The sequence below is a fragment of the Seriola aureovittata genome, chromosome 7 (genome assembly GCF_021018895.1).
Source record: "Seriola aureovittata isolate HTS-2021-v1 ecotype China chromosome 7, ASM2101889v1, whole genome shotgun sequence".
NCBI classification, from domain to species: Eukaryota; Metazoa; Chordata; class Actinopteri; order Carangiformes; family Carangidae; genus Seriola; species Seriola aureovittata.
In genome coordinates, this window is record NC_079370.1 from 8387226 (window position 1) to 8531404 (window position 144179).

At 41.0% G+C, this 144179-nt stretch overlaps 6 protein-coding genes across 10 annotated transcripts; all 6 read right to left on the minus strand.

The window, feature by feature from the left end:
* Positions 1-3427: 3427 nt before the first annotated feature.
* eva1ba (eva-1 homolog Ba (C. elegans)) lies at positions 3428-35339 on the minus strand. 2 transcript variants are annotated; one of them, XM_056381685.1, is made up of 4 exons: positions 35087-35339; positions 6417-6581; positions 4844-4938; positions 3428-4728 (listed from the first exon to the last, which is right to left on the minus strand). In XM_056381685.1, the coding sequence occupies exons 3-4, from the start codon at positions 4908-4910 to the stop codon at positions 4304-4306; spliced, it is 492 nt and encodes a 163-aa protein (XP_056237660.1). In that variant the 5' UTR covers positions 4911-4938; positions 6417-6581; positions 35087-35339; the 3' UTR covers positions 3428-4303. The 2 variants fall into 2 exon arrangements, with proteins under 2 accessions (XP_056237660.1, XP_056237659.1); XM_056381684.1 differs by lacking the exon at positions 35087-35339 and adding an exon at positions 16807-17094.
* A 6927-nt stretch (positions 35340-42266) lies between these two features.
* Positions 42267-59931, minus strand: stk40 (serine/threonine kinase 40). 2 transcript variants are annotated; one of them, XM_056381048.1, is made up of 11 exons: positions 59724-59931; positions 56101-56227; positions 55216-55301; positions 54420-54563; positions 53124-53348; positions 52779-52831; positions 48714-48829; positions 47173-47317; positions 46580-46699; positions 46244-46328; positions 42267-45994 (listed from the first exon to the last, which is right to left on the minus strand). In XM_056381048.1, exons 2-11 carry the CDS (start codon positions 56216-56218, stop codon positions 45776-45778), a joined length of 1311 nt encoding a protein of 436 aa, XP_056237023.1. In that variant the 5' UTR covers positions 56219-56227; positions 59724-59931; the 3' UTR covers positions 42267-45775. The 2 variants fall into 2 exon arrangements, with proteins under 2 accessions (XP_056237023.1, XP_056237024.1); XM_056381049.1 differs by having other exon boundaries at positions 45931-46066.
* A 2191-nt stretch (positions 59932-62122) lies between these two features.
* Positions 62123-70086, minus strand: oscp1b (organic solute carrier partner 1b). Its single transcript, XM_056381820.1, has 10 exons — positions 69103-70086; positions 67509-67663; positions 66920-67087; positions 66133-66213; positions 65908-66011; positions 65402-65530; positions 64658-64727; positions 64270-64409; positions 64076-64139; positions 62123-63213 (listed from the first exon to the last, which is right to left on the minus strand). Exons 1-10 carry the CDS (start codon positions 69212-69214, stop codon positions 63103-63105), a joined length of 1134 nt encoding a protein of 377 aa, XP_056237795.1. The 5' UTR covers positions 69215-70086; the 3' UTR covers positions 62123-63102.
* Positions 70087-72934: 2848 nt separating this feature from the next.
* mrps15 (mitochondrial ribosomal protein S15) lies at positions 72935-78022 on the minus strand. 2 transcript variants are annotated; one of them, XM_056381905.1, is made up of 8 exons: positions 77774-78022; positions 74880-74942; positions 74713-74788; positions 74548-74596; positions 74278-74362; positions 74108-74166; positions 73433-73624; positions 72935-73329 (listed from the first exon to the last, which is right to left on the minus strand). In XM_056381905.1, the coding sequence occupies exons 1-8, from the start codon at positions 77904-77906 to the stop codon at positions 73234-73236; spliced, it is 753 nt and encodes a 250-aa protein (XP_056237880.1). In that variant the 5' UTR covers positions 77907-78022; the 3' UTR covers positions 72935-73233. The 2 variants fall into 2 exon arrangements, with proteins under 2 accessions (XP_056237880.1, XP_056237879.1); XM_056381904.1 differs by having other exon boundaries at positions 74880-74948; positions 77774-78021.
* A 1017-nt stretch (positions 78023-79039) lies between these two features.
* csf3r (colony stimulating factor 3 receptor (granulocyte)) lies at positions 79040-89789 on the minus strand. Its single transcript, XM_056379720.1, has 17 exons — positions 89616-89789; positions 87383-87487; positions 86454-86528; positions 85595-85891; positions 85002-85134; positions 84695-84861; positions 83812-83981; positions 83494-83644; positions 83119-83201; positions 82788-82995; positions 82512-82700; positions 82178-82279; positions 81788-81934; positions 81561-81701; positions 81356-81452; positions 81190-81268; positions 79040-80693 (listed from the first exon to the last, which is right to left on the minus strand). Exons 3-17 carry the CDS (start codon positions 86515-86517, stop codon positions 80211-80213), a joined length of 2511 nt encoding a protein of 836 aa, XP_056235695.1. The 5' UTR covers positions 86518-86528; positions 87383-87487; positions 89616-89789; the 3' UTR covers positions 79040-80210.
* A 7623-nt stretch (positions 89790-97412) lies between these two features.
* LOC130172532 (uncharacterized) lies at positions 97413-100568 on the minus strand. Of its 2 annotated transcripts, none has more exons than XM_056381314.1 (3): positions 100355-100568; positions 98922-98980; positions 97413-98781 (listed from the first exon to the last, which is right to left on the minus strand). In XM_056381314.1, exons 1-3 carry the CDS (start codon positions 100444-100446, stop codon positions 97967-97969), a joined length of 966 nt encoding a protein of 321 aa, XP_056237289.1. In that variant the 5' UTR covers positions 100447-100568; the 3' UTR covers positions 97413-97966. The 2 variants fall into 2 exon arrangements, with proteins under 2 accessions (XP_056237289.1, XP_056237290.1); XM_056381315.1 differs by lacking the exon at positions 100355-100568 and adding an exon at positions 99085-99392.
* Between the last annotated feature and the right edge of the window lie 43611 nt (positions 100569-144179).

Below are 144179 nucleotides of genomic sequence, written 5' to 3' on the forward strand. Positions count from 1 at the left end.
AACGCCTCTGATTTCTGAAAGCCTGTGACCACATGTGAGGCTTTTCCAAGACCTCAATAGAAGAAGATTTCAGTGTGGGCTCCATTTGAAAACAGAGTGGGCCCCAAGGCAAACCTGAACCCTGTCCGCTCTTCCAGCACAGTGTGTACTTTGAGGAAGACTCTAGCAGTAGTTCTTGGCCTGCTGTCCTCTCCAGCCAAGACGTTCATCCATGCAACACCAGCCTCCCAGCACAAGGATGTAGCACTCAAGTTTCTGGCCCCAGGTTGGCCAACAGAAAGAATGTGGACACGTGCCATACCCTAATGAGTATTTAGTGTATTTTCCCTTTTGTATAGCTTTATTGACATGCCAAGAATTCATACTTTCATAACTTGTAAATCACCAAACCACTGAAGATTGACTTGCGATAATGTCCAGTATAAACATTCGCCCAGTGCGGGCAATTCATCAATGTTCTGTAAGTCTGTATTGGCAGCCAAACAATATGTCAGTCGGCCAACTCACGTGGAAAAGATTTATTATGTGAATACAGAGTTGATATTTGCCATCTACGCCCTGACCTCGTCACTCCCCACGAGCGTGTGCCAAAGTCAGAACAGCAGCGTTTTGGGAGTGACAATAATACACTCCTCCCCCAAAACCACATTAGACACAGTGCATGGCACCAGCTATTATGGAATCTACTTTGTGTGGGCTAGCCACCACAGACAATGAAGGGAGCAAACTATTTAGTGAGCATCTTCTTTCCGTGGTACAGGGAAGTAATTACATTAATGAGCCGTTACCTCTCTGAAGCCAGTGTACAATATTACCCTACTGGAGACACATGGCAGTACAGTGAGCCATCAGGAAAACAAACCAGACACAAAGGATGTCACAAAAACAATTCTGTCCAACGCACATAATACTCAAGTGTGAGAAACCAAAAGCATGAACGCATCAAATTGCACATGCAAAACAACCAAAAGAAAAATGAGCTCAATCACTGCAGGAAAGCCATTCACAATTAACACCAATCCCAATCCTGCACACACTGTAAATTCAGCAGAATAAGAGCAGAAATTAGCAGCCAGCATTAAATCAACAGTATAGGAACAGAAATGACCAACATGCACATAATGTATTAACAGTAGAAGAGAAATTTCAGCCAGCACACAAATATCAGCAGCGTAGAGCACAAATACGAACAGAAATGAGCAGCCAGCATCAATATCAACATAGCAGGGGCAGAAAAGCAGCCATGGTAAACATAGTAAATTCAGCGAGCAGATATCAGCAGTACAAGAGCACAAAGCAGCAACAAAGTCCAAGACAGCAGGGTCAACAACAGAAAGACAATTGAACAACAGTTTACAGCCACGCTAGCAACTTGTGCTTTGAGCTAAATGCTACTGTCAGTTAACATCCTCACAATGGAAATGTTAACCCTGATGTACTGAAGTGTTTACTATATTCACCATCATGTTTCCTAACATTTACTATTTAGCTCTAAACACTACAAACAGCTGAAGCTGGATGGTGGCATTACATGGCATGTCAGGGGATCTTTAAACTTACTGCAATTCATCCTGTGGGGAACATATGTTTGTACCAAAATTCATGACAATCCATCCAATAATTGTCAAGACACCTCAGTAACCAGCAGCAGATCAACATCAGCACATGGACAGAGACAGAGACAGAAGCAGCAGCAGCAGTAAAGGTGTAAAAGAAAAGTGAGCACTCATTGCATTGACATATTTCTCTAAGATGAATATAAAGCGTCAGAAGAAAATGGCCACCTATGTGTGTGACAAAACTCATGCAGTTTCCTGTGAAGACAATATTACAGGGAAATAATTACATAACTGAGCTGTTACCTCCCTGAAGCCAGTGTTCAATATTACCCTACTAAAGACGCATGGCAGTACAGTGAGCCATCAGGAAACTTCTCAAACCAGACACAAAGGATGTCACAAAACCAATTCAGCCCAGCACACATAGTAGTCAAGTGTGAGAAACCAAAAGCATCAACGCATCAAAATGCACATGCCAAACAATCAAAGGAAAAATGAGCTCAATCGCTGCAGGAAAGCCATTCACAATTAATACCAATCCCAATCCTGCACATGCTGTAAATTCAGCAGAATAAGAGCAGAAATTAGCAGCCAGCATTAAATCAACAGCATAGGAACAGAAATGACCAACATGCACATAATGTATTAACAGCAGAAGAGAAACACAAATATCAGCAGCGTAGAGCACAAATACGAACAGAAATGAGCAGCCAGCATCAATATCAACAGCGTAGCAGCGGGAAAGCAGCCTGCATAGCATGCCAGCATAAGAGCAAAACCAGCGAGCAGAAACAACAGCATAAGAGCACAAAGCAGCAGCCAGTGAAGTCCAAGACAGCAGGGTCAACAACAGAAAGATTTTAACAACAGTTTATAGCCACGCAAACAACTTGTGCCTTGAGCTAAATGTTACTGTCAGTTAACATCCTCACAATGGAAACGTTAACCCTGATGTACTGAAGTGTTTACTATATTCACCATCTAACATTTGCTGTTTAGCAGCAAGTCAGGGGACCTTTAAAGTTACTGCAATTCATCCTGTGGGGAACATCTGTACTAAAATTCATTACAATCCATCCAATTATTGTCAGAACATTTCCTACTTGGTGGCACTAGGGGATCACTTTTAGGATCATCTGGGAATTTTAAATTTTGAGTCAATTAATGTAGAGATGTTTCACTCTAAATCACAGGTGTTAATCTTCGGGGGAAGGAGGAAAGGCACTCACTTAATCGTGTTGTCTGTCTCATCTTTTGGGGGAAACAAACGTCTATGAATTTTTTTTCAAACCACCTAATAGTTTCAAATCAGCTGGGTCAAAATGGTTGATCAACCAAAGACCAACCCATAGCACCTCACTGCTAGCATGGCTAAAGTCTTTGCCAAAAGAAGCTCAACAAAGTAAACGCAGCTTTCGCAATACATGTTAGATAAAACAATTAGAACTTAGCTTTGTGATGTGCTTCCAATTTGCAGGTGAGGGAGAAAAGTCAGACTTCCGGCTTGAATGTTTGAGGACAGCTGATATGATATCGGCGGGGGAAACAAGCGACGCAAATATACGAGACTTTATGTAACATGGTTGGACTTTTAGCGCACTAGTGTATCCACAAAATACTACACGAACACGAGCAGGAGCGGTGGACGAGTAAGCAGGTGCCATCAGGTTGAACCGCCTTCACCTAAAAGGCGCGCTTGATATAAGTTACATCCGGTTCCCGAGTTGTCTCCGTTATAGAGCTTTTCCTTTTTTAAAGAAGGGCAAGAAATGAAAGTTATTCTTCAGCTGCACTTTGTTATCAGAACCTCAACCCTTAGTCCACCAGAGCCTTGTAGAAACACAAAAGCACGGTTATGAGTTCCCAGACATTTTATTATAAAACTTTATTTCTTTAACCTTAAGACAAAGACATTGAGCAGAAATAACAAATGACAAAGAATGACCTTTCCATTAATCATACTGATAAAAATCGGCTTTCAGACTTTTTGTAACTTGATTATAAATCCATGGCCCAAAGGTACAGCGAAGAAGAGCTCTGTTGTTTTTATTTGTCTGACATTTGAGCATTATGAAGAGAAACAAGGAGTAAATTATTTCAGCTTAATACTTTAATTCTGCCATTTCCGCTGGTGGAATTAACCCTGAAAATATAGACATGGATTTAATGTACTTTATAAATTTTCCAATTTTAATTGTCTTTGCATTATATTGAATGTGTAATCTCTGACCCAAAAAACTGATTGATATGTGTTTGTTCAAACAATGTAATTTCCTTTTCCTTTTCACTGCAAACACATAATCTTCATTGCAACATACAGTACATACATTGTACTTATTTATATTTTCATTTTTCACCTATTACATAGCCTACATAAACCAAGTTGTGTGCATTTCTGTTCTTAAGCGCCATACATTTTAACAGACTGATTACTTCAAGTGTCTTTCAGCTCCCACATTCATACTGCCTCTTTTCCATATGGACTAATCAGTTGTTAAGAAATCTCTTGATTTTAGTTCATATAGTCAGTTGAAAATAACATTGCTTCATAAGACGTGCAATATCTCAAAGTTCGGCTTTGTCAGAGCCAAGTGTATCAAAGGTGGCACATCACATCACTGTTTGTCCTGTCTCCATGTGTCATTTTGTATCTAACACAGGTCTGCAGGCTTTAGGGACACCGTGCCCACTCAAAGGTCTTTGTCACTCCTTCACAGAGTTTTCAGTGTTTCCCTTGTAGCCTCTTAGTAGTAATGCACTCTTCCAATAGTCCCCGTTCCCGTCCCCAGGATATCAGGTTGGCCATTCCTCCAGATCTCACGTATGATACGCTCCCTCTCCTCCAGTCGCTGCGCCCGTTCCAGCTCCTCGGCTGAAGTAAATACGTTCACACTCAGCGTCCCATCTGATTGGCTGCTATGATTACCAACAGGGATTTCTGTGCTGGGCAAAGGGATTGGGGCCTCCACCTCGTCCCCTTCTTCATCTTCATCATCCTCACTCTCCTCCTCCTCTTCGCTGATGTCCTTTAATTGTTTTTTCTCAGGCGTGGAGGGGGCGATGTTGGTCCGTGGCTTGCAGGAGATGCGGATGACCAGGAGGCAGAGCGTCAGCACCAGGCCGAAACACACTCCGAGCACAAAGTAAAGGCCAAAGCTCTCTGGGTTTGCTACAGAAACGATACAAATGAACAACATCAGATAGAGTTAATGTTGTTCATTAAAGATCACATCATGAACACAGGTCAGTGTAGGTATTGTGCTGGGCTACAGAGTGTGACTTACCTTTAATGTGTGCATAAGCAGCTATGCTGTTGCTCAGGAGGTCCATTTCTGTTTTCTTCACATCCATGGTGATCTTGCCTTTGTTTTATTCACACCTGAAAAACAACAAACATGTGACACCATATTAAATCTGACTTTGGTGTATAATGCATCTAGACACCCTATTAATACTGTTCCAGGTGCTTTAAGTCAAACACCCTTCCTCCAGTGTTACATTCTGTGCAGTGCTTGGATGTCAAACCCACTGACCACAACACTTCTTCGTATGCCTGAGGGTGGGTGGGATGAGGCCCACCAAGTGTCAAACAAAAGCTCCTCTGTGTTTTCTTTAAGCACTGGCTTCATCTGGGATCACCATAACGCATTTGGAACATGGCTCTCTGCCTCTGCCATTCTCTCTGAATCATGACAGCCCTCTGTAAATGAGGTCAAGTGTCAATTTTCCAAGCAGCCACAAAGGACTCTTTCCTGCCTGATAGGACTCCCAGATCAATCAGTATAGCTCAGTGGAAAAGGCCAGTGTGTTGTTGACTTATTTGTAATGTTTGGACACTGTGTCCCTGACATTTAAGCTGTCTATCTTCCTGGCATCCTGTTAGTCTGAGGAGCCCTATTGTGTTTTTAAACGTTCCTGTGTGCAGTGGTGACTACTAACCCTCCCGAGGAAATCTTTCTTAAAGTAAAAACCTGTGGAGCCGTTCGCCAGATGAGGTACAAGAGCAGTTCATGTTCATTCTCCTTTGCAGTCTGTTTTTTTTTTTTTTCAGCAATTATCTGTATCCAGTTCTCTATGTTACCTTCATGTTACCTCCCCACTCAGTAGCTTTTGTCTTCAGGAGAAACAAGTCTGTTTCTCATCTGAAGCAAAACATTTATTGGATTTGCCTGTATGGAATACCACACCACACTCGTGTTGCGCTGTTGGGTCTATTTCCTCCGTTAACCTTCCGCAGCTCCCCTCCTTCTCCACCCCGCAGCCCTTTCCTGCTGACTCTGGCTTTTCTCCTCCACTTTGCCATTTTGTTAACAATTTCCACCTCCCTGGCTTGATGACATCATGGTGTTGCACCATGAGGCACATAAGAGTGTTGATGGCAACCAGTGTAAAACTAAAAGGAAGGTGTCTTTAATCCTTCCAGTTAATGTTAGCACAATTCCCCTTTAACATGTTGCTTTGTGTTGTTGCTGGCTGTGGAAAAAAAACCCACTCTGTTCATGTGAAATGATGATGAACTCTGAAGCTGTCTGACTGTAACCTGTGTGCACTGCACCCTAAGTCGAACCACATGTCACTATGCCTACACAGGGATCATATGGATGTCTTCAAATTGCACAAACCACATGTTTGTGTTTGCATTTACCTCCAAATTACACCCACTGATAACCTCAGTGCCTGATCTCTATCATGGTGTGAATACCTCAGTGATTTATGAAGCATTGGAGCTTTGTTGATGCAGCTTTCAGTAAACCGTATGTAACATGGCCCACTAATGACCTTTAAAAGACGGCAAACATTCTCGTGTAAAAGCAGAAGTAAACACAAAGGGGAGAACAGAGAGGGAATAAAACTCACCACAAAATGAAACTTTGGAGTGCGCCCTCAGTCCCAGCTCATAGTGTAATGAGAGTTTGGAGAATGGATGCAAAAGGATAACGCTCCTCTCTCTTTCCCTGCCTTGCTGTTGGATCAGGGCCCCGTGATCTTTGGTCCTCAGGCTAAACAGTTCATTTGGCCACCCTGAGACAAGAGCAAACACACACACACACACACACACACATACACACACAGACACAGACACAGACACACAGACGTCAAGCTACATTAGAACCAAACTCAGTGAGGTGTCTGCAATGCAAACAGTGACAGGCCTATTGTAGGATACACGGTCCAGCTAGAGACTAGAGGCAGGCTTTTCAGTTGCCAGTGGTTCAACTGTGCTCTCTTGAGCCCAACCAGGGTAAAATGCACAGAGACTGTAAAAAACACAGGAATGTCTAGGCTGTCTGAAAAAGTAAAGCAAACAATATCTTCATTGTCAACCTTAAATATAAATGTTTTTTTGCTTTTTAGTAAGAGACCAGGATTATTGGTCTTTGTCTTTTAGGTCAAAACTAATTAATTAAATTAAAAAAAATTTAATTACCAAAATTGTGATGTCTTCAATGTAATTTGATTGGATCTGTTCGTGTAGTAACTTCAAACAGTTTATAGTATCACTTAAGTTCTAAAGGCCTCACATGCAGTATACCAGCTGTGGGACTGCAGTTGTCCCATCTCAGACTAAAATACAGAGTGCTGAGATTACAGGACTATTCATTATACTGGGCTAATATCATTATAGTTGTTTAATGTTTTCACACAAAAAGTGTGTGGAATTAAATTTTCAGTTCACTTCTAAAGTGTGAATAATGGAGGGAGCTTAAAGTCCCCTGCCTCACCAGAGTCCCTTCACATTTCTAGCAATTCAAACCACAACAATCTATCAGAAATCCTATAACAAAAGCCACAGAATCACTTTCTTTTACTCAATAAAAGCCCTATAACTTGCTGGGGGTTAGTGTTTTACATGCCAGGTGGGTAGATCGAGGGCTGAGAAAAATGCCATGCTGTGAAGTTTTCTAACTCATAGCCATGTTTAGGAAAAAGCTCCTCTACCAGCTGCAGTTGGTTTAGCAGAGCCTTTGTGCTTTCCAGGGCAGATTTTGATCTTGCTGACTCTTGGCAGATCCTATGTACACTGCACAGCGCCTGACTGAGACAGCGCTCGGGGGGCTAAGTGACAGAGCGGTCACTATGGCGACGGGCTTTCCAGGCCACCCCCTCTGTCCCCACGGGAGCGAGACGATGGGCCTTTTGTTTCTGCTCCACACCACAGGGATGGACCTACGCACTGTCTTCCTGGCGAGTTCCTTCCTTTCTTTTCAATTATGAACAAGTTAATCTCCTCCCTCCCAAAGAGTCCAACCCCCCCCCCCACCACCGCCAGACTAACGGAATCTATTCATCATTATCCAAGCAGAGCTGAAGAACATGGGCTTTCAACGAGATGTTTGGTTTTTGTCTCAAGGGTAATAAAGTGAACGGCTCAGATGACTACAGTCGTTCTTCAAGCCAAGGTCAAAGCTAACGAGTGGACACCTACAGTACAGTAACTGGCCTCCTCTCACACTGGAATGCAGCAAGCCTGAGCTTCATCAGGACTCAGGCATCTGTTACTGGTGGTTAATGACAAGTGGAGACCTGTTTAAAGCCCATCTAAACACTAATTATCCTGCTGTGTTGTTTTGTTGTGTTTTTGTTTTACCCCAAGTAGGAAATTATTAACAGACCCTCTCCTCCCCAGCTATGTATCCATGACTCAACTTTCAGTCATTTTCTCCAAGTGACCCAATTTGCTTTTTCTATTGCAGATGTTGCCCTTCCCTTCAGCCTTGAAAATTGAGATCATGCCATAGTGATTTGGTCTATCATTTTGTCCCATCATGTTTTGCTCAAACTTAAGCTGCATTATTAACTGTCTGGTAAATATTATGAATGAAAACAGCAGTCCTCATAGTATGGCTCCTGTTGTAATCAAACACTGATACAGGATCAGGATAAGCACCTTGGCGAAAATCAAATTAATAAACAAAGTTTTGCACTTATGAATTTATAAATTGCAGTTTTTTGGGTAGTGCTGACTGGTGGGAGCTTTCACACCATCTGTTCTGCAATAGAAGTCACAATATCCCAAGAATGAGGACACCATATGGTGTTATTGTGTGGGAAACCTGCATAAAATTCCAATTTCCAAAAATATTTCAGTGTAGTTTCTGGCTTTCAATACAAGCAATGCTTTGCCTTTATTAATTTAGTTACAAATAATAATCATATGTTTTGAGCGGAGATATAAGACAGCTGAAATGTAATTTTCCAGTGATCTGGTCGAGCCAGCTGCAGCACGAGTCATTGTGCCACATCTGTGACGTGAATGTTTAGTCCTTTTTTTGTCCCTGCTAGCTTATCATTTGCTCTTTCCTGGCCTCATATCCTGAGGTCAAACACTCAGGCATCCTTTTCCTGAGTCCTTTGCACGCTGCTGACTATTAAATTATCAAGGAACCCATCCTGACATGGCTTAAATTGCGTGGGAAATGTATGTCTAATTGTTTTTTATCTCATATTAAATCAAAACAAAATATAATCCCAGCAACAAATTATAAAGGCTGCAACTAGCTCTGCTATTTTTTTTTCCAAAATCCATCAGTCAGTGATGAGCTATTTATGTAAGGAAAAAGTGCTCTGACTGATGCCAACATAAACACAGTATGGTGTGCTATTATGGCCTTAGAAGAGGTCAGACGCTATTTCTAACTGAGCATTGTTTGCTTTGGTTTGGTTGCAGAGGCTGAGTGGATAAAACTCTCCAAACTATCATGTAGTGTGATATTTCTGTTGTCATCCACTTGAAGACAACCACAATGGCTCTTCCTTCCCACAGGGTTTGTCCCTTTCCGCAGGGACAACATCCAGGTCCAAGCCTTCTTACAGCATCACTGCCATTGTCTGGGATAAGTATAAGACAGAATGACTGAGCTGTCTGCTGTACACATGTCAACTGGGTGATTTATCAGCTGACTCCAAACAGGGGCAGACCTCTAAAGCAAAGGTTTGTCACAGAACAGAGGCGATTTTCCCCAGATACTTAACCAGTAATACTTGTTTCATAAACCATCCAACCACAATACTCTTCTTCCACAGTGAAGGAATCAAAGTCATAACCCTTCAGTGGAATTTATGCAGGGAGTCAAGCCACATTTGATTTATACACAGAAGATGAAAAGGTCAGATTACACGAGGGAGCAAGTCAGTGTTATTTCCTCATTGTCCTGACACACGCCGAACCGCAGAGGGAGAGAAATATTTTCAATACCTTGAATTTCTCTGCAGCCGCAACAATTCCTGGCACAATCGATGGTCTTTCTGTGGTTCGCCTGGGACGGAGCTTCACAGAATGAAAATAGCCAGATTTGAATTAAATCACACTTCAGTGTTTTTAAACTCAAGTCTACACAGGCTCAATCTAGTAAAGGAAGCTGCTAAAGAATTTATAGCATCTTACATGGTATCTTTACTCTCAATTATGTTCATTAAAAAGTTGCTGCTTTGATTCAGTGGCTGCTACTGAAGAAAATCAGTCTGGACTTAATGATGCACAACATCAAACAAACCAATCTGGGTCATTAATTCACGATTTTCAGCTTGCCGAGCACATTCTGAAACTCTACGTGGTCCCCTTAAATACATATACAGAATCAGAGCTCAGTCTTGGCTCACATATTCTCCTACCCAAAAATACATTTTCTCAGTCTCTGATGGAAGGTTAACAGCTAGCTACAAACTTCCAAGGAATCCGAAATTGTATCACAAAAATATATGCTGGATGTCGCTACAAGCCATTCATCACACACCTGAGTGTTCTCCAAGTCTTAAAACATAATGGAACTTCAAGATCTCCCCAAAACAACAGAGGTGCAGGCAATCACTCAGTAAACAGAGACATTGTCCAAACCGAGATCTCCGTTTACAGAGTCTGTGAAAGCACTCATGGGGCGAAGGTAATTTCTTGTGGAAGCCGCAGCGAGATTTCTTCACATCCAAGAAGGTTGCAAAGAACATTTCTGGAGAAAATAGGGGTGCATTTCTTCCCCTCTTCTTGACGTGAAGATCTTGGGATTCAAGCTGTGCTAACTGTTAGTGCTGCTTCCCTCTTGTCAAGCTCTGCCAGAGTTTCTGACTGAGAGGAAGGTTGTTGCATTTGGAAGCAGGACAGGCATGTGGTTGCCATCAAGACAGAGAAATGGAGCACCAGGTGAGGTTGACCCCAAAAAGACCCAGCTCGGAGAGTATTTGAAAAAACTTTTATAGTTGGTTTTATGCTTACTTTGTGTTGGATCAATGAGATATAGTATGACACTGAGTGATATAATGAACTAAAATATTTTGAAACAACCCCATATGGGTTTTTGAGAGTGAATGCCAGACCAATGTCTGACTGCGCCTCGTGCACCACATCAAAAGAGACAAGAAGCGACATTCAAAGGCGGGGCTACAAGCTAGACATCTTAAAGTTAGGGAGAGATTGTAAAGAACTTGAAGAGATAAACAGGCGACAGAAAGTAAAATATTGCATTTAACAATTAGCAGAAAGGGTAGCCAGATGTGTAATGAATTCCATCATAGAGTGTTTGGGGCATATTAGTGGTTAAATGTTGAATGGCAAAGTCCCTGATTTGAGTTTGGCTGGAGACCCTAGTTGCATGTTAAATCCAACTCTCTTTCCCTCTCCACTTCCTGTCTTCTTCTTTTTTTTTTTTTTTTATTGTATCCTATCTAATGAATATAAAATGCTGAGAAAATAAGACAACACAGAGAGGAGGTGTGGATAAAGTCAGTGCTAGAAAGCTCTGGTCCAACTGGACTGATTTGTTTCAGCTGTTGTGCAGTATTTGATCCCAGTTTCGGATGCATCCCTCCCAAGTCTTATGCCAAAGGTTACAACCCCTTCTTCACTGGAAACAACAGTTACCATGGAACTGAAGATGTTCAATCTGTCTATAAATAAAAAAGAACCTCTAGGAACTCAAAATTACATCTGCTGATGAAGACTGCATGATACTGCTAGATGCTCCAGAACAAACAAGTAAAGAGGTTCTTGAGTAAAGACTCCCATTTCCAGGGTCAAGAACAATCTGTAAACTTGATTTTTTGAGCCAACATTAATAAGAAGACCTCAAGGTACTTCGACTCATGGAAAGTTTAAACTTGTACAGTTAAATAACAACTGAGCAAACTTCATTTGATGATGAAGACCATGTGATACGGCCTAAAATACCAGAACAAGCAAGTGACTGGAAATTGAGAAGATTGTTTCGTTGACACCTTGAAGATTTTTATCACTTTCAGATTGTCCAAAAAGCACCTCAGAGAAAGTATACTGTATATTGACCATTATAAAATTGACTATGATAATAACTTATCTGGATGTGAAACCTCACCCAGCTAACGCCCTCTGCAGGTATACCAAATACATGTTAAATTACATTTGACCCTTGTCTGAACTACAGTGTGCTGCCAGCTGCAGAGACAAAGCGCTCCAGTGAATGCAAAGTCAGCATTTGCCCAGTTTTTATTAAGTTTCCTCTTGAATAGGTCTTAACTGCAAATATATTAAGATCTAAACCTGTCTTGTTTATGCACAATTCAAACTTTAACGTTTTTGTTCCATTAGACATTTCAATCTTGTCCAAACTCCTTGAATATGTTTTCATGCTTGATATAGAGCTGAAAGAAAGCTTTGTTTTTTCCTCATGCGTTGATGTATTCGTCTTTGGGCATGTACTTTATTTGACATCGACTCAATGAACAACAGCTTTGCTCTCAAGGATGAAGACTTTTTCAAGGGTAAACATGGAATCAAACCAGTCAGGCGTTGCTGGGCAGATATTATTTGCCTTTCGACATTACACTTTTCAACAAAGGTAGAGTTATAAATTCAGCATGACTCAGTATGCCAACATGGCGCCAGCTTGGTTTAGAGTAACTGCAACCCTTGCCCGAAAGAATCCCTGTGTATCCTTCTGTCATAAAAAGTGAACCACAGCGCACTGCTTGACCTATGAAGAACATGTTTTGTGGGCTATGGCAGGTAATAGGAGGGTAATGGAGATATGGGAGTGAGCTGGGGGTTAGGGCAAGTGGTTAATAGCACCCAGATGTGTTCCTGATGTGAGTCAGAGTCAGAATTATTTACTATGTAAATGAGGAGATATCCCACATACCATCTTCATACTGATGTTAGGAATCAATCAAGCAAATCACGCAGAGCTCATGGCAGTAGCAAGCCGAATTGGAACCACAACTGTGTGTGTGTGTTTGCTGACAGAGTTTATTTGTGCCTGAGTATACAGTATGTGTCTGCATGTTGACAATTACTGGTTGTCTGTGTATGTTTCTGTATGTTGAAATTGATTCATATGAACATTCCTCTATGATTTGCTAAAGAACAGTTGGTTTAGATCATCCCGAACCCCAGGCTCTAAAAATAGAGCCATGATCTCACCCTTTTCATCGATCTGGGCTCACCATCCAGCAGCATGCCAACCCCACATACTGTATCAATTACATGGAGCCTATGGATCACTCTGTGACACAAAACACGTGTTTGCCCTTTCCATGATTTGCTCATGAGTATGGAGCAACTCCATGAGATTTAGGAGGTTCAGAAATGTTGTTGTGACAGGGACTGCGTTTGTGTAGTGAAAGTGAAGGTTGGTTGCGTGGTTTCAGATATTTAAGGGGCTTTGAGTCCATGGCATTTACTGACCTCTACTAGCGACCAGTAGCAATTAGAAAAACAGCAACAGCATTGTAATCTGTCCTGGTGCCCGCTGAATCACAGTGGCATCATATTTTTACAAAAGAGATGAGTATGTAAACTCCTCAGAGCTAAGACCTTACAAAAATATTTAAAACATTTGAAAATGCTCTAGAGATAATAATAATATTGCTCTGTCATTTTTTGTTGCTAAAGAATGAAATGCCTTGTGATGGTTGTTAGCTTGTGGGGGTGGGGGATTTGAGAGATTTTGTTCCAAAACAAGAGTACAACCCAGAAAAAAGAGGTCTCAGTGCTGTTTTTTCATTGGTACGGATATTACAGTACATTAAATCATCCTATAAATGTTTTTTGCAAAGACGATACAACTAATTTGTGGCTGATTGTTGTGTCTACTGCCTCCAGAGTGGCCTAACTAATCTTGGGTCAACTCTCTTTTGTTAATATTGTCTTAAACAACATGTGTAGCAAATACATGGGGTTCTAGTCTTTGCATCCTGTTTAACCAAATATTCACACACAGCTTAAAGAAAATAAAAGGTTTCGGTTTCTGTGTGCTCCTCTTTGTATGTGTGTGAATGGTTGCATGTATCTGTCTGTGTGTGTGTGTATTCAAGATAGAAGTGTCGGCTTAGGCAAACCTAGTGGACTTAGCATGTCAAACAGCTATTTGAACCACGGGTTATTAAAGAGAAGCACTGTTAAAGGTGCAGACTAAACTTTTCACATTCTGTAGTATAATTTTCCCATATTATGATGGCCATAATACTGTGTATTTGAAAGGGTTTGAAAAGGGCATTAATCAAAACCAGCTGCTGCATGATGGTGAAATGAGCAAAGGAATGTTTGAAGGGATTATTTTTTTCTAACGGTGTCAGTGAGACCATTTCCAAATTTACTGTGTGTTCACATGCCAAGAGTACAATGGAAAAAGTTGTAAGGTTCAACCAATAGTCAATGCATCTCTTTGAATCAAAAAACATAGGATGTTTTTCAGTTTGCAGCACCCAACAGTCACTGGGCAAGAAATTTGCATCAGCAGGAGCTAAAGCAAATGGCCGCAGCAACAATTAGTTTGAAAGGACCACTCTGTTGATGGGAATGGGTATATAGCTGGTGTTCAAAGACATCAGCTGATGATCAGCTGATCTGGCTGACACTTAGGACTTCACGCCTTTGCCTAAATATGTGCCATGAAATCCACTATGACATAAGCATTTCAAGTTTTCGTACATTTATCCTTCATGGTCTGTTTCTGCTGGATATTTGTTCTTTCTTGTTAGCTAACTTACTCATCTCTAGTTTTTACCACTGAATGGTCCCCAGTAGAGGGACTAGTAAAGGCCAGTCAAAATCATGAGTCAGCTAAGGTCAGGTACTACGCCCTTAAAGTGTGCACTGAGCAAAAACTGAACTAACTGCTGGGATCTGTAAAGTTTATGTAAATGTACAATACTTCAAATGGTCAGGTTAAACTATAAGGCCTACCATGTTTGGCTAGCCTTGAAGAGTCTGGGAAAAGGGAGTAAAAATCACAGCAGAACTGTGAACTTTTCTATATACTCACAACTGTTTGACATTTCCTGTTGCACTAGCTTTTTGCACAATGCTACAATACAGAACCTGGCCAACCAACAATGAACTCTTTATGCAGAATATGCAAAACTTTCTGCATGTATAAGTAATACTGGGACATAAGAGAGGCATCATACTGTATATATATATATATATATATATATATATATATATACACAGTATCGCTGAACTTACACTTTAATTGCAAATACCCAAGTTGTTATTAATGCAATCTGCAAAAGCCCAAGATAATTTATTTCTTGTTATAATAATGCTCTCCCCAAGTCATACTCTAAATGAGAAACTGAAGATTAAAGGAGTTGCTAATACAGTTGACAGGAAGAACATCCATTGGGACGGTTTTTGTGATGACGATGCATTTTTTGCAAGAAAAAAAACCCAACATTCCTATAGGATGAAACTCATCTGTAAGACTACTAAATCAACTAAATGCATTGTGTGTGGACAAGATGGCAACATCACATTCCCCTGTTTTTGGCTTTGTGGGCATTTCTTGTTCATCACTGTTGAGCTAAACATTAAAAACAAGAATTACGAATAATGTTTTAGAACTTTTTCTTGCAAGGGGTTGTGTCTATTTCTTGTCACTGTATAAATCTGTCTATGTGGGGTTTTTGTTCTCTTCACTTATCCTGACTGTGTGTAGGCTGAAACCTTGTGTATCTCCCCTGCAAACAAATTGGTACCCTGGGAGTTTAGACAAGCAGTTCAAATCAGAGTCTGACCTCTGACCTCTGGGTAAATAGAATAAGTTAACAACCATCCTCAGGACAGATAAGACAGGCCGACTGATAAGTGAGTCAGTGGGGTTTTGAAAAAAGAAAGTGCGCTGGCACGAAGAGCTCGCAGAGGTCATACAGAAGTCAACTCTTTCCAGCCATGAAGCCTTGAAGGGGTTACTTAACTACAGTGAGCATTCACACTCATCCTATGGACGGTTATCTGATTGACTGGAGGAGACACAGCTGAAGTGCTGCCTGCCCAGTCAGATAATATAAATTAAAGGAGACCCCTGAGAGTAACCCAGCCCAGCCCAGCCTCCACCCATCACCTCCCTCCTCCTTCACCTCGCTTTCTCCCTGATAAGAGGTGCTAACCACAACCATCCAGACGAGAGAGAGAGAGAGAGAGAGAGAGAGAGAGAGAGAGAGAGAGAGAGAGCTATGAGAGCTGAAGCATATGGTTAACTGTTCCGCATTAATGTTTCTATGGACACGTTTAAGAAGGGGGAACAGCTGAAAAAGAAATAGAGCCATATGGACCATGTGTACACTCTTAAAACGTCCTTCTGTAATCCAGTGATGTCTCTCGCCTCTCTGATTATATGACGTCTGTTCTTTCTGGCCACACAAAAAAATACAAAAAGCGACAGGATGTTTGCTTTGATTGTAGCAAGGTGACAACTAATTAATCACTGCAAGGTTAGCCAATAATGTGCAGCTGCACAGGAAAGCAGGGTTCTCCTGCCCTGTCCCAACTATAAGTGCTGCATCAGCTCTTTGGTTCATCAAATACATGCTGAAAACACACACATTTGGAAGGACAACACTATTATGCATTTACACAGTTGGGGACTGATACCAACAGAAACATAGAGCTATACTTGAAAAAGAAAACAAAAAAACAAAGAAAAGAAAAGAAAAAGTCAGCATCATGCGTAAAAGGGCTTCATGAAGGTGTTTACTCAACACTGCTCTGATTCACTTCTTTATCACAGTTTATTCTAATATAAACACTCACATAAGGAACTCGTATTTCACGTGAAATAAAACTTGCGCTAGTGTGATGAAAACCAGATATTAAACTTTATAGCACAAACACACGCACCTCTAAACAAGCCTGCCAAGGTTTTAAATCACATGAGCTGCAATGCAATAAAACTTTAAACTCAAAAGTTCATCCATTGTAAAAGTTCAGTAACAGAAAAGTTGTGGTTCACTGGGGTTTCTATGGTGCTCCCCATACACTGAAATGAACTGTCAAACTCACCGGTCAGTGATAACAAAAACCGTCCCTTTGAAACTGTTCAGTCCGCACAGAAAGCCTCAGGCAAACTGCAAATCTTAGTCCTCTTTCCCTCCAAATTAAAAAAAAAAAACACAGCACTACAAGCAGCCCTGACTGTTTCTGTTGATTCTCTGTTGCTGCTGTGGTCAAGTCCTGAAGAGCGTGTGTGTCTGCCTGAGCGTGCGTGTACAGAGTCTGGGGAAGAGGTGGTAACTTCCTCTCAAAGTTGGAGACGGAGTGAGCAACAGAGTTTTCTCCCTCCCGGCTCCAATCCACAAGAAGCAGGAAAAGCTGTCATACTATCCCCCTTTTCAGACGAAAAAAAAAAGAGGAACAGCCTAAAAAGGGCAAGCTCAGGGAAGAGAGGAGGGAGGGAAGCAGAAAGCAGTGGTTGTGTGTGAATGCATGTGTGTGGTGCATGTGGTGTGGGTATGGGGGGAGCTTTCCCTCTGTTGTTAAGGAAACAGGCAGAAAGCAACTCCAGAGAAATTAGCTCAAGTTTTTCCATGCACAGACCAGTGTCACAAGAAAACAAAAACAACAACAAAGAAGCAACATTGTGTAAGTATAGCAGTGTAAGATTTCACCAGCACACATTAAACAAGCTATTTGAAAGTTTTGTTATTGCTACATAGCCAATGTTTGCATTAACAGATAACAGATCTTGGCTCTTTACTTGCCAAGAGCTGTGTCCAGTGGTGAAAAGCAACCTTCTTGTTTTGCTTCTATTTCTATCACTTCTTTGCTTCTACTGAAGTTCGCATGCTAACCAGCTAGCGCCAGTCGGCTTGTCTTGTCACTTTCCAATTCCGAGTCACTGTAGCATCCCGTCGGCCCCAAAGCAGAGGCACTGCCCAGTGGACGTATTATAATCTCTGGTCTTGTACAAGCAATGACGGCAGAAGATGGCAAGACTGGTAAGCAAACAGCTATTGATGCTAACACTGGCTATGTACCAATAGCAAAACTTAGATCTTTTAACCTCTGATGGTGGAGTTGCTTTGCAAGTGTTAAAGGAATAGTTTTGGCTTTTGTGCTTATTCAGTCTCTCGATGCTGTCTTGTTAGATGGGAAGATTGATATGCTGCTCACATCTGTATGCTAGGCTATATAAAGCTTGTGCCAGCACCCAGTTTGATTAGCTTATCTTAAAGACTGGAAACTGAGGGAAACAGCTAGCCTGGCTAGTGTTGATAAAGTGTTAGCCAAATAAGATATGTTAAGTAGCGAACTCCAATAGTGCTGGTAGGCTCATTTTGTCACCTTTGAACTGAGCCAGGGTAGCTCGTCTTTGTGCTATAGCTCAAAGACTATAACTCTGTATCTATAGGACAAATGTGCGGTATCTTATATAGGTCTCAGCAAGAAAGTGGGTGAGTATTTCACAAAATGTTAAACTATTCCTTTAGAATTGGCATTTTTATTTCGCATAAATTGGCTGGGGGAGTCAGTTAAGGGAAGGAAACATATTTATCCTCCTGGTAATATTATTCATGAGACTATACATCACTCTACATATTCAAGATGCAGTCTCTAAGTGCGCTCATGCAACATAAACCATTTTTCGTTGACAGAGAGTGTCATAAGAACTTTCCCCAGAATGTCTGAAGTTGCAAATTTATTATGTCTCATTAGTGGTCAGATATGGATGCTTACTATACACCGAAGAATCTTCCAAGTTGTATGCCACTTCCTATTTTGAATTTGCCATAGAGTCAGAAATGTTATGAGCATTTGCATTATTACTGGAGTCGCGTTCCTCCCAGAGTGTGCAGCTTTAATGAGAAGGCTATATGGTTTTGGTGAAAGCAGCCTCACACAGAACACGGTAAACATGTAATCACACTAACATGTCAACTCCCATGCTGAAGGAGTTGACATACTAACTGTTAACAGCTGTGAGCTACATGCAAAAAAAAACTTTCTGACATTTTCACGTAATACTGCGTCAGTGATGGACCACACAACTCAGGCAACACTGACAATAATGTTATTTTTCCAGTGTCTGAATGTTGCAACATTTCACATACATTTGCAGCACATGCTCTGCACTTGTGCTTGTGATATTTCCCAAGCAGTTTTACTGACAACTCTTCCTCTACCGTTAGAGCCTTATACCATCTCAGTGGGCTAAGCTGTAAATCTTTGTGGCCACCAAGCTCTGTCTTGACCAAATTTTATTAAAGCCATGCACTCTGGGAGGCATGGTGACATTTTTCATTAAAGTTGCAACTACTCTTCATGGGAAAATGGGGAAGGAAAGCTGAGAGCAATGAAATCAAGAGTTCATTTTATTCTTCCAGAGGGTCAACATTAGAGCAGAGCTGTTATTGCGCTACACCCTGCTGGGACTTGAAAGAACATCTTGGTCTTAATCCCACATATTTCACTCATTAACCCGCTCGCTAACCAGAGCAGCCTGCCCATGAGCGGCTGCAGAATCTTGTCATAGACTCAATTCAGTTGAAATTGCATTTCATATTGCACCCACAGGGCTTTCAGGCTGATGACTCCAAATCAAACATCCTCCCACTGCCTTTTTCTCAAATTTCTGCTTTACCCTATCTTCCCATAAAAAAAATACTAAATGAAATTATATCCTGGAAACAAACAAAGCAAAAAGGAAGGTGGAAGGCATCTCTCCAATATCCCTCTCTGTCAACTTCATAAATGATGAGGAGGTTTAGGGACTGGAGCAAGGGGTTTTGGGAAAAGCTGAGTCTTTTTCTTGTGTGCCAGGATTTAAATGTTTCTCTGAGCTGCATCAGTGATCACATTCCTGCCTGGATCTCCTCACGGCTGGCAGATGTCCACCTGTCCCTGGGGCTGATTTATACTCCAGCACGGGGTTGGTCTGAGGAGGGTGGATAAGTTAGGGGCAGGGGAATGGAGAGAGTCAGAGGAAGAAAGAAAAGAAGAGAGGAAATGCAAGCAAGAGAAGAGGAGGTGAAAATGAGGCTTAAAGAGAAATGAGGGGAGTCTAATTACAGGGTGCCTATGTGGCTGTCAAGGAGACAGACTTTTCCTGGATCATGTCAGACAAACCCAAGCATGCCAGTGTGGTGTTCAATGTAAATACACAGTATATTATAGATAAACTGTGGAGGAGGCAGAAACAGGGAGGGATACATGGCTGATAACCAGGGAGGGTCGGTCTGCAGGTGGGAAAGGATGAAACAAGCATTGAAGGTGTGTGTGTGTGTGTGTGTGTGTGTGTGTGCGCGCGCGTGTGTGTGTGTGAGATGGAAGGGGGAGATTTAAACAAGATAGCACTCGTTCACAAAGCTCACTGCTGGAGCGAAGCCGGCCGATGTGCTCTGAACAGGTTTCATAGGAACAAAAGCTAACTACCGTCTTGAACCTAGATTAATATTTGCAGTGCGTCTCATGAGAGAGTCGCCTCACCCACTCATTTTCCAAAGGTTGCCACACAGAGCTTTTGTTGGTGATCTGCACTGTGGGGAGGCTGCGTGAATGAACGGTGCATGGAAACCTCTGATGAAAGGCTTGGTTTGGCCGGCTAAAGCTCGTCACAAAGAAAAGAAAATAAAGACAAGAAAGACTTATGTTGTTTCCACTGTAGACCAACACAGCACAATCCATTTATAGAAAAGCAGTGATTCTTTTCTTCTCAAGAAAAGCAATAATCTGATAATTAACCTGGAAGAATAATAATTAAAGCTTTGCCTTCGTTGTACAACATCAGAGAGGAAAAGAAAACACCACCCATACATGACTCATTTGTACTCTGAACAATGAAATTTATATCCTTGGAGTGCACCCTGAGGGAATCAAAAACATATGGAGATATCAAAACTGTAAACACATGTAGCTAGAACTTTGAATGTACATCAAATGACAATGAAATAATGAGAAAATATCCTGGGAGCCAGATGGAAAATAGACAGAACAAGTGAAGACAAACGAGAGGAGGAAAAAAAGCTTCTGTTTTTTTTAAAATGTAGGTTCTCATCAAGCTTGTCGAGGCTCAAGACTTTGGCATTCACAAACTGCTCATTAAAACATTCATGGCAGACCTGTAGATAGTCTAGGTCTGCACTTTCAGGTAGTCTCCACACCTTCTTTCCAGTGCATGAAAACACATGTCTCTGTCTTTGCCCCCCCTTCATAAAAAAAAAAAAAAGCACAGTGGAGGCATCTGCCAGCAGTAGCTTCTTTATGGGACAGATGGGATCCTAGCGCAGGGAGCTCCTGTGCACGGGGCTTGTATTGTGATCATAAGTCTGATCTTCTTCCTGCTCTGATTTTTCCACTCCCTTTACATATATAAATGAGAAATTACATGCACGTATATAAGCACATAGAAACACACGCAGAGAGTTGGTTCACCCAAATTACCAAAATCAGATATGGTAACTAGCCAGAGTTTTGGTCTTTTGGTGTGGAGTGTTTTGCTGCCACCTCTATAGGCCTGCTATGGAGGTGAATCATTTTGATTGTGGTGTTCACAGCATTGAAAATTAAACAGCAACATATTTTTCCATCCACGTTGTCCTCATAAAGATCTAGTTATACCAGGAGTAACACAACGCAATTCATCTGTGAATCCTTGCAAAATATTTGAAGCTTGGTGACACATACTCATAGGTGTACTCATAAGCTAACTGCTAAAATGGTAATGAGCCTGAACATGCTAGCGCTAGTAAGCTACAATATTTTTTTCTATTTTTTCTTTGTTGTGCCATTTACTCATTATATCCAAGCCAGCGTCTGCCCTACTAGCTTCTGTAGCTAAATGCAATCTCTCATTTAGCATTTCTTTCATCAGCCTTTGTGAAAAAAATGAAGTGCGTTCCTGGGGGTTTACTTTCCATGTTCTACGACAAATCGGCATCCACATCTACCCTTGCTATAAGGAATCCAAACGCTTTGGCGGCACAGAAAAAACTACAGCTCCGATGAAATAAAATAAAAAGTGTATCAACGCAGGTAATTATGTCATTGTACAAAGGTTTTGTCCATTTCCATAAAACTCACCAACGCTCTCATTCTTTCAGCTTTCTAATTGTAATCTCTAAAGTCTAAAAAGATCTACAGAGTTCAGTAGTCTCTGTGCCACTGTTATTACAGATGTGTGAGTTAACCTTGACCCCTCGCCCAGGAATGTCTAGGGCTTATGGGAAATGGTGTCTGTTAAAGGCCGCTAAAGACATAAATATTGAACAGACAACAACATTAGATTTTAGTTTTTCAAAAACAAAATACTGTTCAGAAAGAGTGTGTTCCAAGCCCGTGTTTTATACTTATTAGCGTAGTTACGAATGTCAGTGGGATTTTTCACGTTACAACTGTCTGCAAGCCCTTCCTCCTTTGTGGAGCAGTATTTACATCCCACACAGGAGGTTAAATTGAATGTGGTAAATAAATAAGCAACACCAGCTTTCTCTATTTTGGACTCTAAGTTGCCTGGAAAGCCAACACTGTCACAGCTGCTTTCTGTTGGTCAACACTGTGGCATTTTCATTAGAAGGGATTGGTTTAACTGCAAAATTTCGCCATTCTAAATACTGTTGTGACATTTCTTCTTCTGGGTAATCCACAGTTTGAATAGTTTTCCTTGGACATGCTAAAAGCCATAGTCTCTAAACTGTTGACAGTGTGTTCTGCAGATTATCCACACTAGTGGGGACATTGTTTTGGCGAAGACGTATTGCTGTTGAATGTTTAAAATACTGTACAGTACATTACATTGTCCAATATCTAAGCTTCTGGAAACATGCCAAGAAAAGGGTGTGATACCTCACTTCCGGCACACCCATGTAGTCCTGAATGAAAAGGAGACTGAGGGAGCGGTCTGTTTGGTGTTAGGCGGGAAGCCTGGGACAGGAAATGGTCCGGGGTTGTAGAGAAGCAGTCCATCCACAGAGCGGGTAGCGGTCCCGCCGCCACCAGGGCTACAATAAGGCCCTAGTGTTCACCCTCGCCCCCGGCCCTCTCTCTGTCACTCGGCACAGAAGGGCTGACAGAGATTAAACGAGTGGAGGGGGAATTGAGGAGTTGCAAAAGTTGAAGAGAAGTTTAGGGGTGAGATTACATAAACATCTCAACACCTTGGCAACTCAACGTGGTCCTCCCTGCCTACTCGGTTACATAGTTTCCCTCTCTCTCTACCTCCTCTTCAGCTCTTCCACTCTATTTCGCCTCATTTTGTGACAGTGAGTTGCCAAAAGAGGATCCAAGCACATTAGCTGAAGCTCTCACATTCCTCCTACTCAGCTTATCATATTGATGATCGGATGGTGTCAAGTTAGATGCTATTAAATTAAATCAAAAGAGTCATGTTTCATTTATTTAAAATGGTGAAAGCATTCCTTGCAAAATACAATACAGTGTCAGGTTTTAGTTGTCATAAAAGAATGTTGTAGTGGATATTAAGATGAATCATTTCTGAAAATCTGCAGTCTTGTGCTCTTTGCTATTATTTGCTTGTGGAGCTGAAAATGTTGGAATACAATATTCTTTCTTTGCACGTAGAAATGTCTGTTGGTCGGTTTGGTCCAGAGTAAAATATCTCAACAACTGCTGGGCAGACTGCCATGAAATATTGTTCATTCATGGTCCCCAGAGGATAAAACCTACACACTGTGATCCCCTGACTTTGTCAAAAAAAAAAAAAAAAAAAGCCTTCAGCCTCAATCTAACAGCATGGTTTTCTGTACATTAAGTACTGTATTACTGCAGGGTGACTACACTCCTCTCAGAGTTTTGTTGAATGTAACATAAATGCAACAGGCATACCACTTAAACAATGTTTCTATTGCTGCAGCTGTGCACATCTGTACAACTTTACCAAGAGCGTGCAGGAGGCCACAACAGAAACAGCTCTTTTACACTGTAAACCCATCGCCCTTTGCATATGTAAGAATAGCTCTTTGTGTGTATGCAAGTATGTTCTACGTGGAAACTATGTAACTGACCAACTTCCTCCGACAGCCTTGAAGTGTTGGATATAGAGGATATAGTGGTGAAGCCCTGCAGCAGATTCCTGTATAAGCTTGGATTAGGAACCAAACAACAGGTTTATTAACAGCCAGTCACATTAATTCACTGTCCGCCTGCCTGGAGCGCAGAGAGAGTCACATCCACCGAAGAGAAAACCGGTCAGCTGCCGGCCGAGATAATGAATAATTATTTCCACTTCTGTCCACTTTCGCCAGCAGCACCACTCCTAGCAACACCAAAAAATCCCCATCTGTTTACACATGAGTCATAATCATGGGCTTTCTTTTACAGGGAACTGTAAAAAATTTTAAGTATATACCCCAAAATAAGCATGAACAATGTTGCACTGTGTTTATGGCTACCTTCATGAAATTTGCTGAAAGTTGATTGGGGATGCTCGGTCACTGTATTTTGAGATGGAGGGTGGAAACACTGGAACTCCTCGAATACCATTCGCTATATGGTTTCATTGGAAGATAAAAAAACTACTTTTTTTTTTTTACACACTTTCTAACAAAGAACCATTATGCCATAAAGAGATCAACGACTAATTTTTGTGAGTTATGGATTTCAAAGCTGACAAATACCCTCCTTGTTGAAGATTATGAAAATGTTCAGTGGTGATAATAGAAAATACTTGAACAAAAAAGTATTCAGAAAAACAGAAAACTATATTTTTTTTGACATTTCATACGACACATGATGCTTTTCAGTAGCTCTACGGATGGAAAGTTGAGCTGCCAAGGCAGGAAAATTGCAGCCAGCACGTTTAGAAGATTACAGCTGTTGTTACAGAACAGCAGAGAATATGCGGCATAACCACGGCCACTAACACTTACACAGTATCAAACTTGAGGCTCACACTAAAAACAGCAAGAGTAGTGATTATGGTTTGATAAAAGCATCAGTCCCAGAGCAGGCTGGAGCCAGTTTGCTTGTCTGTCCTACACACTCATACACAGATAGATTGAGAGACAAAGAGGAAAAGAGAGAGAGCAGCTGTTGAGTGTCAAAATGACAGTGTTGTGTTTTGGCTGCCATGTTCAAAATGTTCTGCTTCTCTTTGCCCCAGCTGACCATCTGTAACCCCGTCACCACCCTTGATCTGGCCTCCAGCCCTGCATTGCCTCCTCGTAGATCTCCAGCATTTCAAAACAGACACTTTCCACACACTTTGACAGATGACCTCTTACGAAAAACAGAAACACAATGACAAATCAAACAGTCAAGCAACAAAAACAGGGACAAAAAGAAAAACGGACAAGAGTTCAGTGTCCTGATGTCCTTTGGCCTTGTGTTTTTCATGTAAGATCAGATCACATATGGGAGTCATACATGCAAATTTGTCTTCTCAGAATAACACGAACAGTATGTTGACATTGTTCAATGAATTCTCTGGTCAGGATGGGACAATGACCCCAATTCCCCCACATGGCAAAACCACCTGAGGCATCAGCTTTCAACTAAACAAATAAATAAAAATGAAATAATGCATCTGCCGTCACCCTCCACAAGCCGTCACCCTCCCATCCTCGCTGATGCCCAGGAACCTGAACACTTTTGAGCGCCACACAAACTGCAGTGTAGATGCCTCAGGGCGTTTCAGAGGCACCAATTTGGTTTACACATAAACAATTTGGGCCGACTTACAAGACTGCAATTGCAGCCTATTTAGAATATTTAACTGTTTCAGGTCTGCAGTGGACAAGGAGAAAACACTTTAGTTTCAACAAAAGTTTCAAAACACTTCAGTGTACACTTAAATCATATTGGATGATACAACAGCTTTATAAAGTATAAGGTTTCTGTTACTGTAGCTTTTCTTCATCCATGATTACACTCATTTTAAAGGAGGTAACCAGTTACACTATTTGTATATCTTACTTTATTAAACACAATCTTCAACGGATTTTGTATTTTATGGGCGCCATTGGAAGAGCAGGCTTAGGGTTGGGGTTATTAAGGGTTAATTATCTGAAAAAGAAAAAAAACTTGTTTGGTTTTGTTCAAGAGTCACTTGTTTAAGATTTAAAACGTTGCTCAAGACTCTGAGGGCATGGAAGCATGTCATGAATTCATTCTGGCAAAAGTCCGTGAAGCTGTGATGGTCTCATGATGATGCAGAACAAATTGCACAAACAGACTTCTAATGACTGATTCTGTTTTTCTTGTAAAGAGAAAGGGACTTTCTTTTTTCTTTTTTTGAACACAAGGAGGTCAATCAGTTCATCACAGTAGGCAAAACGATGGCAGTGAGATTTGCCATTACGAAAACAGACAATATTTCTACCCTCATTCTCTCTGCTAGTCCCTCCCTCTGGCCAATAGTCACCCTCCTGGGAGTCATCCTGCCAATCAGATGCCAAATAAATCCACACAACCCTTTCCCCTACAAGCCTGAGCGTCCATGATATACATCCTGGAACCACAAGTTTCCCAAAGGATGCCAAGCCTCACTGTCATCCCCTTTATAAAAACAGCCACTCCTATCCCAGTATGCACTATACACACACACACACACACACACACACAAACACAATAATAGATAGACTTTTTAGAATTGAGCTTGAACTATCCCACAGACATGAACTAAAAATACAAGCCCTCACTTGTATTCATGACCGCTCAGAACAAGCTGCAATGAAACATCCAGCAGAGATGTGGAGCAGGCCAGATTTTTGCTGTAAACCACGAGCACTTGCACAGACTTGGGTGCACAGCGCTCTCAAACGCCGGCACATAATGACATAGAAACTGGCATCAATAAGATGTCAACAAACAATCTGTTTCCATTCATGCGCATCCCACAGTTAAGGGTCTAACATTGACGGGGCTACAATGATTATGAAAATACCAAACACACACACACACACACACACACACACACACACACACACACTGGGCTGTACGGTGCACACATGCTATTGTAGAATAAAGATGGGTAGAAAAACTGCGCATAAAGGCAAATGTAAGCATGAATTTTGTGTCTGAATGATGCAGGCCAGAGCCATTAGTGCTGCTTTTTTTCCCTCCCTCTTATTAAGGTGGAGCCTGGAGGAGTGTGCTGGAGGAGTGTAATTGAGATAATAACACGGTTGCACACACAGCTGCTGATGGGGACTGCAGAGCTGAGCCAGGTTGGAAGTCAACACTGCTGAGAGTCAGAAGAGTGCAGGTTTACTTGACAGCACATTCTGAGGACAGGACCCAACAGGCCATGGAGACAGAAGAGAGAGAGAGAGAGAGCAGATGTTAAAGCAGGATGAAGTAGTGTCTTTGCAAAGGTCCATTTTTGTATTCATAAAAAGATATACTCCAAAAAAAAAACGAATTAGTGTCAAATGTTCACTGCCTGTAGGCTTTATGTTGTACGTAGCTTGCTCCTTTGCAGCAGTAGTCAGCATAGTTACACACCTATTATATTTTTCAATAATAATATATAACCCAGAATCACAGCAAAAGCACGTTAAAACTTCCATCAAAACTTTCTGCAGTATAATCCTCCTCTCAACCAATCATCCTTATCTTCAATGTGTTCTGGGAGCTCATGGTTCCTCTGCAATTCATCAAATACAATACTTTCATGACATACTATTGACTCTCCGTAGCTCCAAAGCTTTGCTGTGCAATTTATTGGTGATACCAAGGTTTATCTGGAGCATACAACCCAGTAAGGAGAAGGATTATGCTGCTTGAGGTTTTTAACAAGTTTCTATGGAAAATGATTACACTGTAAAAAAAAAAAAAAAAAACTGAGCTGTTTGAACAAAAAATGAAATGATAAGACTGCTGTAAAAAAATTTCAAGGTTAACTGAATAGTTTGTTGTATTTGTTCATTAGTTGTTATAATGTCAAAAATGTTTGTAAGTTTTCTCTGCTTCGACCATCCTTCTCCTTATAATACAAGAGGTTATAATACGCCCTCTGAGCAGCGCTACGTCTAGATCGGATGCTACAGTGAGTCGCTATGGGAAAATGACAAGAGGAGCCGGGGCCTAGCTGGTTAGCATGCTAACTTCAATAGAAGAAAAGAGATAGACATGATGGAGACGAGTTAACGGTGGTGTTGCTTTACACCGCTGGAGACAACTCTTGGTGAGTAAAGAAATGAAGTTTGATGCTGAACTCACAACATTTCTTCTAGACTGGTAAGTAAACAGCTGTTAATGCTAACGCTGGCTATGAAGCAATAGCAAAACCTACAAATAACTCCTTTAAGTGAATGACAGACAGAGTTATCTCATCATTTTAAGTTATGAGACTTGAACTCATAATATGTCATATACGTTCTGAATGTGATAAATAGACAATTTAAGTGAGGTTTAGGGCCTGGCGTGAAGCTATCACCCTTATCTAAATAGGCCATAGGCTACTGTAAATGATAAGAGATGAAATGATAAACTTTTCAGAGCTGCCTTTCAAGCCTGCAGGCTGCACATTTGTTACCCATATGATAGATGTTTGTGTATAAAAAGATAGATAGGGGAGTATTCCTCTAAATGGAAAATGGAAAAAGCCAGCATATGTGCACATGCACACCCCCATCACAATCTCGCATACACGCAAAAACCTACCAACAACACAATAATTACAGGAGTCCACACCCTCATCAGTCAGTACACACCGCTCACATTTTTGCCCCTGAATCACACAGGCATCCGCTTCCTGTTTGCCCCCCACCCCAGAAGCTTAAGCCCCATGTAATCGTTCAACACCACAACACTTCCTTTGCTCTGTCCCTCCATCCTGTCATCTCCCTCTGCTGGGAACTATTGACTCATGGTTGACTAAATCAACAGTTTCGGGTTAGAGGCATCCATCTGTGGACTGTGGTCACTGCTGTGGCCTGCTGGTCATTTACCTCTTTACCGGAACAAACCCCTGCAGTTATAGTCAACACACACTGACACTTGTGATAACAAGCGGAGCTGCTTTTCATTGGCAAAACAAGCACTTTGACACCATTGCACAGTCGGTGCAGCAAAATGGTGTCAAAAAAAAGTGAATGAACAGTTTGTAATTGTGCCAGAACAAGTTTGTCACAAGTTCTGTTTTCGAGACCCGAGGGTTTCGGGGGAAAGCAGATGTCCTTTCACGCTCGGTTCACAGAAAACTTCTCTGGCCTGCAGTTATGTGTGACTTTCCATTCTTTGAGCGGAAATAAAAGAACAGCAGGAAATTTGTTTGCTTGCAAGACACTGGCTGCATGTCAGAGCACAGGGGCTCCCAAAGATTTTCGTCTGTCAGCATCTTGTCATGCATCTCATCGAGTCAACATCTAAAGCGCTTAATGATTTATTCCTCCAAATGTGGAGCTGGAACAAGACCTGACATGAACGGGACAAATCTAATCTTTTTGTGCACAGCCAACCCGTATCAAAGCACCCCTTTACTGTAAGATATCTTTTCCTTCAGATGCAGCCGTGAATATATTACTGCCATTCAAGATGTAAAGCTACTGAGTTCATGAGCCATTTGTTCTTAGCATGACAGCAGCAGTCTGTGGCACAGAAAGGTCAGAGTAAGATAATATATTCATGGTGGATATCCGATGTAGAGACTAATCTTCAAGGCTCAAATTTGAATCTAGGTGGTTTATGAGATATACAAATTGCTCAGGGTAAAGCTCTGGGGATCTCTACAGACACAGCACTGCATGAAGCATGAACAAAAACGGACCTTGACAACCTCTGCTGAATGCTTTTCACAGCTATTATTTTTTGACAGAGCGCACACACAGTACATCAACACACCAGGGTTCGGGAAGTACAGCAAGTGAACCCCTGCTCATATGAAAAGTGTGTGCAGGGGAATGCAAAAACATGACTCCCTCAGAGTGGAAACCATCTGCCTCACTTGTAATCATCTCGTGCAGTGTCAGGGTGTTTACAGTGAGGCTGCATGCTTGGTAGAAAAAAAAAAAAAAAGCCAAGACTTCATACATCAGTTTCCTGCTCAAGCCCCCAGAGTTTATGCAGCCACAGCATAGTGTGATGCTTATCACTGATGAAATGAGTGACCTGCAATTTGGGAAGCAGCCAAAATGCTTTGCTCACATGCAAAAGCTGCACAAGTGCTGTCGTATCCTCTAGATCTTGTAGTTGAAAAAAAAAAAAAAAAGCTAGTGAGCTTTGAAATATTATTTTAGATAGTTGTTCAAGTGTTTAATTGTTGACCTTTTCCATTGGACTGATGTGTAATAGATTTATGAAGAATGCTGAAATCCCTTCATGAAGTTTTCATCTTCGCACCATCCACGCTCGCTCCAAGGATATCTCATTTTTTGCTCCATTGGGTGAAACATAATAAACATCTCCTCCGAGAGAATGAAATTCCAGGGCTGCAGCTGTGGTGTCTGACTGCAGTGCAAGCAAGACAAGACTGTGAGACCCCCCCACGCCCCCCACCCCCCACAGACAGTTCACCTCTCTCTCAGCACGTACTCTCCTGCCATCGCGTTTAGGTCAGGCGTCTGCTGGGCCAATCTGAGGAGCTGCAGCATTAACTGTAACGTGAGGACGTGGCCGGTGTATTGACAGGAAATTAAATGGATGGAGTGAAATGTGCCTCAGACGTCTAAAAGTACTGACTGTACATTGAAGCTTCCTCTTTGTGGATTTCAAATCAAACAGTTCCCTCTCATTAGGTTTCTACAATGAATGTTAATTAGATATAAAGACATTTAATACAGCATGTGAGGATTTTTTTTTTTTTATTCCAGTTGCTTGTTCAGCTTTTCAGTGTTCTCCTCGTTAAAAATATTTCTTACACAAATTCAAACTCAACGTTGAAGTTCTTATTGGTCAACAGAGAATGTGCTTTTGCAGCATTCTTAGCTCAGGTTGACTCATCTTCGACTCCCTTTCAGCATCCAGAAATAGAACCAGCGGCTCTGTTTGGTTGGACAGTACAGTACGGGGGGTAATGTTTAGCCTGCAGGCTCAGCGAGGCCAGACATGTAATCTGGAGAGCTCGACTGCTGAGTTCACCCCAGGACATAGGAGAGGAGAAAATAAACTCTTACAAGCTCACAAAGTATTCACTGGAAGCTATGGGGCAGTTTGTGTATGTGTGTGTGTGTGTGTATGTGTGTGTGTGTGTGTGTGTGTGTGTGTGTGTGTGTGAGAGAGTGAGAGAGAGAGAGATGATGCATGCAAGTGTGCAGTGGGAACAATAAACACAGCTTGATGCCTTGAACTCTAAACCACACATTGTTATGCCAGTTTTAATCCACATTGGAGCATAAACATGGCTGACACCTTGTCAGAGTTGGGAAAAAAAAGTTTTCTGACTTTCTCTGACACACCTTTCACTCTGTGAATATAAACACGCTGAAAGAGGGATTTAAGCAGATAAAAATACCATATTAGCACGGACTACTCGCGCCTAAACACTGGGCAAAACTACACACTCAGCTACAAACTATTCATCTGAACTTTGTTGTTGATGTTGCTGGTCCCTCACACACTCGCCTCCTGAGTTATGCCTTTCCTCCTCACTCTGTAACTGAACCTTCACCACTCTCCCTGGACGTTAATCTCCCCTGGTCCTGCCCGCCGCCTGAATCCCCGCTGCTGCTCCTGATGGACCAGGTGTTTGGAATGAAAGTCTCTTAACCTGCTGCTGAGGTGGCAAGTGTGCAGACGACGGAGGAGTGGGATCGGCTGGAGCCTAATAAATAACGGTCAAGGCTCTCTTGAAGCCGGTTTTACAGTGCAGGGATTCATTTACAACAAGAACACTGAGGCAAAAATGCAATCTGGGCTTTGTTGCAAAATATTCCCACAGATGAAAAAGAAGTTACTGTTATGGGACTCCAGGTTTCATCATGACTGTGTGGAGAGACAGCTCAGTATCTGTTTCATTGCAAAGGCAAGAAAGGCAATGTTATTTACCTTTCAAAAGAAAGGCACCCAAAGGGTTTTACAAAAGACATAAGAAGGAGACACACAAGGTGTCATAAAAAAGAAATAAAAATGTGAAGGATTTTAAAAAAGTAAAGTAAAATAGAAGATGGAAAGTAGCTAAAATAGATTGGAACAGACTAAATTAGGAAAACAGAAACTACAGTGCAAACAGAAACCTTTTAGGTCTCGACATCTTGATTTAAAAGAATCAAGAGTTGGAACAGACCTCAAGTTTTCTGAGCGTTTGTTCCAGACATGTGGAGCATAGAAACCAAATTCTGCTTCACCAGGTTTAGTTTTCACTCTGGGGATGGTAAACAAACCTGTCCCAGATGATACGACGGGTCTGGATAAATAGCAGCAGGTCAGAAATCAGAACCAACGTTATTTAACTGCTATTTAACATCAGTTCTTTGACACACAGGAAACCAGCGCATAGATCTGAGAATTTGAGTGATGTGTTCCTCGGTCTTGGTCTCTAGCAGCTGTCCTGGCAACTTTTTAGAGACCTGTGAGGACACCATTGCAGTAGTTGAGCCTAAGGCCTTTATATATTCAAGAAGTTAAAGCTTAGATCTGAGGCCATGACTACCCTGGCTAATTATTCTTCTTTAGCTTAAAAAAAAAGTCATTTCTTTCTTATCTTAGTTTAACTTGAGGAAAATTTGGAACTTATTTGTTCAGTGCACTCACTTCCTAACTGTAAGGGACCATATGGTGACATCAAATTAATAGTTACAACATAGAAATGATTGCATCCATATCAAGCACACACAAAAGGGCACTGAAAAGTTTAAAGTGTTCCCAGAGCAGCAATGGCTCGTTTTCTCTGAATTCAATTAACGCAGGAAGAGATATTATCTGTGTAATATTCAGGCTTCTGAAACTGTTCCTTTATCCATGTTATTTCAGTGCGCTTCACACAGAACACTCTGCGTCACTTCCAGTGAAAATAAAATGATATAGCTTTGCTGCCACATTTCTCAAATGCATTCATTTTCTCGGGGGAAATGATAGCCTGTCAGGAATTTCAGCCACTGCGAGTGAGCAAAAGGCAAGGCCTGTTTAAAAAAAAAAAGAAGAAAAAAAAAAGTCTTGAAAAGAGCAGGTCTTAATTTTCTAAATCTAAACAGAGCCAAAGTACACACCCTGTGTGTTCAGTAATTCATGCTGTCATCTATTTCTGTCAAAATGTTAAATGATTTTCAGAGAGCAGAGACAGGGTGTGATTTTTATGAATCCTACACATGAAACACCGCTTGATGCATGTGAGGGAAGTATTAACATAACTATGTGATAACAGCATGGTAATTATACAATGAAGATAAACGGCTGTTAGCAAAACTTGATGGAAAACATTACATTTTATTACACCCTCAGATAACGCAGCTGCTTTGCACAGAACTTTAACACGCTACAAAACTGCTGCTTGAAAAGTTGCTGACCTGCCATGACAGCAACCACATGACCAAAACACCCAGTCAGCTGAGTAAGAAGCAGCAAGTTCAGGTATCAGTGCACCTCCAAACATGGACATTATCTGTGCTGACGACGAGACCTCTGACACTTCAGCCCTGTGTCCTACATCCTGCTGCTACAACTGTTACAGCTTCACACAAAAATATAGAACTGCAAAGCAAGCCAGCAGTCAGGATGGGAAGAATCCCAAACCAAACCCTTAAGGAATTCACATCTGGGCCAACATGTAGCCAGAGTTTGGTCCAGACTTGTTTCTTCTCCATGGGTCCCTGGCACCACTTGGGAAATCTTGGTTTGGTTTTAAGCAAGTGGCACTCCACCCACGCCTCATTGGGGTTGAAGACAACCGCAAGAATTACATCCTATATGAATGTTTGTCACCCACTGTCTACTATAAGAACCGCCGTGCACCCCACTTTACTCTGACTGAGCGAGAATAGACCTGAGCAGTCAGTCAAGCATTACCCTGGGAAGCCTGTAATGACTACCTCCAGCTCTATTTGCCCTTCTGTGGGAAGAGTGGTGGCTAAGAAAGAAACAGAAACAGTAAGTAAAAAAAGAAAATCTCTGTTGCTGTTGTAGGTGGGTTGTTGCTTCCTGTTCTTCAATGTCCCCTGTTTTCTTTTGTTTTCATACAAAACGCACTAGTTTGTAATCTAAAATCTGAAAATATAAATACACATTCCAAACAAAGGATAAAATAATGGCCCAAATTAAAGATTGACACACTTGCAAGGTTTGAATTAAGGGATGATGCCAAGTTTTATCTTCTTTCAAACAATTCATGTATACTTTCAATTACCTCTGACAGCTTTTCAAACTCATGCTGTGGAGGTGTAGATTTTTAAATGTATTTTTTAGATGTATTCCTTAATACCCGCTTCTTGTGCACTTTGTTAGGAACATCTCTACACCTGCTAATTCATACAGTTAGCCAATCAGATAATCATATGGCAGCAATGCAATGCATAAAATCATGCAGATACAGGTCGGGAGCTTCAGTTAAAGTTCACATCAAGCATCAGAAGGGGGGGGGGGGGTAAAAAGATCTCAGTGACTCTGACCGTGGGATGATTGTTGATACCAGACGGGCTGGTGTGAGTATATCTGAAACAGCCTGTGGAGTTTTTTACTCAGAATCGAGCAAAGAACAAAAAACATCCAGGGGAGAATAACCAGACTGGTTGGAGATGACACAAAGGCTACAGTAACTCAGATAACCACTCTTTATGTGGTGAGCACAAAATCATCTGAACAACTTGTCGAACCCGGACGTGGATGGGCTACAACAGCAGAAGACCACATCAGGTTTCACTCCTGTCAGCCAAGAACAGAAATCTGAATACACTGACCCAGCCTCCCCTGTGTCAACATTCAAGGCTGCTGGTGGTGGTGTAATGGTGTGGGAAATGTTTTCTTGGCGCGCTTTGGGCCCCTTAATACCAATCAATCATGGTTTGAATGCTACAGCCTATCTGAGTATTGTTACTGAGCATGTGCATCCCTTTATGGCCACAATTTATCATCTTCTACTGGCGACTTCCATCATGATGATGCGTCATGTCACAAAGCAAAAGCAAGTCTCAAACTGGTTTCATGACCATGACAATGAGTTAACTGCTCAATGGCCTCCCCAGTCTTTCAGGCACCAGTCATCAGATCTGAATCCATATATTGATATAACGCCATTATTTTTGTTATTGTCAATAAACCCCATGAAAAGAGAAAAAACAACACTGTCTGTAGGAGCCAGAGAGGTGAAGCACTGTGTGTGAGGTGGACAGGACAACAAAAGCCACTTATGCAAGGCTACTTTTAAAACAAAACGCATTGCTCTTGATCTGGATAATAACTCACTCATGTCTGAAGACCCATACATGATACACATATTTTCACATTCAGCGCGACTTACACTTTCCGGTGATATCATTATCTCTGTTGTCCATCGCGAATGCACGTCCATAAATCCGCTTAGAAATCGTAGCAAAAATGCTCCTTATAACTGCAGAACTCGCCTGAGATTTATCACATTTTAAAAATGTTCTTCAGTATCATAGTAATCCAGACAGCTGTCTGTACTTCCATGGATACAATGCAAACAGGAAGTGCTAATAGCTAATTCGGCATACACTTAATGGGGCCAATATTTCGAAATGTCAACAAATACATGTTGCAAAGAATTGTTGTCTTCAGGGGCTTGAGTTGCAGCCCTCATACTAATACACCTGGCAACATCAAACTTCCTGTTTACATGCCCCAAACCATTGTGGGAGCTGTAGTTCTAAAACTTAGAGCATGATTATCCCCCATATCTTATTAATACAAAGAATGATCAGAGTAACAAAACCTGTGAATATTTGAACCATCAATATTTTGTTAGACAGAGTAGACAGGGGAGTGTTGGAGGAGAATAGTGGTCTCAAGTTTGTCTGAGAGGGGGCCCACAGTGTCAGACTTTGGAAACCTCTGACCCCTGGAGTCTGTTCACTTTAGCTGAACAAAAAACCACAGTGGAAATAATTACAAGATAGTGGTCCTTTGAATTTTCCTTCAAAATTCCTTCAAAATTTCCTAAGATTCTCTGAAGTCAGTTGTTTTAAAGACGTCGACATCAGGCATCTTGATGATCTGCTACAAACAATGGTGTAGTGACAAAACCAAAAGTGTTTTAAATTTAGGATTATGAATTTAGGTTTTCACTTGTACGAACAAACTGGGATATTTCATTTTTCAGAAGTCACAGTCTCGTTTTAAGGCTTTGTGTGCAGAGAAATTAGATCCCATATGGCGTAATCCTTATTTGTGTATCTGTGAGTTGCAGAAATTATATCACAAAGTCCTTCTCACTACAAACACTATACTAAGAGGAAGAGACGTGCACTCTTTCCCTCTCTCTCTTAACCCATCTGCTTCATCCTGTGCTTTGATGTGTGTCTTAGTGATGGACTTCCAGAGATTAGGGCTGAGCTCTGAAGTTTGACTCTTTGATTGGAGAAAATATTTACAGCACACACAAAAAGAAAGAGACGTGTCTCGACCACCCACACCAAAACTGCCTTTTGAAGGGGGCAGAAAGAGGAAATCCAAGGGCTGTTTGCTACCAACAGACACAGGATGAAGGAGTGGGCGGATGTCGAAAAGAAGAGGAGGAGGATGTGAGAGTCAGAATTTATTCAGCGTTTTGGTAAATCTGGTATCTTTCCTGGCAAAATGATGAGCATAAGGCCTTGTATTTTCTTGCTGGTGGGTTTCATTTTCCTCAACATTCTCACATGTCAAGTGAAATCATTTGATTTCTGTAAATGATTCAGCTGTTGAACACCCACACAACTGATGCCAAAACTCAGCGTTTCATGTACCGTATTGAATTGTCTTAGTTTTAGTGTGAATTGCAGTAAATGAAAAGGCCCCAGGTATTTTTGAAGTATTTTGAAGTAACAGCAGACTTAACATTGTGGTGCTGGGGTGAAAAGAGCAGTTTATAAAGGTGCTGAAAGCAGTGTGTAAAAGTTAAATTACAAAGCCTAAGGCAAAAGCAAAGCAATGTTTTTTTGGGGGGTTTTTTGTTGAAAGCTCCTCTGTGCTCTGGTCAACAGCTGCATATGTCTGTATGTGCCATGAATGTTAACAAACCTAAAAGAAACAGCTGTTTTTTTGTACAGATTTTATTGTTTGCAGGAAAACGGGCCCCTAGAGCTGCATCATTTTGTTTTTGAGAGGGTCCTGACATGATATTACATTTCACAGTCTATTCTATAATGCAGATGAAACATGAACAAAAACTTAAGGTTCAGGGAGCGAAAACAAAGAAAGCTAAATAGTAGATTTAAAAAGAAACACTTGGTTTTAAATGTGAAAAAAAGGCTTGTTTCCAAAAGATGTTATGGATTTAAAGCGTAGCTGTAAATCATAGTCCTCATGTCCGTCCAAACCGAATAGAAACATTTCTCCGTACTATTCCTGTAAAGTACAGTATGTGATTTACTGTAAGTATGTGTCCGTACTGTTTATATCTGTACGTCTGAGGGAGAATGTGGCGTGAGCCTGAGCATCATCAGGGACGGAGAGGTGCAGACAGACAGCTGAGTTTTTCCACAGCATTACCATTAGCAGAGTTTTCTCTCTGTGACTGTGCTGAGTGGGGACAGCTGAGAGAGTCGTAATCACCGGCGATGGAGAACGGGCTCTTTTTCCCAAGCCGACTTTACCTCTACTCACAACTGCTCAGTGCGGGATTGGCGTGTGAGAGTATTTTTTTTTTTTTTATTATTTGGAAGGCAGGTAAAGCAAAATGACAACAAAGATATCATACATATGGGACAAAGATACTTTCCTTTATGAACATGTCCCAGAGGCCTGGATCTGATTCTGTCATAAAAATGAGTAAAACAATTCTTCATGTCACCAGGCCAGGTCACACAGAGAAGTAGCGCCTCTCACTAAATGCTGACCCAAATTTACACTAATCATACAATCAGACTACTCTCAATCAGGTATTATTATATTTGATGGGAGTCATCATAGAGGCAACTGAAAGGTCTGTGTAGCATCTTTTAGGCCAGGTTCTTCTCCAGGTCACACATAAGCGTGTACTGTTGCTCCTTCACCGGGCCAATCGTAAGTAATGAAATTGACTCGGACACTTGCTGACCCTCTGAGAAGAATCATCTTCAGCACACCTTTTGCCACAGGACCTTCATCAGTGGCAGCGATAAATGGCCACTGAATTAATACGACATCAAGGTGCATGTGGAGCAATAAACAACAAGAAGATCAGGAAGGGATTTTTAAAAAAGAAACATTTGCATCCCAATAAACATGAGTGAAACCTTACAGATCAGAAGCAGAATCCACGCAGTGCACGTTCATGTTCATGTTCATGTTCATGTTCATGTTTTTTTTTTTTTCATGAATGTTTCAGGTAAGATTTTAGAATACATTATACACATAGTGTATTGTGTCTATTTCCTGTGATAATCGAATCAAATTCAGACGCTTGTTTTCAGGCGAGATTGAAGAAAAATCATTCATTCATTCAAACTACAGTAGCTCTTCCACAGTTTGCATGAGTCTTAACGATGCCTGTTAAACATCACTCCAGCATAACCAGCGTTAGTCCATACACATGCACACACACACACACACACACACATGTACACAAACACACATTTTAAACACACACTTGCCTCCTTGTTCACCTTGTGGCGGGCTGTTCTCATGGTGTTGACAGGGGAGACAAGGGCTCCCATTGACTGGGTCGCCCTCCTCCCCGTAGGACCAGATGTTCAGAGTTAGCGGGCAGTTTGAAAATGACACACTCATTCTTGCGCCATTTTGGATTTCCCACTCAGCTCCTGACAGAAGGGTTGAGGAGGTGAAGAAAGGTAGAAGGAGAAGAGGGGAATCAGTCAGATACTTTGCTCAGTATGTCGCTGAAGAAGAGCAGTTTATTTAAAAAAAAAAAAAAACAACCTGAAAGCAAAAGTAGCAAAGTAGCAAAAAAAAAAAGAAGAAGATATACATGAGCAAACTTTCATTTCTCACTCCATAATGCTCCCCCATCATCGGGTCTGGCTCTTCTCAGCGTCTTCCTCTCGAGACTTATGCACCAGTACGATAGACTCGAGCCATTTGTAGGCAAAATATGCAAGAACCGGATGGACCAGAACAACCCTTCTGCATCACGTCAAATGCAAACACACTAAACACGAATAACAGAATATAGATGTCAAGCGTTTCAGGGCAACGCCACAGAGAGACACAGCAGCTGTAAACAATCTTCTGCAATACACTGATGGGGCTCAGGTGATTATGAGTGAGGAGGGGTTATGCCTGAGGGTCTGCATGAAGTTTTAGTAATAAAACCTTTTGGTCAGGATTCATACCCACACAATATATCAGACTGGTGGATGTTGATGACAAAAAAACAACTGCAACAGGAAAATAAAAAGTAGTATCTAAAGCCTTTTGTTAAACACATATATTCACTTTTTTTAGTACGTAAGATAGGGAGCTCTCCTCCGTATGATAAATATGTAGCTGGAGGCAGCAGCCAGTTAGCTTAGCATGAAGAAAAAACAGGGAGACACGGCTACGTTAGCTATAATGCTAGCTGTTTCCCCCCTGTCGTTTCAGCTGTATTTAACACAAAGCAAAGAAAATGGTTATCTAATCATCTAATGTTCAGGAAGAAAGGCTAAAAAAAGAATTCGATGAATTGGTTTTCACATGAAAGCTTGACGCATTGTATGTTTTATGATTTTAAAGAAATATGTGCTGAGGAAAACAGTTAGTATATATATATATATATATATCTGTGCTAGACTTGGTAAGTGTCCTGTTCAGTTCCCTGAATATATTGCTGTAGGGCACACACACACCATGTGCACAGTACCACAACAAAGTCTTTGCTTGTGCTGGCACCGGATTTACAGCCACATCACACAAGTCGCTGTCTGTTACTGAATTCGGTTGTGTTTCTCTAATGTGGGCAGAATACGAGGGCTGGTGGTTTTGTTGCCTCGTTTGTTTTATTGTCTCCAATGTAAGGATCATGTTAAGGTTATAGACCTTGAGCACTGAATTCAAAGTCACACAGTATTAGTTTGAGAACATCGCAGCATGTGACAGCAATTAACTGAACTGCAAAATAAATGAATAGGATAAAACGAAGATATTTGGACAATTAATACAGTTAACGTGTTTTGTGGTCATAGCTGCTCACTGTGCGGCTGATAGTACTATGTAATGGTGCTTGTTCATCCGTTTTATTATCTATTTCAACACTCAAATGTGAGGAGCGAGACAAAAACAAAGTAACTTAAAATAAAGTAAAGAAAAACCTTTAGCAGATGTTTTCCATCCTTGCTACTCATATGGGGACCTTATGCACATGTTTCAAGGTCTGTTACGTGGCCATGAAGGCTGGCCAGCAAAAATGAGAATTGAAGAAAATGGTAACGCTGCTAATCTCATCTTCTCCTCTCCTTTATGAGTCTTAAACGGTATCAGCTGGAAACAAGTGAAAATGCTTATTCAGCGATCTGTTCCTTCAAATAGGACACAGTATGCTGGATATTAGTTTTACAAATGTAGCTTTTCGTTCCGGTAGTACACTACTGTGAGCTGAGGGGTGCTCCTCAGAAGATGAACTGTTTCTACTTTGAGCACTAGTTTCCCTTCACAGGCCAGAATGTCAACTTTGCCTAAAAGTCATCTCATAATGTAACAGGAACACTCTCACTAAACTCACTGAGCACTTTAACACTCTCAAGGGAATAAACACTTTTGATTCTAATGATTATAATGAAAGCAGTTTCCTTTGAGGCTCTAAAAATAGTGTATCACTACTTTGCCACGTCCAACACTTTCATTTTGTGGAGTTTAATGGTCATTACAATCCCTAAGGGCCTTTGGAAATTAAATGTTTTTGCCACTGAGAACAGGAAGTTCTTTTCTTTTGCTTTGATTCTCAATTGAGACAGTAAGAAGAATATAAACAGTAGAAATTAGACGGTGCTAGACAATGTTTGATAATTAGCCAGCAGAGCCACATGTTCAGAAGCGGGAACTTCCACCGGCTACCACTGATGTTTAACGCTCTGAGGCATAGCATAGATCATCTGATTTCATGTGTCCTGTCTTAAGGCAGCTGTGAGAACATTGTTTGATGTTGTAAATAGTCATATATTTTGGTTTTTGTGTCCGAGAGGCCATATAAAGCCTATGCTGGCTACAGCACACAACACATATTCACATGCTCCGACAGACATTAACACCTGAAGATATAAAAGTAACTGTGCACTTAAATCAATTATTGCAAACACATTTTTAACAGTTAAATACACTGCTGCCAGTAAAGTACACACACAAACACACACACACACACACAGAACCATGACAATACTGTTACATACACACATCTGGAATTGTGGATTGTTTATCCGTTGTCATCCGTGTCCAGCTGGATAAATCCAGCCCTTTTCCAGTGAAACTGAATACGTAATGCTCTCTAAGGTAATTAAGCAAGAACATTGCATATGTCTTAACAATCGTTTGTTTGAAACACACATGGATCCAGGATGGACCTCCTCAAGACCAGCTGGTTGTAGTTTATGGTGACAAAGCATCAGTGGAACTTTGACCCTTGAGATTGCTGGACTTTTCTACTTAGCTTGACATGCTGGGAGAGGGGTGTAATGACCCAGAGGAGAGACCCAGTTGAGACACAGAAGGGTGGGAAAGGTTAGTCAGTATTAAATTATTCTTTTGACTGAGCCAGTGCAGCATTTTTGCCTTTGGTGGCTACTTATTGACTGAAACTGGTCTGTATGTAGTAGGCAAAAGATTTAACTTTGACGTCAGTGGGAGCCACTGGGCGCACTTAAATCACCCTAGTAAAATGTGGATGTACAGAAAACATGATACAGATGTATCTTTTTTTTTTTATAAAAAATTCTTCAGTGTTTCATAGTGACTGTTCATACAACATTTGCACATGCCATTATCACAGATTTAATCCAATGTCTGTCAGGTTTGCTTAAAATGAAATTTCCATGTGTATCTGTGTGTATTTTTTGGCAGGCTTGACATGATTTCTAATGGAATTAATGCCCTGCTGAAGAGGGGGGTGTGTGTTTGTGTTCAAAGGCCTGAGGTGATGTGGGGGAAATCAGGAGAGCAGCCCACAGGGTCCCGTGGTGCTGTCAGAGTCAGCAGGAGCCTTCCTGTTTGAGCACGTCTACCACGGTCTGGTCCAAAACCCGACTCACCGCAAGACTGAGGCGGTTTAGACGCACAGAGAGTCGATTATTCTATATTCTGTTCATTCTTAACACAGGTTTCACCCTCTGAAGCCTGAAGCACATGCAGATGGTTGGCACAGTAACTGAACATCTTCTGTAGATTGTATTGTCCACATCTGGTAGAGAAATATGTGGAAACCAACAAAGAAGAACATTCAGTATTGTGTCCTTAAAAAGTGCCAACATTAAATTCGCTCCTCCTAGTGCTCACTTTAGTTTCATTTTATAAGAAAGTGCTCCACCCGGTGGTAATGGAAGGAAGCACGAGAATACAAAGACATGACATAGTTGAATGTTTCCATATCAAAGTTTATTGCTGACATGCATGTAGAGATCTGATGAAGTAGAAAAATATGTTTTTTATACAAACGCGTTTTCATCTGTACAATTACGCAGTTTTCTGTATCTAGATGCCCATGTCCGACCAAGCAGCTTACAACACATTATCCCATTGGGTTTAAACTACACCACATTTCATATCCTACACTAAGTTTCCAGTTGAAACGGTCAGTAATATATTGATTATATACTGACGTCTTAATAACTTTGGAACCAGGGTGTGTGAAAAAAATAAAAAAAAAATAAAAAAATAAAATCATAAAGTCATTACTGATCTTTCTGAAAACTAATACTACTCATCCAATCGGGGAGTATATAATGTGGAATTCTCGCTCTGGATTTTAGCTTTTAGGACCCAAATGAGTAAATTATCTTCAGCTTCTGCATCCATTGCTCTGGCACACCTTGCAAGTTCAAAATCATGCAACAGTCACATGTTTTACACAGAGTTTAACCTCACACTATTTCCATGCTTTTCAGTCCACGTTGCAGTCTACCAATACGACTCTGTAAAAACAAACATTGAATGTGGTACAATCCACTAGCTAGAAAGTGAAACACTTTTTGATTAAGGGGGGGACAGATAATAACATCTACATCAAAGGTCTATTGAACCTCTAGTTACTAATCTGTAGTTGGGCATCATGGAAGATGGCATAAGACATTTCCACAGACGATCACTTAATGTCAGCATTCAGCAATGGCTACGGTGTTCACGAAACACCCTTTTCTGATGAACAACCTAGACTACTACAATACTGCTGTATACCCATGGAATTCACATTGAGTTGGGAGAAAGCCGATAAGTCTCTTTATATATTATTTTAGCCTCCGGATGTGGTGGTTGATGGCCAACGTGGCCTATAATGCACGTCAATCGGTATGTGTTGAAACAGAGTTGGTATCTCACTGGGTGGAACTACATACAATATGACTGGCGCAGTCAAGATGGTACATTATTTACATACTGACCAGAGAGTGCAGCCTTGACTGGGGGATATGGGGTAATGACAGGAAAAAAAAACAACCAAAAACACTACAAAAACCCTCCCGCGAATCAAGATAACGTGCGAGTATCATTTTGTATTCTGTAAAAAATAGAACTATGCAAAAGTCAGTCTCATTATTAGTGTAGCTTAAGTTGACCACAGACTTAGTGGCAAAATGGCAAGAAAATGATTCAGGAGTCCAAACAGGAGAAAAAACACAAAGATGCTACCTGTTATTAATGTGGCTGGAAGGATCAAAATGAGATTGTTAAAGTTGAGTCAATGTTGGAGCTAACAACACTTCTTAAAGCTGTGAGAGCAAAGAGATTTGGGGCCAGTTTCACTGACATAAGTTACACCCAGTTTTAGTCTAAGGAACTTTAAAGATTTTTTAATTTACAAAGAAGCTTTTTGCCTGAGTATGATCTATGTCTGTGAGACAAGCCCCAGTGTTTTTTGGGGGAGGGGGCAGGAGGAGGAGTCTACACTAGTGAATAAATAAATCAACATGAAATTACAAGAAAAAAGTAGACGGAAAGACATTTGAAAATATTCCAGAGCCTATGTTCATGCAATCAGATTGAATATAAATAGGAAGAAATCTAGAGAGCCTGAAGCAGGTACCAATACGCAAAGGCAAGTTGCTGTGTACAGATGCCTAACAGTCACTGGTTAGTAGCTTTGCCATGGTTTGAAGAAACACTTTGATAAAAGAGAAGAATGCACCAACAGCCAAGAAGACCCAGCAACTAAACTTAAACCCTATGAGTATATATTTTCATTTCTCTGTGAAATATTACAGTATCGATTACCAGCCACCAGCTAGTCTCTCATAGAGCCTATGAAATGAGATAATACAAGCATGTACAAGTTGAACTGGAGAGAGGGCTTCGGAATGGCAATAGATATGTGATATTTTCCAATCTTAAGAAAGCATTCATGACCACCGCTAAAACATTTTGTCAAGCCCCGTCTTCGCAAAGCCTGCTCTGGTTTTCACAGTGTCTGCCAATGAGGCAGGCCAGATAACAGAACACAAAGATTGGAGGATAGCTTAAAGGGTCTGTGACTGTCAGAGGTTAACAGCTCGACAGCTCCGCAGACTCTTATTACGCCTGGCCTGAAAAAACACACATACACACTCATGGATACTGCAGACATATCAAAGCACAGAATGACAGTTCACATTCATACTGAAAAACACTTGTCCCATGATCTGTCTTGATAAAGAGAAACAGGGAAGTTGGAATACCTGGAAGCCATTTGATTCTGAATGAGGCTGTGGGTACCAGTTTCCTTGGCTAAGAATAATTTTAAGACATGTTTTTTTGGCAATAGAAACATGACAGTGCCTGATCTTCACTATAATGGCACTGAGGAAGCGTTACCATCAATATACCTTGGCATGGAGGATCCAACAGTTATTCCCATTCAGTTCTTGGCATTGTGACTTCCAGGTACCTCACACTAGCTGCCTAGATGCTAAAAATAGATTTCCACAGGGGTGAGCAAAAGCAGGAGACAATGCATTCTGTGAATATCAAAGGATGCTTGTACTTTGATATTCAATATCTTCAAAGCAAAGGTAGGGATAAAATGCTACTTATTGTGGTAAATATGATAAAAAGCTTATTCAGATTTTTCGAAACCACTGAAAAGGTTTCAAAGCATTATCACTGACAGAAAACATTAATGCTTTATGTCACTGGTGGCATCAAGACTCCTTTGTTACAATCCCTTGTCTCAGAACAGTGAGCATGGTTTACCAACAGAGAAGAGAGACAGAGAGGTAGATTGATTTGAAGTCAGAGTTACAGACAGGAGCGGTCTGGATCACTTTTGATACAGGAAAACAGAGAGGAAGAGAAGGGAGTGAGAGGAGGAGGGTGGAATGAAGGTAAAGAGAGGTGACGGCTGTGATCAGGTGATCTTACTTGAGGCAATACCATTAACCACTGGGAAGAGAAAGGGTTGCTACATGATTCTGGTCCTGTATTGCTCAGGGGATCCAGAGTTGATGGGTAAAGTGTTACAGTAGGGGGATCTCAAAGAAGGAGGAGGAATATGGGGTTAAATAGTCTCTTCAGCACTCGAGGCAGAGCCTCGTGTTAGCCCCATATGTGACTGTGCCATCAGGTTTATTGCACAGTGAGATCTGACTGTGGGTGACCTGAGGGCAAAGAACCTTTGGTTCAGATCTTCCTCCAGGCCTCTCCATATTTCACTAGAGGATCCAGATATGAGGAGTGAAGTTCTGGGTTGGCAGTTTGTTCTAGTGCCCTCCTCGTGACTGCTCCACCTAGCTTGCCCAAAGCCAACCTACGAATTGGGCCATCTATACCTTCGTTCAGGCTCGGCCCCATGTATGCAAGTTCAGCTTCGGGACATATCCTCCTCCATCCTCTCTGGACTCTGCAGGTCTCCTTACTCCCTGGGGAGACCAGAGAGGCTGGGAAAGGTGGTTGGGAACTACTTCCGGAGGAAACGTTGTGCCAGAATGGCAGCATCTAGTGGGCTGACAGGCTGAGCGTCATGGCCGAGACGCCTTACAGGTGGGATGTTGCCAAACTGGCGCTTGGTGAGAAAGCTCTTAGCCTCATGAATAGTGTTCTTTTCTTCAGCCAACAGGAGCTGCTGGCGCATGTAGTTCTCAAACTCATACTGTGAAGACTCTTCTATCACCTTGGCCTGAGGGAAGACAATGTATTCTGTTCATTGTTCTGCAGCATCTGGGATGAATGAAATTTACTCCTAGTGTATCTGAGAATGTAAACAGTAAAACCAAATGAAAATTTCCATTGTTACATATAATTGTACTTTGCTATTATCAAGTGTGAATTCTGTATCTTAAGTACATCTATTTTAGCCCCTACGGATTAATTCGACAGGTTCCATATTCAGACCTGTGAATGTGGAATGTGTAATTTAATAATTTACCTCTTGCAGATGTTCTGGGTGATTGATCTGGTCATCAATATCTGGCACCACCTGCAGAGGGCCACTCAACGATGAAACAGTTTGCCTGAGATTAGGAAAGGATGATGATTAACACTGATCACTGAGCTGTTGGCCAACAGCAACATACTTGTATGTGCACAGAATTCAAGAGCCTACGAAATCAAATTATAAACACAAAGCCAACCAGCAGAAACTGATTGCAGCTAGTAGTAGAAATTTCACAATCCATTTGTTATTCATTACAATTATTTCTAAACTCTTCAAAAATAAAGACGACAATATTCTTTTCTAAAAGCCAGCAGGGGGCGCAATTACCATGAGGCAATGATGGCACTAAGCGACTCCAGCACCTCTCCTGCAGTCAGCCTCTGCTGAGGGTCCAGCACCAACAGCTTTCGGATTAGGCACACTGTGTTCTCTGACACGCGACCATCCCTGGGAGGAGGTGGAGGGAACAGGAAAGGACAGTTTTATTAGTAAAATGTGACTACTGTAAGTCACAAGGCTTTAACGCCATTAGAAAGATTATACGACCGTTGTTTTAGGTCCAAACTGAACATGAAAATGTGATTATTTCTCAGTAAATATTTTGCATTAAAAGATATTTTTCAGATATATTTTTTATTGTGTTGTAGTGAAGATCTATACAGCCTGTTTTGATGTGATTCATTTCGCTTGAGGGGGAAATCTTGAGGCGGGAAAACTCCCTGTTAGTATAACAGCAGTTACAGTTAATTTCATTCTGTGTTGCAGAAATATGGAAGGATGAATAGAGAATAAATTATTGTTTGTTTAGTGATAAATAAACAGCACACACATACCATTTACTATGGTATGACTGTTGTGAGAGCTAATTGTATTGTTTTGAATACTTCACCAAATGTCACATGGACAGGACAAGTACTCACTCTGGAATAGAGTACTCGGCAGCCTTGATCTTGCGGAAGAGCTCTTGAGGTATGCTGTCATAAAAGGGGAACTGGCCATACAACATGGTGAACAGTACCACACCAAGAGCCCACATGTCACTGGGTTTACCACGATATGGCCGACCTGGAGACAGGAAAGAGCAGATCAGGATTTGTGTTTGATATCAAAACATGTTGCTATTTTGAAGTGAATAAGCATCTAAGCAATAGAGGTTGAAATCAACTATTTGTTCAGTGCAATGCCCTGTGTTACTCAGGGGTGATCAACCTTTTAACAAGTTCAATTCCTGTCAAGTTACAAGGTCTAATGATTAACGAGATGAGCAAACACAAACACAAGCAATGACTCCATTATTTTTCCTAGAAATTTCCCACACACTGCTGACTTTTGAAATGGGAGAACTGCTTTTATAATTAACCCTGAGCTGTGGATCACTGATGAATAAACTGGAACTGGTGAGGGTGGAGCATCATGGCTGTGCATGACCATAGGCAGTGTTGTTACAGCCAGGCAGGCAGCAGCAACAGCAGCAGGCAATTATGTTAAAGCTTGTGACACACACACACACACACACACACACACACACACACACACACACACACACACACACACACACACGGGATGGGAGGGGAAGGGGATAGATGGGAGTAGTTTCCCTTCAGTGAGTCATCAGTGTGTGAGTCACTGAAGCTCTGTTTAATTGTGTGCCTGTCACGTTATGCTGATATACACGCCCCGGTTTTATCTACAGTTTGAGTGGCTGGAGGTGAGCGATTTTTGTTATTCTCAATCTTGTCCACTGTCCAGGATGTTGCTCTGGAAATAAGTGAAAATGGATAAAACTGGGGGTCTACCACAGAAGTGCATGCTCAAGCATCAACATGACTGGTGTGTAATGCTCTGATTTGCACATTTGCTTTGACAAATGAGCATTGTGAGGCTGAACAATAAAAATGGATTTCTGCTTTTTTTCAGACAGAGTGTTTCACACAAAGAGGAAAGTAGCCTCCTCTGCAGACACATACCATGAGAAAATGCAACATCACCATGATAACACAAACAAAGACAGAAAGAGAAAAGCTATTCCTGGCTTTTGTCAGTCCGAGATTGCAACATAACCTCTTTCTTGTTGCCTAATAACCGGAAAATCAAACACAAGACTGACTGCTTAACGTTATGCAATGGCCTACAAAAGAATCCAAGGATCCCATCTGGACACATACCAACATGGGTCACTTGTCTAATTACAATGTTGTGTCATTCTGGGAAATACATACAACAATTTTGTTTCACTATTTCACTTAGCAAATCTAATGCCGTGAGGAAGGTTTTCACACCTGTACACAGATGGTCAATTGCTGCAAAAATAAGGTGCGACTGTTGGATTGCCAGTTTTTGAAAGTGACAAAAACTGGGTGATGCACACCCGTCAGGGCTAAATGTCAGAAACCAGATTTTCAGCACTATTCAGACTGTTTGAAAAGCACCTTGTTTGTTGTCCTTTGTTTTTTTCACTTACCACTTAATACATCAGGGCTGATGTAGGCCGGACTTCCTCTCTGGTCTTTCAGCAGGTCGTCCTCGCTCACCAGGTGTTTTCCCAGGCAGAAGTTGGTAATAGTGATTCGGTGAGTCCTGTAAGCACACATGCACACAGACCTGATCAATACCTAATATTACACCAGGAATCTTTTCTTTTTTTTTTTAAAAATCAAATAATGACAAGTATTTCCAGTTCTCATAAACACGGCCCCCTCTGGATTCGCTACTTAACATAATGAAACAATAGAAGATACTAGCAAAACAGTCTTACTCGTCATAACAAAATGTAAGTTCAGAATGTGAAACACTGCACTCACAGCCCAAAGCGCGAAGTAAACACAGCCCAATAGATACAGGGAGAACTTGCTAGCATGCCATGTTGTTTTAATAATCTCACGGTTCACTTGGCCTTAAAAATACATCAGTATCTCATGACTGCCAGATACAAAACAGAGCATGCACACCCAGTCTCATTAGAAAAAAAAAAGTCTCCCATGTCCTTATGTTATATTTTCATTAAAATTCATTTGATTCAACACAAAATTCTTAATCTAAGATTGTGCAAAAGTGGTTGCAACATAGGAAGATGTCTTGCATATTTTGTAAATGTATAAAATACAAAATTTGCCTAAGTATAGAACTGATTTTAAAATAGCATTTGTTCTTCAAGTATGGACCTCTCTTGCAGCATGACATCCATGGGCTAAAGATTACTGTGTTTTTAAAATGAGGGCCTTTAAACTCGAAAGCACTGTGCATTACAAATTTATTGTAGATGAATTTCTCTAAAATGCACTTCGCGTTCTGATCTCCTCCTGTGTTCTTGTTTTTGTACCTTCCTATAAAAACACTATGTAAGCTCTAATGCTCTCCATAAAGTGAGTTTATTATCACCAACATCATAGTTTTAGCTTTTGAGATTAAGACCACTCCAGACAAACTGGCGCTTCAAAGTCTGAGGAGACCCAAATGCTGTTACCAGCAATGTTTGATTAATCTGGTTTCTGTGGAAACAATGTCGCACTATAAAATTTTTCTCTGAGTCATCAAGGTAAAATTGCTTGTGGCAGAGAGAAACCTAACAGTATTAAAGCTGAAGGACTATGGACTGTTCTACATCACTGTGTTCTTTTAGAAGAGAGAAAAAAAAAAAAAAAGCCGCACTTTGACAAACATATGAGTCAACCTGTGGCTTGGGATAATTGTCCCGATGACTAAGCCTGCATGGTGATGGGCTGGCAGACGAATATATAAAGCTCAAGAAGATTTAAAATATGTACACAAACGCACAACTTTGAGAGCACCCACACAATCACTCCCATGCTAAACATGCACGCATGAAAACACACTCAAAAGACCAAACGCACCCAAAAGCAGCCATGGTCTAGAGCCTGGGTCCTCTCTGGATCACGCTTCTCACCCGCATCCGCTTTCTAAAAAGCCTGAGGTCAACAGCTTCCCCTATTCTCTCTCACTTTCACACCCTGCTCCATCACACACACACACACACACACACACACACACAGCTCCCATTACGGCGTCTGGAGCCAATTCCTGTCAAACACTCAATTTTCAACCAAATGCTCCAATCTCAATCGTCCCATAGAACATTCAGTCCACATAATTTCCAGCTACTTATGTGATTCAGCCGCTTCAACAGCTTTTGTGATCCAAGTCTCTCTAACCATATAGTGGCCTTGTGATCTGAAAAAGGATGGGCCAGAGAAACAGAGCGTGATGCTTCAAGGACCCTCAAGAATAAAAGCTTCCTTTATAGAGGAGTCTGTCCTTTTGTCTGTGTGCATCACGACCCAGGTTTCTATTCTTGCACCGGAGATTGGGTAAATTAAATTGCATGTTTGCCTCGTGAGGCAATGGTCCCTGGGGACTGAAGAGAGACCACACCATCTCTGCTTCCTGGTCACGTGACCCCGGGTAAGTCAGGAAACCAGAAACCCAATGCCCCAATGATTTCTCCTCCCTCCCCACAACGTTTTGCTGAAAATACACCAGCTGACGAGAAAGGAGGTTAAACGCAGGGCAACCTCTACAGAGACCAGAAAAAAACATTTCTCAGAACTGATCATTTGGAGGGTTTTATTAATACCCAAGCTTTATCGTAGCATTGTGCTCATTTTTAAGGTATATATTATTGCATCATGGTTACTGCTTGACTTATACCATTAGACAAGCAAGTGGTGGTAATCCATCCCTCAGACAAAAAAGGCAATTTGCTGATATAAACAGACAGCACACTGGAAAAAAAAACCCAAAACAAAACAGAATTAAAAAAATAAAATCACCTTGCTGTGGTGTATGTCTATGGATGGCTATGTCAGCTTAGAAATACAGCAAAAGCTGTGACATACATCGTCAATGACCCTGCAGATTGATTTATGACATCCTGCTTTCATAAGAGCTGGCTCTGCAAGAGGAAATCGCATTATTCTTGCATAAACTGCTGAGCTTGTTGATGGCATCGGTGCATTTCCCAGAGTGATGACGAGCAGTTAGGAAAGGGGATTTTGGGGATTGGTCTACCTCTAAATTGACCATGTCTTTCCCATACTGACTGTACATTCATACACAAACAGGGTGGAGTGTCAGAGGAAACATGCAAGCAAGCAAAGTATGATGCATAAAGGAGGAGGGAAAAGTGAAAAGCAAAAAGGGGATATGACAAACGGGACAAAACAAAGACCACAGAGGCAGGAAAGGGATTTGGTTGTAAAAGAAAATAGAGAAAAAGCAGAGTAGAGGGTAAATAAATGATGACTGTGTGTGTGTGTGTGTGTGTGTGTGTGTGTGTGTGTGTGTGTGTGTGTGTGTGTGTGTGTGTGTGTGTGTGTGTGTGTGACGTGCATTGCGGTGTGAGTCAGCTCTGAGCTATGGGGCCTTTGGCAGGCCTCTCCTTTGTCTCCAGCTGGGACGGAGTGTTCTGCCTGTCTGCTGCTGCTCTCCCCACCACCCTCTTCCCCTGGCCAAAACACTCTCCTGTTTCATCACCACAACTACTACTACTGCTGCTGCTGCTGCTGCAGGTGGTGGTGGGGGCAATGGGCACTGGTGACTGAGATGAAGATTGTGTCTGTGGTAAAAACATATGACATCTCTATCCATTTTCTCGTACATGATCTGCATGTCCGAGTATGTTCTTAGTCTGTGGGACAACGCTATGATTACACTCACTTGTGTGTGATGTAAGCATGAGATGTTTGGATGTGAAGGTGTGTGTAAGCAGATGTGTTAATCATCCTTCCAAATGAAAATGAAAAGACTGGTGTTGTGGGATTATTATGAGAGTCGCCAGGAATGAGTGTGCAGACCTCTGCTGTTCAGTGGAAACCTTCCTAAGGATTGATGCAAAATCTGTCAATTTATCCAAACTTGGACAAATCAATATTAAAAAATCAAATAGCGGATAAAATAGTAGTACTCTCAACATGAGAAAGACAGGCTTTCACCTCCTGAATACACGCAAACCATCTCTCTCTCGGCATGTAGAGTGTTTGGACAGGGCTTTACAGATGAGTAGTTTTCCATTCTGCAAGGCCTATCTGAACTGCAGCACTCTGTGACCTGAGGTGCACTCAACAGGGTCCTGCATGCTATTTAACATTACTCGCGCCCCCCAAGACCCCAAAAACTCTCCCACTGAGAACAAAGCAGTGGCATATTCTTTGCCCTCTTTTGCATCGGAATCCAGTTCACCTTTTGCTTCCAAAAATCCAGCCATGGGGAATGAATCACCGGTTTCAACTCAACACACAGGCACGGACCCAGAGTCAGGCACAAGAGAGTTAGGCTTTAGGTTGCTGCGACTGATCTCACTCTTGGTCTGAGAATGTGACCCCTGCTTGAGTTTAAAGCCAAATGCACATTGGATATGGGCTGCTGGGGCCTGCTGAGGCTTCTCGCACACGTGAGCGGACACAGAATGACTTACTGGCAGGCTAAAATGACATGACCCGGTTTAATGAGAGAAGGTTTTAGCCAGCTAGCTGAGTGACAAGGCAGAGAGAGTGAATGAGCTATATCTTACCGTTTGTTCAGCACCATATTTCCCAGCTTGAGGTCTCTGTGCACAATGTTTTTCTGCAGGCAGGAAAGAGAGAAGGAAAAAAATGTTTGGTTGTATTGTTTTTAGTGAATCATTGGTATCAAAAACAATCAGTTTGTTTCTGGGAGTGGCACACGAACAGGGGAAATGAGTAATCAGAAAGGATGTGCTACCAGTAAACAATAACAAAACAATTTCTCCTGCAATTTGACAATAACATTGTAGTATACAAGCTTTCTTCATTGATGAAAATGGAAAGCTAAGCATTCATGGTTCGTTGGATAGTATGATCTTGAAGTAGGGTACATAACACTAACCTAGACTCACCTTATGAAGGGCCTCCACCACACGCACCACATCATAGAAGATGACGATAGCCTCACGCTCGCTCAGTCGCTTCTCCTTTATGACATAATGCTGAAGGTTTATTAGATCTGCTGTCTTGTCGCTGAAGTCATGAGCACATAGGCAGTCAAGCACGAGACAGATCCGCTTCTTCATCTTGCGCACTTTGTTGGCCTCCATGTCCTCCACTATTTCGTAGGCTCGATCCTGGGGAACAACAACAAAAGAGAAATGTGAGAAATGATCTTCAGTTCAGGAAGGCACTTCTATTTGCAAGTGGACATAGTTGTTGATGTATTTCAGAAGCACTTTACACCAGTGTCCAATCAATATAAGTCGAGGCATCCATGAATGCATCAAACTGAATGGATTCCTGTACTGTACAGGCTGATCAAGCTGATTCATTCAGCTTAGAAGGACATAGACTGAAGAAGGGCAGAGGCTATCAATCAGCAGGCTGCATGTAGCCGATGTGAATAAGACACTTCCGCTCCTCCACACCGGGTGGTGGAGGACGAATAACAAAGGTCATTCCTCTTCTTCCAACTCCAGTCTTAGCAGAGTCACCACTTCTTATTGATTTCTGTATCAGGTTTTTTTTTTTTTAGATGCAGTCAGCACCTCTGAAAGTGTACATTATTAACTGGTTCTCTCACAGTGGAGATGCACTATAAAAATCCAATCAATATTGCAGACCTAAATGAATCAGAGTGCATGGCTCAATGCTGCTATTCTGAGAACACCGGCAGAGCGGAACAGACAGGATGTGAAAGAGAGACAAAGAAGGAAAACAGAAAGAGGGAGAGAGAAGGCAGATGGAACAATAACAAAGTTAGAGGAGGAGGCAGACGGGAAGACAGGTGAGGGAGGGGAGGCTCATTGTGAATGGATGGGGCTGTGAATAGAAAACGACTGCAGATAAATGTGGCTATTAATGGTACTCCCACTTCTCTATTGAAACAAGCCTGATAAGGAAAATACATGCAGCTGGCTGGACTAATGGCAAGCTTACCTCTGCTATTACAGAGCTGAAAAGAACATGCTGCTTCTTGTACTTACATGGTGACACCATATTATAAACCGAAATGAACAGATACTTCTCCATGGTGATGTTGGTGTATTTATCAGTCTGAAATATGCAGAATGCTCGCCCACACAGTGCCGAGTGATACACCATAAAATATAAAAAACAATTTTGTGCCCATGAAATTAATGATTTGACCGATTATATACAAAGCACCTATCTTAATTGCCAAATATGTGCAGGTCTTAATCTACCTGGAAGAGGCCGTGGTGGTGGACGACCCCATCCTGGTTGTGCAGTAAAGAAAGGAGGGAGTACTCTGTGTGCAGCAGCATCTTCCCCTGCCTCTCCTCCTGAGTCTCGCCTGCAGAGTCCACTCGCTCCTCCAGTGTCAGGATCTGCCGTAATCACACAGGAGAACAGAGCAAACATTAGAGGTCACAAGACAAGAACTCATACAGGATCAGACAGTGGAAAGAGAGCCTTAACCATTTAGTATGCAGCTAATCTTCAGTCCTGACTCTAAATCTTTTAATGAATTAAGCCACGACATTAAGTTATATCTACTTAGTATTTAACAAGACGTTAAAATCTGTGGAATGGAGATAGCAAAGAGGGACTGCAGCTTTGAAATAGTGGCTCATATATTAATGTGAAGTACACAAGTTGTGCAGCAGACATTGAGGCGCTGTAGCCATGGGTATGAGGGGAGGGTCACGAACCGATTCACTATGTGGTCATGGGGGTTAAAAGTTGACATTCCAGGTGGGGCGTTACCTTCCTCCCTTCCTTGTGCCCCCACCTTTTCTACTAGCCTTCCCTTGTCTAACAGACATCGGATAGCCCCTATAAACAGATTGCCCAGCTGAGGTTTTGTTGTTTGCGTCACACTGAAAGAGGGGGCCATAAAGTGAACACCACCAAAGCAGGGTCAAAGGTTCAGGTGTCTGCTGGAACATCATAGCTTTGTTTTTAAAGATATGCTCAGGTTTTTATTCATATCTATGTTTAACTCACTGTGTTTGTGTAAGAGAGAAATATAAGACTTACTTTGAGCTGATAGAAGTCATCTGTGCCGTCCTTTCTGGCCAGACATTGCACTATGCTGGGCACTGGTGAGTTGCCCAAGCGAGGCCCTGCAAGAAAAAGAAAAGGAACAGCTGCATGACCAAAAGGCAGGCTACATGCCAGAGTGTGTGCTCTCACTGCAACTCATTAAAGGCTGCATGTGCATGTACCCATTAACACCCCTGGTGTAATGTTTTCTTTGGCACTCTGCATTGCAAATAGTGGAGGAGTTGTGTAGTAGAAAACATAAAAGACGGAGCATGGGAGAGAAATACATTTTCCAGAGGGAGGAAATAACCCTGTTCCAGCACAGACTCAGACCTTTCTGGCCGATGTCATGGGGATCAGCAAAATTCTTCGCATTCTTGTCCCAGGCGTGCATATACACAGAGACACCCCACGACTCTCACACATACACTCACAACTAGCTACCATTCACTTATTTCCTGCACACATGTAACAGCTACACATTCACAAAGAATGCACACTAGATGCAATCTCAGCCACACAGGCTACTATTTCTATACTATTGGGGCTTGACTCTTTCTCAAATTAAATCGAAGGCAACTGGACTTATATTTGTCTGTGGAAGACGTTTCGCCTCTTATCCAAGCGGCTTCATCAGTTCTTATGTATTGGTCTCTCTAGTCCGCACCAGTCTGACCACGAAAGTGGAGTAGGACCCAGGTATTTAACCTCTTGTGGGTGGGTCTACCAAAGTACCTGTGAAAGTACTGGTTTCACCTGACCGTTGTTGTGGTCTCATGTGGACGACCGTCGTTAGGGTCAGGTGACCCTGTTGTTATCCCGTGTGAACGACAGTCGTTAGGGTATTGGGGCTTGAGAAAATACTAATAGCTTCCTCACCAAGGATGAAGGGGCCGGCTCTCTTGGCGTTACTGCCGGATATCCCAGGACATTGCAGCTTGCTGGCCCTGCCTGATGTCTCTCCAGCCCCCCTCTCCGACGAGCGCCGCTTGGACATACTGGAGCTCTATGGGAGAATAAATCAGATTAGTACACAGGATAAAGATAGTCAAGTTAAAGGGTAAGTGCATACATGTGACAGCCAGGAAGCAAACTCTCAGCTGATGACAAATATAACTTGGTAATTTGTAACCAAACAATGGTTTTATAAATAGCCTATTTAAAAATAAAGACTTCACCCTGGGCTTAGGCAGTAGTCCTACAGTCTGGTAGAGAGTACACTGATTAGTGAACAGAAGTGAAAGGAGGTAAACTTCAGGGCAGCTCCTCCCAGACTATTTTAAATATCCCTCCCACACATTTACCAACACCTCAGTGTGAATGTGAGGCCATTACGGCTCCATTCAGAGTGATGGCTGCTGGCGTCAAGGGTAACACCTCAGATTCAATCTCCCCAACAGAAATGCGAATGTGCCACAATCTGCTATTTAAATGGTAAACGCTTCCTCATAATTGCATTGCACAAACACACAAATTCTTTAAACAGAGGCTTTTTTAAAAATTTACATCTCAGCACTGAACCACATTTCCATCTTTTGCTTTTCCTGCTGCAGTGGACAGAGGTTTCGAAAATCCTTCCGCTCTTAATCTGCACGTTTTATCTCAAAATCTGTACAGCCAGCTTATCTGTGCAGACCTTCCTCTGAAAGGACATGCATGTTCGAACAAGGCTGAAACAAAAAAAAAATAAATAAGCCAAGCCCTGACATTATGATAAGGAACTAGATTCACATGCCAGAAGAACCAGTGACACAGTGTGACACATCATCATTACACAAACTACTTTAACTGCCACAGCAGATCTACCTCCCAGAATTCAGAGAGCAAGAGGTATGCTTTGTTTACTGATACTGAGTTCCTATGTGATGAAACCTCATTTGTTTCTCGTAACAGGGAAGTAGTGCCTTACACTGAGAGGAATGATTCATCCTACAGTCATTCTGAGTTTCCATTGGTCAGAAATGCTTAAGTTGTCCAGGTGATAACGCTGATAAGAGCGAAATGTGCTCCCAAGCCTCTGACATGTACACCATGTCAACTGAAGAAAAAAATAAAATAAAATACCTCATGGAACTTAGGTCCACAAGAAAGACAACACAAAGTGACATATCTGTTGTAAAAATGTCACTGACTGATAGCAGCAGTGTGCATATTTCAGCAAACTACACAACAGAAGTGACTCAGACCAATAAAATCCAAAGCACCTCATAAACTGAGAACTAGCGAACGAATAGAGGGCTGACAAATGCCAAAAAAACATAATACATAACTAGTCTTGCAAGTGAAACAAACTAGAGAAAATTTGTTTTTCTAATGAATTAAACCATCTTCCTGTTTCAAAACTAATCGTGTGCCACTCGCCAGTTGGCGTTTTTGGGCAGAGAGGAGGCAGGACAGTTGGCAGTCAGTATGGGCTGGTATGAATTCTCACTTCCATGAGGCTTTTTGTGATCCCAGACAGCAGACAGTGTCATCATCATGTCTCTCGCCCATCTGTCTCTATCTCCACTAGTCATCACCCACTGAGTCTGATGAGCTGAGGTTTTCTGAGAGCATTTATGGCACAAGCCAGAGTGACACCAAGTCATGCTGCCAATAGTAAGAGAGCATCTTTCTCTAGAGCACGCAAACCAGGGGATAATCAGCTACTGCAATTCATGAGGTTCCTGGGCAGGAAATTATTTAAAGTTTTTTCATCCAGTGGCCAAAATGGCTGGCAGAATAAACAATGTACATACTGCTTCTAGTATTGCCAGATAAATGTGTTTTCAATTGTTGTCTGAGTTCAAGAAAGACTGCTGGATTGAGTAAAATAAGCAGAAGAAACAAAACAGGTCTTCCATTTATGGCCATTTCCCAAATTTTTAACAAGGTTATCTGTGATTGCACCTTACATGCATTTCCTTTCTCTGCAGCCATATAGTCAGAGTTTAAAAATGTATACTAATCTATGCACCTTGGACTTATAGCACTAAACTGACTCATGGACAGAAACTGCTACACAATACACAGCAAATGGGCCCAAGGCTATTCATCTACCCACTAAACACCAGCTGAAGTGCTGTGGAGCCAACCCCCAACACATCTAAAAAGCAAAGGTCAATGCAACCAACTAATGCACACTGACCTAAATGACATCAGTGCAATGACAGCACACAGCTATCCTTTTTTGACACTGCTATGCCTCTCTGCACAGCCAGTGATCTGGCAAGCAAGACTGCCTCTAACTGCCTCTGACTGTACCAGAGGGAGGACAAGAACAGATACAGCCTCTGAATCATATCACACAAAAGGAGGAGAGACACGCTGCCGGTGCCCACGGGAAATGTGGGCTCCTTAAATAGTATCAGAACAAAACAACCACGTAGGTGTCTCAAGATCCACCCACCAAGACTCCAAGCCACTTGTCTGGCTCTGCAAGAACAACTTAATTGCAAAATCAAGGTAGTATCAAGGTGGACAAAAAAGCAAAAAGACACTAGAGCAGATTGTAAACATATCAGTGGATTACAAAGTAAAGCCAGTGAGATGGTATGATCCAAATCAATAAATCCACAAATAGATCGGACATAAAAGTCAGCGCAAAGAGGTAAAGCAACTCGAAGGTCATACAAGCTTGAATCCTGCTGCTTGACTGAAATGTCAATCAATCATGTAAGCTCATACACACCGTCCTACCTATAACTGCAGCTGTTGACTATTACAATAACGACGCCCTTGACCGAACAACAAGGCTGTGGACACAAGGTCACACTGTAGATCACTTGACGAAAGTAATTACAAATGCACAGAGACTGTCACACAGTGTTTGGTGCCATTTTGCGACCACAAGGTCTGGACACCGCTCAGTTCTGGCAGCGAGCACTGTAAACGAGACGAGTCGTAGAGTAAAACGCTGACGTTATGCCTTTTAACTTGTGCAAAACCACTCGACGAGCTACTAATAACTCGACTAAGCAGGTGCTAATGTGATTTGCCCACAACAATTACTATTTGATCGCCCTGAGACGTTTTAAAACACACATTAAACCTCTTTACCCGGCGTGCGTTAATGTAGGCAACGTCTGATCGAGGTGCTTATTTAAATAAACACAAACGTTCACATTTGTGTTTTTTCACGATGTACATTAACGCAGGGTAACAAAACTAAGCTTGAGTGCACATACAAACTTAGTACGACAACAAAGCTCACTGAATTCCTCGGCTAAAGACACTGCCACAGCTTCAGGCACACCGGCCACACAAAGGGACACACAACACAACAAGGAGTTGGGCTTTCGGTGCAAACTACAGAGAGCAGTCCTTAGCTAGGTTACGACAACTTTAACGTCTATCTTCATGTGCCAGATAGTTTATGTTATGACCACTGGCGAGCTGCGTTAGGTAAGGCAAGGCTGGAGGCTACAGAGCAGCCGTGAGGCCATTTAAACAAAGTAGGCAATATTACAGCTGGCTAGCCGTGCCAGAAAGCTAGATAGCAACGTAGTCGCCACCGCGCTTACCTCGAGCCGAAACCGCCGGGTAAAGTCTGCGTTGTCTCCTTACAACATGGACATTTCTTGGGTAAACGCTATGGTGGATATGCGGAGGTTCTCGCTTAAACAAGGGAGACCACAGAGGGTTGGTTTCGGGTTGTTTAGCCTCTGTTACCGAAATGAGCAATTAAGGATAAGCCTCCGCTCTTCGCTGATCGCATCTTTCCACAGCGACAGCGCCACCTGACAACGGAAATGACGCACACACTTATTTGATTGACAGCTGCGATCGGCCAATGACAACACCTGTCTGCCTTTTCCAAGTAAATGGCTGCGCACTGATGATGAAATTCTTTGGACAACAAAAGTTGCTTAATGAAACAACATTACATCATAGCTGTCTGTGCGGGAAATATGTAACACATACAATAAAGTTTATTGTGTTTGTAAATGTCAGCGTGGAAATATAATATCATAATAGCATAGTTGGTTTGTTACTTATTATGCCATGTGCATACAATTACCCATCCCACATAAGGGTAAGGACTTTACTGGTCAGAAAAGAAAATAACTTTTGCATTTACATTACATTATATTGAAAAAAAAGTATTTCTTCTTTCTTTAGCTCCACAGATTAAATCTACCACAAAGCTTCCTCAAACACAAGTTTTTTTTTATAATCATCCAACCAGAATATGTCATCAGAAATGAAAAAACTTCTACTAGAAAGTATAGCTAATTTATATATGAAGAGCAGTATAACATTACATGGAGGTGTCCTCTATATCACCTAAGTGAAGGCTTTTCTGTTCAGGGAATCCATTAAATTGACCTGTTTCTAGTTAATGGTATTGTATACATAGAGAGAGCTGACTGTTAATATTCTTGCTTTATACTGGCCTCTACACTGTGGTTGTTTTTAATGAGACACATATTGCACCTCATTTAGGTTAACCATATGACTCAGTGAAACTGTGTATCACTGAGGCAATCGGTACTTCACCTGATAAATGCTTACAATTTTCAACATTTGAAACTTGAAATTGCAATTTGTCAGGTTGTTATTGCTAACACAACCACCAATTCAGCTCAGTAAAAAGTAAATTCCTTACTCATTTACTCAGCAAGTATAGTTTTGAATGACATCAACATTTAGTAAAGCCCACTTGTGTTCTCAATTTAGACTACCGGATTAACCTTAAATTCCACCCACAGCTACCAGTTTCAAACCAGTGGGCAGGTGTGACAGACGCAGAGGCTAAATGGCAGAGGGTTATTCAAGTTGCACTAGTCTTCCTGCCTTGACTCAGCAGAGCATATGCCCCCGGCCACATGAAACATTTGTCAGCCTGCGGCTTTACAGTGTCCTGCCCACAGTTTTTAAAGGGGAAACTGAATCATAACTCAAAATGCGGGGTCTGTGAGAGAAACATGTTTCAGAGGCTCTTTTGGTGTGTTTAGGGAAACTAAGGCTGAGTGGACTTTAAAATCTTTCATGTTTGTAAAAGAGATTTTTTAAAATAAGCAACTATTGCTCATTATCTTAGAAATCAAACCTATATTTTTTAATATGCCACTTCAGGAAAATTAATGAGTAATGGAATATGTAGGCAATTTTGCAAATCTGTTTGGTAAAAGACTGTTTTCTTTTGGGCTCTGTCGACTTCAGTGCACAGTCTTGCGGGATGACTGGCATGAGCTCTGGTTTCTGTTTGTTTTGCAGGTTGGCTGTACCCTCAAGGCACATAGTGTTTCTTGTCTCTCCTTTGCCAAGATTATTGGGAAGACCTCACCAGAAACCTCCTCCCTTAGATCAATTCAGAGAAATGTCTCAGCATGTTTTACCTGCATGGTATGCACCGTGTTTGTGTGTGTGTGCATGTGAGTGTGGTTGACTGGGGGAGTGCAGACCTTCAGTCTCACTTTGACTCGCAAGCAGACTGCACACAAATATTGTTGGTACGGATAGCTGTTGCTATAGCAATTCTCATTGTAGATCTGTGGGAGTATCAGGGGAGTCTAATTGTGGATGATATTCAAGCAGTTTTCTTATAATCTGGTTTGGTGGTTAAATACGTGGTATAAATAAATATACTCAAACATCACATTTGTTTATTTACATGTCAGAGTCCTGCACTACTAAATGTGAACTAGAGAAAAACTAAATAAACCTTCCTTGGCCTTTGACCTTTAGTGCATTTTTCACAAGTGTGACTGCTATATCAATGTGTGGTAGTCAGTTGGGACAGATCACATGCAATACATCATTTTTAGAAAGGTTTGACAGCTCCCCCTACTGTTACATCTCATCAACTACAACAAGCTGTTACAGGATTCGTGCCATTATTAACACTCTATTGCATCAGTACCTAAGCCGATGATACAGTTCATACTATATGTGTGAAAATAGAATAAAAAAATAAAAAAATAGTTCAACTATTTATTAAAAATCCTACATTGCACGTTCAACAATTTCAGCAATGTGCACTTCCCTATACACAAAAAAGGATACAATGAAATAAATTAAGTATGCAATAAACATATTTACATATTAGACAATCTCTTATATTGCATCCATCTCTATCATAATTATGCACTCAATAATGAGCACATTTCTGGGACATATCTCAACATTCAGGGACATCACATGGTCGTGGAAAATGTCTTGCTCATACTGTTGCTCCTCATAATGTTCTAAGGTAGTACAGATGTCAGATAAACACATTTCTTACCAAAATAAAGCTCTATGAGAATTTGAATCATGACAGAAAGAGCACTTGGGTTTCCTCTGATTACCCCACAGTATCATTTACTCACTTGTTAATTAGAATATAGAAGAAGTTAACAAACTCCCTCTTAGCATTGTGTAATAAACAAAAATAAAATTATGGACAACAAACTTGAAAATCCTCTAAAACTGTGATGTATTACTGACATTCAAGAGAATGACCTTGTGTGAAATCAAATGTGTATTTTGCGTACAGCTGCGCAGTTTGAATTAGATTTTAAAAATGTAACATCTTGACATTAAACAGACAGATGTTTTGCTATCACCACACACATATGTTCAACACACTGATATAGGTCTACTGTGTATTTTGATGCACTGAAACTCTTTTCAGTTTACAGCATACATACTATTACAGTGTATTACAACTCAAAGCTTGGTTCATGACACATTCTTTGTTGTTAACTATGCAAATTTGCAGTTGTTCATTTGACAACCAATGGAAACACCTGCTCATATCTGCATTTGAAAAGCACCCAAAGGAAGAAGGTTCTCCGGCTGCATGTGAGGTTGCTGCAGTGTTTGTGCAGGTACAGACAACAGACTGGTCTACAGTAGAGTGGACTGCTGACAATGCATTGTGCCCCACCCCCTGGGCATTTCTGTCTGGGTGACATGTCACAGACCATCCATCATGGCCAGAAGGTCGTCTCCTTTGCTGCTAGCACTGGGAGATTGGTCTCCAGACTCTGTGAACTCTCCCATGATCTTGGCCAGCTCAGCATTGCCCTGTTGGTCCGGAAAGACAATGTTATCCACCAATCACAGTGTTGGAGTGGGCACAGGCATTTATACCTCATTAGAGTAAATCCTGTTTGACTGGAAAAGCCTCACATATCTGTTCATTGACTGTACAGTGTAACCTTAAGCCCATCATTAATATAAGCAACATATGGCCAAGGGGGCAAATAATGGCGGTTGTTTATCAAGGCTAAAAGATACCCAACTAGTTGTGAGGCTGACATGTTAGTGCAGACTACAAAGTTTTTGCCACAATTTGCCTGTCCCAGAGAAATTTCTCAGATCTGAGATAAAAACCCTTGTGCATAGCCAAAAAACAAGATGCGCTTGTAGTTGAGGCACCTTTTAATTCAGAGGGTAGTAATCCAATCAGAGCACACAAGGAAACAAGGCTGTGAGAAGGGAAGCGGACCGTCCAAAACAAAACAACCATCATGGCTACAAAGAGGGTAAAGATGGGGATTAGTGTTCTGCGTGGACACAAGACATGGAGGAGAGGCTCATTGAACTCAAGCCCTTGTCAAGCTCCATTTCTAGCCAGGCGTAAAGAAACCTGGCATCATTTGTGACGATTGACTTCTCGCCTGTTTTTGTTGAATCTTGTAATGAATACACCTCATCTGAGATCAGTTGCGTCGTTTATTCACCCTCACATCAACATAACAACAGTCAGGGACAAAGAATTTCTTGTGGGTTAAGCAGTCTTGCAGTCCACACTTGCCCTTAGATGACAGATATATGGTTGGACTATTTGTCACTTAATGTGCAGTAAAATTTTGATTTCAACAACACATATACTAGACATCCAATTCCTTTCTTCTGAAACAGTTTGTGAGTAGATAAGCTTTACCTTTGTTGCTTGGATGTTTATTACTCCATATGAAAGCTCATCTGGCCTTGATATGAATGCCTCTCTGTGATAAAGGAGAGTCACAATGTTAGCTTAGCAAACAATTAAAACAAGTTAAATCTTTTTTAAACAAGGAAGTTTCATTTGATGCCATATAACGCATTGACAGTACACACACAAATAAGGGGACTCACTCTTCTTCCTCATCGGTGGCAAAGAGGTTGACTCGGAAACCGCTGTCTGTGTTTCCTGGTTTCTGAACTTCTAACCCTCCCATTAACTTGGCCAACAAATTCAGCTCCTCTTTGGCCAGAGGGTTGGGAGCAGCATTGACCTGTTGACACACAGTGGATTGTTTACTTCAGATCTTATTAGCAACATGTTTAGCACAAATATTGTGCTAAACATGTTGCTAATAAGATCCTGCTCCTGTTGACGGTGCACCAGGAAGTAGAATATGGTTCTGGACCAGGGTCACTTATGTATGTTATGTATTGTGGACACAGTACAGAGGTCAAGCCTGTTGGAGGCCATCTTTAAAATGTATGCATGTTTACAGTGCTCACAGAAAACCAGTTTCACCTTTGTGTGCTGAGCAGAATTTTTTGACGTTCCTGACATGTGGGTTTCCACAGGACGGCTAACACTGTACCTGAATGAAAAGATGAAAAAGAGACAACACTTATGCCCATGCAACACAGTGTCAAATATAAACAACAAAAGTATAAATGCTTCATTAAAATTGTTCTTTTGCATGATGTCAGTACATTCTGTGTTAATACTGTATCTCAGATATCACTGTATAAATTAGAAGCTAAGTCAAGGGCTAATGAGCAAGCTGGTTTAATCTTATACACAGCTGTCACTTACCCTAGAGACTCCATCAGTTCTACAGAGTGGTAGGGAGTCCTAGGCATTTAAACTTTAGATTATATTGTTCCTACCTTGATGATATACGTAAACATTTAATGTAAAACCAGAGTTTAAATGTGTAAGAGTCCCCAACAGTCAGTAGAAGTGATAAAACCCAGGGTTCCCTGGGGATTAAGGAGACAACCATGAACTGCAATATCTCACAACCGCTCAGGTACCTTTGATTGCATGTCATCTCTCCCCTAATTTCCTGACATCTCTCAACTGTTGACTGTCAATATAGGCATAAAATGCCAAGATAAACTTTAGAGAATGATCAAACATCTTGGGTGACTGGTGGCACATTGTCCAGAGGCCTTTGACTTAGTTCCTCTAAATATCTCATGACCTGAATGATGGAGTCATTAACCCACTGTCCCACTGACCCATTGCTAAAGGACCATAAAGTCGTACATGTTTGTGCCTAGTTTGGTGACCCTGTCTCCAAATATCTCAAAAGATCCTTCCCGGGTGGCAGAGGTGTAGCTTCCTCCATTGTTGAACTGCAGCCTGTTCACCTCTTCACCAGTACAGCTAAACATCCTGGAAATACCAGACACAAAAACACAAAATTTCTCTGATGAAAGTAGTTCCCTTTAGTGGAACCCTTTAGTTGTCTGTTATGTATTAAATGTTTCACTGTGGACATACAATCCTTAAGTAATTTGATCCCAGCTAAACATACATCACATCTAAAATTAGAATGCAAAGACTTGTTCAACAAAACCTCTGTAATGCAATTAGCTGCAGATAGGCCTACTTAACATCAGATTACAGTGTCTGGGAACAATCAGAAAAGAAAGTGTATGAAAGACAAAAAGGCAAACATTAAAGACCAAAGGCACATTTTTTTCTCCACAAAGCCACTTGTTTATTCTCACTATCTCCATCATTCTTTAGAGTGAAGATTACAGTGCTACCTTATCAGCCCAGGAACTTGTGTTCCATGAGGCACAGGACCACTGGTGGGAAGTACAAAGCGGCCATTAGAGTTCTGTACTTTGTCCTTCAGGAAAATAGACACCTGGCACAGAAGAAGACACACAGCAAAAAGCTTGTGAAGAGAATGAAACAAAACAAAAAAACCCAGTATCTTCTAATTATGCCCTCTCCATTATTAAATGTTAACTGTTAAATGGACTTACCCTTATATGCATGTCTTGGAAGAAGATTAGAAGAGTTTGTCTAATCAGCTGGAAGTCACCACTAGACAAGGGTGTATACATCTAAAAAGTGAAAATGAAAGTCAAAATTAAAAATATCTGAAAAGAAAAAGAGGAGAAAAGGTGTATACTTCAGAGTTGGAAATGAACTGAATGGAAACAGAAACACACCCTCCATGTACTAGCAGCTGTATATTCAGTCAAACCTCCATTTCTATTAGTGGTACAAGTCACTGCCCCTTAAAATGCTGATATTGAATTCTTCTGTTGTTGCCTTGATATCAGTTTGTAGTTCGATTGGATGTTTACTTCATCTACCTTATTTTGACTGGTAATAAAGGTGGACCTTGATACTGTTTTCTGTTGTATGACAAACCCTGACATGTGTTTCCTATTCTTGGCCAGGCAAGTTGTACTACATGGCGGTTTCTTTAATCCTGCCCGAGGAGAAGCAATGACTCGCAATGTATCACCAGATATGTTAGTGTAAAGCCAGTTCATGATATACAGTTGAGTATGCATGACTAAAACTCTAATAAAAATATTCCTGTTTTTACATTTGAAGTTCTTTCCCCCTCTACTTTATTTCTCTTTGTATTATTTGACAAGTTTTGGTACCTTTTTGCATTTTTCCTCTTTCGACATATGACCTAGTTCACTAACGGCCAAAACCTCAAACAACTTGCAGCACACTGCAGAAAGCACCTATAGACAATGTGTGATGTTGCTACCCATTCCTGTAAAAAGGGTTAAGTCACACGTTTCGTACCTCTATGAGCTGTCGGTATGTCTCATCAACCTGACTGAGAATGCTGGGAGTGTCTTTCACAAAGTCCTTGATTGCATCCATGTGGTTGAAGGACACTAGGAGGATATCCTTTGGCCGGGGACACAGGAGTACCTGGTACTTGAATGCCATGGTCATCAAGTCATAGAGCTGTAAAGAGGAAGACATGCATCACTTGATTGACTCATGCATTAAAAACCACCAACTGATTCTGTTGCATAACAAACAGCAGAGGGAGCCACATCTAGTATATGAGATATATACATTATATACGCTACTACTGCTATACACTTGTTATATAAATATAAAGTATTGATTGATGTGTTGATTTATGTCATGTAGATGCAAAGCATGTTAGATTTTGAAATACAATTCTAGTGTGTATACTGATGAACCTATAAGACAAACTGGGATCACTGTGCGGTTGATGGTTGATGGACAGTTAGTATGTGGATAAAGTTTGTGTGATGATGTGGAAATTCAAATTAAAGGAAAAAAGGAACAGAATTCAAAGAATTCAAAATGTACAGGTTATAAAACAGTATACAGCTGTAGGCCAACATCACTCTACCTTGTCCATGCTAGCTTGATTGAGTCTCATTATGGAGGCATGGGCCAGCCTATCGAACACAGTCCGCAGGGCCTTCTTGGAGTAAAGCTCCTGTGGCTTGAAAAGCTCCTCCAGGAACTTTTTGTTGAACATGGTGGTGATGATGTCATTCATAACTAATGAGGCAAACAGCACAACAGAAATCCACAAAAAGTTAACTAAGGTTGGACAAATGTAGGCTCAGAAGCAGGCAGATGAGCATTCTATACTACATGTTGGCCAAAACCATTTCATCCAATGCCTAATCCCAAAGGCCCTAACAAAGCAGCAGCATGGAAAGCCATTAGCATGTATCCTACTTGGTAGCAGGCCTGCAGCCAGGTAGGAAAATTGCAGTGTTTGAACTCCCCTTAGCCTTTTTGTCAATTACCATTGCAACTGACAAAAATGATCACAATCATATTTTCCAAACATTTCACATACTTTTTATCACCTCAAAGGTGAGGTTGGGTCGTATTTTCTGTAGTGCTACTTACCCATAAACAAGCCAAAGTTCAACTGAAAAAAGGAGCTGTGACAAGTACAACACTACTCTCAGAGCAAAGACAGACAGTGTGGTGACCCCAGATGAACTTCTTGAAATATGCAGAAAAACAAGTGAAATGTACACTTACAGACAACCACAGTACATTGTTTGACAGCTGATCTATGCATATGAGGTTTCATCTGTTGTGTATTTATCATAGCCAAAGCAGAGTGAAGAGCTACTAATGCATCGGTGCATAACTATACTGAAGCTCTGGAATAATACCTCTCTTTCTGTCCTCCTCTATCCAGCCAGCTATTGAGGAAACTTTATGAATTAAAAGGAGATAGATAAATGCAATGATGCTCTGAAAACATCTCAAGACTTCATTCAATGTGGTCAAATGAGGCTCAAATGAGGCATTTAATGAGTCGAACAGTACTGTGCAAAAGCTTTTTTTTGGCACTTTAGATGTTCAATTTCTAATCCATCATGCAATACCATCAGGGTGACATCTGATCAGTCCCAAATGTATCTGCAGCAAGACAAGAACACCAAACACACATCCAGGGTTATAAAATTATCTTCAGCAACAACAACAAAAAAAAACCCTAACAGATCTGGTGCTGCTGGTCGGCTACAGCAAGATTTTTCCGGTCACTCCACTTTGTATGATGTTAACTGATAAATAAATACCATTCATTGCATTATCTCTGAAAGCATCCTTACTTTACTTTTAGTGCTCTAAAACGTTTGCACCGTACTGCACACATACTGTATGTGTATGTGACTATTATTCATTTCATGTTATTTTGGGAATATAGATAGAGAAGTTCACTGACAATGGACCACTGGGATGTTAGTTATGATTTTATCAAAAATATGTGGATTTACAAGCTACAGCCAATTGACTGATTAACTTTAACTCTTGACTTGACTTTATATGACTTTATCTGAATCACCGACACTTGTGAATACACCGTCCTGTAAACGGACAAACCAGCTTTACTGAATGTGCAGTTATAACGTTAACGCTTCACTGCAGGGTGACATTTGTGTTGTTAGCTGGATAGCTGCTAAGCTAGCTACCTTTCTTAGCTTTGTCAGCAGGGATATTCTGAGCTCGAAGCCGCTGGTCCAGGATGTACAGCATCTCCCCACCGAGGTTGATGAAGAGCAGCGGCAGAGTCCTTGAAGACATGATGGTATTTGGACGGCCGAATGTCTCCAGATAACAGCGGTAGCTAACGATTGTAGCTAGCTCGAATGCTTGCCGATGGGGTATCTATCTGTTTGGTAAAGCCTCTTCTGGTTGCCAGGCCACGAAGAAAACAGCCAATCGGAGGGCTGTGCGTTGTAACGTACTGGAAAAGGGAGGGGTCAGGCTGATGTGAAAGCTGCTGTTTAACCATAGTGTGAATTAAATTGAGCATCCAGTGCACATGCAATATAATCCAAAGTCCCTAACTGAAAATCACAGCTAAAAATACAATCTGAATAATTTATTTATTCAGTGTCAGAACAAAATTCTGCAACACTTAGTTTAGAGTAGTGGTTCCCAACCTACGCTACTCCAAATTCACACAAATGTAAATGTTTCATATTTTGTGTTTGTTCCTGTAAAATACTGGGCACTTTCACCCATTTAAGCCTCCAAAACCCTTAAAATAAAACAATGACAGATAGATAAATTACTCTTTGGTTTAACTGCTCTCAACTTTGGTCCACACTGAGGCCATAACCTGTAATAACAACATGAAAAAAATAAATAAATCAAATTTCTATTGACAATGTTGTAGAAATGTTTTATGCTTAAACACAATTAATAATGTGAATGAATAATGCAATTTATTTACACTACAGTAGTACTAAAACACACTGTTACACAAACACACACACAGTATAAGGCTAAAGGTAAAATTAACTTTTCATACATTGAATTGCATATTTCATTAGCTGCTCGATATATTTTATCTGCATGAAAGTTACAATTAACAAATTACTTCCACAATAGCAGGACATCAATAACAAACAGAAGATACTGTATAGAGTGGGCCTGAATCCTTCATATCTTTTTACTGTGAAATCTCTCCGTTCCTGATGCGGATTTCTCGTGCCATCCTGCACACCTCGCAAAGTCCACAGAAAAAAGTCATCAAGGCATCGTTGCATACTGTTCCCTGTGGTTAAAAGATTGCAAAAAAAAAATCACAACATAAGATGTCAACCCTCAGTTAGGACATTGCTGCAATAGAGATTTCGTAATATCAGGGAGCACCCACTATTTCTAAAGTTTATCAAGTCTTTCACAAGAGCCAAGTTAACAGTCAGTCAGTGAAACTAGCCAAAGCATGAGAAAAAGGCTTCTGACAAGTTTGGAATATATATTAACTAAATTGTTCATATAAGTGACATACCTGAATACCATAGGTCAGCCTCATATGAGTCCTCATGGCTGCTAAGCCTCCTGGCACACAACCCAAGCAGCAGTTTTCTCCATACTTATTAGCTGTGTAGCAGCTCAAAGCAATTGGACAGAAAAAACCAACAGCACCTGCAAAAAAGAAATTGCATTGTGAATATGTGAGGCAAAATGTTTTTAGTGTCTCAGAAAAAAAGTTAAGTGGGGCCAAAATGTGTCTGACGTGTATGACAAAAACGAAATAATGTCAAAATGAAGCATCTTGAATTTTACTCACAGATTAAGCAGTCACTACAGCAGGAGCACAAGCCTGTGCTCCACTCTCCTGTTTGGACATTTGTCCCGAAGCTGCCTGCTCCTGGCTGATGGGTGATCACTGGGTTTGACATTTTGGATTGCTGGATCGGCTAGGTGATTTTGATTAAGCTGCCTAGTTAAGAACAAATTGAGTTGTTAGGACTGGAACAGAGTAAAAGTGTAGAAAAGCTGTGGGAGAAATGAACTCAACCAATCTTTCCATCTACCACAGTTGTTTCACATTTGGTCATATCCACTTATATATGATGCTATTAATTTCCAGAGTACGAGACGTCATGCTCTAAGCCTAATACAGATTCCATGTGTTATTCAGACTCCACAGCTCAGTCAGTATTAATGAAGCCTCCTTTCAAAGCACGTAATGTATCAACAGACATTTCATGGACTTGGAAGTCTTCCTCAACACAATCAGTGTGCAACACTTCAGCTTCTCATCCACTACGGTTGCTCAGAAAATATTTTGCTACGGTATTTGTATTTCAGTCTTGAAAGACTTGACTTGAAAAATGTTAAATATTTCAAGAATAACATTGTTTACATCATAGGTCTGAACTAGATCAAAATACTGGTATATAAAAAGTATTATTAACCATTTTGACTGGTAAATGTCACCATAGTAAAGTATAAAAGGTCATACTATGAGCCATGAATACAAAATATTACATACAAAGGCATGTAAAATGAATATGAAGCTGATGATCGACCCGAAGTACAAAAGAACATGCGAGGGTCCATGTTATCTTATATCAATGCTGTCAAAAGGAGTTTAATGTGAATGCACAACTTTTAAAATACAAGCACAAATATAGTTTTTGAGATTGAATGAATATCATTTAAAGTAAATTAATAGTGAATTCTAACGTTAATCTGCTGTGAGAGGAAAGAGAGGTGTCACTTACCAGAAGAATCTGTCAGTCTGCACTCCTCCTGATCAAACTGACAAACTACGCACCACACAGGAAACTGTGACGAGCTTGAGCTGTGAAAAGCTGTTTTGCTAACAAACTGCTGTTTAAAGATGAGAAAGATCTGTGGTAATTCACTGGCAACATTGGAGCTTAAAAGAGAATCATCTTGGATATAAAAAAAGAACAGCAACAGATCATTGTTACTTGTGTATCTGTTAGGATGTTGGATTTCAATGGTTTTTTAATCTCACATGTGATCATGACAGTTAAGAGAACTCATGCAGCATTCAAGCATCTTGTAGACCACATTTTCACAGAACTCCCGCAAATGCATCACGTCCTTTTTGTCACTTGGCTTGAGGTTTTAGTCAACCTGTGTCACCACTGCAGTTTGTAAAGGAAGGGCTGCATTTACTCAAGATTTGAATCAGCACAAGAACTTTTAAAAAATAAAAAATTAATTAAAACCCTGTCAGGGAATGGAGATGTTCATATATTTGGCCTTGTTACACTCACACACGGTTTCATTTGTTAGTATTCCAAAACTAAGATCTGAAATGATTTGATAGATTAATGGAAACTTGCGGTATAGTGGAGCCTATACGCACAGTGCAGTCAGAGAGTAGTGATGGTGATATCTCTGGAATTTATTTCGTCATCAAGCATATTTGATATGAAATGTTGACCTTGAGGTTTATTTCTGACGCCATAACTTGTTGGGATGTTTTACACATTAAAGTGAGAACCTTTTAGTATTTGGACAAATTAAGAGAAACATTGAAATAGAAGACAGCAACCCCACCTGTACAGCCTCTAAAACGACCGGTTTCATCAACTTCTCTCTATGTGACAAATGTTTTACTCATTGCAGGAATTTTGCAGCGGATTCATCATATTGTATAACTATTCCTGTTATTGTTTCTGGCTCCTGTGTTGTATTTAATAGCCTTTTCACCTTATTCACACACGCCTCAAGCATCATACTGTCATGTGAGAAAGACACTGAAGAGTGTGAGCAGAATGCGGATTTAAATAATTTGGCACAAAGCCTGCAGAGAAACGCCTAAACAGTACTGAAACAATGAGAATTTTAGTATTAATACTGTGATTACTTAATATCTAATATTATGCAACATCTTTCTGGAGACATATCTAACTTTTAGTAGTTTTTGATAAAACTACAGGAAGTTTGCCTTTGACAGATCTGTGTACAATCTAGTTGAGTTAGCTACTTAAGGAAACACTTTGCACAAATGAGCAATGGCCAGTTCACTTGTTTTGTGCAGATACATCTTTAATTGATGGCAATATATTTCAGCACAAACAAAATTTCAAAGCTCATTTTAACATCACTTTCTAGGTCACTTTATTCAATTTAATTCTGACACTTTGAGGCAACTCTGACATCAACCTGAAAGCAAAAACAAATAATATTTTATGATGGTACCATGTGAAAAAAGGGAGTTGGTTATCAGCATGCCGCATTACCACATCTAAAGGTGTAAAAGTAAAGACGCTGGTCAAGACAAACATGTAGAATCAAGCGTTGTAATATACAGTATATGTTGACTTTTATTGGGCCTTGGCTGCCTCTGTCCCCGTGGAGGCTATACTTTTCTTCATCTGTAGTCTCTTCTCTGCCTTCTGCTTCTGCACCTCTTTGAAGACCTGTGAAAAGACACACGAAAAAGCGTCAGAGGAGGCACAACACCTTCACAATACCCAACATGTTCATCACCACACTAGAATAACAGGGTCATTTCTTTGCTACCTTAATGCAGAGCGCCTTCTTGGCCACCCAGCGACGGGTGGCCCGTCTGTAGTACTCTGGGGGGAAGGTGTAAGTGATGCCCAGCTGCTCACACACTCTCTCAAAGGCATCATAGCGAACCAACCTAAGGTGTTTCAAAAGTTTTTTTCTTCGGTCAATGGCCATGAGCATCCGCCTCTTGTTAGCTTTGTCCTGGAATGAAAAAATACATGAAAGATTGGAGTTGGAAATCAAATGTGATTCAAAGAGGCCCAAATAGGAAGAAATGAGGACCTCAAGTGAAGCAAAATTTCTGCTTATCAAAGAAAGAAACATTCCAAAAGGTTACACAACCTCTATTCCCTATATATGTCAGTTTTAACAAAAATGTTCAATGTATGATGTAACATGGAAATTTCCAACCATGACTGTGCTACGCATGTTTTTATTTCATGTGGGGGAGTATATACAGGATATCCTGTAGTTCACGCACACATGACACCAGAGGAAGGCAGAGAGGAAATGTGGGGACATATACGTGAACAGTTCTAGTTGTGCAAGTCAACACCAATAATACATGTTACATCATCAAAAGATTTTTTTTTATAAAGACTGCCCATAGAACAAGTTTCCCTGCTTAGAATGCAAGGGAGAAAAATGATCCTAAAATGATGCCGACTCTACTCCCTCGCTCACCTTGTGATGTTTCTGCAAGTGCTCCTGATAGTTTCGGATTCTTGCTGTCAAACTAGCCACTGAAGGGAAAGACAATAAAAGGGGAATCAGCATACAATTAAAATAGGCTAGATCCTCTCTTTGTACTTCAGTGAGAACATTTTGTGCAACACTGAAGCAAAGGATCTCACCTCGGACTTCCACAGAGTCTCGGTCATTCTCATCCCTCTGGACTTTTGCAACCAGCTGTTCCTTTTTCAGCTGTAGCTTGTCACTCTGAGGACATGATCACAGAGTAATCAATTACCTGTTTATGACTCTACTTTTTCAAAGAGGCACGTGAGTGTACATTTCAAAAAAAAAAAAAAAAAATCAATCAATCAATAGCATCAAAATTACTGGAGAAAAAGAAAACAGAATAAAAACATGGCAAAGCAATCTGTTGTGACATGACAACTTACATGACACGCTAACTCCAATGAAAGAAGTCTTTTGACAAGATCATCAGTCCTGTTAACAGAAAAAACCTTGTTAGAAAAGTAGTAGATTCATGTAATAAATATATCAATATAATTAATCATAAATATACTTTTACTCCTTTTATGGAAGGTAAGGTATATATGTACGTTTGAGCGAGGGGTACAGCTGCATAATCCATCCTCAGCATTGTTGGAGGAAGATCGCTGAGCTGGCTTGGAGGGCCTGGAAGAAACAAAAGATTTGGTTGAAAGATGAACATTTCAAAAATGTCAGAATATGGTGAAATTAGTGACGAAGCAGCCTCATAAGATACCTGTCTTCTTTTTCTTTGCACCCCGAGCATAATGTCTCACTGCTGGTGGAATGGCAAAGCTCCCTGGAACTTAAGAGAGAGGAAAAAAATAATAAATGTGTAGTGAGTGGACAGAATGATGGAAACAACCAAACACAACTTGATGACGGCTAATATGAGCTCAGAAGACGCCCAACAGCTGCCTGAAGAACAGGGGAATCCATAAGAAAAACTGCAATGTGTTCCAATGTTGCAGGACAAACTAATACATGACATTGGCCAGACACAAAAAAATTAACTCAGTGAACGATTAGCAATTGCCAGTCAAACATGATTCAACTATACGGAAACTTCAAATAAGGCAAAGGAACTACTACTACTGCTACTGCTACTGCTACTACAGGGATGACTCAAGGCATCAGTGACAGTTTCAACAAAGATGCATGAGTGTCACAAGCTGGTTTGTATGTCAAGTCTACTGCAACAACACTTAATAAGAAGCACAAAAGCTGAAGCGCAATTCAATAATGGAGTATGGTCTGATGATCAGCCTTTTCCTTTTATAAACCACTCATCTTTTTATTCAAAAAAAGCCAAATATAGTTTACATGTGGTGAAATAAAGCGGTGGGTTTATATCTTTTTATTAAGTCCAATTAATTAGGCAAATAGGCCATTTTTAGGACCCGGACCATAAATGCAAACAAAGTTATCTCATGTTTACATAAACCAAGATGTTATAACCCTTTGTAGACATCCTGATCTATTCTAAAAATCTGATTTTATCTTAAATTTGACATCATTGCAAGTAGGATCAAAGCTGATCTAAAAGGAAAAAAGATAGCCTTGCTCTTTGTACTTGAGTTTCATATATTCATACTATATAGCAAGATTCTGACATTAACTGTGTATAGCGACATGTTCACTAGCCCCTCAGGTTGTGAATTAATGCATACCAAGGATGACAAAAGTATGTCTGAGGAGTTCCATGTTCTTTGTACAGAGCCCTCTTTTAATACTTTTGAAAGTAAGCTCTAAAAGACCCTTTAAGTGTGATCACTCCTGCATGTAGAGAAGCCTTTCTGCTAGTTACCAAACGCAGCATTAGAATATATTTTATTGCATACTACTTAGCATGAAGGCGATATTGTTTGCATTATAAGCTTCTTAGTGAGAGAAGCATTTCTACTCTGTTGTGTGAGAATTTTTTTACAGGCTCATAACTGATCTAGTTTAAGCTGCAGGACTCAGAACACAAGCAAGATAATGTGTAAAACTTGGCCACCCCCCCACCCCCCACCCCCCTCTGATAACACAACCAGGCACATATCAGATGATGAGGACTGTGGTTTTCAATATCATAAAACACCAAATGATGTTGTTTCCCGTGAAATAGTGGTGGTTGATCCCTACATCAGAAATCCAGATGCATGTAAAATTAACATCATGGTGCACTGAACCTGTTCTGGTGTCTCAGTGCTCTCTGCCCATTTCTCAGAATTACATAAAATGTAAACCTTTCTCCAACTATGCAAAAGCTGACCTTTTCGACTGTCAACTGGTTGACAGTCGAGCCTGTTAATGGAGTTCAGTTACATCGGTGACCGTCAAGATGACAAAGATAAGGTGTCACAATGGGAAAATAGGTTTTGGCATTTTAGTAGACTTGAGGGGGAAATGAAACTATAGCTGCTGTAGATGCTCTTGATATGATCATAATAAAGCTAGATGTTGCATTAGATTAACCAGACAAAGGAGCACTGAGTGGTAAGTAACCACACACAAGCATTGAGTGAGAAGTGACTTTGAAGCAACCAAAACATCAATGCAAGCTCTGCAGCAGAGATGGGTTTGAGGTGGGCTGTTTTGTTTTTTGAGCAATTAACCTGCAACGCAGATAATTTGTCCGTTTCCTTTTCACATTATAAATGCTGTTTGTCAGACATCTTTAACAGTACTGCTACTAAAAGCAGCCCACCTATAACAATGTCTTTTTTTAGTTAGACCTCAAATTCAAGCCCCTTTCAGTTTGCATTGATATGGGTTGAACAGTGCACACAACCCACTGTTGCACTAATACCACTTGTAGTTTACAGGCGTGCAATGTCTCCCAACAACCTATAATCAGATTAAAGAAACATTTTACAGTTTACATCACTGTCTATGGAAGGCAAGAGTAAATATTGACAACTTTTGTCTATTAAAATCAAGACCTTAAAATTTTAAGGCCTTGTTTCCATAACATTCACTTTTCTCAATAGTTTAAGTTTAATTTCAGTTTAGTTTAACTAAATTGAGTGACTATGGGCATTTTTAGGGTAATTAATCTATATAATCTCGAGCTACAACCATTTTGATTTTTTTTTTTTTTTTTTTACTTTCCTGCCCGTGGAGAAGCTTTACTGCTAGTTAGCATGAAGGGCATGTTGTCTCCAAAGCAAGCTTCGAAGTGAGGGAAGCATGTTTACAGGACGATAATACAACTCATCTACAAGTTTAAACTGCATGACTCAAGGAGTACAAGCAAGATCACCCGTCAAACACTGGCTACATGTTTGTTGTGATATGTTCAAGGTTTAGTTTAAGCTAGGTTAAGAATGAAAACTGGCACTCGGAGGGAAAACAAGCTCACAATATACACAATTACTGAACGTGCCTCAATGAAAGTCATACACTATTAAGCATTTTAATTTAGAAGTGCTGCCTTGAATGCTATTTCACAAGTAGTGAGGCGCTTTTCGCCACTGCAGCTCTCTGCAGTGCCCACTACTGTTGATATTAGGTAACGGATGGTGCCCTAGTTTAAGTGTCGACAGAATAGCAGTAAACAACCGGGTGTATTGAGATACATTAGCCAGCTGTTTGCTCCACAAATCTGGTTCCGCGTGTTTTTCCTTCTAGCTCGCTCGGGCTTACCGCAGCTGACTCTCGGTCCCGTTAATAAAGCCGAGTTGCATGTCCACGGTTTCACTGGCGTAGCAGAGGACAGCTCTCGCAAAACACCAGTTGAAGATTTCAGGACGGTCCGCAGAGCTATGTTTGTGAACATGGCTCACAGGAGCGCTAACAAGGTAGAAAATAAATTCACTGAAAGTGAAGGAAATGTGACAGGTAGTTGTATTCGACCCCTACATGAGGTTCGCCATTTTTACTAGACCAAACTAGCCGAGCGAGGACGGAGGGATGTTTGTCCTAGGCTAAGATAACGATCCCAGAACACATCGATTGGTTCAATTAGATTCATCAGTTTCGATTTCTCTCACAAAAACAACAGTGAATTTAGATTTGTAGCCCCCTTGTTCACTTTTAATTTAATTTTAGCATTATAGATTGTTAGCTAAACAACTAAATCATTCTATTTACTGTATTTGAGAAGGTTTGTAGTGGCTTTAGTTAGAAACAAGTAGGTTTCAGGTTGAATGATGTGTTTAGCTAGTATAAAAACACGAACAATAAAGGAATTAATCAAAAATACTCAAACAGTAATGGTTTATATGTTATTGTAAATCAACTAAATGGTATTGTATCTGTCCATATTAATATGAATATGGACATTTACAATACCAAATTGCTCTGGTAGCTATGTTATATATTTCTAAATTACAGTCAAAAGCAGAGTATAATCAAGGGTGGAGGTTTCAAAAAATCTTATGATCTTATAATAATAAATACAACTTCCCAGTTTCTAATTGAATTAATATTAATCCCTTTATGCAGTGTAACATCCATTTCCTCCATCTTTTACAACTAAATTGATTTATAAAGCTGTTTGGGCTTCACTGAAATGAATGAGCAAATATAGTCATAAAATTAAGTGTCTCACTTAACTCAGAGTTAACCTTAAGTCAGGATCCTGTTAAAGTTGATACTTTTTAGACCCATTTCAATGAAAAAACAAACCCACAAAAACAACAAAACCTTAGTTGGATTTATTTAGTCTAGAAACCATTTGCCAAAAAGGGCCTCAGTTTACCTGAAATCACCCCGGGTTTCATAAGGTTGCTTTTTGATTTTAGTTTACTTCACTGTGTTTTGGAAACTGTAGGCTACTCTGCTTCCATTTTAAATCACATCCATTTGCTACAGAGAACAACATTTTGGATAACAATGGTTGGTAAACATCAAATGTCGAGGTAAAGTGGTGAATCATCAGTCAGTGGGAAAAACACCTTTCTGTCTTCATAGGATTTAATATTTTTTATTCAAAGAAACTGTTTAGACCATGTCTTTCTAGCATAAAAGTACTTTTGTGGATTCCACAAGATGTTGGAAGCATTACTTTGAGATCCTGTCCATGTTGACATGATTTCATCCCACAATTTCTGCCCATTTATGCTGCCAATCTGCCATTCTACCACATCTAAAAAGTCTTCAATTGGATTCAGATATGGTGACTGCTGAGGCCATTTAAGTTCACTGAACTCATTGTCATGTTCTTCAAACCAGTTTGAGACGACATGGTCAGAAACAATACTCAGATACGCTGTGGCATTCAAACGATGATTGATTGGTATTATGTTTCTTAAGAGAACATTCCTCATACCAGCCTCCTCATAGTGACACAAGGCAGGTTGGGTCCATGGATTTATGCTGTTGACATCAAATTCTGACCCTACCATCTGCTGCCTCAGCAGAAATTGAGATTCATCAGACCAGGCCACGTTTTTTCAGTCTTCGGCCGTCCATTTTCGATGAGTCTGTTCCCACTGCGGCCTCAGATTTCTGTTCTTGGCGGACAGGAGTGAAACCTGACATGGTCTTCTGTTGTAGCCCATTTGGACTCAAGGTTCAACGTGTTGTGCATTCTGAAATACTTTTTCTGTCCACCACAACTGTAAAGAGTGATTATCTGAGTTACCGTAGCCTTTCTGTCAGCTCCAGCCAGTCTGGACATTCTCCTCTGACTTCTCTCATGAACAAGGTGTTTCTGTCTTCACAACTGCCACTCACTGGTGTTTTTCACACCATTCTGTCCAGCCTGTCTGGCACAACAACAAGCATCCTATGGTCAAAGTCACAAAGATTTTGTTTCCACATTCTGATGTGTGATGTGAATGCTAACTGAAGATGATGATTTTATGCACTGCACTGCTGAATGAATAAGCAGTAGCACAGCTGTTTCTTATTAAGTGCTTGATGAGTTTATAACACACAACAATATCATTTATACAAAGTTTGGTACAGATAAAACATGGACATCATAATCATTAAATATCAACATGATTTTTAGCATCAAACCTAGCATACCTAGTATGTATTTACAGCTGTGTGCTACACTGGATCAACTTATCACAAACTCAGATCTACATGAAAATCTTGCAAAGCAGCTATTCTTATAATCAGGGAAGAACTTTTAGTCATTCTGAGTATCATTCAAGGCTAATGCTCGTAAAAAAGGGAAATCATCCCAAAGAACGACTGGGTCTGCCCCTTCTTCTGCTATACAGTCATCGCACGGTCCAAAAAAACACTGCTCCCTCGGCATCCCATCAGTTGCCATATTATGGTAGCACTTTGGACTGAAGGATTCTTGAGCCTCCAGGAGCGGCTGTGTGGACTCAGAGCGGAGGTAGACATGAGGCTCTTTGGGTGGAGGGCTTCTGCATGGACTGGAGAAGATCACAGTGGCATAAGGAACAGAGTAGCTGTTTGAACCAGAGTATCCAGGGATGAACGGTGAACCACAAATGGACTCTCCCAGGTCACTGGTGTCCTCTGCACTGTTTAACCAAAGATCATCCTCGTGTTTGCTTAGTTTCATTGGGAAGTCAAGGAAGCTGAGGTGGGACAGGTATATTGGATTGGGCTCGTCATTGTCCCAGGAAGGTTGTGTATCCTACCAATGGAAAATGAATTAGTCATCAGTGTTTTACATCTCATATATTACCTGACATTTTCAGGAATATACAGTCTGCTAATTAAAGATTCTGTAAATTAGACTTTAAACGATAATATAGCAGCAAACAACTATTTTATATGTTGAGATATAGTGGAGTAATGGCGTGCTGTCTGCCATTTGGTGCTGGGCAGGGAGTGTGCCCTGGAAGTATCAGAGCCTTTTTGCTGAAAGCAGCTGCCTATTGTAGCTAGAAATGAGGTTGATGAGAGCAGTGAGACTGAACCAAAACATTACAGTTGCAGGATGTAAAAGGAAACTCCACAGAACTGAAGGTAACCGCAGAGTCAGGTGATAACCCTTGGTGGGTTTGTCACTACTAGCAACACTGTTCATATGACACAGAATAACGTTATCCATTAAAAATACAGAGTAGTGCAAATTAGGGCTTCGTTGCATAAAACCATTTTATCTTGCACAGGTTAATTTTCTGCACCTGTGTTGACTCTGATGTCCATCTCTTGATGCTGCTGTTAGCTGGATCAGGAACATCTGGCCAAAAGCGACCCTTCAGCCTGGAAATAGAACAACACAAAAGAAATGTGTTGAGAATAAAGGACATTGCAGCTTCACACCTTAATGAAGTATGGCAATGATCTCACCTCTTGTGGTTGGAGAAACAAGTCATGACTATGAAAATGACCAACAATGACATTCCAACACCAGACGCGATTACAATCATCACAATAGTAACGGCATCTGAGAAGAGAGAAATACATATTATCAATTAAATATCTGACATGAGAATACACTCCTTTTTTCCCCAATGTTTCTAGAAAGCCATTTGAAAATAATAATGATACCAACCAAATGGCTCCATTTCGAAATGAATTGTTGACCCATTGATGCTCCCACCGAACGTGCTGACCATCATGAAAGCTTCGTACAGAGACACAGTCTTGAGGTCTTTCAGGACCACCCTTCTCTCTTTTGGGTGAGCACTCACAACTGAAAGAGAAGTCAGCCATCAGATAGCACCACGTTCACAAAAAAAAAGAAAAAAAAGAAAAGCAACATTTAGCTGTTTCACCTACCATTAATGGGACCCTTCTCGTCCCAGTAGAAGACTTTGTAGCCCTGGATAATTCCATTTCTTTGGTCTAATGGTATTTCATCCCAGGTAAGCTCAATATGTGACTTCCAAGTCTTTTTAATCCGTATTTTCGGAACCACGGATGGAGCTTTAAAAAGAAATATATTCATTCTGAGTGATTATTACAGTTACAGTGACTACGTAATTCATTTATATCCACAAGAGGGCATTATCCCATCACATATGAGATGTCTCTGATAGACATCATAATACATATAGTTTTTACTCATGTGGCAAACTCTTCTCTCACTTTTTCAAAGTTGAGGCAGCCTGACTCTCACACCCCTGCTTGCTCTTTGTGTGATTTCTCTTGGTATCTTTGGTGACTTACCCTTTTGTCTTGAGTAGGCATTAACAGTCTGAGGAAGGCCTATCCCATCCTTAAACCTGGGATACACAGAGATTCCATAGGGCTTGTAGGGCTCAAAGCCTCCTATTGATGAGGGTGAAGAAGTTAGAGTGGATCTGTGCTTATAAACTCCAAACAGTGTGTACGGGCAGGTCGTGCACAGGAAAAGGAGGATCTTAGGATGTGAGTGTAGGAGTGATTGTTTGAATTTTTGTGGTAAAGGATGAGCTCCAGAGTAGGAAAACCAAATAAAAGGTGGGTAAAATAAGGAGCACATGGACTTTGAGACCTGCAATACAAATACTATAAAACGTACCTGTTATAATGATGCTGGATTCGTTTCTGTTTGCAAATTCGAACCGGGTGAGGGAGAGGTCTGTTTTTAACAAAGGTCTCCATTCAACCACATAACCAATGATGCTTGATGTATCCACACTGTTCCACTGGACCAGAAGAGCTCGGTCATCGCGAGGAGTAGCTGTGATGTCTGATATCACCTTAAGAGCTTACAAGCACAAAAGACATGTTACGGGAAAATTACATGATACTATTTCTAAACCAGTTGAAGCACATTCAAAAATGTTAGTTTTACCTTTGGGTTGGTAAATCCGAACTTCATTGGGGGAGGATTTCCCTGCTGTATTTACAGCACTCAGATACACTTTCTTTGCTTTCCTGGGAAGTTGGAAAGTACAGTAATTCCCCATTGAAGAGCACACCTTTCCCTTTACACCTGGCAGTTTTTGCACTGAGACGATGTATGACACATTTCGGCTGTTGGGGCGGAATTGTTTTGATGGCTAAAACAGAAAAAAAAAGTGAGAAGACATTTTAAAGGCAGACCTCACGGACTCAACCAGAGCTATAACAGAAAATACCATCAACTTGTGACAGGTGTCAAGCAGCGTGTGTGATGTGTGCACCTTCCAAAACAAGTGTATGTTGATTTGTTTGTGCATGTGATCCCCCGATAGTTTCACCCACGAGTCTAGGCGTCCAGTGGGAGCTGAAAACAAAGAGACGGCTGTCAGCTTCGCATGTCGTCAAAAGCCTGCATTTCTTTCCTCACTCTTTAGAAAGTAAAACTTTTCCATACAAGACAGGTCTATGGATTCACTGCCAGAGTGTGTGGAAAAACTCAATACATCAATTCAGCTTGGGCTATAGAGCAAAGCAATGGGTGATGTAGAACATGACATTAGCATATATTGAAAAGAGCAGAAAATGGAAGAAAAGGCAATAGATTGGAAAATGTTAGAGTGACTGATTGTGTCACTCTGAATTGATCTGACGCCTACCACTCTCCAAGGTGACTCCAGACTGGCTGCTGCTCCATTCACTCCAGGGACTCTGCTGGTATCTGACTCTAATCTGGGCAAAATACTGAGTCCCATGGAGCAGGCGACACTGGTCCACAGGTCTGGTTGGTTTAATCCGGCTCACCAGGATCTAACATACATCCAAGAGCACACAAACCATACATATATGACTCCAGGCACACACATTATGAACTTCAGAGTTTATACTAGTAGCATATGGTTGCTTATAGCTACTGCATCCAAAGTTAATCAACTGAGCCTTCAGTTGATATCGACAACGGATTGATTTGCACTCACTGGTTGCTCACTCCATTGACTACTGTCAGCAGTCTTAAATTGGACCTCCAGGTTCAGGCGGAAGTTACGTATCCAGGCCTGGTGCTGCGATAAGCTCCAGCTCAGCTTTAGGCAGCCGTACCTTTTGGGCACAGCTTCAACCTTTAAAATCTTTGGTGGGTCAAACTTGGCTGAAATAAAACAGTCAACAAAGCAATTACTCCATGTAATTTGGATTTTGGAAACTTTTAGTTTAGTTCTAATCTGAGCATTTTTATATTAGATTTGGCCTGTTTTATGTATTACTATCTACTAATCAGTTTTTCTAAAAAATAAATACCTGTGGAAGCTTTGAAAAATCCAAAAGGTCATTCAATAGCACTTACAGCTGTTCCGAAGGTATTTCCAGAGTCCCCAGAGACACTTCTAACCATCTGGATGAAAAAATATTCTGTCAACTGAAAAAAGATTTTTAACCCAAAGAAAAATGGTCCCTGGAAATGACAGATCTTCTTATTCAATTTGTACGACGTGAGAACAAAGGTACACAAAATCAACATGCTTTCTTTTCTGTTACATTTTTCTCTATAAAAATGTTATTTTATATTTTCATGCAAAATACTAGTTTTATGTTTTAGAAAAGGAAATACACATGAATATATGTTGCAAGTTGGGAAACAGGTTACAAATATTTTTTTTTTATATGCAACAGATGGAATATTTTTGGTCATCCAGATGGTTAGAAGTGTCTTTTGAGGATTCTGAAAATACCTCCAAGTGTTGTTGAACAACCTTTTGGGTTTTTCAGTTATCACCTCTTTGACATTTTGATGGAGGTTACTGCTTGCACACAATATATAAATCTGTGAAAAGATTCAATAAATAAATATTCTACAATTCTCACTTGCACTGACGGGTTCCAAAATGATGGGTACTGAAGCTGCCTCTCCAAGTTCATTCACCGCCTCCACATATATTTCCATTTCAGAGAACAGGACAAAATCAGAACGAGGGATAGTATAATGGTGGACTCCTGTTGGTAGCTTGTAAGTATAGTTCCTGTTTGAATCCCTGAAATGAAGAAATTCTATTGTGGGAAACACAGTTGCGCAACCTCGAAGACATATTCTGTAAATGGCACTTTAAACATCCATGACACCAAAATGATGTGTGCTTTCTGGTAACTGTCTCAGTGTATTCCTGAATATTACCATATCTTGGTGTGGAGGGTGTACTGTGTGAGGAGGTGCGTCTCCAGCTGCCCAGCGTCCCAGCTACAGGTCAGGGTGTTAGAGGTAGTGAGGTTTGTCTGACAGCTGAGGTTTTGTGGTGATTCTGGTGGATCTATAGATGGAAAAAACAAGGTGAACATGTTTTTCTTCAATGGAGTTGTTAAGGAAGGTGGTATTCATATTCCTGTATTTCTACATCTCTATTTTTTGTACTTGGTCTCTTACAAATAAATGTAGATAAAACTAAAAATCTCATGATTCTATGCATGTTTTTGTATTATATTTATTTTATTATTCTGTAATACATTGTATATCTGGGTAAAGAATGCCAATTAAAAAGTAGAATTATTCCAAATTAAACAGTGCGACTTCTTTTTGATACAATCTTTGTTTTATCCATTAAAATGTTTTTTTTCTTATGCTGACCTCAACTCAACAATGAAATGTGTGTCCCTCAAAAACAAAAAATTTACATGTTCCCAATTTTCTCTGTTTTGTTTGTTCACTAGCGATACAGGCAGCTTAATTTGATCAGCAATGAACAAACATGTGAAAGAAGAAATCTTTCTCACATCCAGCTCTGATCTCCACTCCTCCTGCTACTTGAACGGGAGAGGCCTGTAAACAGCAGGTGAGGAACGCCCTGGTGTGATTGAAGCTTGGTATAACAACCTCAGAAATCCCGCCGCTCTCGTTGGCCACAGGGCTGCTGGGAATAAAGCGATCGTCAAGGCGCCACTCTATATGAACAGCTTGTCCAATGACGGGAAGGCAGTCTTCTCTGATGACACAGGTAGCTGTGACAGGTGACCCCAAAGGCACCACTGAGCTGGACGTCCGGATGTTCGCACATGGTTGTATGACATCCTCTGACAATGAGAAAATTCATTTGAAGGTGCCATGTTGAAGATGGTCTAAACTGTAAATGCCAGAGGCGGGAGTGCAAGTCAGCAGCAAATCTCAAGTCTTAACTGTCGAGTCTCAAGCAAGGCCCCATGTTACTGTGGTGACAATCAAGCAAGTCAAGGGGTCACTGCTGTAAGTCAAGTAAACAAGTTTATTTTTTTTATCACCTACCTTAATGTGTAGGATTTTTTGGCCTTTGGCCTTGTCCTTTCAAGTCCTCTGTATTAAGTCATAAAGTCATGAATACCAAGTCAAAGTCAAGTTGAGTCTTTTATCTGTGTTAGTCAAGCAAGTCTGAAGTTCTCATATTTGTCTGACTTGAGTCAAGTCATGTGACTCAAGTCTCCCACCTCTGGTAAATGCCTTTTATAAATTATTACTGTTATGAAGAATTCAACAGCTTTATATTGAAGTTTGATAGAATCCAAGTCAGGGGAAGAGCAGGTGTAATAACAATTGTCCTTGTAACCGCTACTTGGGTATTTCCATTTAGATTTGTTATTTCATCCTGAGAGCAACACTCACCATTCCTCGCTCCATTCACAAATGCCACCAGCATGACAATCACTGACATCCATATGGATATCATGTTGATATAACCTGTTAGGGAGCAAAAATTAAATGCATTATTCTTAAATTACAAACTTTCATGCCCTATCAAAAAAAATATTTCAATTGCTGTTCCTTCCCAGCGACACGCTACATTGTGTGAAGGAGGAATTGAGAGTGATAACGTCTCTCGTTTCAAAAGACATCATCAGCACAATGTTTCAACTGCTTGGTATGGCGGGCTGATGTGAGCAAGTATGTGATCTCCATAATGCATAATATCTCAGTATAAACAGACACCTGGAGAATGCATTCGCTGCTTCCCTGAAACAGTGAAGAAAAATCTGCAGTGCTGCCTGTGTGAGCTATTTGCAGAGCAGAATCACAACAAACACATACAATGATACGTGACACACTCATGAATAATAATAATAATAATAAAAAAAAAATCAACATTCATGGCAGCTTGGGTCCACAATTATGTAGCATGATTACACAAAGGATGTTGCTTCCCTACTTGTGACAAAATGAAATTTAAATTCTCTGCAGACAGAATAAATAAGTATGCTGTTCATGCACAGTGAATCTTTCCTCTTATACTTTTCTATTACAGGGATAAAACCTCTGAACAGACAGGAACATTGTAACTGCCAGTTGTTAGAAGGTAATCATCCTTGTTGGGCATGCGCTCCATAGCTGACTGGTCATGTATAATGATTAGAAGATGGGAGCTTGTAAGCTAAGCAGATGGAGGCAATTTTCTGGCATATTGTGTACGTCTGACATAAAGTCAACAACCTGCTTCTTAAATTTGAGAATAAGGTGGAACCATCACATTGCAAATACACAGGTGTGAGGGAAGTTGAAATGAATTTTGAGGTCTGTGTTGTTTTTGAAATACTCACCATTACACAAGCATGAACGTTTAAAATTCACTGGACTCTGGTCGCTGGTTAACAAAGCGCCACCAACAGGACAAAGACATGCCTTCGCGGCTCGACTGTGTCTCTCTGTGTCGTACAAGAGGAAAGAAGTAGCGGTTAATAGTCTGAAGTAGAGCTGGAACAATTCACTGGTGAGTTGAACAACAGAAAATTAATGGACGATGTTGTGCGAACAACTAAAAGCAAAAGTGTTTGACATGTGGAACACAAAGTGAACATTTCACATATGGGAACATGTGGTTTTTAGTTATTTCACAAGCAAGACATTACATGTGAAATGGAAGATTTCACATGTAACAGCATATCTCGTAATGGACCGCACATACGCACATGTGGCTATACAACATTGCAATATAACATGCAATATATTACATTTACATATACTGTATATATTACATCATTACATCCATATGAAAACAAGTTGTTTTTTGTAAGATTTATAAATCATTGCAGTGATTTATCAAGCAAAAAAACAAAAAAAAAACTGCTAGTTCCTGCTTCTCAGATGTGAGTACTTGCTGCTTCAAGAGTAACTTAGCGCCCCCCTGAAAATCTCATGTTCCCTGTAGCAGTTCAGCTTCTCACCTTTTCTACAAACAACAAACATTTGTGCACAGAGGCAGTAAGTGAGACCACAGCAATGAGAAAGAAACTCCCTGTGATCTTGGTCTCCTTGTCTGATGCTGATGAGAAACTGAGGAACCTAAAGGACGTTCTGTATTCCTCAGGCTGAAACATGTGCGCCACATTTAAATTCGTATTGTCAACAGACTCTTGAGAGTTCAATTCAGCGTATTTCTGGTATAGAACAACCTTCCACTTTTGAGCAGAAATTTTATGTCTTGACTGTCGAATTGCAAGCGACCCCATGAGACGACGAGGTATTACTTAAATAATTTGTAACTATCACTCAAACTCACAGATGGATTGCTGCCCTCAGTCCACAATAGCCAACTATTTGGTGAAGTCTGCGTTTAGCGGTGTGGGGGAAATGGAATTTCTGCTTGTTTCTTATCAGCGGTGTGCATAAAGGCCTCCATTTTCCCCTGCTTTCCTTTTTTTTTGCAGTTTCTGCTTACTACTAATAGGTAATTGCCTGTGGCTCGGACAAAAGGCAACTGGGAGAATAAATTTGGAGTGCATTTTGTCAACAGACAAAATTTGGCTTGCTTAAAATAAAGACTGTGTGAATTAACAGTGGCCATTTTCAGTGTATTGGCCAAACATGTTCCAGATATATTGATATAAACATGTTGTCTAGGTTAATTTTTCTTGTCTCAGTGAGTCATGTCACCATGTGAAAAGAAATACATGTATTTTGCTATAGCCACTGTTTCCTTTCCCGTTTGGGGTTACAAAACACCCACTATCAGGATTTGGCAATATCCTTGACACGGAGCGCAATGACAAACTTGCCATGGTTTCCCCTTTTTTTGGTCATATTTTCTCACACTATGCAGTGTGTGTTTAAAGAAGCCTTTTAAAAAATGTAAAAGAACGCTAAATTTGTTTGTATAAAGACATTTTTCAATGAAAGAACAGTTCCTTGAAGCTAAGACACAGTGACCTTTTGTGTCAGCAGTTGTAAAACTCCCAACATCTCAAGAGGAGGAAAGAAATCTGTTTCACATCCGCTTTTTAAATGGATGGCTAGAGCATAAACATGATTTCAGTACCTTAAGAAAAAAAAAACGAAATCACTCTAAAAATCAATCTAATAAATTCCTTTTTTTTTGTAAATCCAAAATGCTTTTAGTAAGTTAGTAAATTTTAATGTGACACTTCTTCTTTTTTTTTTTTTTTTTACCATTAAACATAAAGTATCCTTTTTTTAAAAAGGATTGTCTTATCTTTTAAATCCTAATTATCTGAGGATCCTCTGCTTTAGTATTTCATGATTGTTAAAAAAAGGAAACACTGGCATCATTTGACAGGAAACTACAAAGGATGATAAATGGCACAAGTAAAATAGAGAACGGCTATTCAATCCAATTAAGCAAGCGCTTTAAATTAAATTAAGTTGATCAGTCCTTCAGCTGGATCAGGATACAACTCTTCAACCTGAACCAGTGTCATCGAGAAATAAGTTTTGCAAAGTTTCCTTTTTCAATCTGCCCAAGTATCCAAATGAAAGGAGCAGCAAATAGCTTGATGTGAAGATAAAGGAGAGCCATCATAGAAGGCTGCCACTCACCACACAGCAGCTGCAGCAGACCCAGAAGGACGAGTGGCTCTCATCAGCCCTGATAGCAACAAATGAAACGGTGTAGCTCAAAGAAGTTCAGAGTGGAGGACATATGTTTTTGTTAGCCAAGCAGCAACAGCAGCAACAGCAGCAGCACCAACAGCGGCAACATCCTTGTTTTGAATTTGTGAAACTTCACTATTTTCCAGGAAGGAACACATGACTGATGGGGCCCAGTTACAGGAGAGAAACATGAGTCGTTTGAATTCAGGGTTTTCTCGAAAGAAGATAGCTGAATAGTTCAGGTAAAAAAAAAAAAAAATAGAATCTGGATGAAATTCCATAATTCTTTAGGTGATATTGGATATTTATTTACTGTCACCTTCTACAGGTATTTTGCCTCACAAAGGCTCACAGCTGTGACTACAGAAACAATAAAATTGAGAAAATTGAGAAAAAAAAATGGGTTTGAAGTTTTAGGGTTTCTTAGCCAATTTATTTTTGGGAAATGTAAAGTGTATCTAATCTTGGCTAGTTAGCATTAACTTTTCGCTTTTAGCAGGACCAGTGTATCTGATGGCTTTTTTTGTTTTTCTCCATTACAGTTACATTTTGTTATTGCCTTATTTAAGCGGTATATTCAAACCCAGTTTAAGATGCCGGATAATCTGATAAAGATCTTTCAATTATAGTAGAATTGGTGAAAAAATTGGTGTTAAAAAAAAATTGAATTAGCTTTAGCTATAAGGTTAGCTGTGAGTATGATAGTTAAGGGTAGCTGGAGAGCACTCAAAGTGCAAAATGCAAAACTCAAAGTCTCAATATTCAAGCTCAAAATTTTATATATGAAAATATATTTTATATTTATGGTAAAACAGATGTCAAACAGTCAGTTTTAACCAAATATACAGTTAGATTTTGGCTTTGTAGAACAGTGATTGTGATTGCTGATGGAGTAATAAGACCAGTCTTTGATCTACAGACTACTGATCGTTGCTTGTATGAGAGTACAGAGGAATTTATACTTTATTGGATCATCCTTCCCCACAAGGTATTAATATGGCGGCTGTCAAATACCCTACAATATGACTCCAGGGAACTGCCCAGAGGAATGCGATAAGTCTAGTTCAGCCTGACCCCTCTGTGTTGAGTGTGACCTTTGAAGTAGCAGATCTGCTGTATCACAGAGACTGCCTCAAAAAGCAGTCATCTCCCTCTCTGCGCCTGTCCAAGCCTTTGTCAGCACGGTAATAGAACAAGCCTTTAAATGGGATTGTAAACTGTGCTTTGACCCCCCAAGGGCACTTGAAACTACTTGCCATATCACGTTTATTAGCTTATTAAATTGTAAAATGATTCTCTGGCTGAGGCTTCCATTCAAATGGTGTGCGAGGCGAGTCAGTGAGCTCACCCACTCAACTTTTAATCTAACAGCTGTATCCCTGCCTGGTCACTCTGCTGCCCTCAAACAGATAATGGAAGCTAACTGTTAATCAAGAGGTGCACAATAGTAGGTTTCTGAATAGGTAGCAACAGGAGAAATGGAAAAAGCAAGCACCAATTAAAAATATATTAACTGGTTATCATGCATTGACATATTTTGCTTGATCTTTTTTCCTAATCAGCAGTAATGAACAAAGTGTTTTCCATCCACTGGGTATTACATGCTACATTTCAGTGAGCAGTAAAATTAGCTGAGGGCCCCGAAGCTAAGTTGAACTGATGAAGCTTTACTAGGTTTGATTACGGTTCTTGTTCTGTACTTAATATAACGCTGTCTCCTCTTTAGATTCTTATTCGCATTAGAGATGTGACTAACCCCAAATTAGTCACTGCTGGAAATAACCTCTCATATCTATCTAATGTTATACAGAAAATTACAGTAGTTAACTGCAATCACAACTGCAGTAATTATGGCTTCTGCTAATCATGGATGCCTACATTCACATCTAAAAATATTTAGGGCAAACTCTTTAACTGCACCCTTTTGTTGAACAATTGCCATTCCCACTACTCCACTCAACCCTACTGCATCAAAATGAATACACTGTATCCTGGATAGACTGTATTTTTCTCATAGTGCCTGAAAGTGTTGTGAAATCAGCCCTATAACCACAGTGCTATGACTCACAGATATCTATGTGCAATTGAAATGTCAGTACTGATGCAAGGCCAGCTACTGGACCAGAGTTTATCTTTGAATGTACACTTCAGTGAACCACTTATAAAATTTACACACAAACAAACAAACATACAAAGAATTTATACAACCGCCTGTTAAAACTGGGTCATGTAGTTTCAGGACTAGCATGTAAAGTAAAAATTATAGTAGAATTAATAGGTATTAAAAAGGTATGAACAACATCATGACAAATGTGTCCACTTACTTGATTTTATCTATTTCAAACCTTGAAATCATCCATTTCCAGGACAACTGAGGAAATTATATATTGCTGCAAAAGCAATGCGGTTGAAAGCAAAGGAGAAAATAGTAAGTGGACCTTGAGTACAATTCTAACATGCAGATGTTCAGCAGATATAATGATGTTAATCTGTATTTAGCTACTCAACATGCTAAAATTTGCAGATTAGCACTAAACACAAAACACAGCTGAGGCTGATGAGAATGTCATTAGTGGTAGAAAAATCAAAAAGCGCCACACAACAGTGTTTGTACAATTCATACTGAGAGGGACATGAATGTGTGTGGCCTACCAATGTGGCTATCCGTGTGATAGTTGTGGAGATGTTTTTACTTAAAACCAAACATGTCAGGGAGGAAGCAAGTCAAGTGTTGTTGAGACATCTCAGTCGGGACCAAAGTGGTGAACCATCTGACAGACAGACAGACAGACAGACAGACAGACAGACACGGCAATCCCTTGAGCTGCAACAGCTCACATGGCTAAAAATGTATATCTACTTCTGAAACGGACATGTAGCCTGCAGCGTGTGTGCTGTACTAGCTGCCCACACTATCCAAACTCCCAGATGGAGGAACCATATGTCCTAAAAAGTGTCAATGTGGAAGGTGTATGCGCTTATCTTTCTGTTCCCTTTATCGCTGTTATAATCCTAACAGTAATAACATGTATGGAGGCTGTTTGCATATGTACTGAACATTTATTTCACACAAATGTATGAAAATATGAGAGAATTTTGTCAATGTTGCTTTGTATCTCTTTTGTAAAGTGTCTGCATCAGTTAGATTCCCTGTGCACTCATAGTTGATGGCATTTGAGATCGATTCTGATTCAGTTATAATCACAGTCATTGGTCATATTTAACTTTCACACTGGATGACGCTTAATATGTCTACATACCCCTGAGCTGTTGTACACCAAGGAGTATGGCCTCTTGCACTTCACTTCTGCTTCTACCAAGAGGGTTGGTCGAGCGAGACAGTGAGACACTGTCAGAGAGAGAGAGAGAGAGAGAGAGAGAGAGAAGAGGGGGTCAGACAATCTCCGACTCATGCTCCTGCTCCTTACATGCACCCAATCCACTCCTATCTAGTACCTGTCACACGCTGGCTGCAAAATGGAATTGACTATTGATTTCCCCCTTACCACAGGTCAGTTGTGCTGGCAGGCTATAGTGGGCTCACTGAGAGCCTCACGCGGGACAACGAGAGGAGAGGAGAGGAACCACACACATTACAAAACACACACAGACACGCACACACGCGTACACGTTCTTATTAACGGCTGTATTCTCTGGGCTTGTGTAAAGGAAGACAATGAAGTCTGCTTTACAAGACGTGTGTTAGAACATTTGTCATTTGTTTCTGTGACTTAAACATGGCTGGCAAACTGACTACATGCCCTCCTTGCAGGAGCAAGGAGGGCGTGCATTAATTAACAACTGGTTATTATGTTTGGTCAAATAATAAGTAAGTGTTTCTGGCATAAAAATGTAATTGAGGAACCAGTGAACCAGGCTTTTAACTGAAATGACCTAATAAAGTTTGACACTTGATTATACTGTTGCCTTCAAAAGAACAGATTTGAAATGACAGAAATGAAAACACGATCTGAGCTGTATCTGTCCTTGTGCTGAATTTTATGAACTCAAACGTCAGTTAAACCAGGTCTACAGCAGGAGCAGCAACCTCTGCAGGGGATTTCGACAGGACACAGCTGCTGGCTCAGACTAAACCACGGGTGTGATTTAAATCACAGCGTCTGAGAACACAGCAATGCGGTTCAAGTGATCATGCGACAATGACCCAGACAGCAAAGGTTTAAACCCATTTTAAACCTTAAACCACAGCTAAAGTGTGTTACGCGCTTAAATTGGGGTGGGATTTGTTTTGCGATGGAGAAAACGTTGAATAGTCTGATGAGATGAAATATGAGATGGTTCCCAGATTTGTAAAGCTTCATTTTTCTTCACTGAAACAGAGCAGTGGCTCCCAGCTTTTTTGGCTGGTGACCCTTTAAAATAATGCCAACTTGAGAGCCCTCAGAGGTTATGGCATTATTACTGAGAGTTTGGCAGAAGTGTAGCCTTCCTGGACTGTTTCATGGGAACTGTTTTAGTGGCCTGAAGAAGTGAAAGTATGCAGTATTTCACCAGATGAAGGGAAAATTAAGAGAGAGAGAGAGAGAGAGAGAGAGAGAGAGAGAGAGAGAGAGAGAGAGATGTGTGTAATGAAAATATTTTCTTTTTTCTCATCCCTTTAATCATCTGTTGACCCCTTAGATTTATCTCTGACCCCAAGGTTGGAAACCAGTGCAGCAGAGGAACACAAAATGAACCTTTTCTTTCTTATTGTTGATTCCAGAGGTCATGGGCCCTAAAATTAAGAGGTCACTGGGTTCTTTTTTTCTTGTGAGGAAACAGCAGAGGGTGAGCTTCACTATGAAGTGATGACTTTTAAGTTATAATTTATGTCTATGGTGCTATGCACGTATGCAAACGTATTTCGCTGCTTTTTATGAGTGTAACTACAGTGATTGTGTGTTGGGCTCTGAGCACTGCCAAAATTTGGGTGACCTACACAATATACTGTTGCCTTGAGTGCAGTTTGTGTGGTCACAGACACAGGACCGAAGCTGCCACGCAGTCTTATATCAAGTTATAGCTAATATCCCATGCGTATTCTTGCTGTGGTAGCCTAGTGTGCTTCTGAAACACTCTGACATATTCTGACATCAACACATGGGGAAAACTTTTGTTTATATTTCCCAAAGCATATAGGCTAATATAGAGTTTTAAAGTGACAAAAGCACTTTTCTGCCTCTCGGATCATGTCAGTCAGGGTTGTGTGATGCATAATATTTATAGTGCAGAGCTCCCACGTCTCTCAGAGATGACCTTTGTGGTCCTGGATGAACGCATGTCCACTCAAACTATTGCTGACTTGTATATGATGCGGTTCAGCACCAACATGAGGAGCTGTTCTCCTTTGCGTATGTGCCCTTAGGACGGTGAAATACTTAGTAAACATCACAGTCACAGTATAATTTGCATGTAATTTATTGTAATTGACTTTCTGGATGTTGGATTTGGAGTGAGTGATGGTGATGTAGGCAGAGTATTTATTATGTTGGTTCATTGGTTGTATGTCCCCTTGTTATCTGGGCTCCTCTTCCTCATGATGAGAATGTAAAGATAAACAATATCAACAAATACCTGAATGCAGCATCACAAAACAGTCTCTGCTCTAAACTAAACGACGATAAAAAAAAAAGATAAATGCATTGATTACCTTAAAGCTGCTTACAGTTTAGAGTTTAGAGTTTAGACTTTTTTAAGACGATTTTTGAGGAAACACTTCTAAAACTTTGCAGCCTTAAAGCCGACAACATGAGCAATACAAGCTCCACTGGCTACTAAGTTGAGTGGCACGACTTTCTCCACAGGCTCTATAAACTTTTACTGTGTGTTGGTCTGTGAACAATAATCCGACAGCAATAAAAACTCAACTGGTCTGTGGAGCGTTTTGTTGGATTCTGTTGGGGATGCCAGCAGACACAGCCAGTGCCAACATATGAAACCAGAGAACTTCAAACTTTAACCAATGATAAACTGGAAACAACAAATAGGAACTGGAGGGATGTGACTGTGTTTGTGTGGGGTGCAGTTAATTATTATTTGCTGCTGCTCATTGCTAGATGTGCACAGTAGAGCCTCTAAGAAAGCTACTGACCCCCCCTCACCCCCCCGCCGCCGCCAAAAAAAAGGAAAAAAAAAAAAAGCACAGAAGTAGCCATTGTTCAGGTCTTGTAAGGGAAAATGCAGTGCCTCAATCCCTGCACATTTTTCAGGAGAGAGGAGAGATGCATTTTGTGGGCAGACATGACAAAGAGCATAGACTTACTGCCAGGTAAACACACTCACTCTTCAAGCTAGGCTACACACAACCTCGCGCACAATGGGTAGTGGTACAGGCAGCGGGGAACGACCGCAATATAATTACAAACGGTGCACAAATGAAAACGTGTGAAATAAAATTCAATACAGCAGCTCTGCAACAGATGATACCTGATCAATTTTTGTTGAGACCATCTCAGAGGTGTTGATTTAACTCTGTCTTGGGGCCTTAGCACCTCGCAACAGCAATAGAATTGTCCAACAGGTGGGAGAAATAGTAGTTTGGTGACTTATTGGAAAAGGAGAAAGAAAAAACAATATGTGGTAGTACACTATCAAAAAGTTTAACTTAAACCCTCTGACAGTCCCTCAACAAAAGGGTCACCATATAAGCTTCATAGCAACAGTTTATTGTGTAGAACTGTATTAGATTGCATTATATTTATTAAATGAATTCCGGTTATCACCCTGTGTAGACAATTCGTTTTTAATGTTTTGATCTTTAAATGAAACCTGTCCGTTCACTAGGATAGGACTACAAAGTTAAACTGCTCTCCACGTGCGGCTTGTCATCTTATCTGACTAAATGTCGAGTTAAACTGTATTTCAAGGGAGAGATCCTAATGTGTCAGATTTCTCTCTCACACACTTTTATGCTAATAATCCTCCCGTCATACATGTTGTGTCATCAACCCAGCGAGCTGCCAGCAGGTAGTCCAGCTTCATCTCAGGCTGCTACAGCCCAGATGTTTATGCACGGTTGATTCTCCTTCCCTCTCTCAGTTTCACCTTACTTTTTCAAACCGTACAGGGGGTCATTAAGTCATTGATCGAGGGTAAAGAGAGGAACATCTGCAGGGTATCACAGCAAATGTATGTGTGTGTGTGTGTAACACTCGTGACAGTTTAGACTGGATGAAAACATTCACTTTGTGGTTCATGTTGCACTCCGAGATCAACATAATTTATGCAGCATATATGTTCCACTACTAGGTTTTAGATTTAGTTTTACATCACCGAGTGTGTGGCCTCCAGATGGGCTTCAAACTCATTCCCTCCTGCTGCTGCTGGTACTTTTCCCTGCCCCAACCTGACATCTTTCATGATGTATGGCCACTTTTGACCGCCTTCCTCCCCACTCCCTCCCCATAAACAGCTGATTGCTTCACTTTGTTCTGTCACTCATTTCCTTATTCGCGTTCTGGATGAGTGCTCATAACTGACTCACTTTCTGGCTCCTGACTGATTGATTTATGGGTCGATAGGCGGATAACCTTCCCCACCTACCATTTCACACACTCAAACGCTCCATCAGTGAGGAATCAAAACCCCGTTGTTGACATACAACGCTTTTCTTCAATTAATCTCGCTTTTGGATCCTGCCCCGTCTCTGGGAAAATAACTCATGCAAAGATAAATGTTTAATATTTGCTGATGGTTACCCAAAAATTCAAAATCTGAAGCTGCATTTTAAAACCTCATTATCTCTATTAAAAATGCCAGAACACAATTGAAACATGCCGTCACTAAAAGACCATGGCTATTTGGAGAAATTTACATAACCAGTAGTAGTACTTGCATACAACAGATTGTAAACAGATTATAGGATTTGTCAAAGGCTGACCTTCTGTTAAGCAGCACCTGTGTACAAACACTGTGAGCCAATACGATATGTACCCACTCAAACCAACAGATGGCACTCTGGTAACACCCAGCCCTCCGTGAGACATTTATGGTGAGGTGGGGTTAAAAAAAAAAAAAAAAAAAAAAAAAGAAAAAGAAAAAGAAAAAAGGAGAAACACTGAGCATTATCACCATTTGTACATTTTATATTCAATGAGGCACATATGATGCGTCTTGTTTAAGAGCTCAACAACAATGCAGAGGCTTGTACACAGATAAGTTAAACATTGCTGCATTCAGTGAAAGTTGGAGAAAACCAGACCAAAAATCATATTGTTTTCCTTCACAAACTGCTTAACTTTAATAACTCCTCACAGGGACACTATTTGACAAGACAGTTGAGCTCTGTGTCAGACCCTTTAGTTCAATGACTTATTCTGTCCGATTTTCGTTTTCATCAGACGTCTGAGAACAGGGTTACCTTTAACAAACGGTTTGACATTGAGGTTTCTGCGCAGGGACTGAGCAAGATGGTCAGGGAGCCCAATCCTTTCCCGTCTACCAAACACAGGACTTCGGCCAGTCATCGCTCTGACATGGCCTTTGTTGTGGAAGCGAGATGAAGCAAGGACAGGAACTTCTCTTCGCAGGCCAAATCCAGTTAGACCCCTCTGGTAAGTGCCGTGACCCCTGCTTTGGGGCAGGGGGAGTCCACTCAGGGACATGCCACGTCTATTTGGGACAGACTCATCAACAGCAAGGTCAAGCTTATTGTAGACAAATGAGAGTGGCTTCCTGCGACCTTGAGGATTCCAATTCACAAGGTCAGACCAGCCTGGGGCCTCAACCCATGTGGATGGGGCAGCATGCTTGACCTCCTCAAAAAAATCAGACTTGTGGTCACTGGCTGAGTGTTCTCTGGGGAAGCTGAGCTCTTGGTTGATGCTGTACTCACTTTGAACTGGTAGGTAAGTGCCACTGCTCAGTAGGAACGTGGTTTCAGAACTTCTGGTGTGAGCTTGTGCCCCGTCATGTAAGGATCTCAGTCCTGGCTGATTTTGTTCGTAGGAGGCCATGTTAGACTCAGTCGCACCCAATTCAGGATCATTGTTTTCATAAGGCCGAGGTTCTGACGGCACTGTGCCGGGGTGCATCATCACATGGTGGGCTGCTGTATGAAGATCAGGGGCCCCATGGACTCCAGGATATTCCAAACCCAAGGCGGCGGCGCGGGCTACAGCAGGACGAAATGCACAAGTATTAACAAACTGTATTTATCCTCCGTTGGTGGTTTCATTGTTGTGAAATGACAAATACACCCGCTAATTGGTAATTATGAGAAAGCAGTATCATCAATCAAAGTGCACAACGTACCTCTCGCTGTTTCAGCACAATACACACCTCCAGCCGACACCGAGTGAAGCACAGTGGCGCTGGAAGAGAGACAATAAACACTGTAACCCAAGCAGCGCAGCGCTGAGCAGCACTGGTGTGTGTGTTTTTTTGTTTCCACAGGAAACATTCAAGTTTAAAATACCTGAGAAAAACCACCAGAGGCGCACACATCCCTGCAGTTAAGTCAGCATGAACTTCATGACAAGGCAATTACTGAAACACTTGCCACTCTTGACTCTTTTTCCAGCCACTCTGGCGTAGCCCCCCAAAAAAACCTCAGCCTGGCTTGATTTACTAATTACAGACAGCTGGTTGTCATGGAGACCAAAACTCAACCACTGAAACCAGTCAGCCACTGGCAAATTGCTTCATTACAGGCAATTAGTTAAAATGCTTGCTAGCAGCAGAATTCAACAAAACAAGACATTTTTTTTTACTTGTCATTTTAGCGAAGTGAAACATTTAAGAAACGACAGTGTGCGCACCAGAGACGAGGGTCATGAAGATCCTGCCGGTTCAGTGCCACTTTGAACACACTTGTAATTCTGTCATCTGTTCCTTGTACACAGTAGCCAAAAGAAAAGTTTGCACCGGCTCGGTTGAAATGTTATGTTATTGTCCCAGGATAATTAATAACATCACCTTAGAACTTTTTAGAAATTAAAACTTCTCATTCACTCGACCTAAAACCGAGAGAATGATAAACAATTTCTGCATGATTACCACAACCACCACAAATTCATAATGATCCCATTAAAGCTTGACCTCCTTTATTAAGCGGCTCAAAGAGCACAGAAAACATTTGGAGACTTGCAGCAGTAACAGTGGGTAATTCTAAAGTTGATTATTATTAAAAATGTGCAGTTCGGATCATTTTTTAAAAAGCGCAATTAATCGTTTTATTTGAAAGAGAGAAAAGAGCAGAGCTTGGATTCTTGCAGCTGGGTAGGTCTGAGTCGACAATGACGCAACCAAGAGCAGTGGAAGCATTTAATAATTCACCCAAATTATTTCTGTCAGGACTGACAAGCTAAACGGGGGCTTGATTTAATTCTGTAATTGCACGTTCACCTTTACCCTGAACCCATACTTTGGTAATTAATAGGCCCGAGCATTATTTGAAGTGTGGCACGGCAAGTAATGGAATTCAAATTGCAGGTGATGTGAAACCAAAGAAGTGAATTCCTGCTTGGCCAAGCAACTCATGTTATTTTCCCACCACAGTGTCACCCAGGGGAGAGTGATGGCAAAAAGAGGCACCAGCCCTCAATCAACCCACTCCTGCGGCCTAATCCTCTGCTCCTGCACTTCGAAGACCGTCTGTACGTTATAACGGAAGCACTAGACTTGTCTTGAACTTTGCTATTTGACTGGTGGATTTCTGCGCATCGCACAAACTGTTTAACACTCACTGTGGTGGCGGCTTGTCCATTAGCAAAGGGACTGTATTCGTCTTGCACCGTCTGACATTTCCGGGGACTCTAAAAGCAGATCTATATACCATGTGGACGAGGTTGAATCGCTTGACACACACCCTCTAGGGGCAGGTGGTATTATATGAGGTCAGCAACAGAGGATCGGTGCTCCACCTCTCAACCTCAGGGTGACGGTGAACCCCCGTCGCTCAGCTCCCATCACTCCCTCCGGGCCTCATTTGTGGCGAGCGGGAGGTCTGCGGTGTCACTTCCACAAGATGTTGACACAGACTGAGCAGCCCTCACCGGACCGCCAAATGACCAGTGAACTCTGACACTGCAGCGGCACGATGCTCCAGTAATGATCGGTTCAACCAAAGAGGTGGCATATAATGCAGCGCTATTAGAATCAGGATGAAACCACTCACATTTGTTTTGGACTAATTTTCTAAACTCGTGTAAATATGTATCAGAATCAATTAGGCCTAATAATATACAGTCCTTAGAGGATTCACATCAAAGCACATAAGCACACAATCCAATTAAGAGTGTTTACTGTTTAGATTGAAATGCTCAGCGTTCCGCTCTTAAACCCAATCCGCATATCAGTAAACAGTATTTGCCAGAGTGTCTTTTCCAGTGGTTGTGTGTGGGCGTTCGCGTGTGCGCGCGCGCATGTTTTTCATGTACGAGTCGAGAGAGATAAACACCGAGAGTATATGCAGCCTTGCAATCTTTAATACGTTTTTGTGCATTTGTTTTGCGTGTCAGTGTATCTCCAGGACACCCATCCCCGATACCGAGGTTGCAAACCACAAGAGAATTGGTAATCGGGAATTACAGACATTTGATTTGCTATTTTAAAGTGCTTAACAGCGATACAATGAATTTTCTAGGAGTCAAAAACAGCTGAAGGCAAAGGACATATACTAGTACCAAAGCATTTTTGTCATCTCAAATACAAGAGCACATAATAAAGCCCCCATAAATCTACAACCATTTATTTCTTACGTTCATTATAATATAATGCAATATGATTCTAGGTGGACGAGCAGTAGGTGCCAAGTACTGTATACTACTACTCATAGTGTAAAGGATGAAGAGGATGAATCACTGAGATAAAGTGCACTACTGAGGTTCGAGGCTGTAAAGCATCAGGCAGCTGACACATAAACAGTGACACATGATGCCCTAGTAGTATCTATGTAATAAAGGTTTACAGTGATAATGGCAGCTTAAAAAGTGTCATCAATCATTAAAAAAAAAAAAAAATCTTGTTTCCTTTAGCAACCTCATGTTTTAAAAGGATAAGAACACAGGATTCTGGCAACCTCCATTTTAACGAATATGACCCATTATTAGATAAATAAACTGGGATGCAGTGATCGTTTTAGTGAATTTCAGGCTTGTTTTCCTTCACAGTTCTTCTCCTTTTACTGCCCCATTCTTCCTCTCACCACTGTGGACAACAGGTACTGAACTCTTTGAGCTCTAGGGCTCAGGCCAAAGCACAAATACCAATCAGCAGAGGGAGCAAGGGAAAGAAGAGGAGGAACTGACACACACACACACACACACACACACACACACACACACACACAAACAAAGACACACAAAGAGCAACAGTTCCTGTGAGAAAGAAATGGTCTAAATATACAAAATACATGAGTGAGATATGTACAAGAAAAAATGACAGAGAATGATTGTGTACAGGAGGAAGCAAAGCATTTGTTTCCACGTTACCGAATTAGCAAGCCCTCCAATCCATCTCCTGTTCATACAGCATTCATTATAGAGGCTTGCCTGCACCAGGCATGCTGAGCCTGCGATTTGAGACAACAATTAATTTGGGCTTTTTTTGGAGCCTGCCTTTCTCATCTTTTAACTAACTGAACACAGACTGTTGCTTGCAATCTGTCCCTCTCTCCAGGCTTTCCAAAACAAGAAAAAAAAGCAACTACAAAATGCTGTAAGGCCTAAAGTATAATTAAGAATGACACCTCCAGGATGGCTCCTTTAAATTCCATACTAATTAGGAAAAGAAGCAGTCAGCAAATATTGCTTGTGATATCCATAAACAAAAGCCTCTTGTGGCTGTTTCCAGCATGCGTGCAGTGGCTTGCATCGGGGACACAGTCACCTGTCAGGCCTCATTTGGATGTTGCGGATTCCGCTTTGCATGGCGCTGTCCCACACCATCTCCCCACGCTCGGCTCAGCGTCGGGGATTAATTAGCTATGTCTGGTTGTACAGAGGACGGGACACCCAAGCAAGCTGGTCAAGAGAAAGAAAGGAAATGAGCAATGATGAATAAACAGTGGTGTCTTCCTCACAGTTTTTCTTTTTCGCTATCCAAGCAAAAGGCATCACCCTAATTCCCATGATGCTTGGCAGCAGATTCTGACAAGCAGAACTGTAGCAGCCACATCCACACGCAAACTCCTAGGTGTGGTTGAAGTCTGACAAACTAATTATGCGAGTCAGTTTATAGTTTTACAAAGTGTCCACTGTATATTTTTGTCAATTCAAATTATTTGAGTATCATACCGCAGCTTATTACCTACACACTGCGTGATGTTTTCCCACAACACACGCTGAATATATGTACTCAAGGTGTGCCGTGTACATCAGGAATCCCTAATTACTTTCCTTGAAAGCAAAATCCAACGAAGTCACCTGCCTCTGTCTGAGCCTCTTATACTTTCATGAATATAGCAGCTCTCTCATTATTGTCACAGCAATATCAATCATAATAATAACAATAATAGCTAAGCTAATTTAAGTTCCACTTCCTCAGTTTAGTTTACTGCAGTAGCTAAGCTAGGCTATCATTTCAGTATCTGTCTTTTCAGTAATTTTGAACATATAATTGAGGCAACTTAAAAGACCTTGAGCACTAACTTTTGTTTACTTTTATACCATTACTTTTTTAGTGTCATTTTATGTTGGGAGTCTTGCAGATGACAGATAGTACAGCAAACAAGTCAGGCTAGGATTAGTACGGTAAAATTAACTAAAACTGGTTATTCAGGATAAGTGGAATGATATATTTCATCTGTCAGTGTCAGACCTTGCTGTACTTTCAGTGGGTTTTTATACAGGCAAGACTTTAAGATTTAAATTGGTGCTCTTCTGGGAATTTCAGGTGCTCTCAGACGGTGAGCAGTTGCTGCTGTCTGCCATCTGGCGACGTCAGGGTTCTGCAGTTTTAATATGCAGCAGCAGGGTACAACGCCACGATGGTGGTTTCCTTCTAACAAACAATACCATATACCACAGACTGGCCCTATTCACCAAGTGTAATCTCATCATGCCGCTGAATAGAGCAGGCTGAGGCCTAACTGAGAAAATGTTTAGCAATATGTCACGATGAATGTGGCAGGTTTTGCTTACTAACGCTGTTTATTGGCTCACATTGGCCATTGTGTTCTCTTTGAAAACAGTGGACAAAGCGGCACAAACTTCTACCGTCTGGAAGCGCCTTAACGGTCGGCCATTAGGTTAGTCGGTGTACATGTATATACACTGAATGAGCCCACAGGCCTCATATAGAGGAACCCTGGTCTACATGCTCCTGTACTTTTGGCTTTACTGTTTCCATGTTCTCTATGTCACCGCCCTAAGCTATTTGATCCATGTGTTTGTGGCGGATGACAGATGGTGACAAGTGTTTTCCTGCACATAAGACATTAGTGATGAATACTGGTACTGGTCATAGTGGTGTCATATCTGGGCGCTGAATGCATCAACTGCAGAGGGCACTTCCATAGTTATGTAACTTACCATCTGTAAAACTCAGCTTAAGGTTGAGGCAAGATTTAGGGATGAATCCAGTTTTGATTCAGTGGAAGAGGTGATGAACTCCTGATGGCGATTCAGCAGGGTGGGTTACTTACTGTAGACTCGGATCAGCTTTTCGAATGCTCCATAACTGAGGAGCCAGGAGCAGGCCTTTGCTGGCTGTGACACCCAGTGAATCAGATAAGTGTCTGCGGGTGTAGAGCCTGGTGATAATGCCAGTCTGATACCCTGCACATGTGGACATGCCCTGCAGTCATAGACAGGCTGCTGCTGCTGGTAGGTGGAAAGGTTCTGGAGGCTTTTACAATGGAGCCGCACCAAGCGGCATAGTGAGGGAAGCAGGCAAAGGGGCAGGGAGGGGGGATGAAGCCTAGAAAGGAAAAAATAAGCCTAAAAAAGGAGGAGAGAAGCAGACAGAGAGCTCTTAGGCTCTGATGGCTGATCCCAGAGATTGCTGCCATGCCTTGATTCTTCCATCATCTCTATCTCACTGAAAACCTGACAAATATTTCTCTTGCTGGCAAAGAAAGGCTGGAAAGTTTCTTTTTCTTTTCTTTTTTTTTCTCGCTGAATCCTGCCATGACAAAAGTAGAATGATGGGAAGTCAAGGTCAAGCGCTCCTTCCATTGTCTACTTTTTGGCCTGCAGACAATGAAGGGGTGGAAGGTGCTCTGGGTGGTAATTGGCCTCTGCCTAATTAATGAGAGCCGGACAGCAGTCGTAGAGGGCAACACATCGACTGTATTGATCGTATCAAGAGAAACACTCATCACATATAAACATTCACATGCTGCTCTTCTGATTTCTCATACATGCTCCATCTTTACGAGGCGACGGTATTCAGGTATCACCTCATCATCCGCGATACTGCAGGGAAAATGTTATTGCCTAACAAGCTTCAGTGATTCACTTATTATACAGAATTAGATGTTTTCAACCGGGGGGGGGGGGGGGGCTCTCAGTATGAAGCGGGATACGATTTAGCACGTCTTCTGAGAATGCCTAACATGGTTGCCATTGTAACAGAAATAGATATTGAAATTCTCCACTTGCCATTACAGCTTCAGCGCCTATTTTTCACAAAGCTGCTGTGCGGCAGGGAAACAGGATGAGATGGTGGCGGGCGGAGAAGGGTGGAGGGGATTTTTTTCAGCTGTACTCCATATGTTGTGTCATTTGGGGGCTCGCTGGTGTCTGTGTACGCTTGGCAGGTCTTGGCTCCTTCCCTCTGCTCCTGGTGTCTGTGCACCCGTCTCTGTCAGCACCCACCTGCCCCTCTCTGCCTCTAGACCTGGCACCGCACGCCGCGTTACCGCTTAGACACCATGGAAAGGAAACAAATTTGAAAAAAAAAAGAATTTACCAATGCAATTATAGCTGTGATGCACTTTTGTGGTTCCTCATCATGTAGAAATGTTGTGTAAACTGATTATTAGTTTACTTTGAATTTTAGTCCTCATGCCTACTATACACTACAAGACTTTAAGATGACTTTTAAGACATTAAGTGTCATTAAGTCAGAAGACTTAATATTAATGATTTCTTGTTTTATTTTGAAATTATTTGCCTTGTGACCAAATACCCTTTGCTTCCCTAATGTATTTAATGCCACCAAAATGAGCATTAAAAGCACCACACTCTCATCACTATAATACTCAGGGTGGACAATTTAAAACATGTGAGCCAACAATGGAGGAGCTTTTCTAAAACTATTATTTCAGGGCACACATTTTCAAACGTATGTGAAATACACTGAAGCTGTTTGAACATTGCTTCAATGGCGACTAAGCTCAGTAACTGTAAATACAGTTGTCCCACAAGCACTTAGCCTCTATGGATCACTGTGACCAACCACCACCCAGAGTCAGAGATGGATGCAGCAGAAAAGTGACATTCACTCCTCACTGAGAGCGAACATCTCTGTTGCTAACAGGGCTGAGCAAAACAACGCATTCGCTGAAGACATAGACTTTCTGAAAATTCTGAAAGGATCATTTAAGGTCATCAAATATTTCTAAAACATTGATTGTAGATTTTAAAGAATAATAATCCAGTCTATTTTCCTTAAGAATAGCAGTATAGGGGCGTCGTGTGGCGCCCCATGTGTAGAGGCTACAGTCCTCGCTGCATCGGACCGCCCTTTACTGCATGTCATTCCCCCTCTCTCTGCCTCCACGTTTCCTGTCTCTCTCTACTATACTATCCAATAAAGGCATAAAAGCCCCAAAAAATATACTTAAAACAAGAATAGCAGTATAGCGTTGCCTAGTGTCATATGTGACTAGTGTAATTTTATTGCAGCAGTAGTCATCTTCTTTTAGTCAATCTTCCCCCACGGTGCATTAAACAGATCTGTCGACCATCTGGAAGCCTGGCCTTAAACTTTTCAGAGGAGGTTCTGTCCTCCACACTGTAGGCTTCTGCACAGCAGTCAACAGTCATTTGCTTCTGCTGAAATACACAGATTTTGAGTTTTTAATTGGCCAGCATCCTCGCGGTGAAAGGAGACAGTACTGCAAATACAGCGGAAATCTACTCCAGCATCGGCTGCAGCTTCATGTGGGGCGATGTCTTATCTGTGCTGACAGGAAATGTCAATGATGTTGAAAGACCTGCACTAAAAGTCGCTCTGATGGACAACAATGCCGCAACAAACATCACTCAGCATAAAAACAGGAAAATGTATCTCTGCTGCTTAAAGTGATTATGCATGGAGAATTCAAATGTCTCTAACTCATTCACCCGTGGGTCAAGCTGTGGATGTGTAGTTCTCCTCCAGGTGAGGCAGCAGGTGCAAGGTCGACCAGACTGTGTGAAACATGGCCCGCTCAGGAAAGCTGGCCATAACCATGAGGTCGTCTAAATGGAGGACGAACTCATTCCCCGCATCCTCGTTTTCTAACAATTAAATTATTGAGGTAATTTATTTTGACATTTACATTTTGATGGGAAACGTGGTTGCTATAGATAATGTACTCTTGGCAACATTTGTTCTAGTGTATGGAGCGCTACAATTATGCACATCTAAAGCATGAGGCTACCAGTGCACCACGCTTCAAGTCACTGTTGACTTAATATTTAGCTATAAGATCTAAGGGTGCCTAAACATAACCAGAAAAAAGGTGTCATTGTACTTAAGTTGTTACAAGTATATATTGTAGAGACATGTGAGACATCCAGTATAAAGACTTTGTGACTTGGAAGATACTGTATGTTAATAAACAATGTTTCCTAATTATGTTAATCAAAAACTTAAACCAGGGTGCATTATGTTTCTTCAAAATGTATTCGCTGTTGCAAATTTGTAGTGTACAAATAAACTGCTATGCGACAGGGTTGTTCCCTGATGCCTGGAAGAATTGAGCTCCTTGTCCACCAAGAAAGAAAAAATAAAAGGTTTCTGGAACCTGTCCTTTGTCTGTGCTCATCCCTGTAACTGTAACTTTGTCTTCCTGCAGCTTTGTTTCTGACAACAACATATCAAGTGTTCCCGGTGCGTAAGTAGGTATGAAAATCACGAGGTAATTATTAAGAGATTTACTAATGCCAAGCTTAATGCTGGTACCGTGGGGAAAGACAAGGTGATAAATACAAATTTCGGTGTGCTGTTATAACCTCTGCTCTCCTCTGACATGCCAAAACTTAAAGCCAACATCATATTAGTTTACTGAAGCGTTTAATTGACTCAGTCAGAATTACCATAAACAAAGATGAAGGGAAAATGAAATGTGATCTGAGAGTGAGAACCTGGACATGGACTCACACATATCAACATTGACGCATGTATACTGTGAATGGCTACAGATCCCCAATTAAACAACTGTGGAAAAACATAATGGCATTAATTAAAAACTAAATGGCCATAACAAGTGACTATACTACAATACACCCACACGCCTCTCTCATTTGTAATCAGGTGTTTGTTGTGGTAAATTGCTTCAACCTTAAATAAAAAAACAAAACAAACAAACAACCCCCTGACAAAAAAAAAAAGCAAGAAAAAAAAGCATTTCAAATCAGAACTTCAATATGGAAACTTGTTCACAACAAGCTTGTATTTGTACAAACAAACAAAAGAGACCAGCCGAGGTGGAAAAAAATACAAACAAAAGACAAACAAAACAAAGACAGGGCAGATCTTGATTGCTGAGCGAACACCTTAAATATGACGCCTAATCACAGCTGCCACTTTGACAGTCACTGTATGATAAAGCATTTGAAATTACCCCTAAATGAAAAAAAAAAAAGATTTTTTTTGCAACAGTATTGCAAAAAGCACAGCTCCTCATTCAGTAAAGCAAAACATTACTCTGGGTTGTTTGAATGGAATTGTGTGCTGAATGAAAAGTTATTGTTGTTTGAGTTAAGACATGGGTAAACAGATAAGACATAATTCACTTAACCACTTATTTACAAAAGAAATGTGACGTTTTCACCAACCTGTTGATTCTAAACATTCAGATTTGCAGCGCTTAGCTTAGCATCAGCATGCTAACATTAGCAAATTGGGGATAAACACAACGTAGCTTACAGCGATGACGATGTTAGTCGTCGGACAAACTGAAATCCCGACCTGATGGTGATCATTAAATTGATTGCATTTGATCGTGATGGAGACATGAGCGTCTGTGCTGCATTAAATGGCAATCCATTCAAATCATGTTGAGACATTTCACCCTGAATCCAATTCAAATCACCGCTGAAAATAATTCCACCTGCTTCGCCTTCGTGCAGAATTTCCGTTCTTATTTGTCTTTCAAAGTGATAAGCTGTCATTGGAGATTTTAGAGTTTTGATGTTCCTATTCTGGGTTACAGCCTGACTACGACAGCATGCCACACTTCACTTCAAGATGCTGTGTGCATTTGTGTTTCATTAACAAGTAAATAACAAACTCCAAACAAACAATTCAAACAACTGTGGACCTGTGTGCCTGGAGATTTCATCAGAGGGATGATGGAAAGGTGTTTAGCACACAGACATTAGTATGCAAACACTGGAGTGCAACTGTGTGTCTGTGCACGTGTGTGTGTGTGTGTGTGTGTGTTACAAGCCAGCTGGAGAAGGGAGAGAACTAAGTGACATTGGCTTGAAGTGGAGTTAATGCTGAATATTCCAGCTAGTCTTTTCACACAGAAGAGCGGGGGTTCCCTGGAGAGTGGCGGTGATGCGCTCTGATTCTGAATGGCGATACCTGCACTTTCACATCAAGGTAGGCATGAGGAGCATTGATCTGAGAAGGAATCAATCTCACTCATGAAGTCTGTTAGTGTTTTATTCATAAATTCATCTGTCAGTCTGTGTATGCAGCCATATAGCCACTTATCAAAGGGTTTCCCCCGGCCACTGATTGAAATCAGCTTGAATTTTTCATTCGTTGTTGCCTTTCTTTCCTGGTGACCCCACTGATCAAGCATGTGTAAGGCAGGGACACGATAACCTTTTGCGGAGGTCTCATTCTCTCATTGTTAGTCAAAGCTGGAACCTTGCTGAGCTCACCATGTAGAAAATGTCAATTATAGTGGCACTGAAAGACAAAACAAATTAAAACTTACTTTTTAGCAGACAGTAGACTGCATCAACTGGAACATTTGACCATCTTAATGTTATTGCTGACTGATAAAAAAAAAAAAAGGGATTCATATAATTAATGTAGAATGACTTCACCTAACTTCAATTTCTTGTGTTGTTCCTCAGTGACAGACTTCTGCAGTTTGGCACACAAGCCAAACAATTAGCGTCCTAGAATGTTCACAATGCTGCGGCAGTGTTTGAAAAACTAATTTCTTCTTCACTTTAACGACAAATTATTGGACACTAAAATAAACCGCAGTTATCTGGTGCAGGTTGAAACCTCTAAAACACTAATAATATGCAAATGCTTTTTGACCCAGGTATAATTAACATGCCATGCTGCATACATATTCATAAAATCGCCTTTGCTTAAAGGTGCAATAACTAAGATATTTATTGGCTGATAGAATAAAATGACTCCAATATATCTGCAGGGCTGGTTCTTTGCCAGCCGGTGAAGTTTGGCTTTTAAACCTTATTTACTTTGGAACAAAAACACCTCTCTAGCCTCTCAATGAAGCCGGAGTGTGCTACAAGTGAATGACCTGCATGGCAACACAAGCCTTCAAATGTATTAAAAATATGCATTATTATTCATTTATAGGCCTTATTATGCTTATATTTCATTGTGCAATATTAGCTGTACTTGAGTTGTTTCTCATGAAAATTCAATCCCTGAAAGAGCATGTATGAGATTGATTTGATTAAAGTTATAGATTATTCAATCAATATCATATAAAAAGAAGAAAAACAAGAGCCAGATGTACAAATTCTGTGTCACACAACTAGTATTCAAGTGTGGGGATGCGTCCACTGTCAGTCAGACACACCTTTCAAGTGGACTCAAAGAGGAATAAACAAGCTCCAATTCAGAGCATATTGTCACCTGCTGTACTCTGCCTTATGCTCACAGTAGCAGCAGCAATTCTTTCAAGTGAGTGAATGCAATGCAGTAAAACGATGATTACAGTTAGTAATCGAAAAGGAAATTAGTTTTTCCTATGAATGAATGGCATATCAGGATCAATTAATGCGGCGGTGCCTTAATTAACTCACTACCGATGAGAAACGAATAAACGTGGCGGTGGAGAAACCTGACGCAGCGAGTCAAAATATGACCTTTTCTTCTTAATTGCAGTAGAGTTTTGAAACGAGTAAATTCAATGATTTAACCTTTTAAGGGTTTTTGCACTAAAACACGTATGTTTTCCTGATGGGCAAATGGATCAGAAAAAAAAAACTAAAAAAACTGCCGATTATGTGGCAGTGTCCCTTAAGAAAGTACAATACAACAATAGATGGTTAAACAACAGTGTTCGCGATGTAAAAGAACTCTTTAAAAATATCATATTTGTCATTTTGGATGATTTCTCACCTGTTTTTTTAAATACATAAATTCTGCTCTGTGCACAAAAGCTGAAAGTGAAATGCATCACATCCAGTTTATTCTACTCTGTCTTGTTAGATACAAAATCCTGCATCAGTCTTGATCTACAACTACTGGGTTCAGTTAGGGGAGAACATATGGTGCACACTTCAAGTGAGACTGCGAGAACTTTCTCTACCTTCGCAGAGACACCGTCCGCACATCTCAGATCTGATCCGTCCTCATCAGATACAACACAAACAAAAACATGTTTCTACACAAATATGAGCTCTCACACCTTGAAATGTTGAGACACAAAAGCTGAGTGAAAGTGAACAGTGGGAGCATTTCTCCGTGTTGTCCCCTTCCCTGTTCTATCTCTGTGACACCAGGCAGTTGCCTAGTCAGACTGGTAATGCGTCCGGGGCTCATGTTGCTGTGCTGATGCTCCCTGTGCCCACCTGCTCACAGCGTGCTCTCCAGAGGAAGGCCTCCCATCGACACTGTGCACGCACCTCCATGATTTATGAGCCATCTGTCGCGTCTGATGTTCCTGTCGCCCAAGACAGGATGTTCCCGGCTGGCATTCTGCACCGCTCTGCGTGGGCACTGCCTGGGCATGCCAAGGTCCACTGTAATTAAATTACACCAAGTGGGAACAGAGTGGTCCCCATAATGCGAAAAAAAAAAAAAACCTTGGAACACCAGACACAGACAAAGTGTATCAAAGAGTATCTCTGTTTTATGTTAGCGTGAATAAACGGCCATGCAAATTGAAAAATGCTAATTAAGCCAAACTCACTTATGTTACTAAAGTTCAGACACAGAATTTGTTTGATTCTAGAGTTTTACAACCATGGAGCTCAGGTGTGTCTTACTACAGGAAGCAAGAGAGACGCATCAGCATGCACAACACGGCAACTTAAAAAACACAGGAGGAACTCCGGAGGAAAACAAACACCGACACAGCAGCATCGCTCGTTCCCTTTTTCTCAAACAGTTGTTGTTTTACCTGCCGTGGCACAATGTGTCGCCGGGCAACGACGGCCAAACGCAAACAATTAGTGAGATTGCTCTTCATCCGTGTTGTGAAGCCATAACTAACTCAGCTACATTCAAATGTGCAATGTTCTGTAATGCTCCAGTCCTGTCTTATGACATCCTGTCCTGCTCAGTGATGCGGGGTGTGCTGACCTGTTGTTTGCCCGTCTTGTCCTGTGCTGCCCTGTCTTGTTGTGTCGTGTCCTGTCCTGTGGCTTCCCGCTCTGGTGTGGCCTGCACTGTTGATGTTTTGTCTGTATCACAATTTCTAGTCAATTTCATTCATACATACTGGATATAAATAAATATACCTGCTCAGTTCCGGTACTGGCCTTTGTTTTATACCTTGGCATTATTTCCTTTATTAACTTACAGCGGTTTTAGACACTGAGCACTTGGATGATCCCTCTCTTGTGAATAAAATAATATAAATAATGAAAATGAAAATGGCCTAAGAATACTAAAAAGCCAGAACATTCATAATGTGTACGACTTGAGTCAAAGACTACATCTGGTCTTTCAATAAAAGTTAAAAGAGAGAGAAAAAAAAGTTGTGGATTGCTCTTGGTCATGGTGGCTAACATCTGGCAGCCATGTAAACAGACATAAGATTGATGGGTCCACCTGTGCACAGTCAAAAAAACAATTCTCTTAGGAAAACCTTAGTTAGACTTCAGCAGCTTTTCCTCTGAAACTATCTGGCACCATACTGGCTTCTTTTGTTGTTTTTGTTTTTTTTGTTTTGTTTTTCTCATCAAAATACCATGTGGCTACATTTGTCGTTTTGTATCCCAAACATTTGGAAGCTACATTTTCTATTGCCTTTTCAAAAGAAAAATTCCTCAGGTGGTAAGGAAGTCATTTTTTCACATCGTTTGGTATCGTGGTTTATCCTGGATTCAGAAAACAAACAAATCAAAGCATTTCGTTTTTTTTCATTTGGTTTGGGTTCGGCCAGGCCGCTCCATGAGAAGCAGTTAACAAGTCTTCTTGTAACTAAATGAATATAATACTCTTCACTCCAACATGACAGTATTTTAAAATCAATTTCAAAGTTCGTTCATTCTTCAAGATTTGGACTGAAGCAAACTTTACTTTTCCCCACATTGTAAGATTTCTTTTCATAATTGAAGACAGAAAAATTGATACAAGATATTTGCGGCGGTACATTAAGTCGTCTTTGCAAGAGAGGTTAAACACTTTTCTACAAGAGCGGAGGAGCCTCATGAAAAAGCTCCTCTGCAGAACTGTGCGAAGGAGCGCGAAGATAGGTTACGCTTTAGAAAGTGATTGAGGCTGAGAGGAACGGCCTTCAGCAGCAGCCGCAGCACCTGCCATCACATCCACCCTCTCTGCCCTGCTTATTCCCTGAATGACACCGCATTCATCTAAGATCACTGAGTCTCACTGAGTGGAGTTGCTTCATTCTCCTCACCCAAAACACCAGACAGGCTCTCTATTGATGCTATATTTATAAGAAGGTAGTTGCAGAGTGAAAAGGGATGATGTGCCTCGGGTCTCCTTACCTGCACTGTGTCAACGCACAAGTTCCTCTGAGCATAAAAACCCGGGTTATCTGATGTGAACTGCGGCTTTGATACACACTGTCATGCATCACGTCAGAGCATATGTGTGTGACAATACGTGTGATGATGCACCAGTATGGGTACCGTACATTATTAAAGATGTACATAGTAATAAGAGAGATATGTGGTTAGGGAGGGAAGAAGAGCATCTTCGCCTTGTCAGTTTGTAAATCTGACTGACGCTGGTTCAGCTCAACTCTCTGCCGACTATTGTTGCAGGCGTATCAGAGCAAAGCCTCACAAGCTGAGGTGAGGTACAACCCTCAGCAGACCATCCATAAACTGAGCATTGAAGCTACTGTTGCATGAAGATCACATATTGGAACATGCACTAGCCATATGGTGCACTAATCTCTCTGTCAAAAGTTTGCAATCCTTGTTGCTGACTTTATTTGTATTTATTTATTTATTTTTAAAGGTACGTGGATATTCTAGTAGTCCATGGTTCTGATTTTGGAAAGGTGTGGCAATTTGCACGTGCAGGTATGCAAGGTGCAGGGTGTTTTCTGCTGATGCAATTGTTTAAGTCTACATCATAAAATGTAAGTTTTCTGTTTACCACTTTTCAATTTCAATTGGTCAGTTTTCTACGAAATAATTTATATGTTAAAGCTGAGGCATTTCAAATGCTCTTGAAGTCAGCGTGAAGAGGAAGAGGAGACAACATTATGATTCAATGAACTTCTCTCCCTCTCTTTGTTGTCTAGCCTGAGGCTATATGAGAAGCTCCTGAGGAAACATCAGGCAAATCAAGGAGACAGTATTTTCCGACTCACTTTCCCACATGTACAAAACAAATCCAGGAAAACTGAGAGCTGATGACTGCCCATAGGCCTTCCTCTCTGCACCGAAGTTTGCACCACAAATAGCCAAAGTCGGATGGTTGTGATCAGCCTCCGTACGCAGGGGATGCTTAAGCGTCAAGTGCAACCTCTTGTGTCTTTACTCAACCGGTGTGTTCTTTCATACGACCAAATATTTTGAGTCAGCAACTGGCCGGACTGAAGTGGATAGTCATGCTCCCCGGAGGATGATCTATGATATTTTTGTTGAATCAGTCATTCATGTAGTGCCACCACCCACTTAAATGTTCTACTTATACCCAAGACAGTTCATAGTGTTACAGCGTAATGCCATGATGTTTGATGAGCACATTAACGCTTCCTAGAGGAACGATCACGGCTAACACTTTACAAGCAAACTTTACATTTTTGGCCCCTCTTGCACTCCGTCTATGAAAAATTGTTTTAAGTTGTCAATCACCAAGTGCAATGTGTTGTGTAATGAAGATCATCACGGCCATTAGGTGCAGCAGGCTGGGTGTTAAGACTTTAAGTGTTGTATCACTAAGAAAATGACTAAAATAACAAATTAACAAATTAAATTGTCCCTCTTAATTTAAGAATAAACACAAAAAGATGCTGTTTGGCGGGAACATCTGTGAGCCTGCGCTCTGTTTGAGGGGAAGTTTTAGCATGAGGGATTTGCAAGATGGATCAATACGCTGCCTGCATGCTGAGATAGGGACATGGGAGAGACAAAGAACAAGGCTACTCCCTTAAGGAATTGCCTGGTTCACGCTGCGAATGAACTTCAATAATGTTCCACATGAAACACCAACATACAGTAGAATTGACTCACAGTCTCAATGAAAACACCTTATGCATGGAGGCGCATACACAGAGGGATGCAGGGACATGCCCCCTGCGATAATGTGACAATGAACCCCATCACCTCCCTGTTCCCTCAAAGGCTGAACTCCTTCCAAACCCCCCTTCAGAAAATGGAGGCCTGAAGCAATGTGGAACATTCAGTCAGTTCTCATGATGCTTCATGCTAAATATAATCTTTGTTTTGAGACTGGCACATTTGCCTCTTCTAACTGGCACTTTTTTTTTATTTTAAAAAAGCCCTTCTTTTTGATCTATAAATCAGTTTGTTCCGTTTTAGAGGATGAAGAATAAAACACACAACATAACAAAATAGCAGGGCCACAAACCTACAGTCTCTATTTTGTCTTTGATGTGAAATAGCTGGTCCATGTTGCTCAAAGAAGTTGATTTGACAAGGTACTTATTATCCATGTCATCTGTCCCAGCAGTTATACCACAGAGTTACCCACCGCCAAGCTTTGTTATCTGACTCGAGCGGCGTCCAGTCCGCTCTGACCACGAGCATCGGATGGATCTATCACATCCTGTTTACTGTGTTTCATCAAACTGTCAAATGTGATCATAATGTGAACACGTACACACGCAGACCGTAAAAACCCTTGCAACAGCAGCAGCACTATTACCATCAAAACTAAACGTATGCCTTAACTTCACATCTAATTACTCCAATCAGTCTGAGGCAACATTCAAAATCTTTCCTGGCAAATGGCATACAAATGAGAGAGTGGATTTTACCTGCAACCACCAGGCAGAGTAACAGTTGTCTCTCTGTATCTCTAATGTTGATCATCTGAGTTTTGATGTGTTAAATTGTGTGCACAAATTAAAGTTTTGTAATTACAATTCAACAATTCATCCTGAGGGGAAGATGAATGTGTGTACCAAATTACATTGCAACACATCCAATAGTTGTTGAGACATTTCACTCAAAACTAGAAATGTCAGCCTCCCGATGGCACTAGAGGAAAAGTCAGGGGGATCGTCAAAGTCAGTAGGATTCATCCTCTGGGCACAATGCATATCTGGACCAAATTTCATCACAATCTATGGAGCCATGCTGCTAGTATGGCTCAAAATACTACAAAATATAGACTCTTCCCAATAGCCGTGTTTCCATTAACCTGCTTGATGCGCAATTTGAAATTGTGAACTAAAAACCGAGTAATGGAAACACGCGACTATTTAATAGTGAAAGTGAAATAGAAACATCTTCCGCATTCAAGTCACATGACTTGACATGAGTAGTCACCCGCTGCCAGATATAATGGGCTTGCCTTTCTGTCATTGCATGCACCTGCTGCCCTCGTTTTCTTTGATTGAATGCTACAGCGGCTATCCCGGTGGATGCAACCGAAATCGCCGTCCCAGCAGATGCTGGAAATCTGTCAGCATGTTTACTTGGAATGATATCGGGAGAGGATATAACCCAGCTTTATTCGCATAACATCACTCAATGGAAACACAGACCATTTTCAATTGTGTTTTGCTTTGTTTTCTATTATGCGCAAATGGAAACACGGCTAATCTCTCAAGATGTAGTTACTAACACAGGTGTAACTCATAATTGTTGCATTTTATGTAGGTGTAGGTGCTGGTGACGCAGCCATTGTTAATGGTAAATGCAAAATGTCCACTGTGATAAAAAAAAAAAAAAAAAAAAAAAATCTATTGCTTTCAACTATCAGTCAGTTTTTGAGAGTATATGCTTTTGGCTGAAATCCTTGTTTATTATTGTGATGTTACCAATGACCCTCTGCGGACACTGGAAACAGTCCAGCAAGTAATTATAGTTATAATTCCCAGATAAGGAAATAATTTAACAGGAACAGGTTTAAGCCCCCAAAACATCTTCACCATGCATATATAATTATCTCCGAACAGATGCAAAGGTCCTAGAACCATCCCAAATTTAGAATATTTTAACTGTGACATTGGTAAAAGTCAAAATAAGCCCTCAAGCAACATTTTTTTTTTTTTTTTAAATGAGAATGAGGACAAGGCTCCCAGAGCTACACTGACCTCTGTAATCATCAGGTGGCAAAATTGAGGTTAGATTTGCTTTAGGTGTTGGCAATTAATTCAGACTGGGGCCCACTCCAGTCTTTTGTCCCCATTTTAACTGTAGAATATGGCGCTCCTCTCCTCACCTCACCTCACCTCACCTCACCTCACCTCACCTCACCTCACCTCACCTACCATCGCACCCACGTGCTTTTCACACAGATACTCACAAAGAGTCGCATGAAAACAAAATCAATTGCTTGCGCTCAACACTTCTCTCTCACCTTCTACGAGCACAGCATCTGATGCCAGCGAGCGACTGCTGGGTGCATCAGCAAGGAGAGGTCTCACAGAGAATTATTTTTTATTAGTTATTTAGCTCATTTTGCTAATTAAACATGTGTTTTTACATCAGCCCATGTTCCAGATATGATGGCGCTCAGTTACCCAGACGACTGCGTGAACCTGCTCCAGGTCCAAGGGGAAAGCTTCGTCTACTGATATAATTACATTGCATTTCTTTGTCAGTGCTGCCCATGCGTGACTAAACTCATTTTCAGGGTAAAAAAAAAAAAAAAAAAATGAAAATGAAAATAATTTTAATAAAATGCCACTGTCACAGCAGCAACAGAGTTTTAGCATTTCAGAATTCAGGTTCTTAATTACAAATAAATATCACCTTTACTTTGTTTATGTATTTATCTATCAGATTTATTTTAGGACACGTTTGTTATGTTATTCGTTACTTGTTTTTCCAAGCAGGTGTGAGGCACTTTACAGGAAGAGAATTGTTTTTTGCTTCCGGAAAACTGAGTATTTTCTCAAACCCCTCAGCGCAGACAGCCACTAGATATTATGCATGTATATCTGGTCAAGTGAATTGGTATATTTTAACCGCGAGAGACCATAAGAACAGCGAGGTTTGACTTTTGTGACAAGGGTGTACTGAACATGAACAATGTGTGCTCAGTGGGCAGGAAAACTGATGACAGCATATATCTGGAGGCTGTATACCTGCAGTGTTAAAGATGTCACGCTGCTGCTGGGGACAGCTGAGCACTGGTGATTAAAACAGAAAAGGACAAAGCACTGCTACTCAACGGCAGCCACTTTCAAATATGATATTTTTGACAGCTCCACAACCTCGACACATTTCACGGTACTTTGTGTCTTTCTTTTTTTTTTTTTTTTTTGCTCTCTTTGCTTCCTAACAGCCCGGGTCTGGCCCTGTGAAGACATGCTTGCTCCAGTTGTGGTTGCATCACATTCCTTCCAAATAGGATCAGTAAGGGATTAGTTATGTGGGGGGAACAGAATCAGCAATCACAGTGACATGTTGCTTTCTTTTCACCTGGAGAGGATCTGAGCGTGTGCATGTGCTAGAGACAGATATCACCTCTAAACATCTGATACCCAGAATGCACACCTGCAGAAATGAGGGTGACACCTGCATGAGACTTAACTTTTTGCTGTTTTTCTCTGTGATTTCGTTCTCCCACCACTGCTGCCTGAGGCACCCCTAGATGGCACTGTGCAGCTGTTTGAGAAACGTCACCCAGAACAGTGATGCCTCGCTTCGGCCTTTGTGTCTTGTCTGACTGGATCCACTGCTGTGTTCTGAGGGGCATTTGAATGCCTCATTTCAGTCTTTTTCTACCCCCTCCTTTTTTTGGGGGGGTTATTTGTGTTTTTCACAGGCAATTGTGCTTAAAGAAAATGGCACTTTGGTCAGTCAGTAGGTCAATAACAAATAAAGCAGTGCTCAGTGAGAATTTTCAGCCTGATCAAGTGTGTCTTTCAATAGTTTTCCTTCATATAGTTTGGTAATAAGGACTGAGGCTTGTCTGATTTTCAGCATCGCACCACTAAACTTCTCAATTACTGACAGTGACACTGAGAAGCTTAAGCTAAATAACCTTGGTGCAACCTCTGGCAAAACACCCAAAGCTGAGCTCCAAGTCTGGTCAAGGTCATTACATTACGTCCACAGGGGGTGGGATACTGTTCCTGATCTGTTTCCACTTTCGAAATTTGATCCCATCCTGCTTATTATACAGCCAGCTAGATATGACCCACCTGGATACATTAGTCACCCCTCTGCAGCCCCTCTGTCCTGCTCTATATGTCACATAAAGGACAAAAAGGAGCCATGCAAGCAGAGCGAGGGGAAGCCTGAGCCACTGTATCATCTCTCCTGATGAAATTAATCATCTAATATCTCTGGTGCTTGTTAAGATTTTAGGGTGCGTGTGTGAATGGCATCGCTTTATAGCCCAGTAAAAAAAAAGAAAAAAAAGAAAAATTGAGGCATGTGTTTCATAAACAAACTGGAGAGGTGCAGAAATAAAAAAATAAAAATAAAAACTTTAAGGACTTTGAACCTCAACTTCTACGCCAACGTGGATGAGAAAAACTAAAAATCTGGACATGAAACAACTCTATCTGCTGATGAGGATCATGTGATAAGACTGAAAGCTCCAGAACAGCTAAGAATTGGACCGTATTGGGGTGAGGTCAGCTCAACCTGTCTTCACCTCAAGTAATATGATATTTAATAATATAACACCGACAGGCTGCTGCATAATGATCACACTTGTTTACTAACAGGAGCTTATGCATGATGCATGATGCATGATGCAAGAGTTTTAGTCATGGAGTGTCTACACTGTGGTATTGCCACTGGAGATATCACACTATATTCTAGCTGTTCAAAGTCTTGATTTTTAAGTCAATATTTTCCTAAATATTGTGTTGTCATATTTGTTTTTCTGTTGTTGTTTTTTTTTTTTAGCTGTATGTGTGCATCAGTGTGAAGGGAAAGAAATTGTGTTCCCTCTCTAAAATAAAGAACAGTCCCATGCTGGATCAGCATTGCATTACATATTAACATTATCATCTGAAAGCATATCTCAGTTTTCACATTTTCATTGCTGTGTGCCAGATATGAGAACATAAACAGCGTAGTGGTTAAGAATTTTACGCGTACACCATTTGTCGAACGCAGTAAAATGTCTAACTGCACTGATATTTATCAATACTAGCCACTTTGTCACCTTGCCATCCACTATGACAAAATTCTTCAATCTCAGCTGCTGGGAATTGTACAAAAGCCAAGTGCAGAATGCCCTTCTAGTGTGTCCATGTCAATAACACCTGTAAAGTTGAGTAAATGTATTTGAGTTTCCTGGAGCTCTCGCTCACTAAATGAGGAAAGATAGCGTTTAATACTGGGACTTGGCAACAGCTTTCATACTTTAAGATCCCGCAAATCCGTCTGCAGAAAAAGCAAGGGTAAAAAAAAAAAAAGAACTAAAAAAAAAAAAAAACATTTCGGTTGTTATTGTCAATTCCCACTGGAGCTGCGGCAGTACTAAGACTGCAGAGGATACTGATAAGACAGCAAAAGAGACTCCACACCTTATCTCACTGGCACATTCCTTGTTCGCTCAGATTCCTTCCTTGCTGTCCTGAAAAAAAACCCCAAACAAAACAAAACACGTTTTTTTTTTCTTTTTTTTTTAAATTAATATAACAATTTCTTATTGTAAGACTCCAAACAATCCAGGCAATCCATTTAATACTGAAAAAGAGTACACTTTGTTTGACAATGATGATTAGTAAAATGTGGGGAAAGATTTCCTCGGTTACGTTTTTAATAATTTTTAATGATGTCTTTTCCCTCCACATCTTTTGAAGGAGCACACGCATTGCAAAATCAATTATCAGAGATCATAACCAAGTGTTTCTGCCGCTGATGATAAGAGCGTCTGCATCAGCCCGACAAATGGCAGAATAGACGCCGTATTTAGAAACACATTCTGACATCTCAATAAAACAATCTGACTTTATTAAGGAAGACTAATAACGTGTCCTTTGAGTTTTACAGGCTTGTGTTGCGGGTCATTAAGCTCACCAGGGTAAGAAGCAGCACTGGTGAGAAACAGCACAGCTGGGATGGTGACAATGACGAAGTTCGTGATTGTAAACAAAAGTAAGGGTCTCTTTCTACCATCTGATCTGAGTGCTTCGTCTCAGACATGGGATGTAATGGGGGTTATACACAACCCCATGCACACGCTGCACGACGAGTCACCTTGGCAGAGACCAGAATTTGTCTGGCTCGGTGATCTAGCTGCACTCGTGTCACCGCAAGAACCTCATATATACATCCTGCAGCTCTATTGTAGACAAAGGCAGTTTAAACAGGGTGACAGACTCTTATCTGCTACCAGCCTTCAGTATGAGCGACTCTCTCTGTCCAACCTCTGCAGAGCTCATTTAGTATATTAAAGCTCACACATTCTCCGGGTTCACTCATGCTAATAATGTATGCACTTGCACTACAGTAACTCACTCTGGATAAAAGCATCCGCAAAATTGCATATATCATGTCTCACTTAGAATCTGCTAAATACCCTGTCGCATAGAGAAAAAGGTTCAGAATCAATTCCTACCGGCAACAGCATATCACTTCACTCCCCCTCAACATGCTGGAGATAAGAGCAAACAAGTGGGTCAAGCTAAGAAGAGATGATATTTTTTGGGAGGCAGCCATCTTTCTGTCAGGATCAAAGTGAAATGGCTGTGTCTTCTGCCCCCTGGGCTTTCCATCAACAACTCTTTAAGACTCAAAGAGGATAATCCGAAAGGTACGTATCATGTACGCAAAGCTATTTCACTCTTGTGGCGCAATTTTCTGAGAAAACCTTTGAAAAGCCACACGTGAATCTCATAATCAAATATCTCCACAAAAAAATGTTTAAAAAAAATTGCATATTTAACAACAATGCACCACAGGAACTTGTATATTTTTCGCCACTGATGCGGTGCTACTTATTTCAGTCTAAACTGACATTACAAGTAAGCGCGACATGTTTTGTCACAGTATCCAGGTAGCAAAAATGATTCCCTGGGAATCATGTTCAATAAACAGTCTTTCCCTGTTGTGCATTAACAACAGCAAGAGTAACCTCCCCTTGTAACAAATCCACAGCTGTCGCACATTTAGCAAGACCGTGTTGGAGGGTGTCAGCTGTGTGAAAGGGCTTCACCACGCTTCAGGCTTAATGAACTAAACATAGAGATTACTTCATGGCAAAGTTACAGCTTACACTTCAGGCACTGCTGAGACTCTTATCTAGTCATTAATAGATAAACAGATCTGAAACATGATTGGCTGCGGCTTCCTGGGGGGATATGTCTGAGACGTTCATTGGCATCCCCCTATCTTTATCATTAAAGAAGAGTATTGGAAATTTATGAAAAAGAGTTTTCAGGTGTATGCTTGTTGAACTCCATGAATAATCCTAATTGGATGACAAATAGCTACCTGCTGCTACATTTCCCTTCATGGATAAGGACAATCTTCAAAAGGCGGTGAGCACAAATGTGTCTCCGCTCTGCACGTCATTCACCACCCCTCTCTCTGTGCGTCCTGAGTTCTAAACAATTATGCTGAGACAACAGCTATTACTGTCTGTTACCCTTTATGATTGGTTTTCACATACAATATGACGTGTTAATAACTGTGCAGAGGACATCAAAAGGACACCTGCCCTGTCCCATCAGCATCACTGTCAATGAGCATCAGCCCCTACAGCAAAAAAAAAAGGGAAAAAAATATTTCATTGCATCGTAGATAGCTTGAGGTAGCTCACAACTGGAGGCAAACTTGTTTCTGTGTTGACTGACTACCAACAGAACATAATGACCATTGCCAACAGCTAGATTCTTATTCTCTTCATTTGTAGTTAAGAGTGTTTAAGTCAATTAGTTTTACATTTTAATATAGATAACTTTTTATTTCCTTTTCAAATAGACCAACTAATTCATGTTGAATTGTTGCTCGACAATTTAACACAATTATTAAATTTACACGTTTTATTTATTCCCCTCACGTATCCCTTCATTGACACCAGCCGTCTTGAACTAAATGTGTTCTCCTGAATGGATTTTAAACTGGATACTATTTAATAGTATTTATAAAAGTGGATATTGTAATAGGCTATATTTTTTCCATACAACACATAGTGGCCCTGAAACTGCTGATGTTTAGGCTTTTTGTTTTGTTTTTTTTCAGCGGGTTTGTCAAGTCTGCGTTTGTTGCATTTTTGAGGTGCTTGCACTTTGAGTACCTCTGTGTCAACCGACACAGAGAGGTATTTCCATTTCCTGCCACTTTATACTTCTACTCCACTGTATTTCAGAGGTAAATATTATATACAATATATATTTTACACCACATTTATGTGACAACCATAATTACTGATTACTTTGCAGCATCAGATCTATTATCATCTTATATAATGTATAGCTATTGATTAAACTGCACAACCATCCATAAGGTAGTTCAATTTAGATCCACCTCCACCAGCTACAGCATTAAAATGCTTCTTACACATTGATGCATCAGTAATAATATCACATCACGTTGCGAGTTCAGCATCAAACGTAATTTTTTTTCTCATCACAAGCTGTCTGTAATGGTGGAAAGCAACCCTCCTTTGTTTTTTTTCTATTTCTATCACGTCTTTTCATGCTAACCAGTTAGCCCCTGCCCAGTTGGACTGTCTTGTCACTTTCCGATAGCGAGTCACTGTGGCCTCCACTCTCCCCTGAAGAAATAACGCTGCTCTGAGGGCGTATAATAACCTCTTGTCTTGTAAACGCAACAATAGCTGTAGCTTTTGCCAAGACTGGTAAGGAAACAGCTGTTAATGCTAATGTTGGCTACGTAGCAGTCGCAAAACTTACAAATAGCTCCTTTAAAGATCACTCACACCAATTTGAGCTATTCCACATCTTTGCACATACGCCCCATAGCACCAGCATATGGTACAGGTATTGCTGCTTGCTTAAGACTATTTGCATCTGCAATGGAGCTACAGTATATCATCAAGAAGAAATCTCTGTTGTATTTGGTGAGTTTGCAATTATAATGTACCAGAAAAATGAGTCTGAACATTAACAGGGGTGTACCACAATTGTGCTATGGCAGCCAACATGTCATGCTGTGATAAAGTCATGATGATGATAAAATACCATCTTTAAGATAGTAGTAAGTAATAGCCCCATTATTACCCAGGCCTAACCTGCTAGTCACAAAATTAAGGTCCCAAGTGTCAGTTCAGATAGGGGTGTGAACCCTCTAGAACAGGAGGCTCGATGTGGACTCCAGCCAGTGTCAGGGTGGAGAAAGTCTCTCTCTTGATTTCGCTGTACTGCTTTTGAGCCACAAGCTTGACAGTGTATTGATCTCCCGCTCGTCTAATCAGTAGCCTTGTCACATTATAACAAAGGAGAGCCTAGCCAAAATGAAAGCAATTTACTTCAGCCCAGTGAAGATTGCAAGGCAGGGCGTAGTAGTTTTCTTCCCTGTTCATAGACAATCTAATACGGGCAGTAGTGGAGCTTGAGCTGAAATCAAAACAATGTCTCAGCGTATTCAGCCTGGCAGGGTGAACCTGGGGGCAAACAAACACTCCAACCGATTGTCCATCTTGAAGTCACCAGTGAATGCTGTTATTCAGTTGAACCAGGTTGTGAGGACAAATGTTAAAGAGTCTGAAAAGATCACTGGATAAGGAAACATGAGATTTTATGGTGTATATGGGATGAGAGAAAGTTGGGAAATGCAGCAAAACAGTGACTCCATTTGAAATGAGTTAACAACTAGAAAAGAAGCATAAACATCAGTTGCCAAGTCTCCATTTATCTCTAAATGACTCTTCATTTAAGCCACTTACAAACTGCTGACTGCTTCACCGGGGATTAAACACATAGGTCAAGTGTTCTGTGAGGTAATGAAGCAAGGTTGTTGAGGGTCGTCATCACGAGGTTCCAATATAACACTACTGTTATGATCCACAGCAAAAATAAATAAGCTTGCGATTGCCGTTTTGATTGTGAAGCCTGGCCTTCAGGCTAGATATAAGCACAAATAAGTAATTGAATTTGCAAATTAGTGTGTATAGGAGCAGCAAACCTGCCCAGAAACAACTATAATTCCCTATTCCAATTTCTGTATCAGCAAGTTGTCATGGTTTCGAGGCTATCGCTTTAGCTCTACAGACGGCATAAATAATAATTAAAAGAAATCAGTGTTTAGACCAAAGAGGCATTTATGTCTCATCTTCAGGCCTGTTCACAGATTTTTCACTTTCAAATGAAGTGTGCTTTCTGACTAAATGGGCCACTGAGGGAATAGCTCCAATGTGGAATAATTGGCACACTAGGATGTGCTGTTCTAATGTGCAACAAAATGTTTGCCTTCATGTGCTACTGTATTCAACCAACTAACCTCTCAGATCGAATGTGCAGTACTCTGTGTACAGGAGGGCGGTTTAGACATCACAATACTTCAATTTAGAGTCCCTCTTGTAACATAAAATTATTTACTCTTTTGTCCCTCAGGTCATCATCGGAGAGTCTTGCTTACAGGGATATACAAGGTTCTCCAAAAGCGTCAGTATGACATTGAAAGCGGTCGCTATGCAACCGAGGGAATCTGTGCCTTGCTGTGACCTACCAGGTGACCCAGTCTTTCTGAGTCTGTAAGCAAAAATCACAGGATGTGAGCTGACACTGCACCTTCTAAAGCAGGAAAAAAAAAAAACCCTTCAACATGAAAATCTCCCTCCACAACAACCCCCTGCATTTGTCTGTGCTTCCCCGTGTCATAAGCCCCACCATTAATAGCGCTCCCATGTGAAAATGTTTACAGTGCATCCCATTCATCACAGCCTCCTCACAGTCTAATAAAAATGCCCTTTAAGGCCTTATTTTCAGGCTCTAGGTTTGAAAGTGCTTTTGATTTTGGTAGTCTGCCCTCTGCTTTCTCTGGAGTCCCCCACTACTCCTTTGGGATTGAGATCTCTTTGGACTTTGGGTTCAGAGAGCAAATGCTTAGGGACTGCTAGGAACATAATACAGTGAGTTGAGGTGAAATCTGAGTTGAATTAAAAAAAAAAAGAAAAAAGAAAAAAACTGCAAGGTCTATTGGCCACAAGCTTCTCTGCATCTGCCGCTGGGCTTAATGCAAACCGACAGAAGAGAAAGGCTAGGAAGAATAAACTTGAAGATATGGAGATCATCACCTCAGCCATTGTAACAGTCAAGTTATGTGAATATATAGTACATTTGCTGTGCATGCAAAGCCAGGATTAATAGTATTATAGGCAAAACATTTTGATTGAAGTGGTGCAGAAATATACTAGTTCTTTGTTGATCTATGTAGCAGTAGAGGCAGTAGCACATTGCAACCCTACAACACCACACCAGGTGTCCATAGACTTTATGTAGCAATATTAAGCTACATAAATCAAAGCGCTGCCACTTCTCATAGAATTAACAGCAGAATAAAGCAGCAGGAAATGTGAATATGTATAGACAACATAAACCCCACAGCGGCTGCCAGCTGACAAATACAGACAAACACTACACTCACTGTGCAGTGAGTTACAACACTCAGTCGTTCGTTGCACACACCCGTCTGAATGTCACTCTGTGAGTGTTGTGCACCGCAAAGTTTGCTCTAAATCCAGATTCTCTGCCAGTTCATTCTCAATGCAAAGGAACCAGTCCACTCTGGTTACTGCCTGGTCTCACTGTGCTCCTCCAAGTTTTCAAACACTGGGCTGAAGGAGCTCTGCAGCCACAACAGGGATGAACGAAAAACAGCAGAAAGGTGGTGGTGCACACCTCACTCACGGCAGACGTGAACGTAAAAGGCACAGCTGAAGGATCCAGCGTCAGTATTTTAGCATTGGGCGTTTAGCGAGACCCAGCGTACACCTGCGGGTCATGCCACGTGGCAGGTGTGTTTGATTTGGGACACTTCGCTGTGTTCACCGGGTGGGGGTGTCTTATGCTGCAGCTGCTGGCTCTATTGTCGTATCATAACTTCATCGTGTGGCTTGTTTTTACTCTGTAACGATTTTGACTTTAAATGTAGTGACATAAAAAATATTTAAGTAAGAGTGAAATTACTGATTTAAAAAAACAAAACAAAACTCCAATACTCACAAAAAACGACTGAATGTTATTTGTTACTGTGTGTAGTAGATTTATCAGTACTGCATATGGTGTTGTGATCTGTTGCAGAATGTGTGTGTAGTAACTCCAGTGTTTTAATGATTATGAGATCAGTCATGTTATTGCTGACTGCACTGACAGGCCTTCAAAAACATAAAATTACACTGTTTTACAAGCAGGGCTTTATTGTAATAGTGCTGCCTTGATAGTAAGGTAGAGTAAGATCACTAGTCAGCACCTCAACTGCACAAATTGTGGACACGAGTGCTCTGTTGGAAACAGCTTTACAAAAGCATCCAGTGGAGTGAAGAAAAAAAAACAACCTTTAAACAAGTTTTTTTTTCAACAAGAAAAACTACTGAAGCGTCATCTAGGCCACAGGTCCATCCGCTGACTGTCGGTCAGGGTTTGGGCTTCCAGGCGTACATGTTCTCTGTGTTTAAGTTGCCTTAACTTGGCCATACCATACCCTCAACTATGAGTTTTATTTGCCTAACATTAATAACCATGGTTTATTTGCCATGGCCATGATCTGTCCCCAACTTTAACCATACTGCAATTGCTGTGTGTAAAATTTGCTAGACCTTCCGACATGGATGTGCTTGACATAAAAAAAAAAACAACAAAAAAAAAAAGAAGATATTATTTCTGTCTGGTATAATCAGTTGCCAGTTTACCAGGTACACCTAGCTAAATCTAATGCAGTCTCATACAACAGTCGGGCAATAAATCCTCCCTTCACGAAGCTTATAATGGTCACGTTTTGTAGAAATTGTGTTAGAGAAGTGGTCATTTTGGAGGCTCTAGCAGCTAGAGTGCAGTACTTCCTTGTTTCAGACATTCATTCTTATACACACATTCTCTGTGTAACAGGGTCACTCCGCCTCTTCTCTCTTCACAATCACAGCTGAAAACATTTAATTCAAAATATCCGCCATGGAGGCGGCAACCTCCTCGTCATCATCCTGCGGTGCTCCTAAGAGCGGCATCTGATAGGGTGGAGGCTGAGCAGCCCTCCCTTCAATGGTGGTGGTCAAGAGTCTAATGCAAAGAGAACGAATACAGGGAACACAACAACAACCACACAAAACAAGCATACCAGCAACAGCAATAATCGAGGAGACAACGGAGACCACCAGGTTGCGCCATTTGCCAAACCAACTGTCAAATACATCATTGAAAGAATCATTTATACCTGTTTGGGAGGCCACCTCGTCATTAAGAATTCAATACCTCCATAGGTGTTCAAGCATGTGTCGGGTGATGCTTTACCTTTTCTGTTGGAATATGATCTCTTTCGACGCACCTGTTCCTGGTCTCCGTGGTTTCCTGCACGTTCACATAAGAGCAAAGGTAACACAATAAAAAAAGCTATCACGGCGAGACCCACCAGGGTCCTCCAAGAACCAAACATTTTATTTGAACAATTTAATTAATGCAATGCTCTAGCAGCTAGAGCCTCCAAAATGACCACTTCTGTAACACAATCCGGACTGTTCAGGACATCCAGCACCAGTTACAGTGTAACTGGTGCTGGATGTCCTGAACAGTCCTGAACAGTCCGTCTCATCTTGTAACACCACTTTGTTCCTCAAGAGGTGATAGTGAGTCACTGTTGCGCCATAAACTTATCATATAACTTACTAATAGAACTTGAGGTACAGGTGAAACTGATGATCTCTCTCCAGGGCTTCACCCTGTGATAGTGAGTCATGTGACGACCTTAGTGTTCTCAACCGATGCCCATCCATCCACTGTACCACAGCACATGATGTAAGTTGCAAGAATAAAAGTAAGCACAAATGAATTCTTACATATAGTAACAGCATTGTGTCCAATGGAAACTATTTACAACATTTTTACCAGGGAAACAGTCGATGTCCAGTCTTTGCACTGCGCTCATTTTAACTTTCTATCTTGGTGTTGTAGAGTTTTTAAGACCTTTTTAAGAGTGTGGTGAATGCGATTTAAGAATATAATTGAAAAGAAAAAAGAGCTGTGCACCAAAATAACGATTCAATTACCGTCTTTGTCATCTTTGAATATATATATATATATATATATATATATATATATACTTTTCTGGCTGTAGCCACTGTCCACGACCTCCTCAGCAGCAAACAGACAGACACGGTCCGAGAGCAGCTGGTGAACATAGTGGAGCATTAAGAAGCTAAACAGACAGATTTCCCTCAGGAGCTGGTGGAGACCAAACACAGAGCTAAAAGAGAGGGAACACTGGACTGAGATCATCATGAGACATCAGGTGACACAAACACCACTCCAAATACAACAAATAAAATATAATAATAATAAATAGTTTCAATTAAAAGTTATGAATGAAAATAGAAAAAGTTGTCCTCCTGTCTTCTCTTCACCTCTTTCTTTACCACTCAGTCCTCAATTCAATTCAAAGAGCTGGATGTTGGTCTGAGCCATTAACCTCAGGCTGGCCAGCACTGTCTCTTTAATGGCCACATAATCCTTGAGCACAAATGACCACCAAGTCCTCAAGGTCGCTCTGAATGACTTGGCTACTGGGTGAAGACGGAAGAGCTGGTTGCATATGGCCTCCACAAGGCGGCTAACACTGGCCCAGTTTGCAGGGCCTGAGTTCAGTCCAAGAAGACAGCTGAAAGATAATCAGAGAGCAGTGTGTGTTAATATAGATCTGATATTCATTAGAGGAAACTGATATTTGAAGTGAATCACCTCTGGAGACTCTCTTTCCCAGGACAGGAGGTGTTCTTCCCCGTCGCTGCCTCTCCTGGTATCTTGGAAGGAAGAAAACTCGCTATTTGCCCTGCTCTGTCTGGCAGGTGTTGCCGGGAGCTTGGAAATAACCTGGCACTGGCTTGACAAAAAAGGTTTTGGATCAAAAATGAATTTCATGTGTTGGAGCAATTTGTTAAGTTTAGTTTTAGTTGTAAATTTAATTGATTAATTATGAGCAACTTTGTTTGTTTGATTAACTTAAAAAAGGAACCATTCTCAAAGAGCAAGTGCATTAAATCCTGATGCTGACAAGTTTGTACCACTAACCCTGGATGAAAAGGTGAATGTTACTGAAATGCATGCCATACCTCAACCACGAGTTGTTAGGCCTAAACAAAGCAGAGAAACACGAATGGATGACATGTTTTTAAATGTTTGTGAACCAGTTCAAGTTACATCAACTGTTAATCAAAATCAAGCGGGACTGGTACACCCTCAACATCAAGCTCTGACAAACAGCTATCAGGATGAGATTGTAAACATTATGCAGAGACAAAACGACATCGCTGCTCTGCTGGTCCAGCAAAATTTAAGCTCTGTCCTCCCATCAAGAAATATCCCTGTGTTCGATGGAGACCCTCTTCACTACAGGTCTTTCATCAGAGCTTTTGAAAATGGAGTGGAGGAGAAAACCTCTAATTGGAGTGACTGTTTGCACTTTTTTGAACAATACACCAGAGGGGAACCAAGAAACCTAGTGCACAGTTGTCAACACTTGCCTTCAGAGCTTGGATACAACAAGGCCAAAATTCTTCTAGCAGAGCATTTTGGAAATTAATACAAAGTTGCAAGTGCCTATATGGAAAAGATTCTTAACTGGACACCTGTTAAAAATGAGGATGTTAAAGCATTACAGTCATTCTCTCTGTTTCTGCGAGGATGTTCAAGTCTAACAGAGCAAATGACACAAATGAAAGAGCTGGACTTACCCTCTAAAATGAGAGGCATCATCATGAAACTTCCTTATAAGTTAAGGGAAAGATGGAGGAATGTTGCTTGTGATCTACTTGAAAGGAACGGTCGGAGAGCAAAGTTTGTTGATCTTGTTACCTTTATTGAAAAGCAAGTTAGAATTGCAACTGATCCACCTTTTGGCAACATTCAAGACTCACAACCCACCAAATGGAAAGCCTCCAAGACCAGCCATTTCATGCAAATGAACAAGGGAAGCAGTTTTGCTACTGATGTCACCACGATAAAGGAAGGACACATAACTCAGTGTACAGGAAATAAAATCAAGCCCTCCTCAATTCACTGTTGTCTGTTTTGTTCACAAAGTAGTCACTCATTGGATAACTGCTCTCAGTTTAAAATGAAACTGCATCGGGATAAGATTAATTTCATCAAGGAAAAAGGAATATGTTTTGGTTGCCTGAAAGTAGGCCACACAAGCAAAGACTGTAGGAGTCGATCGGATTGCACTGTGTGTAACCAAAAACACCCAGGAATTCTTCAAATCAAGTGGCAGGATAAAGGCACATCCTCCAAACAATCACAACAGTCTGTGAGCCCTCCAAGTGTTTCTACTGTAGTGTCACAGACCTGTGGCCATATTGGGGCCGGTTCTGAAGATGATTCTATCTTTTCTGTTGTCGTAGTTAAAGTTAAGAGCCACAAAAGTAACAAAACTGTACAGACATATGCTTTTTATGACCCAGGAAGCTCAGGAACGTTTTGCACGGAGAGCCTGGCAAGAAAATTAACTCCTGAAGATCTTGTGAAAGCAGAAGAGTCCATCATTCTGTATGTACAAACACACAAGTTTAAAGCTGAAATCGCCTCACTCAAGAGTGGCTTTAAAACCATCTCCAAAGAAAGCCCACTGTACAAACTGGATCCAGTGTTGGATGATGGAACCCTCAGAGTTGGTGGTCGGTCAAATAAAGCAGCATTGCCAGCAGAATCAAAACATCCAGTGATTCTTTCAAAAGACATGCATGTATCCACACACTCATTTTGTGCCATATTCATAATCAATTGGGCCATGCAGGGAGGAATCACATGCTGTCCAGGTTACGACAAAAATACTGGATTACTAACGCAAACCCTGCTGCCAGGAAGGTAATATCAGACTGTATTGTATGCAGACGCAACAGAGGAAAGCTGGTTGAGCAGAAGATGGCTGACTTGCCCGAAGAGAGGGTGTTGCCTGAAAAGGCCCCTTTCACAAATGTAGGAATTGATTATTTTGGCCCCATCGATGTTAAAAGAAGCAGAAGTCTTCTTAAGCTTGTTTGTCCCTTTTCACCAATAAAGACAAAAAAAAAAAAAAGCTAATGCTAATGCTAGCTGGCGCCGGCCTTGCGCCCAGCAAACGGAGCTAGCCGCCCACAACTTTGCCCAAATATGTCACTGTAGTTTGACCAAATTCACACTTTGCCAAATTCAGTGTGAGATTGGCTTCACACAACCTTCCAAACACTGCATGAAGCTGCTGAATGTGGTCATCCCATGAACTCGAATAGACCACAATATCATCCAAATATGCTTCACACCCTGACAAGCCAGACAAAACGGTATTTACTACTTGGGGCGTCGTGTGGCGTAGTGGTCTAGGCGGGCGCCCCATGTGTGGAGGCTGCAGTCCATGCTGCAGTTGGCCCCGGTTCGAGTCCCGCATCGGATGGCCTTTGCTGCATGTCATTCCCCCTCTCTCTGCCTCCTCATTTCCTGTCTCTCTCCACTATCCTGTCCAATAAAGGCACAAAAGCCCAAAAACATATCTTTAAAAAAAAAAAACGGTATTTACTAAACGCTGAAATGTAGCAGGCGCGTTACGCACGCCAAATGGCATCACCGTATACTGCAAGAAAGCGTCAGGGGTTACAAATGCAGAGATCTCCCTCGCTCGAGGAGTTAGCGGCACCTGCCAATACCCTTTCAACAGGTCAAGTTTCCTTAAATAATTGGCACTGCCGACATGATCGACACAATCCTCAACCCTGGGAAGGGGATAACAGTCTGGCTTTGTAACCTCGTTCATCTTACGAAAATCTGTGCAGAAGCGATCGGACCCATCACATTTATAAGCAAAGAGGCACGGCGACCTCCGCGAACTAGAGCTAGGCTCTGCAATGTTGTTTTCAAGCATATAATTGACCTGCTTTTGCAACCGGAGGCGCTTATCAGGGTTAACTCTATAAGCATGCTGCTTTATCGACGGAAAATCCCCCACATCGATATCATGTTGCAGCACATGGGTCTGATTTGGCACATCTGAAAACAGAGACACGTGAGATTTTATTAAACTGACCACGTCCTCTTTCTGGAGTCAAATGCGGAAAACACTCATCAAGTTTGGACAATATTTCAGAATTTTCCAACCTTCCTTGGACAACAGCACTTTTGGGAAGGTGAAACATATCTAGGTTCATTTGAAACATTACATATTATGCTCACTGTAAACTTCTAAATTTAAAACTGTGGTCCGTGCATATTCAAAACTGTGGTTTTGATCATCACAAAAAAATCAATTCACTGAGATTTTAGAATTTATTCACCTCGGAGGACTAAACACATATCTTGCCTGCACTAATGTAAAGGGTGATACTTAGATCTCGACTGCAGTATGTAGGCCTAGTCCAGGTCTTGCTCAAAAACAGTGGTTTTGATGCGCAAGACGTCACGCAGGTTAGAGTCACTTAGTCTCGTCCTCACGCGGCTCTTGTTAATGTTCATAACCGAGAATGTCTTCTCGCACAAGTATGTCGAGCCAAACAAGCTCAGCATTTTCTTAGCAAATGTTAGAATCTCTTGGAAGCTGCTTTCATCCAGCTGGCGGTAGAAGTTGACAAGAGGGAGCTGTTGGTGCCGACTGCTTCGTAATTCAGCGAAAAAATACTCCAATTTCCACTTGTCCTGGAAGCGGCGGCCCTCGCTGTCAACTTTTCTTTTTTTAGTTAGAGTCGCCATGTCAAAAATGGGCTGGGCTGAAAGGATCACACAAGGGTCACGGCGGTGAGAGTGCGGCCACAGGTCTACTGCCATCTTCTGGTGAAATGTAAAATAGCTTTTTTTTGTACGCGTGTATTTTATACTGTGGTCAACACTGCTGGCGGGCCGCATATTATTGATTTTATGACAGAGGCTGCGGGCCGGTGAAAATTTGAACACGGGCCGCAATTGGCCCCCGGGCCGGACTTTGGACATGCCTGCTCTAGCTTATACTGCTCATTAATTGTATCGTGTTACTTATGATAAGAGGTATTATTATATATTGTCCAGATCATTTATATCTGTGTGAGTGCAGACTACATCTGCAGTATCTGTTCATTTATCCATTATCTATACATGCATTTTTTTGTTTTTTCTCTGAATACTGCCATAACTTGTTAACATCCATGTTCACCATGTATCTCTCCTCCCTTATTGCATCCCTGAGCCTTTATTTCCATACCCATGTGTTGTTATAATCCTGGTAATGCAGAGAGGGTAATGAAGCATCTGCCCATCTGCCTCAGGGTCATATATAAGTATATCACTTCCATGCCATAAACATGAGCTGCCTTCACCTCTCTTCTTATCACAACACGGAGGCTCTTACAGAGCTGTGGGTGTTGCACATCTGGCGAGGAAGACATGGAGTAACTAACACAAAACACATGACCCTGAAAAGACAGGAAGAGTGGAGAGAAAGAAAGAAAAAAGACAAAAAAACCCCCCCCAAAAACAGCCTAAATGTTAGGCATTCAAAGGTACTCAACTGGATTGTAGTTTTTTTTTTTCTTCCAAAGGTGGTATATCTGGGTTGATACTATTTTGCATACAGATCTTTCAGCCAGATCTGACTGGAAGATAGAAATATAATTATGGGATCGACATCGGCTCTTGAATGACAAAGAGATGGATTAGAACAAATGGAGGCTCCCTGTCGATAATCCCATGAGAAAATGGGAGTCACTGGACCGTGAATGGGTTTCCAAATCAAATGTAATGGAACAAGGGGCACGGGTTCAGCGCGGAGGTGAAGAATACATGAGCAGGATGGGATTTTCTGCTCATCCCATGTCACATTTCAAAGTCTGCGAGGTCGAGGCCTTTAATTAGATATAACGCACGTCTATACAATGTTTACAACCCTGTATTTCAAAGCTTTATTGAATATGGATCATTATTCCGGAGCAGTAGTAACGTGATTTTGAAGGTCAATACACTGACCTCAGGATTATTGGAGGAAATACTGAACATTATTTTATTCAAACATCCAAAGTGTTCTATTTGACTATCAATCTGTGACTGATAAAGCTTTATGTTACTCTTGATGGCCTTCATCAGTTTGATCTCATTAGATCCAGCGTAATTGACTACTTGCATTAAACAATGACCCAGGCCCTTCATTCTGTTCTCTGTTTCACAAATGAACCTAAATTAACTGCATTTCCAGCCCCTGAAAGCAGCTCGTGAAGAACAGCAACCGAGAGACTCAGCTGGAAGGAAAAAAAGAGCTGAAAAAACATCCCTCGTCATCGAAACATGGGTAATGGTAATTGAGAAATTGGCCATTCATAGGGAAAACACTGTTTCAAATTGGATGTCACTGGAGAAAGACGGTGCATCCAGCAGCTGCTGTGAAGAAATTTCGCAACATCTAGTGTATGAGCTGCATGTAAATTATTACCAGCATGCGGTAAGTAGGTGAAATAAAACCATCATGTCTTTCCCCCTCTGCACCAGATAGATTTTCTTTGTTTCTGGCCTGGAGGCACAGAAATAATCATGGTAATGTGCAGTAAGGAGCATCCAGCAGTACTCCAAAATGTCCTATTATTTCTTAAATGAAGCATTACATAAACTGACCTTTTATTTTTATTTATTATGAGTAGCCCTTTTATTTTCATTTATGTTAATTCTTAAAAAATATTCATTTTTCAGGCTGAACATGATGTTAAGCACAACTCTACATAACAATACTCTAATCAGGTTTTAACTCATGAGCCTAAATAGAGGGTTACTAAAAAAAAAAAAAAGTGCTGCATTGATGAGGGTGGGAGCATAAAATTCAGCTCTGCAACAATTTCACATCATTTGACATTTCATATCATTTGGTTTGATATTATGGAGCCTGTGGCATTATCTTCAGTTCAATGCCTTTTCCAATTTGAGATCCACTGCCTTCCTGATTTTACCCTCATTTGTAAATGTCACTTAAGCAGAAGTGATGGAAATAATTTGCAATGGTGTAAAAAGAAAGATTTAAAAAAAAAAAAACAAGCGGAAAAAAAGTGAAGGGCGGGAGTGGAGGGAACATAGCGACAATAGCTGGTGGAAATCATGCATCTACATGTTTGCTGATTTTAGTATATATGAAGATAAAGGATGAAGAACATTTTCCTGGCTGCTACGACTCAAAAATGTAAAAAAAAAAAAATAAAAAAAAAAGTTATGTAATTATCAAGCTTAAAATGTGAGTTTTTTCCATAGAAAGCTGACAGACTTTTCATTTGACAGCAGCAATGAGAAGTTTTGTCATACTGTCAACATTTTGCATTGTGTAGTCTGCAGGAAATAAATCAAGTCTGATGCTGTCCTCTGACAATAGTTGAGTCCAAGGGGAAATTTCCAAGCATATGGCGCAGGAAACCCCAATCCCCCCCAAAAATTGCAATAAAACATAGACCACAACATAATAAAAACATAAAATCATGTTTTATTTTCATACAAACCTGAATGCCACCGCTTCACTCCCTCCCTCCCCTCCCCAACTCTAATGTGATACAGATCTCGGAAAACACAGAAACGTTCTGCAAACATGTCTGCTTTGTCAACCTAAAGCCAGTGGCACGGTACTTGTGCTGAAGTGTAAATGGGAGACAGTCGTAGCGCATCCTAATGCCTGTGTGCATCTCATCACAAGTGGAGCCAGGAATCCTGAATGAGCTGCCTCTTCTTGGTGATGTCAGGCAGAGGCGTGACCTTCCATTATTAGTCTGTTGTCGCTGGCTTTTTCAGTCAATGTGTCACACATACTCTCCTTCCCAATTCTCCACAGTCACACCATGTCCCGCAGGGTTTTACTTTGCCCTTCGTGTCTTAAACAGGGTTAGGGTTAGAACTGGCTATTATGCCGCACATAATTGCACTTCGTCATGCTGCAGATTGTCCCAGTAGGGAGAGCTGCAACGCGGGACATTCTTATTTGAAGGGGATATACCAGAGGAATAATACCCAGTCATAGCAAATCCATCTTTCTGTCCCCAGAGCAATATTATGCATTCAAGTAAGAATGTGCTCCACAGCTATTTATTGTATGTACATGCTAGCAGGTGCAAATAAGGGGTCTAGTAGTCTCCAGAGAATCATAATTGGTTGGAGATCTCATTAGGGGTGCATTGTCTGATTGCCTGATGGCGATAGCGGGAGGGATGTTATGCTCCAGGCATAAGGAAATGATGGGAAGAAGAATGTGACCTCGCTGTCACCACCAGGGAGCTCTCAGCAGCAAGCACAGTTCACAGCAGCAGTCAAACTTCAGAGGCAGTGCAGGGTAGCTGATAGACTAGGAAGTTGGATTTCCTGTGTTTGTCTTTGCCTCCAGTCAGAGGTGTAGTGCTATGCACCAATGACGCACAAGTTTCAATTGCAAATCATTTATTTACAAAAAGAATCGAATATTTAGTCAGTACGCTCACATGTAGTACGCTGTGTACACAGTATACTCACTGGAGTAGTGTGTGAATTTCAACAGCATGTTGTCGCCCACTTGCCGGCCGCCTTTGTCATGCGACATGCGACATGGAAAATAGGCCGCCATTGATACCGACAACATGTCCTCTTTTTTTGGTTGCCATTTTCACAAGTTTGAAAATATACTGCTGGTCCCTCCTCTTTCGCTATGTAGCCAAAATGGTGGCTGTTGAGGTTGAAAAGCGTCCATCGTTTTTACACTCAATTTTTTGACCATTTTCAGTGTACCATCTGGGTACTTTCAGTGCAGTGCATGTTGCCATATTTGTCAATGTGAACGCATTTGTGTAATGTAGTATCCTTATTTTATTCCAAATTGAATGTGCTGATGCTCAGAGACTAAAGAACAAAAATATGTAACTATCAAAATACTTCGGTTTGACTGCTTTTTTCAAACCAGTGTTTGTAATGTACAGATATGATCATAACAGTTACAAAAGACCAGCATTTCCCTTTGACTTTGATCCCTTTAGCTAAATCCGCAGAATGAGTGATTATCAAAATGACTGTAGCGCTGCATTCATGTGTACTTCTGTCTGAACAGGTGCCTTTTCAAGATAAATCCAGAAAAAGGGACAAAAGTGGAGACGAAAGAATATAAAAACAGCAGTCCATCAATGTCAAGGCTCTTTCATTGATCACAAGCATTACTGACTTTGAATGGAGAGAGGAGAAGGCATCACAGATGCACACACAAAGTCACAGTCAATGTCTTTCATATGCAGACAATTCAAAAGTATAATCAACTGTGTTCCACAAACCACTTCCAGTTAAATTTGTTAATCCAGATATTAGTTTATATGCTAACACTGATCTTTTCCAAAGTAAAATAATATGTTTTTTGTGTTCTATATGTAAATGGTCTTAAATTTATGATACTGTTTTTCATAACAATTGTAATTATCTGAACTTAAGTTTTTCTTTATCATTTTGTAAAGATGATCATTATATTTTTCAGGGGTAGCCTATATGGCTTTTCTAACAAGATAGCATTACAGTAATAGATGTTAATTATTTATAAAAAATAAAAAATAAAATAAAAAGAATTTGCAGGATCTATACCTTATCTGTATCTTAATTTTTGTTTATAATGATACACTTGCAGTACAGTCAAGACCATATACAGACCAGTAGATCTGATTAAAAGTACTGTCCATCTGTATTTGCCCTGTTATGGATTAGCGACTGTACATGCCATTCTGATGCCTTAGCTCCATGATAATTTGGACGACTTAGGCCCCGTCCTGAAAGTGTCTCAGCAGGCAGGAATATGAATGTTTATCTCTAAACATTGTCATTGTCAATCATTGGGATTATCAAAACCACATTGGCACACACGTTTTCTGTCTGTTCAAATCCATCCTTTCTAGTTCTGAGAACCGGTGTTATAGCATGTTCACCAACAGAGCACAACACGGACATGAATGCTGTCAGTTGCATTCCTCTTTGAGATAACAGATTGTGGGCAACGTAGTTAATTCAGTTGTGTGTCCTGGTGATTTCCGACAAAAGCCTTCAATATTACTTTTGCAGCATTCAATTTTTGTCACTGCAAAGCCAAAACACAGTTTGGCTTGTGACATGACAGCCAACAGTTGCTTGTTAATGCCCATGCTTTTTGGCAGAGCATGATCTGAGTTAGTTACAAGTGAGAGAGTTGATTGATGGATTGCTAATTGTGTCCTTGGTAAGCAGCAGATGCTCCGTCACAGATGCTGGGAACAAATTAGACTTGCTCATGAAGGAGGGATACAACTGGCAACATTAGTATATAAACAACAGTATATAAACAATTAATAAATGCTTTGTATCTCCACTATCATGACGCAGCTGCAAGCACTTATTAAAACTTGACTCCATAGTATAACTCCTCTGAGGAAGCATCTATAGCATCTGTAATTTATCAAAGTTTTGCACTGAACATATGTGTAAACAATTAACTAATGCTTTTTTAACACAAGTGCCATACAACATCCATTTTCCTCCCCATATCTGGGTCAAATCGCAGTGGCAGCCAAGATGCCCTTCTGCCCTGCCACGTCCTCCAGCTCTTCCTCTGGCACCCCACAAGGCCAGGTGGGATATGTAATTTCAGCAGCTTGTGTTTTGTCTGCCCTAGGATCCGAGTTGGACTAGCCCCTCCACCAGAATGTGACCAGGAGGCATCCCCGATGAAACGGCCAAGACACCTGAACTGGCTCTTTTTAATGAAGGAGCAGAACAGCGGCGGCTCTTTGCCAAGCTCCTTCTGAATGTACGACCCGATCCTCAAGGGCGAGCTTGGACTCGCCGCGAAAGAAAACACATTTCAGCTGATTTTAATGTACCCACAATCTCAATCTTTTGGTCACTACCCGGAGCTTGTGGCCATATTTGAGGGTTGGAAAGAGGATCAACTGGTGATTTGAAGTCTTCAACATCAGAACGAGCACCTTCTTCATTTGTCCGGCATTGCCATTGACACTCCAACAACCTGCATGTCTCATGTTTTAATAAGACACCAATATACTCCTTTAAATGGAGCTGCTACTTGTTTTCTACCTGAAATAGGCAATCCGACATTTTCCAGCAAGTTTTATGTAATGGCTTATGTAATGTCATGTTATGTCATGGCTTCAGACACTAAGCTGCAGACTCTCACCCCAACCCCTTCATGCTCAGCTGCAAACCGACACAGAACGACAAAACCAAAAGAAAGGATCTCATAAACAAAAAGGAGGTAATTCTGCAGTCACCAGCAGGCACTCTAACACTGCATCTTGAGAATCTCTCTATGAAAATCACAAACAGAATCAGTGACAGTACAGCCTTTAGTATAGCTCACTATCCACTGAGAGCTTTTTGATCACTTGTGATCGACAAGGCCTCCTCAAAGTCAGTATTGGCAAGGCTCTGCAGTTTTCCAGAACCTCTTTGAGGCTGAACAATATCTACCGTATCTATCTTCTAGTCCCTCACTCAGCATCCATCCAAGCCTCAATCTTCTTGACGGCCTCCTTCAACAATGATATCCACCGGTGGATTCTTTGTTTCCTGTCACAACAGGCACTGATCACCTTCTGGCCACAACTCAGGGAGTTTTAAAGCCTGCAGACAGGGGGCTCAAGCCAGATGTCCCTATGGGGTTCTTTGTGGCAACTTCCCCTGCTTCAACATCCCATACACCACCAGGTTGTGATCAGTTGGCTGCTCTGCTCGTCTCTGCGCTGAGGTGTCCGAGATATGCTTTGAGGTCCCCAGCATCTGCCTTCTCCACTGCCCCACCCAGAGAGAGCAAGGAGACTGGATACCCCAAATTGCAGTTAAGCCCAGGGGCACAAACAGGAGCCAGAGCTTTCCTCTTTGCAACACACCGTAGTCTAGAGACGATCAGCTTGTTCTCTGGGGAAAACTCCAACACAGCAGTCAGAGCTGGGGGCTTATAAGTGTTATCTCCACACAAGCCTGGCATTCTACAGTTAGTCTTCTGTTAAAGATGACACAGACACAAGGCAGAGGGGCAACTGATTAAAAGAAAATACATGCTTTAAAGAGTGCAATAACAACAGCACATAAAATATTGTACATCTAAATTATTCAGATTGTGTCTTTAATTATTAAAACCAATTACCTGATTTATTCCCTTGCAATCTTTCAAATGTTTTTCTTTCAACGTATTGGAAACACCTCTGTTACTCAGTGCTGTCCATATATTGTAGCTTCTGTAATCCTCCAGGGCTGGCAACATTGTCATACATTTTTTTTACTATTTATATCACAATTTACTGGAGGAATTTTCTATTGACCTGTCAGGATAAACGGTCTTGGCCTCTTCATCAAAACACAGCACACACACCGCTAGACACTGACGGGTTCCACATAGTTATGTGGGTACACGCTGTGGAACCACTTCATTTCATAACGTAATGTTCTTTTAAGGAGAAGTTCTTCAGAAAAAAATCTGGGTTCAAGGGTTAAACAAATATGACATACACAGAAACTTTCACTGAATTTTCATTCTGTATTAATATGATTATCATTTGTAAGAAAAAATCAGCATGCTGCGCACATGCTGTAAAGTGTTATGTATCCCCTTGTGTAATCCAAGGCAAGAACTAAAGTGTTAGGGTAATTCTGTCATCTCCCTTTTCTTAAGTCTGCTCTGGAATTTAAAACTAGGCTAGTTTGAATGTAAAAAAAAAAAACTCACTGTTGAGGTGAAAATAACAGTAAGAATGTAATGTACTATGAGCTGAACACAACTGAGCAACTGTGGCATGGAGTCATTCCTTCGCCTGAGGTTGAAATTAGCATCACCATTACTCTCCTTCCTCAGAGTCAACAAGAGAATTAAAACTCCATTTACAAATTACAGTAATAGCGTTACCAGGCTAAAAACAGAAAATAGTTTATTATGACTGTCAGTAATCATTTACATAAATTCAGACTACAGCTGACTTTTTTCACATTATGTTGGATTTCTGACATTAAATATATCTGAGGCAAATTATTAAAATTCCAAGACACATTATTTAATAAAGAATGTGTGAGTGTATTTAATTAAAGCTTTCCTCAAAATCCACATTAAATGCCCCAGTTAAAATATTTGACCATTTTAATTAAATGAAGTGTCATACTTGTGTGATGATGCCCCTCATTGCTCCCCAGTTAGTTTTGTGTGAAGCTGAACAGAAGGCGTAAGATAAGGCGGTGATGGTGGTGGATGTGCTTTTATGGCTCCCTCCCTTCAATTTTTTTCTGAAGAAATTCTTTCTACCATCATACAAAGGACTATTTCAATCAGTCTCTTTCTTGTGACTGAAAGATACACAGGCTTTGATGCTGCATTCTTTGAGGATATTTATATATTATTTATATATTTTTCGTACCCAAGGATTGGTCCAAATTAGTAGGATGCCTTCTTTCCTGATCATTTTTGCTTCATGACTTTTCTGGGTGTGGTGGATGGCTTTTTTTTTTTTTCATTTTCATTGGTAGATGTATTTTCAGGGCAGTATACATTTACATTATAACCACAGTTGAATCAGCAAAACATTGCCTGTAGCCGTTTGTCCTTCATTTGTCACCAAAACACCTCTGACCCACAGAGGCACAGGCTCTACAAGAACTCGTGTCCTGTGGTATCTGGCACCAAGATCTTCCCAGCACATCCATGTACATTGCAAGGTGGAGTCGCTGCGGGTCAGACCTGTTCCTGCACATCCCCCAACACCCTGTCACCAATACATCTTTTGTCCCTCCCCGGGACACCGTCTTAAGGTGTTCACCTCCGCTGACTGAGAACACCCCACAAGCTGGCCGATAATGATCTGTCCCTCGTGTCACACCCTCCACCTCAGACCTAGCCTTCAGTCTCTCTCCATGTGTGTCTGTGAGTGTCTGTGAGTGATTGTCTGAGTGGAGACAGGTGTGCTGGAGTCAGAGCGGGGCTCCACCAGCTGCATCCCATCCTGCAATCAAGACCTCTACAAATACCCAGCTCTGCCACTACCACCCTGCCAGATCATAGTGTCTGCTTAGTCGGTCTGTGTTCACGCTGTTCTAAGAGGTATTTTGCTTGTTGTCTGAAACCTTTTGATGAAACCTGTTCTCCTCTTCCTGCAGACCCGTCAGCTGGATGCCCTGGACTCAGCTCAGCTCAGCTTCCCACACTCAGCCACAATTTGCTCGGCTCAGCCCTGCAAGACATGCAAGACATTTAAAAATAATGAATACATAAATCTGTAATGAAAATGATTGTAAGGTTCAGCCCTATTTGTTTCTCACTTATAAATAACGGTAAATGCACAGTTTCTCTCCTTTTATACATGTCATGAGGGGTTACGAAGCACAGCATTGATAATACTAATATTATTATGAGTCACGGTCATTTCAATAACAATAGAGGAAATATTGCAGATCTGCTGCATATCAGCCACAAGATGGAATGCTTTTCTCTCCTGCAGCCCCACTTAGTCACTTAGATGGATGAGTTTTGCATATAAATCTAGCATAAAAAAAGGTTTTTTCTTGCTATAAAAATCTTAGAAATATGACTTTTTGTTGAAAATAAAGAGCAGGAAATGAGATGTAAATAGTGAATGCATGCAATCAGTCTGCGCAATTGCCACCAGTTCTTGAAAATCCCTGATGACTCAATAACAGCTTTTATCACAGGCCATTCAGCTGCTGCCTTCCTTCTGATGAAATGCGCTGATTTCCTCTGTACTGTGCTGAGCATTTGTGTCCTCAGCGTTTGGCCGCTGCGAGCGTCCAGACAGCTGGAGGTGTCTGCAGCTGCTCTGCCCTCT

Excerpts from the sequence above, each read along its gene's own strand:
- eva1ba (XM_056381685.1), bottom strand. The coding sequence starts at position 4,910 with ATGGATGTGAAGAAAACAGAAATGGACCTCCTGAGCAACAGCATAGCT. Across the intron at positions 4,729-4,843 it reads TGCTTATGCACACATTAAAG|CAAACCCAGAGAGCTTTGGC; the intron begins GTAAGTCACACT and ends TCGTTTCTGTAG.
- stk40 (XM_056381048.1), bottom strand. The coding sequence starts at position 56,218 with ATGTCCAAGCGGCGCTCGTCGGAGAGGGGGGCTGGAGAGACATCAGGC. Across the intron at positions 54,564-55,215 it reads ATGACTTCTATCAGCTCAAA|ATCCTGACACTGGAGGAGCG; the intron begins GTAAGTCTTATA and ends TGATTACGGCAG. Across the intron at positions 48,830-52,778 it reads AATATGGTGCTGAACAAACG|GACTCACCGAATCACTATTA; the intron begins GTAAGATATAGC and ends GTGTGCTTACAG.
- oscp1b (XM_056381820.1), bottom strand. The coding sequence starts at position 69,214 with ATGTCTTCAAGGACTCTGCCGCTGCTCTTCATCAACCTCGGTGGGGAG. Across the intron at positions 65,531-65,907 it reads CAAGTTCCTGGGCTGATAAG|GATGTTTAGCTGTACTGGTG; the intron begins GTAGCACTGTAA and ends TGGTATTTCCAG. Across the intron at positions 64,728-65,401 it reads ACCAAACTAGGCACAAACAT|GTACAGTGTTAGCCGTCCTG; the intron begins GTACGACTTTAT and ends CTTTTCATTCAG.
- mrps15 (XM_056381904.1), bottom strand. The coding sequence starts at position 77,906 with ATGTTCACAAACATAGCTCTGCGGACCGTCCTGAAATCTTCAACTGGT. Across the intron at positions 74,597-74,712 it reads GCTGTACCCCTCGCTCAAAC|GACTGATGATCTTGTCAAAA; the intron begins GTACATATATAC and ends TTCTGTTAACAG. Across the intron at positions 74,363-74,547 it reads CATTGGAGTTAGCGTGTCAT|AGTGACAAGCTACAGCTGAA; the intron begins GTAAGTTGTCAT and ends TCATGTCCTCAG.
- csf3r (XM_056379720.1), bottom strand. The coding sequence starts at position 86,517 with ATGATATCCATATGGATGTCAGTGATTGTCATGCTGGTGGCATTTGTG. Across the intron at positions 82,996-83,118 it reads ACATACACTTGTTTTGGAAG|CCATCAAAACAATTCCGCCC; the intron begins GTGCACACATCA and ends TTTCTGTTTTAG. Across the intron at positions 81,453-81,560 it reads TTTCGAAATGGAGCCATTTG|ATGCCGTTACTATTGTGATG; the intron begins GTTGGTATCATT and ends CTCTCTTCTCAG.
- LOC130172532 (XM_056381314.1), bottom strand. The coding sequence starts at position 100,446 with ATGGTATATAGATCTGCTTTTAGAGTCCCCGGAAATGTCAGACGGTGC. Across the intron at positions 98,981-100,354 it reads ATGGACAAGCCGCCACCACA|CGCCACTGTGCTTCACTCGG; the intron begins GTGAGTGTTAAA and ends TCTCTCTTCCAG. Across the intron at positions 98,782-98,921 it reads TTGTGCTGAAACAGCGAGAG|CCCGCGCCGCCGCCTTGGGT; the intron begins GTACGTTGTGCA and ends GTCCTGCTGTAG.